Below are 142,599 nucleotides of genomic sequence, written 5' to 3' on the forward strand. Positions count from 1 at the left end.
ATCCACACTGATGATTTGACCATACCAGAAACTCCCCCAGGCTGGGATTAGGTTTTTGGCTGTCACATGCGATGGTGATAATGCTCACTGCCACGTGCTTGCCCAGTGCCAGGCATTACACTAAAAGATTTATATTTAGTTAACTCTCACCACAACCCCATAAAGACATTGTTCTCCTTATTCTCATTTTATAGACAAGGAAAATAGGCCTAGGGATGTGGAATTACACAGCCAGTTCTAATCCAAACTGAGATTAGAACTCAGGGATGCCGGACGCCAGCTGCATTAGCTTTGCACTGTACCACCCTCTGCCTTGTGCAGACACTGGGATCTGAAGACTCTGGTCTCAGCCTTTCCCAATCCTGCACCCCCAAGTGCTATGCCCACCATCCTAAACTCTTGCTGCTCCCTATTACATCACCCACTCCATCATGCTTCTCAAACCTGACTGCCAACACTGCTGGTCCTTAGCTATGCTTTAAGTAACAAGAATCTAGAAGTTCATTCAAAAGGCAGAATCTGAGCACCACCACCCCCCTTCACTGGATCAGAATATGCAGTTTAACAAGATTGCTGAATAATTTGTATGTGCATTGTAGTTGGAGAAGCACTAGTCTTCATCTGCAACACCATTTCTCTTCTTCCCCACCAGGCCCCCTTTTACACATTATCATCTGAGCACATAGTGCCAGGCACTGTACTTAGAATGGAGAACAAAAAAAATCACATCAAGTTAGAAACAAAAACTCAAGACTGTGATAATGTATCAACCAGAGAGTCATGTCCATAAATTGTATTTTTTTTAAAGTGTGCGTGCTAGGTAAGAACTGCATGGAGTATCTAACATGCCTCAGGATCTCTGAGCACCATCATGATACCAGGCACCAAGAAAAGGCTCAGTGATATTTTCAGAAGGAAGTAAAGAAAGGAAAGAAGGGGATAGAGAGTGGAGGAGGAAGAAAGGGGAGAAGAAGGATTACACTAAGCTATAATTCTTAAAATGACAATTCAAACAAGACATACTCCTCAATGACTTCCCTGCATGCTATCCTCACTTGAAAACTTAGCTACTTTTTGGCTGGGCTGGGTTTGAACCTGCCACCTCCGGCATATGGGGCCAGCGCCCCCCTTTGACAACATCATTCTTTGAGAAGTATCTTGGATTTATCCTTGACTCTTCCTTGCACTTTGGTCTTCCCATAGATTTATTATGAAATCTTATTAATTTGTTCATTCACAAATTGGTTACTCACAGCCCACTGTATATTCTGAGCAGGAGTTTAGGGGTGGGAAAGACTACAGTTGAAGTGCCCATAGAACTTCTCATGGGAGCCAGAGGGTCATTACGTGTTGTCCAACAGAGGTTTGGTCTCTGGCCCCATCCCTTATTGAAGCTGACGTTGGGAATATTCCTTACCTCTTTGCCACTGCATCCTTATCTGGAAAAAAAAAAAAAAGATATTACCACAGGCTTATGTAAGGAATAAATGAGACTCACATTATTATAATTGGCCTGGAACGGGTGGGAACTAAACATGCAATCCAAGGACAAGGCCTAGCCGACACAGAGCAGGGAAGGGTGGAGGCCAGTAGAAGGACCGGTAAGCCATCTCTTGGGCTGGGGCCCAGGGTGGGCAGGATGTAGAGGGGAAGAAAGGCTCAAAAGGCCCGTTGGTTGGGATCCCCATCTCGGAGCACTTCAACATCAATCTGAGGAATCTGTGATGAATTTGATAGTAACAAGAAAACATGATTAGAATATGGTCCGTCTTGAGAAGACGGACAGGAGGGAGCCCGAGATGGTCCTGAACTTTAAGACTGGGCTTCATTCCAAAACCCAGTTGTCAGGAGTAGAAGCTGGCTTACAGGAAGAGAGGTGTCAACTCATTGAGATGGAAGAGATGGTGGTACATCCAAATGAAAGCATCTAGTAGTAAATCAGTGTGCTGATTTTCACTTGTCTGCCAGGCTGGCAAGACAAACTTAGAAGATATCCATGAAAAATAATAGTTTAAAAACGGGTAAGTACCCTAAAGGAGTTCAGGTAAGAGGAGAGACCCTTAGGAAATACCCCCCTGGGAGATGGAAAAGCAAGATGAGTCATAGAAGCTAAGAGGAGAATCAGAATTTGTAGAATCTTGGGATTACAAGAAGCAAAGAATTTCAAATCCTGCAGAGAAGGATGAGGAAATGAATGTGGTGGATACAGGCCCAGGGAACCTTCGATGGGACAACTGAAGAACCAGGGCATCCTTCTTCCTGATTTCCATAGCCTAATTAATACAATGCAAGGCTGGTGTGAAAAGCTTGGTAAACACTGGCTCCTTTAACCATAGTGGCTGCCACACCTTGGGCTGAATGACTTCCACATAGCACTCCAATCTATTGCCATGGTCCACTCTGTGTTGAGTTTCTCAGCCTGTCCTGAAGGAGAAATTAGTAACTCTGGCTTCGAAGTGGTAGTAAGGAAGTTCACAAATAAAAAGGAAGTGTTTTGTAAATCCTGCGCTCTTGGACCTAAGGATACATTTAATTTTTTGCCTATCTTTCAGACTTTTAAGTTAGACAGAAATCCATCTCTATTTTTAACAGCTCCAGAGGCAATTCCTCAACAACTTTTGGTAACCTGTTTTAGTTTCTTGCTGAGGTCAACTAGAAAATAGACCCTTGTGACACAGAATTTCTAAAAAGCTCACTTGACAAATTGAGTAATGAATCAATCAAGAGGAAAAAACAAGTCAGAGATCGCCTTGCTTCTGGAAGGACCAAGTGTAGGGTCATTTGCAACTGAGGGAGGGGACAGCAAAGAAGGCGCAGAGGCCAGCATCCTAGACAGCGTGCGGCAGGCTCTCACATGGGGCACGGGCACCACGGAGCTCTGTCATACCCAAGAACATCAAAAGCTTGAAGGACAAAGGATCGTTTGTGCTCTGCCCTGAGAACAAACTTCAATGAAGCTACTTAAAAGGAATGATTGTCTTCGAGGTCTTGTCATTGGAGTTTTTCCATTTCTTCGTGCCTAGAACAGATAATCCTTGAGATTGTGTACAGTACCCAAAGACAAAGGCCATCACTTAATGTCAAGGAGGTGCACTGCAGAAAAAAAGAGTGTGAGGAAAAAGAGGTACCGTGCAGAAAGAGTTAGCATAAAAACATATGCTTGTTGTAGGTAATAAGACAGAGCTTTTAGGGGAGGTACAGGAAAAAATGTTTTATCATATTTTTAAGAACACTTTTTTGGGGGTAGTCTATAAAGAAATATAAATTTATTTTGGAGGAGAAGGGGGAGGATGGGTGGAGGGAGGGTAATTGGTGGGACCACACCTGCGGTGCATCTTACCAGGGTATATGTGAAACTTACTAAATGTAGAATATAAATGTTTTAACACAATAACTAAGAAAAAGCCAGAAAGGCTATGTTAACCAGTGTGATGAAAATATTTCAAATTGTATATAAAATCAGCACATGGTACCCCATGATTGCATTAATGTACACAGCTATGATTTAATTTTTAAAAAAAGAAACATAAATTTATTTTGAATACATTCAATTAGTATTTCTTTCTCTTTTTTTGGGGGGAAACTTTTTTTCTTTCTAGATTAATACAAGGGCACAAGTGATTAGGTTACATGATTTGTGTTTTTTAAAGTTCAAGTTGTAGTTGGGCCTTTCATCCAGGGGGTGTACTGTATACCCTTATGTTGTGTCCATTAGGCGAGAGCTTATCAATCATTCTCCCTCTTCCCCTTTCCTCTTCCCCTTCTTCCTCTCTCCCCTTTCTTCTCCCTTCCCTCTACTTGAATATATTTGTGTTTTTCTCTCCTGTGGGCATGTAATAAGAACACTTTCAGTCATTCAAATATTGATGGAGCAGCTCCTAGGTGCCAGGAACTAGGCTGGTCAACAGGACATAATGGCACATTCCCTTGAGGGGTGAACAGCCTTTTGGTGCAGACAGTGTGAGAAATAGCATGGGAAGTGTTAACAGAGGCAGAGGAGACTTACTTCGAAGAAAGAGAAAGAGCAATGGTTGCACTTCTGGGGGGCTTCCTTTGAGCTGCATCCACTGGCATTTGCAAACTGAATATTCACCAATGGTAACAGTCTCCAGTGAGTGACCTAAAAGGCCTCTGTCACGTGGTAATTTGCCGAGACACAGATTTGAATGGGCTGCTAGGAGCCCAGAGAGTACTGGCCAGCCACTCAGCTAGTGGACGGACCATACTCAACATCTGGCATTTATGTCCCAATACGGCTTAGTGTAGGTCTTTTCCTCTCATTGACATCTGCATGAAAATTCTCATACTGTGATGTTTTTCTTTACAGAAAAAATTATGGGAAATATGAAATTAATAAGATAAAGATATAAGATAATGAAGTAAAGAGTTTATTTGAATGACAAAATATATTAAAATAGCTTTAGAAATTACCTTGGCCCCATATTTATAGAACCATTAAGAGTCTGAAAGGATTCCTTATATTTTTCAGTCACACTTTACTACACTTGATGGTGAAAATTATATGCCATGATGACATTCATGATTTTGGAGACTCACCAAGGTCATGGATGAACCTTTTGAGAATGTCAAGGGTCCAAGTCTGTGAGTGAATAATGGTATATTTCATTGGCACTCCCTACTGGCTATAACAAGGTCTTATTTTAAGTTTGAAAAATAAGATACATTCTCTCTTACATGATTTTCCTATAATTGGGGAAGGCTACGGTTCCCCTTCACTGTCTATGCAGGTTTAACATGGGTCACCGGAAGACAAATAAAATATTTATCCCCAAACCTGCGATCTGACAAGTAACTTTTTTTTTTTTTTTTTTTTTTTTTTGTAGAGACTCTTCTCACTTTATGCCCCTCAGTAGAGTGCCGTGGCCTCATACAGTTCACAGCAACCTCCAACTCCTGGGCTTAAGCGATTCTCTTGCCTCAGCCTCCCGAGTAGCTGGGACTACAGGCACCCGCCACAATGCCCGGCTATTTTTTGGTTGCAGTTTGGCCAGGCCGCGTTTGAACTTGCCACCCTCGGTATATGGGGCCAGCGCCTTACCGACTGAGCCACAGGCGCCGCCCCTGACAAGTAACTTAAATTAACAAAGATCATTAAATTCCCCAACTGAATGCTTTCCCTTTTGTCTATTCCCTACAACCTAATAACCCCTGAAACTCAATTTCTGATCCTTTCCCTATAATGCCCTCCAAGTGTACCTCAAACTTAACGTGACTTCACCCACAACCCCGACATGCTTCTACTTCTGTCTGCTTTTCTGAACACATGTATTTGATCACTGAAGCCAGAAAACTCAAGAGTTGCTCTCGGCCTTTCCCTTAACATCTAATCAGTTACCAAGTACACTGATTTTACCTCCTAAGTGACTCTCAAATGTAGTCAGGTCTCTCTAGCCCCACTGCACTGCCCTAGCTCAAGGCCAAATCATCTGTCACCACAATATCCTGAAACCCTCCCTGCCTGTTCTGTCCTCTAGATTGATACAGAGTAATTTTTCTAAAAAATGCTTCATTGGCTTCCTTGGAAGAGTAAGATACAGTCTTATTAACAAGCAGTTTTTGGACTGTGATTCTGATGCCCATGGCACATAATACTTGGAGAAATGCCTTGAACATGAGCTGTTTTCTTCCCCAGGAAATAGTGAGTTCTTTCAGACCTCTGTCATACTGTAGTCCTAAACCACCCTTTCACTCTTTCAGCAAGCCTCTATCAGTCCATAAGGATCCAATTCAAATACCACTGATTCAGCAGGCCCATGTGTAAATCTCACCCTGGCTCTCCTGCCTGGCCTTCCATGGCACTGAATACACATCCCTATTAAAGTATGTGGCCTGTTGTCTTATTGCAGTTTACTGGAGCAACCTGCTAGTAATCTGTGTGCTGGCTCTTGTTCTACTGTGAATCCCTAGTACCTAGCACTATGCTTGGCTCCTGCCAGGCAGTCAAGAGTTTGCTGAATGAAAGGACCAGTGACTGAAGTCTGTGGCTACAAGATAAAATGAGAGAGGCTGATTGCAAGAGGGACTTCACCTAACAATTGCAATCAGTGTAACCTGGCTTATTGTACCCTCAATGAATCCCCAACAATAAAAAAAAAAAAAAGAGAGAGAGAAAGGCATGTCATAAAAAGGAAAAACTGCTTCTTTGTTAACTATAAAGTGAACCAAGGTGTCAAAAAAGTTAAAACAAAAATGAAGAGTGCTTTTAGATCACAACCAATTTTTCAATTACTCGTCACATCTGTCTTAGCTAAAGACTAACTCTAGCAGCCTCCTGTGGCCTGTTAGTCAAGAGTATTTCACACTTGGGCACCAGAACCAGCAAATGTTCAATGATCATGGAAGAAATACTTGAAAAAGAAGCATTCAGCTTTGAAGACATAAGAAGATGCCCATCTGCTAAATGCTTTTCCTGATCGGCACGTTAGACTGCAATATCAGACACATGACAATGGTCACACTGTACACAACGTCCGACATCGTGCCAAAACTCTGGCATTTTGATGACTTGGTGTTAGAGTACAGTGAGATTCTTTAAGTACCCATACTATTAACCGTAGTGGAAAGAAGAGCTTCCAGAACAAACCTAGTCAGGGAAAGAGGTAGAACCACTGCATTTAGGAACACACCGCTGGAGCTCACACTTCGGAGCTCAAAAGCAAACGTAATCTAACAAACTGTATTCTAAATGACGACCAATCTCAGATGAAGCTGCTCCCCTCATCCTTAGGCTGTCCCAAAGACTCACTCCCCGATCCCCTACTGGGCTGCTGGGCTCCCACCAGACTCTGGACAGCGCCGCGCCCTTCTTGGCCCCACCCATCCAACAGCGCCAGACCCGGTCCCAGCACCCACCCCCACCCCTGGGCGCCACCTACCCGTGCTCCGCCCTGACCGAGCCCCACGTGCCGGGCCCCACCCCAGCGCTAGCGGCCCTTTAAACACCCCCACCCTTACACACGCCGCCCCCCGCGGACGGCAGCCGAAGAGGGACAAAACTCATGGCGTACAGCCAGTTTCCTCCGCGGAGCACGTTCCGGGCAGCCCCAGCCGTGGGGCCCTCCCGCTCGGGCCGCAGCCCCCTGGAGCTCCCCCCAACCCAGGGCCCGAGCTGCCCGGCGGGGGAGTGTCGCCGCGGCCCAGCTGCGGGGCGGGGCCGGCGGGAGCGCCTGTCTCTGCCACCGCCGCTGCCTCCGCCTGCAGCTCGGGCGGCCCGCTCGCCCGCCGCTTGGTGCGCTGCACGCGGGGGGCAGCCGCGGTGCAGAGGTTCATGCGGCGGCGGCGGCGGCGGCGGCTGCTGCTGCTGCTGCCGCCGAGAAGGCAGATAGACCGGGCGCTGCTGCCGCCGCCCTCCCCCGGCTCCATGCCGCCGCCGCTGCCGGTGCCGCCTCCTCCTCTCTGGCGAGGGGCGGGGGTCTCCGGCCCGGGGTGGGCACCACTCCTCGCAGCGCTGCTCCTCTCCCTGCCCTCCGCCCGGGCGCTGGAACCGGCGAGGGTAGCCGTCGCCTCCTAGGAACGCACTCACCGTGCGCCCTGCCGGAGCGAGGGGCGGGCGTGGGCGGGCGTCGGGGTAGCGGGGACCCCGTGCGGCGGCGAGAGGAGGGGGCTTCCCTAAGGATGCCCAGCAGCGACTCTCCGCTCCTAGGCGCGAGCTGAGCCGGACCGAGAGCGAGCGTCGCGTAGCCATGCCGGCGTGACGGGCGCCTCCGGCTGCCCGCGCGGGCCCCCGCGCTGCCCCACGCCGCGCCGCGCCGGCGCCGGGCGGCAGAATGGGCTGTATCCAAAGCATCACCTGCAAGGCGCGGATCCGGCGCGAGAACATCGTGGTGTACGATGTGTGCGCCACCATCGACCAGTGCCCCACGCGCATCGAGGAGACCTCGCCCATCGTCCTGCGCTACAAGACCCCCTACTTCAAAGCCTCAGCCCGCGTGGTCATGCCCCCCATTCCCCGCCACGAGACCTGGGTGGTGGGCTGGATCCAGGCGTGCAACCAGATGGAGTTCTTCAACACCTACAGCGACCTGGGCATGTAAGCGACCTGCGGCGCGGCGCCGGAGCGGGGTCCGGGCCCCCTTCTCTGCTCTTCACCCTGACACCGCCACCCCCCACCCCAGTTCTTTCTTACCGCTGTCCCCAGCCTCTTTCTAAACCTTCCTCCCGCCTCTTCTCCCACCTCCCTCCTCCCTACGCTTTTGTTTCAGTGACTGGGCGGGTGTAGGGAGGCTCCTCGCGAAGGCATTTTCTCGTGGTTTGCTTCTGACTCCCCAGAAACGCGAGGAGAACGGTGCGGGGCGGAAAGAACGCGACTAGGAGGGTTTGAGAGGCGGAGATGGGGGGTGGCTGGCGAGTGCCCCAGGAGTTTCAGGGCGCCGTCTATGCTTTATGTGGCTCTCGGGGAAGAGTTTGGGGGAATCGCAGAGGAGTGGTGTGGAGTGTCGGGGGCGCATGGGCTGTGCCGCTCGCCCTTTGGAGAAACAGGAGCAGGTTTGGAAGAGAGGGTCCCAGGCGTCTGAGGAGGAGTTGGTGGTTCTGCCCTTGCCGCCTCGACTGTTGAATTCGAGCCCTTGTCTCCCAGGCCAGGAAGCCCAGAGACGTTTCTGTCTGGAGCCGCTAAGCCGGCAGAGCTGCCTCTCTGGCCCGGCGCCCCCTGGACCAGTTCTAGTAGGTAGCCGGAAGGCACCGGGCGCGTCCTGGCCAAGCAGGGCGGTTGGCCTTGTGCGAACAGTCTCCAGTTGGCGTGGCACAGAGTGTTTCTTATGCTCGAGGAAAAGATGGGTCTTTTATCTTCCTAGGGTCTTTACTTTTCAAAAGTTTCCAAATTGCGGCGCTGGAAGGGATTCCCCAGCGCCCACCGCCGAATCTTGCCGGCACGCTGGGAGCTCTCCAACTTCTTTCAGCAGCGCCGGTTGGCGCGCGCCTGGCGGCGGCGGTGACAACCCTGATCACCACGGTTTCTCCGCCACCAGGGGCCGACAGCCTACCCCTCCAAACGCAGTCTGCTGGCGGTCGCGTCCAGGACTTTTTTATTTGCTAAATTTTCTTAACTCCCTGCCCGCTGCTCTCAGAACAAGACTCAGAACAAGAGTTAGCAACTGAAATGACTAAAAGGTTTGGGGCCTGCATTCTACCTGCTGTTACAATGTAGGTCTGGAACACCCTAATTATCCTGCAGCCTATAGGGAAACCCTTTTTCTGGAAATTCAGCCTCATTTCATTTATTAATCTAAAACTCTAGGAACGCCCAAGGTTCACCTATTTAATATGGATATGGGGTGGGGGAGTTTCCATTTTAAAAGGTCAAACTATCTTTTTAGCAGCAGTTTGCAGGCTTTTTATTGCACTCCGAGAGCATGTAAGTTAACACTAGTCATAGGCGCTAAAAGAAATTTTGTCAGGTCGTTTTGTTTCTTTTTTCCTCCCAAAGACTTTGCACTTTTCTCTTTAAGCATAAAAGCTTGGTGTTGAAGAAAGCTAATTCCTAGTGAAGAAATGTGAGGCCCAATTTCCAATATGCCTTGGGACACGGTGGTGTTTTCCTTTTTCCGGAAGACAGCTAGATGTGAAAAGTAGAGGGTGTATTATTTTGGGTAAATCATGCCATTTAAACAGACACACCCTCAAAAGAATGATTATATCTCAACACGTGTCTCTTAAAACTGTCTCTTTTAATTAAAACCATTATTTTGGGGTATGTCAGAGGAAGCCACAGACAGGGCAGGGGCTTCCCTCTCAGTCCCTGCCTCATCCTGATGATAATGGGTGATCTTGCTGGAGGACAGTAACTGCTTTCCTGGAAGCCTGGGGCCCCTGAAAGAGCAGTCACACTAAGTGTCACCGCACAGTGGGGCTCTCTCTTTCTATTGCCAAATCTCTTGTAAGTCAGTAAATCAAAAGCAACTATATATAAAATACATAATTCTTTCTATAAAATTTAAAGTGTACTTTACCTCAGAAGTTGAGTTGTGATAGAAACAGCCTTGGTAGTTGAACTTGCTGAACTCTATTGGAGGGCGTGCCCTCTTAGAACAAACATTAATGGGCATGGACCAGGAACGGTATTTCTGACCCTTCCCCACTAAACCCTTGCCTCTGGTATTTGGAAAGAGATTTTGTTTTTAAACTGCCATGGGTTTTCATGATGTTGATACAGGGGAGCAAAAATAGTCTCCAAGAAATCATGAAGCATATTGTTGTAGACCTGTGTTCATGTCCAATAATTGCTACATGTTTAAGGCCACTTTGGAGCCCAGATTCAATTAAATCAATTTCCACACGTTTACTCCCTGAAAACTTTTGCCAGTGTGTTTCGATGGGAACTCTTACTGCAAGAAAGTCGCTGCAGTCCATTAGTTATTATGTCTGCTTCAGCCTGCACATTGAGTGGGAAAGTACCGCAGGCTGAATCTGCACCATGTGTTCTGTCACATGAACCAGGAGATGGTAAAGGGTCTGGGTTTGAACACTGCCTTTTCAATATCTTAAAAAGGTCTGTGCCAGAGCAGAGCCACAGCTTAAAATGTCAAGACACCTCTGTCTGTAGGATTAAAAGGAAACATGAGCTTTTGTGGTTTGAATTTTAAATATTTCCAAGAAAGGATAGGCTTCTAAAAGAGCATTTGAAATAGTTGATACCCATGATGGCCAGAGCTGAATTTGAACTTGAACTCAGTGACTTAAATTCAGTACTTCCTCAGATGATGTTGTAGAACCCAGGCTGGTGGATACTTGTGGCACCCATTTATTTCTCACTTGGCCCTAATAAATCCTGCGAATGCAGCTTTGAACAGACTATTGCAAGTCATCATCCTTTTGGGAGGAAGGGCCCCTGACTTTTCCCAGTCAGCCTATCAATAAACAAATATTTACCAAAGTGCCTCTGATGTGTAGGCACCACCAAATCAAACAAAGGAATATGCAGGAAATACCCCCACTCCTCATTGTGGGACAGCTCTGGACATGTGCAGAGAAAACCCAGTGCTCCCCAGCAGGGTAGGAGAAATGCCTGAGAGACAGACAGCTGGGTGACCAGTCAGGGTTTTCTAGAGATGAATGGATGAAAGCTAGACGCCAAGGCATGAATAGCATTCAGCTAGGCAAATAGGAGGGACTAATCCTAAAGGGGAAAAACAGAAAATGTATGGAAGTAGGAAAATACGTTTTAAGGGCACATAGAATGGAGCGGAGTATTCAAGAAGGATAGCAGTAGGAGATGAGGTCTGAAAGGTAGCACTGGGTCTGTTAGGTAGGCCTGGAATAACGTAGACTAGAAAAGAGAAGGTTAACATTAGACCAGACAGAGGCTCTCAGTACCTCCTTCATACCGTTTGGGTATACCTTTCCAGTGAGGCAGAAGACTTTCATGATTGAACAGTTTTGAATGTTGGAATGTCATACCCAGGTTTCCTGAGGGAGGTTTGAATAGGAGTGGGGCTCTTGTGCCAGGGATGAATGAGGTAAAGCAAAGGTTGGGGGAAAACGGGTACTTAGCTAAAGGCCCTTCCAGTTCTCTCTGAGTCCATGTGCATTGTCTTGTAGAGCCGTGCGGGAAAGCTCCATGCTCAGCCTAGGGATGATAGTATGGGAACCGTCTCAACTGCGCATTTGGAAAACTTTGGCCTTGGTGAGGCTTTGGGAGGTTATAATTCACTCTTTTCCTTCAGGAAAGCTCCCTCCTGCTTGTTTTTCCATTCCTCCTAAAGAGCCAAGGTCATTGAGGATTTGACTCTTTGTACCCACCTGTTGCCTGTTCAGTTCCATCCAAACTAGTTTCTGTTCATTCTGAAACTGCCCTCGCTAAGTTTGTCTGTGATTTCTATGTTGCCAAATCCAGCAGACACTTTTGAGAGACTCTCACCTTTTCTTTTTTTTCATTGTTGGGGATTCACTGAGGGTACAATAAGCCAGGTTACACTGATTGCAATTGTTAGGTAAAGTCCCTCTTGCAATCATGTCTTGCCCCCATAAAGTGTGACACACACCAAGGCCCCACCCCCCCAGTCCTCTGGCTCACTCCCAGCTATTTTTTTTTTTTTTTTTTGCAGTTTTTGCCGGGGCCGGGTTTGAACCTGCCACCTCCAGTATATGGGGCTGGTGCCCTACTCCTTTGAGCTATAGGCACCGCCCAACTCCCAGCTATTTTTTCCAGATGTTGCTCTTTCTCTCTCTCTTACCTCAAAGCACGGTTTATCAAGACATTTTTCTTCTCATTCTGTACTTCCCCTGGGTAATTTCATCTGTCCCAGTGGCAGGAGATGCTCTCTGTGACACACAGCCAACTCCACATAGCCATCTGAAAGATATCTCAAGCTTGAGTTATCTATACCTGACCCCAAGTCTGCTCTGCCATTTGTCTCTTAATAAATAACACCTTACCCCCTGAGTTGCTGTAGCTAAAACATTTGTGGGTCACCCTAGATATTTCCCCATACATCCAGTCCATCATAAAATCCTACTGATCCCATCTCTAAGATTTATCTATAATCCAGATTCCACACTGTCCACTATTGCCGTCTTAGGCTATGTGACCATGAATGGTCACCTGCCCTTGCAGAAGCTGTCTCAGTAAATTTGCCACCTCCCTCTAGTCTGTTTCCCCAACAGCAGCCAGAGTGATTTATTAAAAATGTACATGCTTAAAACTTTCTATTGCAATTAGGATACAATTCAAAAATCTCTTCCCACTCTTTGAATTTCTATTCTTAAGCCACACCAGAATGGCTTTTCAAAGGAACCAACTTTATCCCAACTCAGAACTTTTCCATATGCTGCTCTCTGTCTGAAATACTTTTTCTTCCTACCCTATTCTAGCTAATCCCTACTCCTCCATTACCTCCCCTGAGAGGCCACCGTGATTTCATAATGTGTATTAGGATCCTCCTGTTCTTCTCTTTCTCAACGCCCTGTTTTTGTATTTATTACAGTTAGTAAAATATAATTGTTATTATAAACAGTTATATTTTTTCAAGAATACAAATTCATGAAAGCAGATGTTGTATTCATTCAGTTCTCTATGAACGCTGTTGGGCCCATAGCAGATGTTCAATAAGCATTTTTTACAAAATAAACAAGCCATTTTTCTGACCTCAAATAGTCTGTGTCCTCTTTACAAATCATGTCTCTTCACAAATAGCTTTTCATATTAAACCAAAGCCTAACCTCACAAAGCTCTTAAACTCTTAGAAGGTCCAGCAGAGTTGCTTAGCACTAATATATATGGTTTAGCTCCACTGTGCTTAGGTGTCACTTTGTCCTGGCCCTCAGCACAGGACCTGTGTCTGTCACTTCTCTCCTCGTAGTGTTCTGTATGGCGGGAGTAGTGTTCAGCAAACACTGAAGCCTCACTGTCACATCCCCTCCCCACCTAGCCGCTATAAAGTGGCCTTGGGTGTGTGCCCAGGAGACATAATGTAGGAACCACTGACTGCTGAGTTCCAGGACTTGGGGAGGAAATGGTTTAAAGACCTTGCCCGCTAGTGTCATTTTTCCTGAGCTGGAGCTGCCCTCTTTATTACCAGCTACATGCTGCTGCATGTCCAGTGTGACTTTAAGCATAGTCCTCACTGGTCCTAGAGATGTGTCCTTCGGGTATTTTGCTCTTGAGGACCAGATCACCCCATCTGTCCGGGGAGCCTGATGAGTCTCCATGCCATTTGACTAGTCAGTACCCATCCCCCGTTCCCGTTGCATCCATCAGGAAGGTAGCCAGAGCCACTCCGCAGAGAAACACGGAGATTCCAATCTAGAGTATCAGATGGGAAAGCAGGATCCAATTCCTTTATTAAGTCCTGAATGCCCTTGAAGGGGAGATGGCCTAACCCTTTGCCTCTAATCTCCTCCATCTCTGCAAAAGAGGAGCAGCAGAGGATTAACCAGTCTTATCAGGGAAGCATTAAGCTCACTGGAGATAAAGCACAACTCTGGAGTTGGAGGGGGGCTGGAGGGATAGGGGAGGAAACAAATGATTAGGGAAAGAAGTAGAAGGGGAGAGATGTGGGACACTAATCTGCTGGAAGATTGTGGAAAGCAGGGACAGAGATGAGCTGCGGGGGCAGTGGACTGCCGGGTGCCAGTGACCTTCCCCATGCAGCAGGAGCAAATGCCGTCTGTGAGGCCAGGTCTGCAGAGGCCTTTCCTGCCAGGTTAAGGATGAAAACTGGCGGTTGATAAGGAAATGCAAACTGTAGTATAGGATGGTAGGTCCCAAATAGCCCCTTTCTCTGTCATTTGTGCTGCACTCTGATCTCATCTGAGCCTCCCAGCCACCACGGGAGCTAGGTGCTATAATCACATCGGTCTCACAGATGAGGCAACAGGCTCGGGGTTCAGTGACTTGCCTGGAGCCATACGTGTAGTAAGTGGTCATGCTGGGACCATCAGCCATGTCTTCTGTATCCTGGCTTCCTGTGTATTGCCACAGCTTGACGCGTGGTGGGAACCAATCAGCCCTCCTTATTGGCACCCAAAAAGCTAGTGGTGATGGCTGCTGTACTCCTGCGCATAGCTCTTTTCTTCGGGGCTTCTTGTGGGGAGGTCTAGGGCTGCCCAAAGCCCCCAGGTGGAGGTGGTTCTGTAGCTTCCTTCTTACCAGCCGCCTCCTTCCTTTGGCCACATTGGTCCACTAATAAGAAAAGTTGTCACAGATAATGGAGGGGCCACAGTCCTGATGTTGCATGAACACTAAGGTCACAAGACATGGCTATAATATATGTTAGTTAACATGGACTCCTTTGCAAAGAGAAATAACAGGACATTAGTAGCAGAGTATTCTGGCGAACGCCCACAGAGGGACGGAGCCCTTAGAGTGCCAGGAGGGGTTGGAACCGACATACGCATAGCCAACCAAGAGACCTGCAGTGTGGGTTCGACCTCCACATAGGCAGAGTCAGACACTAGTTGCCTCTCATGCTCACTAGTCCAAACCGATGTGGTCTTTAAGGATAGTTCTCGAGTTGCTGCTGCTGTTATGGGCTTCAGAAAAGAGGGGTGTGAGTTGCCTGTGTTGGGAGGCTTGCCCACCTGAAGGGAAGCCTGGCCAGTCTGGGAGGTTGTCCTTGGGAAGGAGAAGGCAGAGAAGAATGACATAGCACATGTTCAGAACCTCTGTGCCTGGTACCATCCCGGTGCCTTCCATACATGACCTCACTGAGGGACTTTCACCTACTGCGAGGTTCAGGGAGGCTGAGGATCTAGCCCAAGGCCTCATGACCACCAAGTCCTGGAGCCAGGAGTCAAGCCCATGTCCTCTGACTACTCTGTTTCTGATAGACTGCCTTACCTCCCAGGAAGGAGGCTCTCTGAACTTGCTCTGCAGAGTAATAATAGCAATGGACCTAGCTTTATTGCTCCTTTTCAGATTGTCTTATTTCCTCACTCCTTTGGAAATTAAGTTGCTCTGAGATCCCTTTATGTGACCTCTTTGAATTCCCCACAGGAAAGTATGACTGATTAGCTATGAAAGCTACATCTTTGTACAAGGCCAGGAGCAAAGATAGCAGGGAACAGCCTTCATTCCTATTTTGGAGCTCATTCCCTGGGAGCAAGAATACCTCTCTCAGCTGTCAGGTGCCACAAGGTAGCTGGTCTGGGCTGCTGGGTTTAGCCCTGTTCCCACCTCTCCAGGATCTCTCCTGTGGGCCACACATTGGCCCTAAGGGACACCTCTGGGCTCCAGCACACAGATGCCCAGACCACCAGGCACTGCTTATGTGGCTCTGTTACTCCCTCACACTCTCCAGACAGTGACCGTTTGGGTGAAGGATCAGGAAGAGGAGGAGAGAGAGAAGTCCCTTTTGGCACTTTAAGGGACCCCTGGTTCCACCATCAGTTCATTGGCCATACGTTGGCTCCCAGCAATTTCTGTGTTATTCCTTTTATCGAGGCCCCTCAGGCTATCATGTCAGCTGTGCGGACCCTGCTCCCTCATTAGGTTCTGGACTACGAGCCAGTTGGGACTGGTCACTGTACTGGTTGAAGGTATAGCTGCTGGCTCCCCAGCCCAGGGGGTTGAGTCAGAAGACCTGGGTTCCTGTGCCAGCTGTGTGGCCTTAACAATTCAGTGTTTAGTTTGCCTGGATGTAATGGACAATAAGAAGATCTGTCCTATCTCCTTCACAGAGGTTAGAAATCGAGGGAAAGGAGAAATGGGAAAGGGCTCTCCAAACTGTAATGTGCTGTCCCCTGCTATTTTTATTATCGCAGAGCATGTCTGTTGTTTCAACCTTTTTCATCTCACAGGACACTTGAATCTATAGTTAAACTTCCACAACACCCTTAAATTATGTTGATCAAAAAAAGTGACCAAAAAAAAAAAATACTATGCTTTGAATTTCTTTTGAAAATAATTAATGATCTTTAAAAATTTTTGAGGCCCACCTAAGCTCCTCTCATGACACAACAGTGTGCCATGGCTGAAAATCATCGCTTTAGGTCATTCTAAATGAAAATCACTGCTTTAGGTCATTCTTCAGAAATAGGGAGGTTGGGGCTGTGGCCCTGCAGCTTCCCTGAGCAGAGGAGCATTCAGATTCTGAAGACCTGACTCCTTGGCACATCAGTCACCACTCATAGCTAGAAGGGAGGAGAAATGCTTGCTCTGTACCTCTGGGGCCAGGCTTGCTTTCCGCTCATACTCAGAAGGACGATGGAGACTCCCTCATCCCACCCGGAAGTCACCCTTCCAGTTTTGCTCTGAGCTATAGACTGGGCAGCATCTAGGACCCCAGCTGCTCCTGATCCCTGAGCATGATGCCTGCAGCTTAACCACATCGCTGCGGGGCCTGCCTGCTCACTCCCAGCACTCCTTTGATGACAGTATCACCTGAGCTCAGGAAAGGACCTATAGTTGGCCCAAGCCCAGGACTGGAGGGCAGGGCTTTGGGAGAGCCTGTGCACCAAGCTATCTGTGCTCAGGACGGTTGGGTGGACAGAAACCAACACCTGAAATATTTATGTCCACAGACATTTTTAATATGCTTTATTCTTTCCAAGTCCCTTTTGCAGTTTTGTCTCTTTGTAAGGGGACCTCACATAATTAACCTCGCAGTAATCACAAAATATTATACTATTTAGGGTGACAGTTTTTCCCATTTTAGATGAGCAAACTGAGGCCTGAAGCGATTAAGTAATGTGCTCAAGGTCATGCTGGCAGGCACAGTAGAATCGGGCTGGTGCCCAAGCCTCCCACATCCTGTCCCAGTGCCTTCCTGTGCCAAATTCATGGTCAGCCAAAAAGGGATGGGAGAGAGGGTGTGCATTGGGCATCTCTGGGTCAGCCAGCATGTGGGTACTTTTAGGGGTATCATTTATGGCCTCTAAAGACAAGAGAGGGAATACTGGACCATATGAATTTATTCAACAAACAAAGAGACATTTTCAGTCTGTCAGATTAAGACAAAATAAATAAGGGGATGTGCCATCTGATGGTGTATCAGTGGGGTCACTATGCTGGGCCTGCTTGGGAAAGCCTCTGGTTCCCACTCCTGGGCCCTGACCTTTCAGAGCTGGTTCCTGGCCTGTATCAGGCCGAGGCGCTCAGAAGCTGTCAGAGGCATGGCTGATGGAAAGCAGTAAACCGGCTTCCTCTGTCCCCAGTATCTGCAGCATCCTGGAGGGGCAGGCAGTGCAGGCACGCTGGGGCTCCTGGGGCATGGTTGGCAGCAGGAACAGGCTTTGGCAAGTCTTCAAGCTTCCAGAAACAGGCAAATTAGCTGTTCCTTTGCCCTAGGCATTGAGGCATTGGATGAGGGGTCTGGAGCTGGGACATGTGGGGAGGGAGAGGTTTGAAGGGAATCAGAGGTGTTCATTCTGTCAGAGCAGGATCTTACCTTCTCCCCCTTCCTCCTCCTGACAGATGACCTGCTTCATGCCAAAATGGCAGCCTTCACGACTGAGCTGGGCAAACCCATTCAAGAACAAGTCTTTAAAAATGAATGGAACTGTTTAAAAATCTATTTCAAACTTCCATGAATCACCTTCACCTTCTTTAAGGAGAAGGAGAGATTTGTACCACAAAACTAAACCCCAGACTTTTGTCAAAGGTATTTTCTTCATCTTTGGGCCCAAGGAGTCTATCTTTTGCTGGGACATCTGTAAACTTTGAGTGGTGGGTAGATACCCGCTTATTGTCTGTCTCCCCATGAACTCATAGGCAGTGTCCTCAACTTAATGACAATCTCAATGACGACAACTATTTCTTGAACACTTAACTAGTGCTGAGTGTGTCGTTTGCACTGTCCATGAAGTAGGTACCACCATTACACCCTCATATTAGAGGTACTGAAACTAGGGCCTGAAGAGGCTAGGTGACCTGCCCAGCATTACCCAGCTAACTAGCAACAGGGCCAGATTTAGAAACCAGTTCACTGCCAATTGGTTAACAAGCACAGACTGAGCTGTTGTGTGGTTCGCTCAGCTGATGAGATCAGAGTCTTGGGATGGGACCAATGGGACCATCCTAGTACCTTTTTCCCTTCCAGCTACCTTGCAAGTGACTGCTACCAGCCACCAGTCACAGCAGGGTCTAGATTAAAAGAATAGAGAAATAACCAGAAAAATGCAAGTAGTAGGTCAGTAGTTAGGACAGTGCAGGAAATCATCTGGCCTGACTGCTCCTTTTACAGATGGGGCTGTGGAAACCCAGAGAGGGGCAGTGCCACAGGCCAGGGAGAGGAGGACCAGGACTCTGACCCATGGGCCTTTTCTCCATGAGTCACAGCTAGAGGCACCTAGTCTGTAAAGCAGCAATCAGTGCTCACCACCTCCTATTTCATCATTGCTCCCTACCACACCTTGTTTGCTGAGGGTCCAGGTCTTCAAGTAGAGATGGCCATCTGCCCGAGAGAGGAAGTGGCGCAGGGTGCAGGAGGAGCCCCTTCTTTAGCAGCATAGAGAGGAACTCAAGTCAACCCATGGGATGCCTATACAGTTGCCAGGAGCAGAGCGACCAGCCTATTTTCAGTGTCCACATTTTATTGATTAGCAAGCAAGAAAGGAGAGGGTCTCCCAAGAGACACTCATCACAGATGGCAGGAGATGGGAGGGCTTGACCGCCCAAGGGAGGAGGAAAGTATGGGGAAATTGATTTCAGCCCAGATTCCCATCAACCCAAGACCCATTTCCTCCACCCCTTGGTCTCTACCCCAACGCTGGCCCAGGTACTGATGGCATGCATGGGCCTCCTGGCTCCATGCCCACAGACAGGCAAGGTATCTTCATGGCTTCTAGCAGCTCCAAAAGAAACAAGATCCAAGCACTATCAGAGATGACAGATTGTGATGGGGCCAGGGGCCCTCCCCTGACAGCATGGCTCAGCTGGGAGGTCCCCGTGGAACAGAACAGATGGGGGAAGTATGAGAGGGATGTCCTAGCAGCCTGGAGACTCTGTCTGTGTTGTGGCTTTTCGTTGGGTTTCACTCTTTTCTTTTTTTGTTGTTGCTTTGTTTGTTGAGGCATTTTAGCATGGGGCATGGTCTGAATGTGCCGTGTCTGCTTACTCTAAAGGAGGTGGGGGTGGGAAGAGCAGGAGAGAGCAGTCCAGCCCACCTTTTTCATTGCTCTTGTTGGGGTCTAGGCCAGGTACAGAGGAAGGATTGAAGGATTGCAGAGGGCATGAGTGTGTGCCTCAGAGCAGCCTGTCACCACTGCCTACCTGGCCACCAAAGCTGTCATCTTCGTACCACTGCAGACTGCCTCTCAGGGGGGCTCTAGAAGTCCAAGGCTATGTCAGGTAGTCCACCTCCTCCCTATGCAGTCCTGTTCCAGCCTGGCCTTCCTGCTCCAAAGTTGTACTGAGACCTGGTTCCTGCCTTCCATGAGATGTCTCTGGAGGAAGAGTCATCCTCAAGTCTTCTGGGCTGCTTGGACCCCCCCACTCTTGTCCCACCTCCCTGGTTTGGCCTATTCAGGTTTCAAATTCTCAGGGCCTACCTGACACTGCTGCCTGATTCTTCAGTATTTGTTGCTGGGCTCCTGCCTGTCCTGTCTCGAGTGAGTACTTGTACTGTCTGTGTGTATTCTAGTGTCTGCTGTCTAGGTTCCGACCCTCTGCTTATCTTAGGCCAGTCACTCTTTGAAGCTACAAGGCTTTAGCCATATGCCTGCTCCCAGACCCCTATCTCCTAGATCATCTTACTTCTGACTCTCTGTTTTGGGCTCACCCTCTCCCTCTTATGCTGGAGAGACTGATACGGAGAGAGCCACAGCTGAGGAGCGACACTGTCCTTCCCCCAGTAGCAGAATCACCACCCTGCTCCTGGAGCCCACGAGCCACTGTGTCACCAGTGTTCTCTCCACACCTGGCTGGCTGCTTCTTTCATCTCGTGAGTGGGTTTTCAAAAGCTGGGGATAATCTTCATAAAGAAATGACTTGTGATTCAAAGGGATAACCAAGCCAGAGTTCTAGATGTCTGGTGAGGAAGCTGAAACAGTCTGAGATCAGAGTATTGAGCATTTCCCCAGAGTAGATGGGGTTTGGAATCCAGTGAGGGTGCAAGGAAAGGGGAAATTAATTCAGCAAGCACCAAGGCCCAGTTCATTCACAGCAAAGCCAGAGCAAAGAGAGGGAACAGGAAGGAAGTTTAAGAGCATGAGTTACTCCCCTGGTCATCTCGGTAACCATTGGAAAGATCAGAGAGACCTAGATTTCAAGGGTAGACCCTAAGATGACAATTGATCGGGTGCAGATAGGTGAGCCTTGGTGAGCCTAGTTCCTGAACCACAAAACTGAACAAACTTTTGGCCTTTTGGCCTGCCCTTTCTGCCCATGTGGAGCTGGGAAGCCCAGATGAGGCTGGCAACTGCTCTCTTCCCTGTCCCTGGTACCAAGAACAGCCACCACCAGTCTTCTCTGCTGCAGAGCTCCCTGAGACTATGTGTCCAGTGGGTGGCTGAGCTGAATGGTCTTAGCTAAGAGGTTCCAGAGAGGAAAGAGAGGGGAGGAGCTAGGACCACCAAAGTGACCCTTTTATAGTCAAGGGAGGCCTTGTCCTGCACTGGCTGGTTCCTGGGCTTCTGGGATGTCTCTGAGAGAGGTTGTCTTTTCAGAACCTGAATCCCACAGAAAATATACACCATCTGGGTACCTGTGGAGTTGCTGAATCACAGTTGAAAGGACTTTCAAATAAGTAACTGTCACATAATCAGGCCAGCAAGTTGGATCCGGAAGAAGGTTGACTGCTAAGTAAGGGTCATGGTGCAGATTCAGTGCTAATGGGCCCCTTCTTTCTACAGGGCTACAAGGTCTTCAGAGTTGAATGGAATGGAGAATAGCATCTGTTTACATGACAGTTTTTGTAGAAACTCTGTTGACCTTTCACCTTGGGATCTGTGCCTAGCTACTTTTTCATCAAGCAGCTCATTCTCTTTAGCCAAATGGTTGAATAGTTGAGTGGATCTAGCAGTTGAAGCAAAGACATTCTCTACTGGGAACTATTTGTGAATACTTGGAGCCCAGCATGGTTTCTTTTCCACTTTTGAAGGCTACAATTTCCTCAGTTTTTATCAACTTCAGACTCCAGAACAGGGAGTCCGAGCCCAGGTACTCTCACAAGTGGATATGCTGTTACCTCCTAGTCAGGAAGAGCAAGATGTTCTGGATCAGAATCAGAATGTAGGAGTGTGTAGCTCTTTATACTGAGAGGGACATTGGGTGCTAACGGGTTTTTTCAAGATTTATCTTCAGCATCTGATGCTTCCTGAAATGCCTGGTTGTCAGAATTAGAATCTAGAATTATGCCCTAGGACTTATGGCTTTCCAAAAAGAGAAAAAGCACCTTGGAATGGTTTCCTGCCCATCTTTGCCATCCCCAAAGGCAAAGACATTGAAAAAATGTTCATCAGAAATGCCCCTGCTTAAACTGAAGCAAAATAACCAGAGGCAAAGTGGGTGAGACACTCAGGTTGTCTTCATTAGGACATTTGAAGACCAGAGACCAATGTACAGGTTAACACCAGATACCTGAGCTGTTAGAACTTTGGACTCAATGGTTTTGTCTCTAGTATTTAGCTTCTTCTCTGATACCATCCCATATGACCCAACAGCTAGCTCCTTAGCAAATACCAATGTCCATAACCGGTTCAAAATCCCAGTTTTGGGTTATACCATCCATCTAACTTCTCAACATTTCTGATTTTTCTGTGTATTTTTTGTTGTTTTTAGAGACAGAGTCTCACTCTGTCACCCAAGCTGGAGTGCAGTGGCATGAGCTCACTGCGACCTTCCATTCAACTCTGAGGACCTTGTAGCCCTGTAGAAGGAACGGGCCCATTAGCACTGAATCTGCACCATGACCCTTAGCACTCAGCGTTCTTCTGGGTCCAACTCCTGGCCTGATTATGTGACAGTTCCTTCTTTGAAAGTCCTTTCAACTGTGATTAAGGGAGTTGAGCTTCTGAGCTTAAGGGATCCTCCTGCTTCAGCCTCCCAAAGAGATGAGACTATAGGCACACCACCATGCCCGGGTAATTTTTTTTGTTTTTTTTGCTGCCACAGGGTCTCGCCACACTGCCTAGGCTGGTCTCAAACTCCTGACCTCAGTCCTCCCACCTTGGCCTCCCAAATTGCTGCTGGGATTACAGGTGTGAGCCACCATGCCCAGCCAAGAATGTGTATTTCTTAATGTTCAAAAGATAAAGCTTGCTAATTATGTTGCGCAAATGTTCTATATTCTCGGTAATTTTTATCTCTATGATCTATCCATTTTTGAGAAGGTCTGTTGAAATCTCTCTATGCTAGTGTGTTCATGACTCCTTTTGCAGTTCTTTTAATTTTTGCTTTTTTCATTTGGAAGCCAAGCCTGCTTATCTCTTAAGTTTTTAGTTTCTTCTTTCTTTTTGACTCCTAGGAATTTATTTTGCCAACTCAACCATGCACTCAAGAAGAAATTTGGAATGGAGAGATTTTCTAAGATGTTTCATCTATTGTGATTTGTTTGCTAGTCAGTGATAGACAGAAGGAAACTTTTAATGGCTACTTTTTCTGGTTTGGATGAATGTCTTTCAAAGCAAGCTGCCTGTCTAGGCAAGGCTCTTTGATAAAAAGAACTGAGATTTCTTAGCACTCCACTGTTAGAGGTGAAGAGGGGAGCTGCGGCACTGTGAGGATTTGGGTCTAAGGCCAAGGATAAGAGTCCAGCAAGTCACCCCACTGGGTACCGGGCACAACCATCTGGGGCATACACTGCCTCACAGACCATTTCTCTGAGGTGTTGTAAGGGACTCTGCTGAATGACTATGGCATTTGCCACCACCTGTGCACACTGCAGGGCCCAAGTCTGCCTTGACAAGCCAGAATGTTCTACTGGAGAGAAAGCTGCATTCCTAAGATGCCTTAGCCTCCCAGAAGCAAAGCCATCCTCAGTATCCTCTGCATCATCACAGAGTCAGAAGTTGCTGGCTCCAGGTCTCCCCGCACCTGTTCCTGGCCTTAACCCCTGAGGCTTGTTTTGCTCTGGCATTTGGCTTCTGGCAGACAGTAAGCTTGTCTGTTTCCATCTCTTCCAGATGGCTCTGAGAAGGACCAGCAGAGGGAGGGGAGGTGGAAGGCGACCAGGAGGCAAGGCATCTGCCATTTGGAAGGTGCAACCAGGGACCCTTGTGAAGGCACGCATGCCTAGTGTCACCCTGCACTGAGCAGGCCAACGCTCCTCAGGGGTATAGGTGAGACGTGGGGATTCCCTGTGATGAGCAGTTCTGGGACGTGGAGAGCTCAGTATGGTGGGGGCCATACTAACCTTGAATCCAATATGAAAAGGCTGGGCTAGAACTCCAACATTCACAAAAGTGCTTTCCTGGAAGTTCCTTCTGCTGAACCTCGTGCTCACTCTTAGAGATGGTATTATTGTTCGCCATGTGACAAGAGAGAAAACCAGGGCTCAGTAAGCTGAACTGATTTGGGAGGTTTACACAGTTAGGAAGTAGCCACTCCCTCCAGGCCATTCCACATGGATTGCTCCCTTTAGGTAGCCAATACTAGAAAAAGAGCAAATAATAGAACTATAGAAGCTGAAAAGACCTTGGAGATCCCAGTCCAACTCCTTTATTTTACAGGTGAGAAAACAGATTTTAAAAAGAGGTTAATGGAATTGCCCAAGATCATACAAGAAGCTAAGAGGTCTTCAAAGGATGGCGTTTATTTTTAAATGTCTATTTTTATAACATTTAAATTCAGAGAATTTAGGTTTTAAGAGCCCTCATCATTTCTCTGAGAAACTGACTATAACAGGATGACAGTGTACAGGAATAACCTAACCTATTGGACAGTTGCATCAGGGGGAAAGGGTCTGAGCCCCCACTGTCACCTGGCTTGCTGGCAGAACAAGTTGTCTCCTCTCTCATTTCCACATAGTTCTCATCAGAAGGCTAAGCTGCTTCCCAGCCACCTGCTTGACCGATGGGTAAATCCTAATACATATTTTAGTCATTGATTCATCACCTCATAGGCAGAAAGATGAACATGAAATGCTAGACATTCACACAAACAATATCTCATTTAGTGCTCATTCAGATTTATAATACCTGTATTTCACACATAAAGAAACTGAGGCTCTTGAAAGACCATGTAACCCACCCAAACTCACAGTGCTAGAACCAGAACTTAACACCAGGTTCAAAGAATTCCACATCTATGCTTCTGACCCCCATTATGCATAACAGATGCTTCACCTAAAAAAGAAAAATTACTCTCAGACTCCAAGCCAGGCTTGAGAAAGCAGAAAGAGCAAATAATTTGAATATCTTATGACAAAACTATTGCAAACACTTTTATCACACTACAGCTATGTGGAAGGTATTTCAAGATTTATCTGTAAACCAAAAAGCTTTCTTTGAAACATAATGTCAGAGCTGCAGTTACCAGCTCACTAGACCCCTCACCTTACCTTGTGTTCATCAGAGGCTCTGCATAGGTCTCTACGAAGAGAGACCAGTTAGAGCAGGAGTATTAGATTAGCAGAGACGGTGCTCCACAGTGGAAAAGAGCATGAGGTTCAGAAGCCACAGTCACCAAGAACCCACTGTGCTTAACTCCTCCTTGATTGGAGGCAAGGTTAAGAACATTAGTCCATAGGTTCAAATCTTGCCTGCACCCTTTGCCAGCTATGTTAATTTCAGGGAGATTAACTAACCTCCTAGTACCTCTGCTATACCCCCCACCCCCAAGAGTCATACCCACTTCGTAAGGTTTTTAGGAAGGTCAAATGAGTTGATATTTAGAAAGTGCTTAGAACAGTGCCTGATGCGTTGCAGGCACTGTGTTTTTATTGAAAGTTTTTTTAATGGGTAAACAAATAATAAAATGGGCAAATATTGGTTGACTATCTGGTGTGCACCAGGGACTATGCTAGGAAATTTTTCGTATTATGAACAAAAACGTGTAGCTTTGTGAAAGCCCTTTAATACAGCTGGTGTTTATTAAGCACCTACAGCTCGACATTGTGCCAGGTCCACTGTGATCTTCCTACCAGGGAGGTTCACCCAGAGCAGAGCAGACCTGGTGCACCTATAAAGAACATTTGACTGCACTGTAAATTGCCTTTTCATCCTGCTTTCTCCAGGCAGGATTGTGCCAGTTCCCTGAAGTATCCTTATGGGTTCTAACTTATTTATCCTTTGGGATCTGTTCCCAGAGAAGGTCTGGCCAGAGCTGGCTGCAACTACGTGGAGACTCCATTGTGTCTCCCGCTCACTGATTCCCATCTAGGCATTATTATCCTGGCCCTGCACCTGCTTTTCATCTCTGAAACCGCAGCATTCTAGTACGAGAGATTGGCTGTTAGCCTCAACAACCCCTAAGACTTTTCTGGCTGTGCTAACACACACTCAACCAGCCTTTCCTGCCCTGGTATTAATGAAGTCTCCCTTCCCTGTGTCCACTGATGCTCTGACTGGGCTGAACGTTGTTCTTTCTTGCCACCTCCCCTGCGTGAGTCTCTTTCTGATCATTTCCTTCTAGATTTAGTCTCTCCTGAACTCCAGCCCAGCGAGAACCAGACCCTGAACTCAAAGCCTTGGGATTAGTTTACAACTCAGGATTTCTAGGAACCCAGATGACTTTGTATGTGTGCTTGGTGATGAGGAGCTCAGACTTGCAAACAGCTTGCCAGCCATTATCACAAAGTGGTAAACTGAACCTGAGCACTGAATATGAGGGAGCTGAGGGACGTAAAGCTTCCAAAAGAGGAAACTGAGGATAGCTCCTACCAGCCAAAATGAAATGCGTGCTGATGCTCAGGAGGAACTTTCTACCTTTGTTGAGAGGTTGGCTGAGATGATCTCTAAGGCTCATTATCCATGATGTGTTCATTACACCATCCTACTGGCCCTCTGAGTTCAACTTTGACCATGACCTTCATGTGCCACTCCTGACCCATTTTATACTCTCTTTTACAACCTTCCTTTTCTGAATCCTGTGGATAGCTTTATAGGAAGCCCCAGACCTGGCTTGTCCTTGGCTTAATAGAGCTCTGACCTTGGATTGCTTGCAGTGCAGTTACAGGTGATAGAAGTCTCCTAAAACTGGTAAACAGGACAACGTCCCATCCAACCTTATTCCCAAGGACCACATCATCCTAACTAGCTAGTAAGCAGCTTCTCATTCTTTATTAAGCACCAGCTTTATATAAAGCACCATGCTAGGCACTAGGGAGCTATGAAGATCAGTAACTTTAATTCAAGGTAGGAAAAAATAACTCAGACAGTATCCTAAATAAACATAATGCTTTGTGGTCCCAGATGCTATAAAACCCTGAGTGAAGAAGATAGAAAATTGTCCCTTGGGGTCAAAAGTCTTCAACAAAATGGTGGTGGCAGTAACTGCGAGGCATCAGTCCATTAAATTAAAGTCCTAGAGCATCTCCCTGAATTGTCCTCAGGGAAGATTCTGGACCTTCCAGACAATGTTAATAATAACCATCCTTCATGCAGGTAGAAGCTTACAAAGCGCTCTGGTTCACAGCATCTCTTTGGCTCCTGGTGGTGGCTGTGAGAGGAAAGCGGAGAAGCTAGAATCTTTTGCAGAGGAAGAAACTGAGACTCTGGAGAAGTTACGTGACTTGTCCAAGGCCAGAGGCGCAGACATAGGTCTAAACAGTATCTCTTGACTCATCACTATTTGTCCACTTCACCATCCTGCTAGCCTCCAGGTTCTGAACTGGAGCATCAGTTTAATGTGCAGCCAGCCAAGAAGAAAAGGGCTGAGTGCAGCGGCTCACACCTGTAATCCCAGCACTTTGGGAAACTTTGAGGCCAGGAGTTTGAGACCAGTATGGGTAGCAGAGTGAGACCCCATGTCTACAAAAAATGTAGAAATTAACCAGGCATAGTGGTGCACACCTGTAATCCTAGCTACTCAACAGGCTGAGGCAGGAGGACCACTTGAGACCAGGAGTTCAAGGTTGTAGTGAGTGATGATCTTGCCACTGCACTCCAGCCTGGGCAATGGAGTGAGATCCTCACTCCAAAAAAATGAAAGAAGAGGAAGAGAAAAAAGTCTTAGTCACCTTTCATTTGGAATGCTTGCTTGGACGGGCTCTACTTGGTGTCAAAAGCATGTCTTACTTGAGCTTGTCTGTGATGATGTGCAGATCCAGGACTGAACACTTTGCTGGCCTTTGTTAAGGTAACGCACTGTGGCCTGTCTTAGAGTCATTGAGTGCCTGGGAGGGGATTTGGGGAAACCTTTGATTCATCCCTTCTCCTCATCCATCCAACCCAAAGGCAAGTGAGTGTTGTGTTCCCTGCTGGCCCTTCCACACTTCCTCTGCCCTTTGATAAGCTTGCTTTCCCTCGAAAGCTCAGGCAAAGTGCTGGTGCTATTGGTGTCCTCCTGCAGGATGCTCTGGAAGGCAGGATGCAGGTGCACCTGGGAATGTGGGGTGCAGGCAGGGAAGTGAGACAAATGGAAGCACTTCCAGAATCTAAAATCTTGGCTTGGTACCATGCTTAGGAGGCACCTCTTACTTACAAACATGAACTTAACAGAAACTGCTTTGATGGATGAGATGGGAGTGTGCAGTGTGGAAGGTGGTTCCTGCAGTTTGTGGCCTCCTGAGTCTGTGAATGTCAAAGAGGAGTTCAGCCTTTTTGTCCCAAGGCCATTCAGGTGGCACATCCTTCACTGAGACTAGAATGGAATCAACCCCACTTGAGGGCATTTGCCCCGTCCTCCCACCTGTTTTCCTGGCTCACTTTGACATTCAAGGAATTGGGGGCTGACAAGTGCCTTTGAAGTGAAAGTAAGTCTAGTGGGGGTGGGGGTGTTGAGTCCCTCCAACCCCACCCACCTCTGGCTTTTCCAAAGAAACCCAAAACAGTTCTCTTCCCTGGACAAGAAGTGAGAGGAGGAGTTACCTTTTTCATGGAAGGATGAATGAGTTCACGGAAAGGACTCAGGGAGGGAGGTGAAGAACAGAAAGTGGATTTCTCCCATTGAGTATTGGCAAGCCTGTCCTTCCCTTCAGGGGGCCCTTTACAGTGATGCTGTGATGCGCTTCTCTCCCTTGAAGCTGAAGATTTTGCCTTGAGGAAAGTTGGTTTACACCTTGTTACTGAAGAAAATAGCTGAGGTTTGAGAGGTAAACAGCCACCCACTCCCTGTCTGTCAAGTGCCAGTGTAGCTGAAGATGAATGGGGACCTCTCTGCTCCCCCCTCCACCCACGCCATTACTCTCTGATTCTGCCTGCTCCATCCTGAGGACAGCCAGCCTCCTCCACCCCATCCCTGCCTCCCACCTTTAGAGGAAGGCAGATCAGAATTGAGCTAATCCTTAAAAAACTATTTAGCGTTCATGTGCCTGCCTTGCATAGAAGCAGTTCAGGGGTTCTTGTGATTCTTGATTTAAATCTGTCTCTTTCACTTCCTACAAATGTATTGCCATCTGTTGATTTCATTTCTGTGACACCCACATCAAGATCATTCATAAGGAGGATGAGACTGTGCCTAGACCCCTCCCCTGCTCACAGCTCTCTCCCATCCAGATGCCAGAGATGGATCCGTGAAGACACGTGTGCACACGCGTACACACACACACACACACACACACACACACACACACACACCCCAGACTGTCGGGCAGTTTTCAGTTGTGGTGTTTGTTTCCTGAATAATTACAAGTGGACACCCACCAATCGCGTCATCCCTTGGGAAGCCTGGTTACTGGACCCGTTAATTTGGGTCCAGAGTTTCTTTTGTGCTTTTTGTCAGCTGTTTTGGTTGCATCTTCATGATTTACTCGTTAATAAAAATCACCTTCCTTTTTCATTTTCCTCAAATGTGAGTTAACACGTTGTGTCTTATCTGCTCTTCAGCTTGTAAGGGCAACCATTCCTTCTCCATCCTAACCACACACACTGAAACTCGCAGAGTTTGAGCAAGGACCAAATGAGATGCTTCACACAGAGCGTCCAGCACAGGGTCTGGCATGTGGGTGAGGGCCTCACCTGTTGTTGTTTGTGCTGGCATTTGAGTACGTGCAGGTCCTGTCATTTAACCTCAGCATCTTTCTCAGAACTGTCCTCTTCTCTCCACCCACTCCATTAGTGCAAACATCACCAGCTTCCACCTGCATTTCTGCCACGGCCTCCTGCCTAGCCTGTGTGCCTGGCCTCTGTGCCCTTGGGCTCCACACTCTTTCCTTCCACCACCTGTCCTCTACACCACAGCCAGAGTGGCCATCTCACTATAAATCTGATCATGTCACTCCCTCCCACGTAAAAGCCTCCTAAAATTCCCCTAACTTTTCAAAACAAAATTCAAACTCCTTAGCAAGTAATGCCAAGCCTGTGGTGGCCTTACCTGTCCTGGATAGGGATCCAGGGGCACCTCTGACTTGTGTCATCCACCAGTCTGTCCTTGGTATGTGGGCCAGAGCCATCCAACACAGCATACAGTTCCCAGCCATGATACCTCTACGCCTTTGCACATGCTGTTCCTCTCCCCTGACCCTTCCCTCAACCTGCTTTAGGTGTCTCTCCCTTCCACTGTCCTGGCCTCTGCCATGTGTTAATAGCTAACACGTGTTCCCAAATATTTCATGTCTTACTTAGTCTCACAGCAATCCTATGTTAGCTGCTGTTTTATTATAGCCCATTACAGATAAGGAAAATTAAGACATAGAGAAATTAAGAGATTGTCCCAAGATCTCACTACTTTTAAGAGCAGGAATTTGAACCCAAATGATCTGGCTTCAGAGTCTCTACTCGTAATCACTGGGCTTTTTGGCCTCTTAACTATTGTCCCATTGGCCAAACCATGGCCCTCTCTGGACTGAGCTCCTTGAACCGAGAAACCATGTGCTATTCATGTTTAAAACCTAGAGCCTGTCCCTCTGCCTGGCACAGGGCAGTTCCTTTTCCGTCTCTACTAAAGATAGGAAAAATTAGCCAGGCGTGATGGTGGGCACCTGTAGTCCCAACTGCTTGGGAGGCAGAGGCAAGAGAATTGCTTGAGCCCATCAGTACCATCCTGTGGTACTCAGTAGGTTTTAAGACTAAGCCTCTTTTTGCAGCCAGTTCCTTCCAGTTGTGGTGTTTGTTTCCGAATAATTAATTACAAGTGGGCACCCACCAATCCCGTCATCCCTGGTTACTAGACCCATTAATTTGGGTCCAGAGTTTCTTTTGTGCTTTTTGCAGCTGTTTTGGTTGTGTCATCATAACTTACTCCTTGTTAAAATCACCCTCCTTTTTCATTTTCCTCAAACTTGAAGACACAGCACTCCACAGAATTCCTTCCATGTGCCACAGCTGTGGGGTCAGAGGCTTAGAAGACAAGCTTCCACCCTTGAAAAACTTATCATTTGAGAAGATTAAAAAGTAGCGATAATGATTCCTCAGACCAGTTTTGTTATTTTATGGTGGGTCCTCGTATAAAAATAGTCCTCCTTGTTTCCCAGCTAGACCCTAAGCCCCTTGATGAGTGAGACCACGTGCCACCCAAGTCAAAGCCAAGTACTCAGTCGGTGCTGGTGCTAATGCACCGTTAGGCCTCTGCATGGACTTTAGGCTTCTGCTGCTGCCCTGTGTCCTAGCCCCAGTTATGTAGGCTTCCCAAGGCTGGAGTTGTAGGGGTCACCTAAAGACAGGTTGGAAGTCGATTTCTGTAAGCAGAGCTCCTAGCTGCATAGACCTGAGTTGTTCAGGACACTAGAACCTCATTTAAGTGCAAGCTAGGTCCCCGCACCTGCAACAATTATTTTCCATTGTACAATGTCCCCTAATGACTTGCCTTATGTACAGATATCCACAAGGTAGCTATCCTCTTCCATGCAGACTACCCCAGGTCGGAGCAGGGCTGGTTGCCACCATGCCCCTCACCCTCTCAGGTACTCTGATCATTGATGAGCTGTGTCCAGGGTAAGGAAACTCAGGACCCCTGACAGGTGGCATGCCAGACAGAAAGAGCAGGACCTTTGCAGGACCAAACAAGAACCTGTCAGTATGCCTCCTTGCTTTCTCTACTCCATCTAGCCCAGCATAATGCCCCTTTTCCAGAGTCCAGGACACTTGTAGTCTGTGCCTGGCATGCACAGCTTTGCACCTGTGGTGTGCATGCAAAAGACAGTGCAAGCTAGGCATGGGGGCTCAAGGCTATAATACTAGCACTCCAGGAGCCCAGGGCTGGAGGATTACTTGAGGCCAGTTTAAGACCAATCTAAGAGAAAGACCCCATCTCTACTAAAAATAGAAAAAATTAGCCAGGCATGGTGGTGTGCACCTATAGTCTCAGCTACTTGGGAGGCAGAGGCAAGAGAATTGCTTGAGCCCAAGAGTTTGAGGTTGCTGTGAGCTATGATAACACCACTGTGCTCTAGCCCAGGTGACAGAGTGATACTCTTTCTTTTGTTGTTTGTTTTTAGACAGTCTAGAGTGCCATGGTGTGATAGCTCACAGCAACCTCAAACTCCTGGACTCAAGCAATCCTCCTGCCCCAGCCTCCTGCAGAGCTGGGACAATAGGACCTGACCCCAACGCTGGCCTAATTTTTCTATTTTGAGTAGTGACAGGGTCTCACTCTTGCTCAAACTGGTCTTGAGCTCCCGAGACCAAGCAATCCTCCTACCTTGGCTTCCCAGAGTGCTAGGATTACGGGGATGAGCCACTGTGTCCAGCCATGATACGCTTTTCTCAAAAAATAAAAATTTTTAAAAGGCCACAAGACAATGCCACCTGTCATGGACTGTGCATCAGGCAACCACCAGGACAACCACAGGTAGCTGCCACGTATCCATCCATGTCCCTTTGCCAGGCCCCATGTGAGTATGCACCTCCCATCACCTTCCAGCTGCAGTATACTTTCCTTTTCTGTAAAAAGGGGATAAACATTCCTACCTTGCAGATTTTTTAAAGATTTTACATTTTGCTAGTTTAACAAATATTTGTTACGTGCCTTTTATGGGCCCAGCTCCCAGCACTGAGAAAATACTCAATAACAATAGCTTTAAGGTGATCTTAGACAAAGGAGTTTCAGAACTGTGGAGGATACACAGGGAGAAAGTCTTTTTCTGTAAGTTGTTTGGTGATCTCTGTGGCTAGGATGTTCAGAGAGAGGACAGTCTTTCTTAGGGACTGAGTATCATCCACGTCCCTAAACCTCCAGTGGGCTCAGCATTGGCACTTACCGTGTCAACCATTTGTGCCATATGGTGTAATTACGTGTTGACTTTTCTGTTTCTCCGCCCCCCAAGACCATGAGGGCAGAAGTCAGAGCTTGGTACCTTATGTACTGTTGTCCCTGGTACCTAGCACAGTGCTCTGCCCCTGTTAGCACCTGCCCCAGTAGACACCTCATACATGTTTGTGGGACCACAGCAGATGAACCCTTTCTGAGTGTCCCACCTGCTCACTGTCCTGGCCTTTAACATCAAGAGAGCATTGCTGATACGTTAAGAGGGCATTTATTTTAAAAATACTTCTTATCCCTCTATTTCTGCTACTTTCTCTTAAATAGGCAGTGAGGCAACCTGGGCTTTGGTACCCGAACACCATATTGCAGTCAGAGTTCTGCTGTTGGTAGTGTGGGAACTAGTTGCCTGGTTTCTCTGAGGTATACTCGCTCTGTCTGAAAGGTACATGCATTAGTAATAATACCTGACCCACAGTGTTGTTTCAAGAGTAAACAGAATTATGGGGAACCATTTTGCATTTCTTCTCCATTGAACAGATCCATGGTGGACCAGTGAGCACGGAGGATAAAAATCATGAAAAAAAAAAGAGAGAGAGAATCTTCTTTATTGTGTGTGTGTTTGTTTGTTTTTTATTGTTAACTCATAGCTGTGTACATTAGTGCAATCAAGGGGTACAATGTGCTGGTTTCATATACAATCTGAAATATTCTCATAAAACTGTTCAACATAGCCTTCATGGCATTTTCTTAGTTATTGTATGTAGACATTTGTATTCTGCCTTTAGTAAGTTTCTCCTGTACCCACTCTAAGATGCACCATAGGTGGCCCCACCCATTACCCTCCCGCCACCCTAACCTCCCCCCTCCCTTCCCCTTCCTTGGCCCTTTCCTCATAGTCTTGTGCTATAGTTGGGTTATAGCCTTCATGTGAAAGCTATAATTTAGCTTCATAGTAGGGCTGAGTACATTGGATACTTTTTCTTCCATTCCTGAGATACTTTAGTAAGAAGAATATGTTCCAGCTCCATCCATGTAAACATGAAAGAGGTAAAGTCTCTCATCTTTCTTTACGGCTGCATAATATTCCATGGTACACATGTACCACAATTTGCTAGTCCATTCGTGGATTGATGGGCACTTGGGCTTCTTCCATGACTTAGCAATTATGAATTGGGTTGCAATAAACATTCTGGTATAGATGACTTTGTTATATTGTGATTTTTGGTCTTCTGGGTATAAACCTAGCAAAGGAATTATAGGATTGAATGGCAGGTCTATCTTTAGGTCTATAAGTATTCTCCAAACATCCTTCCAAAAGGAACATATTAGTGTGCATTCCCACCAGCAGTGTAGAAGTGTGCCCTTTTCTCCACATCCACACCAACATCTCTGGTTTTGGGATTTTTTTATGTGGGCTACTCTTACTGGGGTTAGGTGATGTCTCAAAGTAGTTTTGATTTGCATTTCTCTAATGATAAAGGATGATGAACTTTTTTCATGTGTTTGTAGATCGTGCGTGTGTCTTCTTTAGAGAAGTTTTCCTTCAAGTCCCTTGCCCACCCTGAGATGGAATCACGTGTTCTTTTCTTGCTAATACGTTTGAGTTCTCTGTGGATTCTGGTTATTAGACCTTTATCGGAGGTATAACCTGCAAATATTTTCTCCCATTCTGAGGGCTGTCTGCTTGCTTTACTTACTATGTTCTTGGCTGTGCAGAAGCTTTTTAGTTTGATCAGGTCCCAGTAGTGTATTTTTGATATTGCTTCAATTGCCTAGGGAGTCCTCATAAAATATTCACCCAGGCCAATTCCTTCAAGAGTTTTCCCTGCACTTCCTTCTAGTATTTTTATAGTTTCATGTCTTAAGTTTAAATCTTTTATCCAGTGAGAGTCTATCTTAGTTAATGGTGAAAGATGTGGGTCCAGTTTCAATCTTCTACAGGTTGCCAGCCAGTTCGCCCAGCACCATTTGTTAAATAGGGAATCTTTTCCCCACTGAATGTTTTTAGTTGGCTTGTAAAAGATCAAATAACGGTAAGTAGCTGGGTTCATCTCTTGGTTCTCTATTCTGTTCCAGACATTTACTTGTCTGTTTTTGTGCCAATACCATGCTATTTTGATCACTATCAATTTATAGTACAGTCTCAGGTCTGATAGCATGATTCCTCCTGCTGTGTTTTTATAGCTGAGAAATGTTTTGGATATTCAAGGTTTTTTCTGATTCCATATAAAACAAAGTATTATTTTTTCAAGATCTTTAAAATATGACACTGGACCTTTAATAGGAATTGCATTAAAATTGTATATTGTTTTGGGTAGTATAGACATTTTAACAATGTTGATTCTTCCCAGCCATGAGCATGGGATGTTTTTCCATTTGTTACCATCTTCAGCTATTTCTTTTCTTAAAGTTTCCTAGTTCTCTTTGTAGAGATCTTTCACGTCCTTTGTTAGGTATACTCCCAAATATTTCATCTTCTTTGGCACTACCGTGAAAGGAATACAGTCCTTGACTGTTTTTTTGGTTTGGTTATTGTTGGTCTATATAAAGGCTACAGATTTATGGGTGTTGATTTTGCAGCCTGAGATATTGATGTATTCCTTGATCCCTTCTAAGAGTTTTGTAGTAGAATCCCTAGTGTTTTCCAGATATACAATCATAATATCTGCAAAGAGTGAAAGTTTGACCTCTTCTGACCCTATGTGGATACCCTTGATCGCCTTTTCTTCCCTAATTGCAATGGCTAAAACTTCCATTACAATGTTAAAGAGCAATGCAGACAATGGGCAACCTTGCCTGGTTCCTGATCTAAGTGGAAATGATTTCAATTTAACTCCATTCAATACGATATTGGCTGTGGGTTTGCTGTAGATGGCCTCTATTAGTTTAAGAAATGTCCCTTCTATACCAATTTTCTTAAGTGTTCTGATCATGAAAGGGTGCTGGATATTATCAAAAGCTTTTTCTGCATCGATTGAAAGAATCATATGGTCCTTATTTTTTAGTTTGTTTATGTGCTGAATTACATTTATAGTTTTACGTATATTGAATCAGCCTTGGTGTATAATTTTTTTGATGTGTTGTTGGATTCTGTTTGTTAGGATCTTATTGAGTATTTTAGCATCAATATTTATTAGTGATACTGGTCTATAATTTTCTTTTCTTCTTGGGTCTTTCCCTGGTTTGGGGATGAAGGTGATGTTTGCTTCGTAGAACGTGTTGGGTAATATTCCTTCTTTTTCTATATTTTGGAAGAGGTTTAGTAATATGGCTACTAGTTCTTCTTTAAAGGTTTGGTAGAGTTCTGACATAAAGCCATCTGGTCCTAGGCTTTTCATTTTAGGGAGATTTTGTATACTTGATGCTATTTCAGAACTTGATATAGGCCTGTTCAACATTTCCACTTCATTCTGGCTAAGTCTTGGTAGGTGGCATACTTCTAGGTATTGCTCGATTTCTTTCAGATTTTCATATTTCTGAGAGTAGAGTTTCTTGTAGTGTTCGTTAAGGATTGTTTGAATTTCTGAGGGGTCTGTTGTTATTTCAACATTACCATTTCTGATTGATGAAATTAGAGATTTTGCTCTTTTTTTCCTGGTTAGGTTGGCCAAAGGTTTATCTATTTTATTGATCTTTTCAAAAAAACAACTTTTGGATTTATTGATCTGTTGTATAAGTCTTTTGTTTTCAGTTTCATTTACTTCTGCTCTGATTTTGGTTATTTCTTTTCTTCTGCTGGGTTTGAGGTTGGAGTGTTCTTCCTTCTCCAGTTGCTTGAGATGTCCCATTAAGTTATTAACTTCCTCTCTTTCCGTTTTCTTGAGGAAGGCTTGCAGTGCTATAAATTTCCCTCTTAGGACTGCCTTTGCAGTATCCCAGAGGTTCTGGTAATTTGTGTCTTGATTGTTGTTTTGTTCCAAAAATATGGTGATTTCGTTCTTAATCTCGTCTATAACCCATCTATCCTTTAGCAAAAAGTTGTTTAGCTTCCATGTTTTTGTATGGGTATGCAGGTTCCTGTTGTTATTGAGTTCAACTTTTATTCCATGATGGTCTGAGAAGATGCAAGGAATAATTTCTATTTTTTTTAATTTGCTGAGGTTATATTTGTGGCCCAGGATGTGGTAGATTTTGGAGTATGTTCCGTGGGCTGATGAGAAGAATGTGTATTCAGTTTTGTTGGGATGAAATGTGCTGTAGATGTCTGTTAAGTCCAGATGTTGAATGGTTAAGTTTAAATCTAAAATTTCTTTGCTTAGCTTCTTTTTGGAGGATCTATCCAGCACTGCTAAAGGGGTGTTAAAATCTCCAACTACTGTGGAACTGGAGGAAATCAAGTTGCTCATGTCTGTTAGAGTTTCTCTTATAAATTGAGGTGCGTTCTGGTTGGGTGCATAAATATTAATAATTGAAATCTCATCATATTGAGAGTATTACCTTTAACAAATATGGTTCTTATTCTTCATTTTGGTTGGTTTAAAGCCTATTGCGTCTGCAAATACAATTGCAACGCCTGCTTTTTTCTGCTTTCCATTTGCCTGAAGTATAGATGACCATCCTTTCACCTTGAGTCTATATTTTTTAAAGTAAGATGCGATTCTTGTATGCAGCAGATATCTGGCTTGAGTTGTTGTATCCAGTCAGCCAACCTGTGCCTCTTTAGAGGACAATTGAAACCATTTACATTAATTGAGAATATTGATAAGCCTTTCAAGAGTCCGGTGGACATTTTTAATCCTTTTGCGATTATGGAAGTTGGAATTTGATCAAAATTTTCTAGTGGGTTTACTTTTGTGGTGGAGGATTACGCTGGTCTTTATGGAGGATAGGTCCGAGAATATCCTGGAGAGCTGGTTTAGTTATGGCAAATTTCTTCAACATGTGAATGTCCTTGAAGTATTTAGTTTGTCCGTCATAAATGAAACTCAGTTTAGCTGGGTACAGGATTCTGGGTTGAAAGTTATTTTGTTTTAGGAGATTAAAAGTCGATGACCATCCTCTTCTAGCTTGAAAGGTTTCAGCAGAGATATCTGCAGTTATTCTAATATTCTTGCCTTGTAGGTGATGGTTTTCTTTCGTCTGGCTGCTTTCAGAATTTTCTCCTTCATATTAACTTTAGTGAAATTGATTATGATGTGTCTGAGGGATGTCTTATTTGGGTTGAGTCGTGCTGGAGTTCTGAAACTGTCTGCTATCTGAATTTCAGAATCTCTTGCATGTCTGGAAAGTTCTCCTTCATAATCTCATGGAGAAGAGACTCTGTGCCTTGTGAAGCCACTTTGTCGCTTTGAGGGACCCCTATAAGACAAATATTGGTTTTCTTCTAATTATCCCAGAGCTCTCTGAGAGAGTGATCTGTTTTTGCCCTCCATTTCTCTTCCTCTTTGAGAGTTTGGGAGCGTTCAAAAGCTTTGTCTTCAATGTCAGAAATCCTTTCTTCTGCTTGCTCCATTCTGATACTGAGGGATTCTACTGTGTTTCTCAGATCTTTGAGGGCTGCAACTTGTTGTCTCAATGTGTCAAAATCTTTGGTCATTTGGTCTTTGAATTCGTTGGATTCTTGAGATATCTTTTGGGTTACTGCTTGGAATTCTAATTCAATCTTATTTGCTATCCAGATTCTGAATTCAGTTTCTGACATCTCAGCTATTTGTTTGTGTATGGGATCTTGTGCTGTGTCGGCCCCATTGATCCTTGGGGGAGTTGATCTACTCTGATTATTCATATTGCCAGAGTTTTTCTGTTGATTTCGCCTCATAATTGTTTTTTGCCATTGCCTCTGGCTGTCCTCAGAGTTAGGGAGGTGTCTCTCCAAGATTAGACCCCAGCAGGATCACTCCATTGTTGCTGGATCTTTGTAGGGAGTGACTCTGTGTAGTTCCTCTGGGGCTGCCCCAGCCAGGGAGTTCTGGTTGTGGAAGCAGCTCCGGAGTGTGACACACCCGGATTGAGCAACAGGGTGGGAGGCGATGCGCACAGTTCTGGAAGTGCCTGGCACCCAGTGACTTTGGCACAGAGAGCCCAAGGCTCCAGCTGTCTCGGGCCAGGAGTAGTGCTCTGCACAGAGGCAGGGAGGGCTCCGGAGGGCACACGGCTACCGGAGTCCCTGGCCAGACGAGCGGGCCTGTGTGGAGGCAGCAAGGGTATAGGAGGGAGGACGCAGGGTTGCGCGGCTCCCACAGTTCCTGGTCAGGGTATGTGGAGGCCCGGCTTGCGCAGGTCATGGGTTGCAGGTCACGGTGCAGCTCTTATGGAGGTCTGGGTGGCACCAAGGCCAGGAGTTTGCAGTTGCTATGAGCTGTGACACCACAGCACTCTACCCAGGGCAACAGCCCAAGGCTCCAGTGTGCCAAAACCGGTCTCACTCTGCTCCTGAGGGTTAGGGCTGTAAGGCAGCTCAGTTTCTGCCTTTAGGCTACTCAGTCACTAGGTTACTAGCTCCCACCCAATCCTTGTTCTGTGACCCTGAGGGCGGAGCTTGCCGGGGCAGTTCTCTCACAATGGCTCCTTGCGGCCCCTGGCCAACCACTAGTACCTCCGTCCAGCTCAGTGGCTCAGTCTGGGGCCCTAGACAATGACCAAAGTTCTCCGCACTCCTGCTCAAGCTCTCCCTAAGGTAGTTCAACTGAGTGCCAAGTCCAAAAACACCGAAACAGTTCATAGGTAAGGCCTTTCCAATTTACAGTCTCACTGCTGCTTGTATTTATGGCTGCCAGCGGGATTAGGTCAATAGAACACACGCAACCACTTGCCAGTTTTCCACTGTTTTTGTCCTCCTCTTGGGGTCGAGAAGTCCCTTTCTGACTCCTTGTATCCTCAAAGGAATGATTATAGGCAGATCCCACCAGCCAGAGATGTCTGGAGTCTTATCTCCCCAGACTCACTGTGTCCAGTTGCAGGGAAACTGTTACTCAGCCGCCATCTTGCTCCACCTCTCCTTCAGTGTGTTTTATCATAAGCATTTTCTTAGAAAACCTTCGCAAACCACGCCATGTTTTCTAGTAATCAGCCACTAGACCATCATTTACAGTAAGGGAAAGTGAGGCACACCACGATGACTTATTCAGCTTCAACAACCTAGCAAAAGATAGAGGATCCTGCAGATTACTTTTATCACCCTTCCCTTAAGCAGAGATGATGGTGCCTCTCTCCCTCCTTTGACTCAGTTAAGTCGACTCTTAGATTTATTGTCACCCTAACTATCATTTCCTGAAAGCCTGAGCCTTGTAAGGCTCCTGTCTGCTTTGCCAGATTTATGGTCACAGTTTCTAGCCCCCAACAATGTCTCGAGTCCAATTTGCATATCCACAGTGTCCAATCCAGATCCTCCCAGGGCACAGTCAGGCTGGGGCTGGTTCTCTCATCAGGCTGTGGTCTCGCTGTTCCCTGCAAGTCAGCATTCTTTGTCTGGGTGGCAGCGATGCTTAGGAGCCACATATTAGTGGTGGACTGTGCTATGGGAGATGGAACATGCAACCTGTATATTTGATGCTTGCGGTGGGGAGAGAGCAATGCTACTGATCCAAGTCACTATTAGAAATGTCATCTTATTCCTGAGAGGAGTGTAGCCCTGCTGGAATTTGTCAGAAGCATTTGCGCACTAAACTTCCTTTCCTGCTCATGTAAAGCAGTCTTTTGAAAAGGTCTGCAGAAACCTGCCCCCACCTCCACCCCCCATTCCACATGGCCTTTATCATATCCTACCTCCAAGGAGCCCCTGGCAGTAGCACTAGGCAGCTGCCACTTGACTTCACATCTGGAAGAGTACAGCCTTTACCCCAGAGCAGGACAGCTCAACTTGGATTTTCATGAGGAAGCAACAGCCACAGGAGGACCCTCACAAAGCTGTTGAGCTCTCTCTGGTTGAAAGCCCTACTCTGCTGTTTCTAGACACTGCTGGTATCCACAGTCCTTTGGGATCCATGAGTCTGGTTAAGGCCTGCAGGTGCTGCAGCCTTCCCCCACCTCACCCCCAGCTGTATACCAAACACACACCAGGATTTGAGCTAAAGCCAGTCGTGCACACAACGCAGACACACTTGGTCTTCTTGGTGTTCAAATGCTGCCCCTTCCTCCAGGAAATCTTCCCCCACCTCCCTGAGGCTACCTTAGGGTCCCTCCTTTTTCTCTTTTCCCTCTGAACTCTGCCTCATCATTGTGGCCATTTGGTAGAATTTTAATTATTTGCTTAGATGTCTCCACTAGACTGTAAGTGTCAAGTGTGCAGAAACGTCTTCAGCTCCATATCCCCCAAACCCAGTGCAGTTCAAGGCACACACGGTACTCTCAATACTTACTGAGTGAATAAAGACTCTGATTGCATAGGAAGCTATCGTGGGTTGGTTTTGGAGATGCTTGTTCTGGAATTCTGCTACTCGTAGAGATAGCATCAAGAAGACTGGAAACAGAATGGTCTAGGATTTGTTTTGCCTACAAAGTTTCTGCAGCATGAAGCTTATTTCTGATGTTGGTTCATCTCTTGCTGAATAAAACCCAGAGTGCGGGCTTCCTTTTCTAATAGAGCTGCTATCCCTTGTCGCCTCCATTCTCTATCTGTAAAATGAGAGTGTGGGCCGCCTAGAAATATTTCTGATCCCTGCCTTGCTGCTTTGTGATTCTAGAGCACATTCAGAAAATACCCCAAGATGGCAAAGGGCCTGGATGGTCTTCATCTAATGTTCAAGAACTGTAAATGTTTAATCATGCAGGGAGACGACTCAGCGAATGTGACAGCTGTCTTGAATTATTTGAGGGGCTGTCATGCAGAAGATGAAAAGGATTAGATTCTTTCGAAAGGCCCCAAGGGCTATAAACAAGACCAGTTATTCATTCAGTCTACAAATACTGAGTGTCTGCTATGTGCCAGGCACTATTCTAGGCAATAATGATGCAGTAATGAATAAAACAGACAAGAATTCTTACCCTGATGGAGTTCACATTCTAGTGAACACAGACTGTCCAAAAGTAAAATAAATCCCATGGGCAGGAGCTCCTTGGACCCTCAAGATGAGCTGCCTGTGAGCTGATGAGTTCTTTGCATTAAGTAATACGTTGAGTACTTAGAAATCTGCTTCCAAAGGCTGGGGCTGCTTAGAATAAATGACCTAATTGGTCCCTTTCAACTCAGCAATCCCATGAATTTAAGGCTTGTTAAGATGAGTGGCCCCTCTGATCTAACTTTACTAAGCTAAATATGACCTCTGCCTCATGGCAACTCTTCACTGTAGAACAGAGACAAGGTAACTGCAACAGGCTGTTCTTATGAGAAGGCACCAAAGAGCAGTGCTTTAAAAATGTACATTTCCGTGGGGGTTGGGACGAACAGTTGCCTTTTCTTGAGATTGCTGTGATACTGAGGCTGAAGAAGGAAACCCCCAGGGGACTGACAGCTGGGTTGAAGGACCTAAAAGAGTGAGTCAGGAGGGAGAGAAGGAGATGGAAGGCAGGAGAGGTGGGAGATGGAGCCATTGATGAGGCGAGTGAGGAAGAGCAGTCAGAGACAGACAAGGGGAAACCACCAAGTGGAGACCCAAGAACCAGCCTCACTCCCTTCTGGGTCCTACCACCACCACCTTCTTTTCTGGGGAGAAGGGAGTCTAGGTGTAGTGTCCCAAGTACCAATCACAACTTCATACTCACTGACTAGTAGGGTATCACTCTGAGAGCAGGAAGCAGAGACGAGAAAGACATAAAAGGACAGAAGCCCCACCCTGTCAGGAGTATTTGCCTCCAGCCACATGCTCTGGTCCCAGACATCCCGGGACCATCTGCCTCCAGGGAGACCAGGGTCTGCTTCTGTTATCGGCTGTGATTTCCTCTGTGCTCCTGCATGTGGACCGTAGCGAGGAAGCCCGCCGTTTGGAGCAGATGCAGCTGAAGCAGAACCCTTACTTCCCGTAATGCTGCGCTGCGCTTTATAGGGCTGCTTATGCTTTCCAGTGTTTTCACATCTATTCATAGCATCGTGGTGCAATAGCAAGAACAGGGGCCTGGGAGCTCAAAGTTGTGGGATTCCCACATTTTATTTGATTGTTAGTAATTCTGTGAGATAGATAAAGCAGAGATTATTCCCTGTAATCTTGGGGGTCAGGTAACTGAGTTACAGGAGCTCATTTATCCATCTTATGGAGCTATAACTAGTATTCAGACCAGGATAGCCGGACAGTGAGAAAAAGTACTTATAGTCAAGATTCTTGGCTTCACATTTCAGTTCCAGTCACAGTTGAGTTCCAGAACATACTGGGTATGTCCAACTGTGACTTAGAATACATCTATTTTCTGATGCTTAATTTCATTATCTTTAAAAAAGAGATTGTACTAGAAAAAATATATATGGCAAATAGGTGACATCTTTGGTCCTATTAATCATTTCCATGCCTGTGGCAGACATGACTAATTGATCACAGCACACTGTCCCACTGAGCCAGGTACAGCCCCAGAGTCCTCAGAAAAGGGCTCCTGGGAGCCAGCACCCACTGCTGAAAACTGGCGTTAGCACCTGAAATGAAATTGCACGCCATCCCTAATCCACCTCCTCAGGAAGGGTTCCTTACCTTGGTTCTGAGGGTACTTTCTTGAGTAATGAAATGATCAAGCCTGACTTCAAATCATTGAGTGTGAAGAGCAGCAGCCTGGCTAATGTCTTGTAACGCAGTAGGCTATGGGCTGTGGAGTGTTCAGTGGACTCTGGAGCTAAGAGCAGAGGGCTAAACAAGGTTTTGGAGACTGCCACCAACAAGCCAAGTCAGTAAAACCGGCAGCTGTTCAGCTTTCAAGGTCTGGGGGAAGATACCCACTGCCTGCTGGATCTTCAGCTCTAGAGAGCCGGGCTTTGCTAGAAGAAGCATGAAGTTACCTACCACCTTCGTTCACAGCTCAGTGGAGTTTGTGATGGTGCTGTCAGACCTACACGTGGGAGCTAGCTGTCCCATCTGTCTGGACTACTTGAAAGACTCAGTAACCATCAGCTGTGATCTTAACTTCTGTCACTCCTGTATCAGTATGTCTTAGAAGGATCTAGATGACAGTTTCCCCTCCCCTTTTTGCCACTTTAGCTGTCCTGAAAGGAAATTCATAAGCAATCAACAGCTGGGTAATTTGACTGAGATGGCAAAGCTAATCCAGGTAAGAGGAACCAAGAGGAAGTGGCAGGAGGAGACGCTTGTATGTGAGAAGCACAGTCAGGTTCTGACCTTATTCTGTGACAAAGACCAAGAGATTTTATGTCTGCAGTGCAGTTCCTCCACTGATCACCAGCATCAACCGTGTTTGACCCATACAGAAGGCTGCACCCTTTCATAGGAAAAATTTGGAGTGTTACACTGCAGCATGGGAGGAGAGTGTGGAACTGTTTGGAAAAAGTGTTAACTATGCAAACCAGAAAATCCCTGAAACCGGGAAAAAAGGTAAAACATAAGAGAGAAGAAGTTAAGTCTGAATTTGAGCAACTTAGGTTGTTTCTCCAAAATCAGCAAGAGACTGTTCTCAGACAATTACAAGATGAAGAAATGGATGTTTTAGCAAAACTAAATGAAAACCTAACAAAAATTTCAGATCGTGCCGCCTCATTAAAATACGTATTAAAGGAAATCAAGGGCAAATATGCCAAGTCAAAACTGGAATTACTGGCAAATGTTAAGAGTATCTATCACAGGTATAAAAACTTAAAATGCCCTGAACCATTTTCATTCAAATTGGAAGACTATGGTTACTGTTTTCCTCCACAATATTCTGGCCTTAACAATATTATCAGGCGATTTCAAGTAGATGTAATTCTAGATCCTCTAAGAGCACATCGTAAACTTTTTGTCTTGGAAGACAGAAAAATTGTGCCATGTGGAAGTTCAGCACAAAACTTACCTTATAACCTAGGAAGACTTTATCTGTGCTCAACTATTGTGGGTTCTAAGAGATACCAGTCTGGCAGACAGTACTGGGAAGCAGAAGTGAAAGACAAGCCTGAATGGGTTGTGGGTGTGTCTGTGATCAGTCCCTTCTCAGAAGGAAGAAGAGTCAGAATCAACCAATGTTAGTACAGAATGGATTTTGGGGAATTGGGTGATGTAGTGAGAGTAATTATATTGCATTAGGTCCTAAGAAAGTTAATCTTCTGCCAAACGTAATAACCTAGCGAGATTATAATTTTTTTAGACTTTGAAATGAGTAGTTTCCTTTTACAATTTGAATGAAGGATCTCTTCTGTATAGTTGAATGATAATTTCACAGGACCACATTGGTCTTATTTCTATACTGGAACTGACTCAAAACCTCTTAAAGTCTGTACAGTAACAGATTCTGAATGATGAACTATTGGAAGACTCTCATTTGTTTCTTTGCCTTTCAGTCTGTGGACATAACTGAGCCTATAAATCTAAGCTGGACAATTCTTTATTTTTTTTTTTTTGGTTGTTCCTACAAACAACCAGCCTAATTTTTAATCTCATTTTTAGCAATTTCTAAAAATGGGATGATAGTGCCTACTTTGTAGATAAATCATAGAGTCCAATTGGAAGATGCCTTAGAAATTCTAAGATAAAATACTTGAAAAATGTATTACTCATGAAGCGTGTTACTTAAAGAAAATCTATTACTCTAGTAATCGCCAATAGAAGCCCAATAATTTTTGCTGTTGAAAAAAAAGTCCATTCAATTAGCAAACAGCAGGACGTGCCGGTCTGAAGCAGGCCCTGTGCTAACACACCGGCCCTGGAGTTTCCACCAGGCATCCACATCCTCTTCTGGCTCAGGGACTGAGCCACAGCTGACTGTTGACCGTCCAAGCTAGCTGTGTTGCTACAGCTGGTCCTCAGATGCACCTCCCTGATTAAGGGCAGGGTAGCCTGGGGCCTCGAGTAGATATGAGGGTTTTTTTCATCTCATAAAGTTCCCTTCCCTTCCGGGAGCTCACTTCTCCTTTGTCAGACCTTTCTGTTGCCCTTTGGCTCTTTTACTTTTTACTATGACTTACCGATGAAGTTATGCTGCTGTAAAGAGAGAGAGAGGAAGGGGTTCTGGATCAAGAATGAGACCTGGCGGCCATGGCAGTCCTGTGAGGGCAAAAAGATGAGGCGCCTGGAGACAGCTGTCCTGTTGCCCACGTCACCGATCCACTCACGGGGCCAGCTCACAGCTAGAAGTCGGCCTCCCAACCCTCACACCCCATCCCTGCAGGCTCCACGTTGCATTACCCAGGCTCTGTGAAGATTAGCGTGTCATCTTTAAAGCACTTGGCGCTTCTTGGGAAAAGCCATGCTGTGAATTCAGGCATTGCTAAAAGATAGAACTCTTATTAAATCCCTGACACCCTCCGTGCGTCAGAATTCTTACAGCCTTGTTCTGTTACATCCTCAGTGTCCTTTGCTGGTTCCCAGCTGCTCCCATAGGCAAGCAAATTACTGGCAGGGTTTGTTTAAGACACGGTACTTAGTCCACCTCGAATCCTACTGAGTGACACATGCCCTTAAAAAGAGCTGTTTGAAAAGATGTAGCATGGAGGCTTGCCATGCTCTTTCTGCTCTGTCTGGAGAATGCAGGAACCCTTGGGGATTTCATAAGTCTTGGGAGACTAGTTCTCTTCTTAATATATCAGAAACCAGCTTTTGGAAAACAGGTTTTGTCTGTACTGATTCTAAAATACCTAGGGTTATTATCCTTTGCACTGTCTCTGCAGAACACCCAGAGAATGTGACTATTTAGGGAAGAGAAGTTCACTGGGCCTTCATGCCCTCCTTCCCACTCGACAGAGGCAGGGTGTTGGGTTAGAAGTGCTCAGCCTGCTCTGTGTGATCCAGAACCATGAGCCCACAGTGGAAACTTTTCTATCTGGAATCCCCTCTGGCTTGGTTCCTTCATCTCTTTCCTCTCCTGGCTGCAAAAGGAGACTCGGAGAGTGCCGTCTATCTGTCCTTTCCCTGAATCTTCAAGAAGAGTGTCTGCACCCGACCTGCCTCATACTATTGGACTGAGAAGAAAAGCAAGGGAAGCTTATTACTTACTGCTAGCGAAACAGGCAAGGGGAAATGTGTGCTTTCACTCTGCAGCCTGATCTGGGAGGATTCGGGCAACGCAATGTGACTCATCCTCGGGTTGATGTTCCCTGTCATCCCATCTCCCAGCTAGAGACACTGGAATTGGTCATCCATCCCAATGTACCATTTGTCCAAAGAGGAATTGTTTTCAGAGTTTTGGACTTTGAAAACAAAAGAATGTGTTTTCCAGTCATTGCCATATACTTAAGTTATAGGTTGTATATATTCCTGTCCCCTAAGTCTTACTTTTTTCCCATTTTTCTTCTGAGATATAAACCATGTCCATATAGGTGTCTAAAGAAAATTCCTACTGGGGCGGCACCTGTGGCTCAGTGAGTTGGGCACCAGCCCCGTATATCGAGGGTGGCAGGTTTGAACCCAGCCTTGGCCAAACTTCAACAACAATAAATAGCCCAGCTTTGTGGCAGGTGCCTGTAGTCCCAGCTACTCGGGAGGCTGAGGCAAGAGAATCGCCTAACCCCAAGAGCTGGAGGTTGCTGTGAGCTGTGATGACACAGCACTCTTCCAAGGGCAACAGAGTAAGACTATCTCTTAAAAAAAAAAAGAGAGAGAGAGAGACTGTATCTCTTCAAGAAAGAAAAAAAGAAAATTCCTCCTGAAGTAGGTCCTAACTGGATGTCCTCTGTGAAAAGTCAGCCTCTGTAGGTGGATTGAAGTTTCCGGGAACTTGTAGGGACCTCAAAATTGGCCTAATTAATGTGTTTGCATAGTAATGTACCTGTTTTCATTGTAGATTTAATTAGCTTCTTTAAAAATAATTCTTCAGGTGAAAAATGTTAATGGTTTCTCATCTTGCCCTGCTGAGCAGAGCCAAAGAGCTTGATAGTTTTAGGCCAAATGAAGGGAAGCAGTACTTTACACCCTGGGTAGTAAATGTGTGAAACTCATTATTCCCAGAAACAGTATGGGCTGAAATGATAAATAGGTTCCAGGAACAAACTTTGAGAGAGCGTCATGGATGACAGATACAAATTGGGTTACTTAAAGGAAGTAAGGGGACATTTCCTAAATGTTCCCAGTTAACATTATGGATGAGTCCCCATATTCTCCCATGACCCTCAGGATGCCACCATCAGGAACAGAATATTTGGTGGCTGAATGCTAGTCTGACCTACTGAAGTACTTTTAAATTCATATGCTCTGATGTTTTAGGCCAATTTAGCCAGCTTACTCTATTCTTTTTTTTTTTTTTTTTTTAATGTTTTGGTCTCTTTCAAATAACCTCTTCCTCAGAATTCTCTGGAATGATTTGGAAAAGCCAGAAGCCCAACCATTAACATGGGCAACCCAAACTCAATCCTGCCTCTACCGCTAGCTAGGTGCAGCTCACCTTTCCTGCCTGGTTTTTGTTACTGCAAAGAGAGGGATAAAGTTCTCCAGATCAATATATAAGCATTATATGCACATTCATTCGGAGAGTCCCTAGAATAAAAGAACAGTTGGGTTGGGGGAGGGGGTTGCTTTATCTTATCTTCCAGAAAGGATAAAATCAAGCATTTCTTCTTTCTGACCAAAGAAACTGAATATTGTGGGGACAGTTTAAGGAAACCCTGTCAGCACGAGGAGCCTCTCCAAGCTTGCTTTTCTCTGAACTTGGGAAAGAATAGCGGGAGAGAGTGCGCTAGTGTGGGAGTAAGAAAGATCTGGGCTCAGACACCGCCAAATCTCAGAATTCTGTTGGTAAAGTAGAGATAAGAACGTGGAGTTTGTGGGATTGTAATGAGGGCAAAATGAGACTAGTGGCATAAAGCATCTTGCCTAGTTCCTATCATAAAGTGTTCAGTAAATAATAATATTCAGGGAAAGGAGATGGGAGTTCCAGAACAGGACGGTTATAATGGTAAGTGCCTCATGAGTGACCATCAGAGTAGGAGAAACCAGTGTTTCTGGAACAGATGGCCTGGAGAAGGTGGCCTGAAGCCTACAGCTGTGCATAATCCTGTTCAAATTAAATAGATGTTAGATTAGCCTTGGAGTACATTCCTAATCACTAAAAATCAGATTCACTATTCCACATTGTATTTACCATTCCTTTTTGTTGAAGATTGCCCAGCTTCATAGATACATTTAAAAGTTGTATATATTTTCAAAACTCACTGGAAATAACAGTTATTATACATTTGTGGAATTTGAGGAAAGATTCCCCACATGAAGCAAAGACATCTTGTGATTTGGTTCATGTCACTGTCACCTGCTGGCAGAGCATGCAAATTGCAGGTTCTCTTGTTTTGTTTAAGAAATTGTACCTCCAACATACATGCATGTTTAGTAAAGTGTACTCTAAATGTAAGGTTCTGTGGTAACAACAGGCATCTGCTCTTTTCCTGAGAGTGCTCAGAACCAGGTCTGGAGGAAGACCAATGGGTACCTTATTTGGAGTTTCAGGTACTATCATGCAGCTGCCAGATCGGGGCATGCAGCTGTGCAACGCCTACCCCTTACTCCTCCAGGAAGCAAAGAAGAACACTGGGGTCTGGCCTCTAGCAGAAATCTTATTCTCAAAGAGAAAAAGAGGGCCACTCTGCCATTTCCAGGTCATCAGTCCTCTTGGCTAGCTTGATGAATAACCCCTGCCTTCCCCAAATTCCCCAACAAATTTTCAGTGTTGCTGATGACCTCAGACTGGCCCCATAGATTCTGTCCCACAAGGCATGATGAACACAACAGTCACACCTGTGCAAACTGCCTTTATCACTTTCATCATGGTTCATTGTGGGAAGGCAGCAGATATTATGAAGCAGCTTCACCACTCTGATAAGCTGGTGTTGTAACTCAAGTCACTGTTTATCTAACAGTATTTGGGAGTAGTAAGAAGTAAAGCTGACCTTACTAGTTCCCTTAACTGATGTAGTATATTTTTATAGTGGATTCTTCACAATAAAACAACTAGAAGCAAGTGGCGTTTGAACTCAGTGACTTCATCCTAACATGAGAACCTTTGTCTAATTAGTTGGAATGATTTGGTGGGAGAGAGCAGCAGTCAGGTGGATATTCACCCTTTGGGAGAATGGAGGAAGGGAGACTCCCACTGCTATGCAGGAGAAACAGGTGACATGGGAAGGCCCTTGGTGATGGTTGACACTCACAAGCCACTTTCTATGCACACACCCTGTTTTATGTATTTCACAAATATTTAATCCTCAACAATATAATTATAAGTAGTGTGATTATCCCCATTTTGCAAATGAGGAAACTTCAACATAAAAATTAAATGACTTGCCCAGAGTCATGCTGTTAAATTGCATGCTAGAATTTCAACCCAGGCAGTATCATTCAAGTCCAGTGTGCCGTGCTGTTCACACTGAGGGCCAGGGCCAGGGGTCGTCTGGGGCCACTCCTCTACCTGACAAAGGACAGAAAAGCCAAAACACCTTTCCACTATTTATGTGAGCTGCTTAATCCCCGTGTTATATAATAGTAATGATATCACTGAACACATCATATTCATTCATTCATTATGTCTTTTTTATTTTTTTTTTTTTTTGAGACAGAGTCTCAAGCTGTCACCCTTGGTAGAGTGTAGTGGCATCACAGCTCACAGCAACCTCAAACTCTTGGGCTCAAGCAACTCTCTTGCCTCAGCCTCCCAAGCAGCTGGGACTACAAGCGCCTGCCACAATGCCCAGCTATTTTTTTGTTACAGTTGTCATGGTTGTTTTAGCAGGCCCTGTCCAGGTTCCAACCTGCCAGCCACAATGCGGTTGGCGCCCTACCCATTGAGCTACAGGTGCAGCCTTCATAGCCAGTTGCTCTTACTGTAGAGTTATTTGCTAACGATACTTTTAAATTGGAAGAAGCTATGTTTAGGCGTTTTGTGGCCTTCTGGCCTTTTAGCCTCAGATAGAAGCAGAAGCCTCTCAGCTGCAGTCAACAGTTTTCATCAGAGGGAGACCAGTGTACAGATGCTACCATCACAATGTAAGGCATGAGTGTCCTGTGCTCTCTGACAATCTTCTGTCTCGTGGGGGTAGGGTTTCTTCAAGTCCTATGCCCCACCCTAGACAGCCCTGAGGTCTTCAGCTCACATTATAGGTATGTGGTTAACACATAGCCATGTAATCTTGATTTTTCTTTCATAAAACATAATAGGACTTTGAGAGTTCTCAACTAGGAACTCCCTCAATGTCCCTTAGAAGTCATCCTGCTCACCCTGGGCCCCAGCGACATGGAACTTGATGCCATTTTAGACCATCTCCCCATTCTTCCTCATATTAAGCCCAAGTCAGTCAAATTTTATTATCCCCATGAATCCCAATTCTGCCCACCACAGCCCCCCAAGATAAGTCTTCTCACAGATAGACATGGCTGCCCTGCAGAGAATTGAAGACACCCTCATGGCCCCTAAGTCTCTTCCTCCCCAGGTCAGTCCTACCCAGCCCTTCTCCACTCTGCTGTTCTCATGCACGGGGTAGGTTTCAGGACAAGGGCCACATGTTAGGGACAGTGCCGTCCGGGCCCCCCTCCTCCATGCCGTCATTCTGCCCCCTTTTTTCTCTTGAGTCAAGACATCCAGTACCAAGGCTTGGTGTAGCATTTCCCAGCACGGTGTTCCCATCACAAGGATGTCTGCTCTCCTTGGGCGCCTTCCCAGACTCCATCACAGCTCTTTGAGTAAGGAAAACTGATGATGCTGTTGTTTGGTCTCAGTCACTGTCTCTGGAGGGTTCAATCATCCACTGTCAGGAGGTAGTTTCCTCTCCCGGACCCTCTCCTCAGCCCAGTAGTGTTGCTTCAGCACTGGAGCGTTCTTGCCTGGCCCACTGCGATAGGGCTTAGCTACCCTGTGGGCTTCTGTCATTGTCCCCCACTGTCTTGTTTAATTTGGAGGCTCTATAAAAAGCCACTTCAGGGAGGCACAGATAGACCGAGATGCAACTGGGCCCACAGCCTTGTGCCCCCTTGACATGCACCAACCTTAACAATGCCAGCTTTCTTTGTCACGTCTGATACTTCTCGGGGCTGGTGTGGCATCTGGTTATGCAGATGGGCACGTAGGAGAGCTCTTTCTTCTAGGAGAGGGAATCCAGGTCCAAGAGTCAGGAAACTGAGGCTGAACCTATTTCTGCCACTTAAATATCTATAACTTCTTTGTGCCTCAGTTTCTTCCACTTGGTCCTGGGGTTAATCACACCATTTTACATTGATTCCGGGTTTCTCAGCTGCAGCACCAGTGACATTTTGGCTTGGATGGTTCTTTGTTGCAGGAAGCTATTTTGTGAATTGTGGGATGTTTAACAGCATCTGTGGCCTCTACCCGCTAAATAGCAATAGCACCTCTCAATTGTGACAACCAGAAGTATCATCAGATGTAGCCAAACGTCCCCAGGGGCTGGGGGGCAAAATTGCCCCCACTTAAGAAGCATTGCATTAACACATAGGATTGTGGAGAATCACCAAACGACTATGTGTGGGAATAAAGGGCATCATGGTCGTCCTCCTTCTCCTCCCCCCGCCCCCCCCCCGGCATTGTGATCCTCTCTGTTTTGTCTATACTTACCTAGAAGCCAAAAGAAGAAACAGCACATTCTGTTCCATACCCCCATGTGGTCCAGCAAGTAACCTGATAGGTTCATGCTTTACCCCATGCAATTCAAAGGATTTTCTCCTTTTCAAAAATGTATTTAATACTGTGTGTGAAGTGAAGGGCCACAAAGATGAGTATGGTGCCTGTCTTCATGGAGAGTAAATTCTTATGGGAGGAATATTTGAGCATGGAGATGACTCGTATGCAGACTGTACGCACCTAAGACCAGAAAGAAGCTCTCGGGTTGCAGAGAGAAAACACTTCAGGAAGGAGGTGATGTTGGGAGAGGCCCTGGGCGTCGGGTAGAATCTCAGTAGCCAGAGACGGGATGGTAGGATCTGGCAGGGTATGGGGTGGGGGGTGTCAAAGCAGAGGGGGCAGAGTGGTCTGGGCAAGAGCACTAGAGCTTGATGAGAAGGGAGTGGGAGGTGAGACCCGTGTTGGTCTACAGAGGCTCTGAGTTCCGGGCGATGTCCCTAACTTAGTGGGCAGTGGGTTGGCCTGCTCAGAGCTGTGTTGGAGGGGGTCGTGTGGCAGTCATGTCTGGAGTGGATTAGAGTAGTGAGGAGACACCCCCACAAGGTGGCTGAGGGGACCTGAATAGAGCCATAGCAGCTGGAAAAGGGAGGACAAGGTTAGCAAGAAGGTAGTGCAGGAGACGCAGCCTGGTCTGTGAGGGTGATGAAGGGGAGGAGGCGCAGGGACTACAGTTTTGACTCTGGATCCCTGAGACAAGGGCTTCCAATAATGGGATGAGAGCAGACAAGGGGAGCAAGTGGGAGTCAGGAACCCTGAGCACTGGAGAAGGGCCAGGGAAGAGCATCAAAGCGGAGCGTTTCCCAAATTCCTCCACACACATGGCTGAAAAGTCTCACTCCCTCCCCGGGGAAAGGCTCCTCTTTTTTAAGGCGTATGTAGTTGACCCTCAAAAAATAACATTGAGGAGAAAACAAAAGCAACTCAGCCTAGGCCTTCGTCCCTGTGCAAAGCACCTTTTTATAAGCAGGAAGAATCAGAGTTTGGATTTAACTAAGTTAACAGCAGGAGCAGAATTACATGCGGAGCATATGCCATATGCTGTCTTTTCCTAATATTCTAGCAGTACACTGGGACACTTTAAATCCATATACACAGTGTGTACCACAGCAGGGGCTTCCAGCACCAAAGTGGCACAGTTGGGCCTCCTGCCGCTGCTCACACTCCCGGACTCCTGAGTGCTGAGCAGGTTACCCCATATTTGTGCTCCCATGGATGCTTCAATCACATTTGCTTCTTGTCCCCCAGAGGTGACCTGACTTTCCTCCATGAACTTGCCTCACCTCTCCCCACCCTTTGTATTGTCTTATTCCAGCAGGCTATGCGATTATGATATTCATATCCTTAAATGCATCTAAGAGTGATGGCTACCAGGATACCCATCCATCTTCCACCCTACATACATATTTAGTCATTAATATTTATCTGCTAACCAGCCAAAGGGAGGCTTCACACATTGGTGGATCTGCCACAGAGAACAAGGTCGTTCTGTGTCACCCACTCTTTCTCTTACAGACCTGATGCCATGTTCCCTCCCAGTGGGAAAGTGGGAGGAGATGCCCAAGGACCAGGTCCCCCTAGTCCAGCTCCAGTTTGTGGATGTTGGCAGTGGGATCCAGTGTGAATCCTGCTCCCCTCTAGCTGATAACCAAAGGATAGTGACTTCCGTGAGGACAGCTTTTCACAATCCATTAAGCATTTTTACCCACCTAAGCTCATTCAGTTGTCATGGTAGGAAGATATTAACCCTCTGCTTTACAGGGAACAGGTGCAGAGGGCTGTGCCTCAGTGCCAGGGCAAGATCCAGACCCCAAATGCCTGATTGCCAGTCCAGGCTCTGCCTATCCTCTGTCAAGGCCCTTTGCTTCCTTTCCTTCCCTAACTGCAGGCTTCCTCTGGTCTGTTTCACTGTGTATTAGGGCCTTCATGGAATGAGGAAGAAATAAAGGAGGAATAAAATGAATGAGAAATGAATGAATGAATGAATAAAATTCATTGTAAATAAAAGAAGATGAAATGCAAAAAAGTTTAGCTTTTATAAATAGGTCTAATAAGGGTGTCAGTCTTTCTTGTTGGCTCTCCTATTTCTCAGTTTCTACAGTCCCTTCAGTTCCTGTGTCCTAGGTTTCCGTTTATTATAAGTTTTCCAGTGCTCTTACAATAAAGCTTATACTGCTGAAGCCAGTGTCACAGGTGGTTTTTACCATATAGCAAAATGTCTTGTCTGATATGATGTCTTTATATTTTAAACTGATTATTTCTACATAATCACAGGTCCATGCAGGTTTCCTCTGACCCAGAATTCTGTGTGGATCCATTTGCCCCTAATGGACCAAGGCTGTTATAAGTGAAGTACAGTCTTGGCACCGTCCTCAGCCTTTGTTACCTAATCCGGTAGCCTGTATGCTCTCTGTTTGTGGCACATTTGTTTCACTGGTGTCCCCCTTACACCTCCCACATACACACACACACACACACACACACACACACACACACTGCAGCAGTCCTTTCATCACCAAGTTTTCCTTTACCAACATTTGTTCAGATTGGCAGTACATCTTGGGTAGCAACAAATTCCATTTCTTAGCACTGTTAGTAATAACAATAATCTTTTCTTGAGCACCAAGTGTGTGTCTAACCCCTTAAACAAAGTTGTGAACACCTATCCTAGGCCCTAGAAGGTGGAAGAAGCTCTGTGGAGTCTTAAGGTTAGGGACCCACCCCTTTGGCACCAGATCTGAGTCTCTTGGGAGGAAGTTGAGCTCTCCATGTGTAGGGAAAAAAAGGGAGGCGGTTTTTCACAGCCCCCAAAAACCCCTGTCCCCAAGATCTGGAGGAAGGCTTGATTCCAAGCTCCCTACTGCAGTGGTAGTGATTGGGGTGGAGATGATCAACACACACCCTGTCTCTGGCTGGGGCAAGATTGAACTGGACACGAATTGTCAGAGACTGCAGCTGCAAGAAGCTGGGGAAGGAGAGAGGAAAGAAAGAGAAGCTGTTAGCACTTTTCATGGCCCTGGTACGCACATCATTTCATTTAATCTGCACAACCCTGTAAAGCAAGGGTGGCCGTCTGCATTGTTCATGTGAGGATACTGACATTCAGAAAGGTGCCCTGCGCCGCCTAATAGGGGAAGACTCAAGCTTCAGCCTCAAAATCTTTTGTTCCTTCCACTACTCCAGAATTAGATGAGGAGCTCTCTGGGTTCTACCTAGCTCAAAAGTTTCCAAGTCATAGGTCCTGCCCAGCCTACTTTTGTTGATACGGGAAGATATTTCTTGGTTTTCCATGTTTGGGAGGAGATCTGTGTATCACAAGTGTGCACACAGGAGCTCTGGGCTTAGACCACGTGAGTTCAGTCCGAGCTCCAATACTTACAGGTCGTATTCTCTTGGACAAGACATGTAACCTTTCTTTGCCTTAGCTTCCTCCTCTATAAAATGGGGCTGATAATGGTGCCCATATTATGGCCTACGTAATTAATAATGGTACATATTATAGCCCTACATGATGTGGCCCTCATTGCCTCTCATCCTGTCACTCAGCAGTCCCCTCCCCACTCCCTGAGTGCCCTGAGCACTCTCCCACCTTCAGACCTTTGCCCAGAATGCCCCTCCCCATATGTCTACATGGCCAACTTCCTTACCTCCATCCAATATTTGCTCAGATATCTTCTCAGTGAGACCTACCCGGACCACCCCTCCCACTCCCAGTCTCTGTTGCCTGCTGTACAGTTTCAGTCACAGTTTTCTCCCAACCCGCCGTGTGGTTTACGTGCAGTTTATTACTTGCTTATTGTGTTTATTGCTTGTGTGTCTACATGGTAAAGATCTTTGTCTTATTTACTTCTGTCTCCCGAGCGTCCAGTATAGGATCTTACAGCTACTGTGCTCAGTCACAGCTGCCAAAAGGATTAACACAAGAGTTGTAAAGATTAAATTTAGTACAGTCAGCCCTTCATATCCATGGGTCCCACGCCCAAGGATTCAGCCATCCACAGGTTAAAAATATTCAGAAAAGGGCGGCGCCTGTGGCTCAACGTGTAGGGCGCCGGTCCCATATGCCGGAGGTGGCGGGTTCAAGCCCAGCCCCGGCCAAAAAAAAAAAAAAAAAAAAATATTCAGAAAATACAACAATAAACATAATACAAATAAAAAGGTAATATAATACAACTACTTTGATATTTACATTATATTAGGTATGTGTAATCTAGAGGTGATTTAATGTATACAGGAGGATGTGCAGGGGTTTATGCATTTGTAGATTATGGTCTTCTGGAGAGGGTGGTCCTAGAACCAATCCCTCACAGATACAGAGGCTCGATTATATTTGTTAATAGCTTAGCTTAATGTCTGACTCATAGGAAAGACTCAGTAAAAACCTTCTCTCATCATACCTGACTTTGATACTGGTGAATCTGCTGCTGGGCTGCAGTTCAGTTTCAGGTCCCACTGGCAGGGAAACCTGGGTCACATTTACTGGCCGGCCCATGATGGTGGTTGTCCCTCTCTCACCATTGGCTTTCCTGGGGGAGACAGGTCCTTTTGAACTCCAGAACCCACAAAGGCAGATTGTTAGAGTCAGCCTCCATATGCAACTGGAGAAACTGAGTCGCGGCACTCAAGAGCTTATATAAGGAAAGGTAGTAAGTCAGAGACCAGCCTGCCTGCCTGTCAGTCCCACCATTGAGGGACACCACAGCCCTGGGTGGAAATCACACCAGCTCACGTACCCCCTGACACGGGTCTTACCAAGTTGTCCGTGGAAAAGAACTGCAGTTGTGAGGGCACGGCTCAGAAGCCGCCTTTCCATGCCACTAGGCAAGTCTCAGTTAACCATGGGAGAAGCCAAATTTTCTTTTATTTATCAAATCATCACTATATACATTAATGCATTTATGGGGTACAATGTGCTGAATTGATAAACAATGTGGAATGCTTACATCAAACTGATTAACATAACCATCGCCTCGCTTGCTTATTTGTTGTGGTAAATTTGATTAAAAAATGAGCAAACTGGTTGGAGAGAAAGTATAAGGAAGAAGTGTTTCACAGAGGCGACCAGGTGGATGCAGGGCTGTTGGCTGTGTCTGTGCCCCATCCCCCATACCAGGTCTGCCGGGACATAGCCAGCCTGGGGTTGGACTCCTCTGACCCCATCTCTTCCACGTCCTTCCAAAATCCAACTCCTTGGGCCCAACTGGCGTCACCATCCTCCCTCTTCCTCTGGAGGAGGTTCTTGTCAGCTCTGTCAGTCACCATTCCTGAGTGACTCGAGGACTGTGAGTGAGGGTGGCTGTCACGGTTTGCTCACAGTCCAGCAGGGTAGGCTGAGTCCTGTTTTTTCTAGATACTGTGAAGGAAGATTTGAGAAAACCTTCTGAGAAGTTATTTCTAGAGAGCAGAGGCTCACAGCCATGCATCCTGGATTATATGAACTTGGCTCTGCTGCTAATTAGCTGTGTGATCTCAGCCTCAGTTTCTTTGCTTCATCAACTGGGGGCTCATAATAGCACCTACCTCATAGGGTTGCTGTGAGGAGCAAATGAATTACAATAAGCCAAGTACCTAAAGCAGTTCCTGGAGTATGGTAGGTGCTACATCATTTATTTATGTTGATCATCATGACCACTGTTCAGTGCAGTGATTTTCAACCTTCCTAATGCCTCCTAATGCCAGGACCCTTTAATACAACATGTTGTGGTGACCCCAACCATAAAATTATTTTCGTTGCTACTTCATAACTGTAATTTTGCTACTGTTAAGAATCGTAATGTAAATATCTGATATGCAGGATGTATTTTCATTGTTACAAAGGGGTCTTGACCCACAGGTTGAGAACCACTTTATTGTAGCAACTACAATAAAGACACACAGATGTGCTAGGAGCATACAGAGAGACGAGACATCTGATCTAGTCTGAGAGCTCTGGAAAGGGACCTTGGAAGAAGCAGCAAAGAACTGAATCTTGGAAGGATGACTAGGCATTACCCATGAAAAGAAGGACAGATGATGTCCCGGGAAAAGGAGATTGAACACCATGAGCCAGACATGGAGGTGTAACACAGGAGACCGGTGCTGCTGTCGTGAAGGGTTCCAGGTAGGACACCATGAGTGATGGGGCCAAAGCAGGTAGGACTGTGGGGGGCTTTTGTCTTCATCAGCTCAGCAACCTTCTCCCAACTTTGTTAGCCTAGATCCCATTCCTCTTACCACTTGGGACTAGGCCCAGGCATGGGACTCAGATACCAAACAAATTCCCCCACTCCCCTGGCCACAGAATAAGTTGTATGTGACCCCAGCTGGCCAATCAGTGTCCTCCCCCTAGGACTTCTGCTGCAGCCAGGGTGGAAGAATCCAGCTGGTCCCTGGAGGCAGGTGGCCGAAGGGGTGTGGTTCTAGGCCATTGATGGCATCCCCTGCAATCACAGGAACTGCCCAGTTCCTGTGGTTCTTCCTTCTCTGCTGGGAACTTTTCCAGTAACTTACTAACAAACACTTTTTAAAAAAATCTGAGCTTTTGCCAAGTTGGTTTCTGACATTTGCAAATGAAAAAAATCCCTGACTAGAGGCTGAGGAGCGCCAAGTCATCCTCTAAGCAGGGAAGAGCTATGGAAGGGTGTGACGCTGGGGTCGGTTGTGCGTTTTAGAGACATCCCCCCAACAGCACTGTAGAGGATGAATTAGAGAGAGGTTGGAGACAGGGATGCCAATGAGGGTCTGTCATCACTGTCTAGGAGAGAAGTGGTGACTGCCTGACCTGAGGTCACTGAAGTAAGAGGGAGAAGAGAGACTGACCTGAGAAATTTGGAGGCAGAGATGGCCAAGAGCAGGAGGGCCGGAGGCTGTCAGCTGTGTCTCGGCTCTTAAGGCCAAGGGCCTGAGGACCCTGAGCCAGCTGCAAGTGGTTGGGGGGGTGGTCAGGCTTTGAAGGTCAAGGCCCAGAAGCAGGCAGCCAGCAGAGGCAGCCAGAAACATTTGTCCTCTCTTTGTAGCTGAACCCTTTTGCCAAACCACACTGTCACCTTGCTGTGTTGGGGTCTAGCCTCCACCACTGTCTCTGCTGCTGAGAGATTCTTTGAAATGCCTTTGTCTAGTTTCCTGCCCCCCTTAGACTGGTCTCTGACCACAGCAGACCCTGCTCTCGGCAATTTTAGACCTTCTTCGTGGAGCTCTCAGCCTGAGCACATTTCCTTCATGCAAAAGACGGCCACCAAGAGCTGGGGACAGCACCCCACGGGACCCTGAAAATAGCCTGAGGACACAGGTGCCTGAGAGGAAGGAGTGGAAGCCAGAAATGGCCTAAAAGAGGAAAAATAGCATTTTAAAAGCACATTATGTATTTTATGTGTGCCACACATCTTTTATACATTATTTCATTTAACACTTGCAATCATCCTGGTAGATACTTTCCATCCCTATTTTACAGGTAAGAAAGCCAAGGTTCCAAGAGAGGAAATGACATACCCAATTTTGCACAGGTGCCAAGGGAGAGAATGATTCAAACCCAGATTTGGGGTGCTTCACAGAATGCTGTCCTTCCCACCTTTGGACTTTTTTTTTTTTTTAACCATTTCTGAGTAGGTTTTAGATAATCTCTACTTTGAGGTCTATTGCTAGCTGAGTTGACTTATATAGGGTTGAAGAATACACTTTATAAATGTGTAAATATCAAAGTGATTGTGTTTTCCTTGGCATTTATTGTCTGATCTATTTAGACATGAGTTGGGCTTTCAGAAGAGCAGAGATGAATCACAGCAGCCCTCTCTTCTTTGGCTTGTACTCACCCCCTGTTCAAGGGCAGCTACCATTGCTGACTGCTAGACACCTCCTGCTTCAGGCAGAGCTGTGCTCTGGGCAGAGCAGCCTTCTCCTGATTATCAACTAAGGCATCAAACCCCCAATGTCCTCAGAATATGCTCATCCCTTCTCCTGGGGATGTCTCAATTCCTTATCCAGGCTGAGCCAAGGGGAAAAAGTCCACCTCCTGACTCACTTCCAACTTTCCAAAATGATGCGTCAGCAAATCCACTGCTCAGATCTGGGATTTAGTTCATGATTCAAAAAGCAGTCAGAGGTATGGGGACATGACCAAGAGTTGTTCCAAAAGTTCATAAATAAAGGCCATGAGTGTATGGTAGGTGTCCATAGGGCCTGATCCGGAGTTATCTTCAGGGCTGAGTCCTAGGAGGCTGCCATATAAGCCACTGTGTGCCCCAGTGGTGGGCTTTGCTGTGTGTGTAGTTGAGAGAAGTGAGAACCTACATCCAGATGACCTAGCCCCATCATTTAATGACCTTGAGCAAGTTGCTTTGAGTCAGGTTCCTCAGCCTGTAAAAGGACAATAATAATAATAGCACCTACTTCATAGAGTTGTTATGAGAACTGAGTAAGTTGCTGCGTGTAAAATGCTTGAGATAGCTAATTAGTGCATGGTGCTAATTATTATAAGCTTTGTTAGTACATGGTACTCGAGGGCTATTAGTAAGGATCTTTACCACTCTGAGACCCTTGCCCTGGGCTCCATGCTTTACAGGATCCTCTCTTACATCCCTCCCCACAGAGTATGGAGTTCTGAAGGGCCAAAAAACATGCTCATACCTCTTCTTCTAGATCAGGCATCCTCAAACTTTTTAAACAGGGGACCAATTCACTGTCCCTCAGACCGTTGGAGGGCTGGACTATAGTTTAAAAAAAAAAACTATAAACAAATTCCTATGCACACTGCACATATCTTATTTTGAAGTAAAAAACAAAACGGGAACAAATACATTTCACACCACTTCATGTGGCCTGCGGGCCGCAGTTTGAGGACGCCTGTTCTAGATCATTCTTTACTGGTAGCCTTGGAATTATCACAGCCTAGAGCTTCTGGGACCCATTTGGACCTTTTCCCTGGGTCTCCCTCCCGAGGGTGGACTACACTACCTTGTGAATGAATCCTCAGTGGCCTGAGAGTGTCTGAGGTAGAGGATGAACAGCCTTGTCCAGGGGACTTGAATGTCCCAAGGGGGTGTGCAGCCCCTTGTGGACTGTGGTGTCCACCCAGCAGTGTGCAGCCCTGTGAACCTTGTGCCTGCACCGATGGTATGTGGCCCCTCATGGACCCTGGTGGTGTTCATGCCCCTCTGTGTGTGGCCCCTCACGGACCATGATATTTTCCACACTCACTTCCATGCAGCCCCTCATGGACCAGGATGGTGTCCACATCCGTACATGTGCCATCCCTTGCTACCATAGTCCAACATAGAGCTCTGTAGAGTCTAAGAATTCTAAATTTGAATTTGATCTTCCAGATGTGAGGGTATAGTTGTCAAGGTAGGAGAATATCACATTTTTTATTTAGCAATTTGTAAGCTTGTTTTATCTTTTAAATACATAGGTAGGTAGGTTAGCTTGTTTTTACTCATGCCCAAGACTCTGCAAATTTTAAGAGTGGGCCTGGTGATGGTAATCTTGATGGTTAAGAGTGAGATCAAGAAAGGTCACTCTGAGGCCAGGCTGGTGGCTCACACCTATAGCCCTAGCACTTGGGAGGCTGAGGCAGGTGGATTACCTGAGCTCACAGGTTTGAGAGGAGCCTGAGCAAGATAGAGATCCCATCTCAAAAAATAGCCTGTAGTCCCAGCTACTTGGGAGGCTGAGGCAAGAGAATCGTTTGAGGTTGTTGTGAGCTATAATGCTATGACACTCTATTGAGGGTGACATAGTGAGACTCTGTCTCAAAAAAAAGAAAGGTCACTCTGAGCTGAAGCTCTGGGGGCCAGCACCTGAAAGTGGCTGTCTTCCTGTGTGGACTTGTGTTCTCACTTCCTCCCTCTGCTCACTTTGGCCAAGTAGATGGAAGCGGGGAGTGTTAGAAACTTAGGTGTGAACAACATGACAAATGGTATTTGCAGATATGGCCAAGGGTTCTGGAGTCAAGTGGACCCCTCCTGCCTAGAGTGTTCGTTTGCCCTGGTTAGCTCTGAGCCAGCAGTGGAGGTCTCTGTTCATCACCCACACCTGCTCTTTGGAACAACTTGGACACACCTGCTCTTTGGAACAACTTGGGAACTCACTCCCAGATTCTGCAGGAATCTTGTGTTTTTGCCCCTTTGGCCTCCCTTGCAAGGGCTCTCAGGAACCCCCTCTTCAGGACCCTCTAGGGTCCAAGTGAGTACAAGTGTCTGAACATCTGGCATTTTCACTAGCCACATTCAATTCCAATCATTCACACCAAGATAAGCAATTGTAATTTCACACAAATTAGGCTTGTTCTTCTCTCATTTCACTCTTCTGCTTCCCCTCTCCAAATGATCTTCACCTTCAGCATGCTCTGGCCTCCACATGATGTGCAGGACCCTGAATGACCCTGAATGCCTTGGCCATGTCCCCCAGCTGCTGGCACCCTGCTGAGTGGGCGGGGCCCAGTCTGCTGGCAACCAGATGGAAGAAAGTCTCCAGGCTTTGCAGGTGGTCAGTGTGATGGAAAGCACACAGGCATACACGCAAGTTCAATGCCCGGCTCCACCACTAACTTGCTGTGTGTCTTTAGATCAATTACTTAACTTCTCTGAGTTGTGGGTGCTGCTAGTATAAAGTGGGAATAATAATGCTGCCCTTCTGGCTGTGTGAAGATTTAAAGAAATGACTTAGGTAAAGCCCCTGGCACAGATAGTTTCTCAATAAATTTAAAGACAGGGACTTTATTTCTCTTTGATCCCTAGCACCCCGCCCAGTGCCTACTGCAGTCCATGTTGGTTTTCATCTCCTTTAAACTGCAAGGAGCTGACTTTGTGGGAGGGATGGACTGCGTTCAAAGACACAGGTAGCAGCAGGTCCTCTGGCTGAGCCTCAGCATGGCTGCTGCCTCTGTAGACTCGTCCTCTCTCTCCTGCTCAGCTTTCCTCCCTTGGCTGGAAATGTCACCCTTGAAATTCAAGCCTGTGTCTGAGCTAAGCAGGAACCCTGTGGGCCTGGGGAACACGCACACGTTCAGTGTATCGTCTTGGCAAGGTGGTGCGGAGTCTCATGTGGCCACTTACACCTCACATCCTTATTCTCTTGACCACTTATGTTAGAACTGCTGATGTGCTTTAATCTCTTGCATGAATATTCATTCCTGTCTGTCCAAGAGAGATGTGTAATAGAAGTGGCAATGCAGAAAATGTAAAGCTTGTAAATGGCAAGGAGGAGGGAAGACAGCTCTCTTAGGGAGGCAGCTGCAGGAAGGGTTAAAGTGGGGGTTGGCTTTCTGTTTGTACTCTCCTGGACAAAGGCAGATCCTTCTGAGGTCTGATTGATTCTCTTTTTTTTTTTTTTTTTTTTTTTGTAGAGACAGAGTCTCACTGTACCGCCCTCGGGTAGAGTGCCGTGGCGTCACACGGCTCACAGCAACCTCTAACTCTTGGGCTTACGCGATTCTCTTGCCTCAGCCTCCCGAGCAGCTGGGACTACAGGCGCCCGCCACAACGCCCGGCTATTTTTTTGTTGCAGTTTGGCCGGGGCTGGGTTTGAACCCGCCACCCTCGGCATATGGGGCCGGCGCCCTACTCACTGAGCCACAGGCGCCGCCCCTGACTGATTCTCACCACTCTGGGAAATCTCCCGTACAGAAAGCAGAGGCCCCATCTGAGCCTTGGATGGGCTTCTCACCACTCTGGGAAATCTCCCGTACAGAAAGCAGAGGCCCCATCTGAGCCTTGGATGGGCTTATGTGTTCTTTAAATATGATCATGGGTAGATAGGGCTGCTCGGTTTCTTTTTTTTTTTTTTCTCCCCCTTTGCATTAGCTCCCTTTGGAATCTCTTATTTCAAAGGAAGGTAAATACCAGGTTTTCATATGTTTTGCTGTTTGTAGCAGATGCCACTGAAGGAATCAAAAGCAACTGAGTGTGTTAAAATCATTTTAACCCATCAGGGCTGCTTGGAGTAATTTCCCTGGAAACCTGTGAAAAGGGTTTTCAAGTTGAACTGGAGGCAGTTGTAAATGTGTCCTTTTGTTGGATAACAGAAGGTGAATGCTAATGCTGAGAGGGACTTGGGGAGGCCGCGAGTTATCAGTCCTCTAAGCGCTTAGAATCTCTCTGCCTTCTAAGGCCTCAGTTTGGACCAGCAGTTTGGAGCCAGTCCTGTAGGGTCAGAAGTTGAAAGTGTGAGGCTTGTCCTATGGCTAGAAAGCTGACAGAGTGGCCCTGGGCCAGTCAGTTCACCTCTGCCCCTCGGGTCCTGTGTCTGTAAAGTGGCATGTGGTCTGATGAGAAGAGGTGCTCATCCACAGAGCAGCCAGGGTGGGACACCAGAAGCCAAGGTGGAAAAACAAGCCTGAGAGTCAGATGCCATGTTCTCATCCCAACACAGTCACCAGCTAGCTCACCCAAAGTAAGTCATTTAACGCTGAAGGTCTCAGTTTTCCTTCCTGTAAAATGGGGATTGGACTGGATCAACAGGTAGCAAACATTTTCTCTAGAGGGCCAGATAAGTATTTTAGGCTTCACACGCCTTAGGATGTTTGTCCCAGCTGTTCAGGTCCACCAGTCTAGCACCAGAACAGCCAAAGACAGTAAGTGAAGGAATGGTCTTGGCTGTGTTCCAGTAAAACATCATTTATTAAAAGAGGTGGCGAGACAGTGTATGCCTACTGGATTGATGACCAATGAGATTCTTCCTAACAATAAAGGTATAAGTTTTATCTTGAGAAGATATTAGAATTAGAATGTGAAATTATTCTGTTATTTTTTAGTTTGAAATGTGATTAATTGAATTATACATAAGACATGCATCTTGGTATAGCGTAGACTTTTTAAAAAATCTCATAGAATTTCAGACTGTTAGAGCTCAAAGGGACCTTAGAGGTCATAGAATCCCACGGCCCCCTCCATGCTGGAAGCTCCTCTGCAAGTTCCTAATTTCTAGTCATCTGCATTCCGCAAAGGGTTTGTCATCTCAGGAGACAACCCACCATCCAGGCCCTTCCATCTGTCAGCAAGTTCTCAGTGAAGGCAGAATCAGCTTCTTGTAACTTTCCCCAGTGGTCCAAGTTCTCTGTTCCTTGGTTCTGCCCTGCTTTCTACCCTTGCCCCTGGGTGAAGTGCAGTTCTCATAGGGTCCACAAGCTCTGGCTTCTTCCCTTTAATCTTCACCCGACCTGGTAACTTCGGGTCCAGCACTCCCCTTGGTTTGTGCTAACTCTGCCCAGTTTTCGAAGGTGAGCAGTTCTGTGGAACTATCCACTTGACTGTGCCTGCTCGTTGCGCCCCAATGCTGTCTTTTAGACCTCACTTGACTCCGATTCTGTGCTCTTCCCAGACATCCAGATGCACTGCCTTTGTCTACCTCCTGGGCCCCCGTCCATCCTTGAAGAAGGTTTAGAATTCATGATAACCCTGTAGTCAGTCACCCTTTCTTATCTCACGGGACACTTGGACCTACAGTTAAACTTTTGTGGCACACTGAGATTATGTTGATCAAAAAAAGAGAGGAAAAAAATGAGTATACTTACAGTGCTTTGAACCTCTTTTGAAAATAATTTGATTAGTGGTCTTTTAAAGTTTTTGTGTCACACCTAAGACCCTCTCACAGCACACTGGTGTGCCAGGGCACACTAGTTGAAAATCAATGCTTTAGGTGTTTAAAATCTGCTCTTTTCCAGACCAGACTTCCAGTGCCCTCCACTACCTACATACCCACAGTTCAGCCATTCCTGCCATGAATAAAACAATAAAAACCTTCTCAACAGAAATCCATGCTAAGGAAAGCATACCTCCATAGAAAAGGAAGTGCCATTAAGACTGGAGTGAGACAGAGGCCGGGAGAGCTGCCTTCTCAGATGGGATAAATGGAGACTTACTGTTATTAGCATATCAGAGAAGTAGCAGCTTGTGCTGACAAGGAATTGAATCATGGTACGGGGGTGCCAAGTCTGTAACAGCTGATTGTCTAAATGAAGAAAGGAAATGTGCTATTTGGGGGTCTATTAATCTGCTATTGTATGTATTGAGCAGCAACAGCATACTGCATGCTCTCTGCGATGCAAAATGCAAAATTAGACGAGAATCCTACCCAGGGATATATATGGTTTCCCTAAACCAGGGAGAAAAGTGCAATGAAACTATGGGAAGACAGGAGACAAGAGCAAAGTCAAGGGACATGGTGGCCCCTCAGCCAAGACAGATGACAGGGTGCTGCCACGAGAAGCAGAGGGTCATGAGATCCTGAGAGATTGGAGCTGGAGGGGACCCTGGGTCATCTGTTTCTAATCCTCCCATTTCACAGGTAGTCCTTGAGGACCAAGGAGAGTTCAGGGTAACAGAGCAGAGCAAGTGCTTGAACACAGCCAGTGTTTTTCCATAAGTTGAGAGTGGACGTTTCAGCTGAGGCCGATGAGCTTATTGTAGGACAAGTCTAGTTGGAGAAAATATACTGGAAGAAAATATCTTCTATGAAGCCTGCAGTTGGTGGAAAAGAGACTCTTCTTTCTGAGGGCACCTGGAGGAAAGAAGCTTTTTAACTCTGGGAGAGGGCGTGTGGATGGCTCTTCATTCTAACTTTGTTGTTGAGGATTGTTTGCTTTGAAACTAAGACCTTGCCAATCTGCTGATGGAAATTTACTCCTCAAATGTACTGTCTTTATATTATAGAGACAGCAGGCTCTTCCCCTGGCTGAGCACCTCTGGCTACAGAGAAATGCATCTCTGCACAGAGCCAAGCCTGGCCTACGTGGGGACAGCATCCCCCTGCTGAACGTGGACAGAGGGCAGTGCAGGGGGACCAAACACCTGCAGCACAGTGGCCACTGCTCATCTGGTGCCTGGAAACAGGGGCAGGTCCTGTCTCTGGTTCTCTGGAGAAGATGAAGAGCCCAGAAGCCCACATGTGTGAGCAATTCCAGTTAACCAGCAATCCCCTGCCCCCACCCTGAGAGCCACAGTGTGCTTGGAGGTTGCAGGGGGCAGCCCGGCCTTGGGCTGAGAGGCTTGGCTCTAGGTCTTTACAGACTGAGTGGCCAGCGTTGGAGGGTGGAGGGAGAGATGCTGGGTGCATTTGTGTGCACTCACACATGGCCAGAAAGCAGCGTAGTGAGCAAGTGGCAGTCCTTTCCAGATGTCCAGAGCATTAGTCTTCAGAGCACTTTCTCCCATTTGACCTTGTTTTCTCTTTAGAGAACAAGTATTATTGTTCCCATTTTATCCACAAGTAAGTTGAAGCCCAGAAAGATCAAAGGACTTGACTGCAATGGAAAAAGGGCAAAACTAGGTCTAAAACACAACTGACCTCTGGCTTATTCATAGCTGTTCTGCCAGAATCGGAGTCTTATTCGCGGGAAGCCCTTTCCTGGGCCCTCATCCCCTCTGAAAACCTCCCAGCCCTGAGCTCATCTCCTTCTTTGCCTGTCATCCCTTGCTAGATCACAAACTGGGTGAAGGAAGGGACTGTGGCTTGTTGGTATTTGTGTCCTCAGGTCTCAAGACACGCATAGCATATAGAGATGCTGGGCCTTAAATAGCCATAATCCTTTAAACACAGCTTCAGGGCCCCCAGGTGTGGGCCACTGCCTGTTCAGCCTCACTTCTGCTCACCTTCCCCAGCTGAGCTCAGACACATGACAGGGCCTTTGCTTGTCCCCTCTGCCCGGAACACTCTACCTCTGGACATATCCATGCCATTCTCTCCCTCACTTCATTTGAGTGTTTGCCTAAAATGACAATGTGACAACCTTCTCAAAGAGGCCATCCCTGTCCTCTTTCTTAAAAAGCAGCTGCCATGTCTCATGGCCTTTATCTTTTTTTGTTAGTTTATCATATGCTCCCTCCAGCAGCATATAAGCTCTCTGAGAAAAGGAGCTTTGCATTGCCCACTGCTGTGACCCCAGACCTTACAACAGTCCCTGGTCCTTGGGAAACATTTGTCCAATGAATGAACAAACCGTACCGTTTCATGTTAAGGCACCAAAGGCTGCTTCTGTCTTATCTAGAGGGAGCAGTAGTACCACCTACCCCTTCTGAATCTTTCTCTCTTCTCATGCTTTGCTCTCCAAATTTTGGGAATTGCCACCTCTGTGCTGTCAGTGGAGAAGGCTGAAGGGAACTTGTTCTATAAGACCAGACTTTGTTCCTGGGAAGCAGGGGACTCTGCTAAGACATTGGCTGGGATAACCATGGTTTCTGAGTTTGGAGAAGAAAGAAACAAAGAACCTAAGCCATACTGCCGTCTCTTTTAAAATACAGCCATCCACATTGTTACCCGCTCCCGGGGAGGCTCCCTGTCTTTCTCCTCTGTGTACTTTAAGGTAACTGGCACGGGAAAGGATGCGTAAAGGCTGCCTCCCTTCTACTCCCACTCTCTGTGATAATGCAGCATGGACCAAGCTTTTGCAAGTCCTGCTGGAACTCTCCTGGCTGGACACTTTCCCAGACACCCAAATTTCTTGCTTTGGGTGCATTTCTTCTTTTCTCCTTGAGAATTAGTACTGCAGAATTTGTCTCTATTTTCAAAACCATCCTGGTGATAAATGTAGAGTGTCCCATATTCACACAGAACTTTCCAGATGTCAGTCTTTTTCCAAAAGATGACATTTCTATGCCAAACTCCATCAAAATCAATTCTGAAATATTCAAACCATTTTGTAAATGAATGAATTACAGGTTTCAGCTTAAGGCATGCCATTGAGTAACTGTGATCTAGGGTACACTCTCACCACAAGCCTCAATTTCCTGGCCTCTAAATGGCCACGAGCTGATGTTCTGCATGGGTTTCTTTCAAGAATTCGATTAGATCCAGCACTTCAAAAATTCTCGTATCAGTAGAAATGTATCCGTGTCATCATGCTTTCTCAAACTCTCCGCCTAGAGTGTTCACAGGGGAGGCGTTAGGCTGAAGAGTGGAAGGATAAATGCTGTGCTATGTATTTTCTGCCCTGTGTCTTGTTCCATAAAGAATTTGCATGCCTGACAAGTGCCTTCAGGTTGGTGGGCCCTCCTGTGCGTGGTCGGCAGTGCTGAGGGTTCTGATGGGCTGCCTCCTTTTCTTTTCTTTTCCTCTTTTTTTTTAGGTAGAGGCTTGCTCTTCCGCCCAGGCTAGAGTGCCATGGTATCAGCCTCCCTCACAGCAACCTCAAACTCCTGGGTTCAAGTGATCCTCCTGCCTCAGACCGAACACGCACCACAACCCCTGACTGATTTTTCTACTTTTAGCAGAGACGGGGTCTTGTTCTTGCTCAGGCTCATCTCCAACTCCTTAGCTCAAATGTTCCTCCCACTTCAGCCTCCCATGGTGCTAGGATTACAGGTATGAGCCACTGCACCCAGGCTGGGCTGTCTCCATTTGACTTATGTTTGAACTTCACTGGTTTACACCAGTTCAGATCCTAACCCTGCCCCTGCTGAGATGGCTTTTCCCTCACATACCCACTGAGGAGAGAGCTGAGTGAAAGCTGGTGGTCTCCCAGCTGCACCCATCTGTGTGCAGTCCTGTCTCATACGTCCATGTAGCAGCCCTTCTGTCCTAGGAAACACCCATTCATTTGCTGCCCACAGCCACTCGAGACAAAGAACTTCAGTGAGGGCACAGGGACAGCCAGCTAGAATACCACAGCGTCTTGCAGAAAATGCCAAGCTGGCCCCAGTCCTTCCAGCCAGCTCCCGAGCTTCCCACTTACTAAGCCTTATTTGTTTTATCAAATTCCTCTTTTAAAATGCAAGTATCCTTGGAGGATAATGCTCATTCACACCCTGATGAAAATAAATGAGTTGTGTGCTTAGTTGCTGATGTTTATAAAGTCTTCCTGTGTGTCCTCTCATCACACATTTAATTTAATCTTCATAACCCTGTGATGTAGCTATTATCTCTGTTTAACTGATGAGGAAGCTGGAGCTGGAGCAGTGAAGTAATCTGAACATACAGGTAGGAGAGACAGGGTTTAAAACACAGCACAATGACCCTGCAAATTCTGCCTCTTTTTACTAAACTACACTGTCCCCAGGAAGTCTATAGAAGGCAGGACCCAGACTCGACTAAGGGAGGGCTATGAATCTAGGGCTCACTGATGGGGAGTCCTGGCCAAGGCCAGGGAGCCTGGTCTAGAGGCCATGGTGAGAGCCACGTTGTTCTTCTGCTACTTACCCCTCACCTTGACCAGGACAGGAAGAGCAGGGTCTGGGGCCATTGCTCATCATTAGGCTGAATCACCCTCAGACAGGGCACAGCTGAGCCTCATTCCCTGTGATGCTATGTTTCTGTATTTTTCACAATGCACTTTAAATCGATTTCTTTTTTTTTTTTTTTTTTTTTGTAGAGACAGAGTTTCACTTTACTGCCCTTGGTAGAGTGCCGTGGCGTCACACGGCTCACAGCAACCTCCAGCTCTTGGGCTTATGTGATTCTCTTGCCTCAGCCTCCCGAGCAGCTGGGACTACAGGCACCTGCCACAACGCCCGGCTATTTTTTGGTTGCAGTTTGGCCGGGGCTGGGTTTGAACCCACTACCCTCGGTATATGGGGCCGGCGCCCTACTCACTGAGCCACAGGCGCCGCCCTTAAATCGATTTCTTAAGAATGCAGATGTTAAGAGTCTAAAGACTTAGGTTTATATTTCAGCTCTGGCACTAAGAAGTGATATGACTTCAGGTATTTACATAACCTCTCTGGGCCTCAGTTTCTACATCTTGTAAAATGAGAGTAACCCCCGTATGTACTGTGTAGGAGTCTTGCACAGATAAAATGGGTGACTACAGAGCACTTACACGGAGCCTGGCATATAGGAGGTGCTCTCAGAATCCTGGGTGGCCCAGGGCCTTGCTACCATATCCCTGCCCATTCTTGGCTGAGGGCAGGAGCGTGGACAACACCTGCCTCTTGGAGTGACAGAGCACCAGCCTTTTCTGGGCACTCTGAATAGAGGGGCATCTACAAAAAGTAGTGGGGGATGGGAGGTGAGCGTGTACTCTGTTTGTCATTGGTAGAACCCAAGAATTCATATCTGCCTTCAAGGCCTGTCATCAGAGACTTGCTTGAGACCACACTGTGAGAGCATAGAGCTTGGTCTCGTCACATGTGGAGGCAGATTTCAAGAGAAAAATGCCCTTTCAGGCCCCGGAGGTTTCTGTCCTAGACTGACTCAGACTGTTGACCTAAAAAACCTGATTAGTATTTTTTTTTCCTAAATAAACGAGGGAAGTGAGGTGAAAATCAGAAGAAAAGAAAAGGGCTTCATATAACCCTGCTTTGGGCTCTCAGCTTTTATTTCCTTTATCCTGAATCTGTTTTGTGTCTGTTTATACAGGGACCCGCGCGATTAGAATGGAAAAGTAGTAAATAAGTTAGAAAGCTAATCCTTCCTAAATCCATTTTGAAGATGGGAATGACTAAGCTGAAAGAGAATTGCAGAGCAGTGAGAGGTACACCCCAAGAATTTAGACAAGAGGTAGCGGTGCCAGAGAGGACTGACTGCTTCTGGGGATGAAATTGCAGAATTGTCGCCCGGGAAAGTCCCAGCACTGAGTAATGTCTCCTGATGTTAATGAAGTCTTTGAGAGCCTAGCTCATGCAACTTACTGAACTCGATTTATATTCTCTTAGGCAAAATCACTATGACCTGGGTGGAAATTTAGCCACAGAGCAATAAAGAATGGAAAGCCACAGGTGGAGCCCCTGGGAAGCCAGGAGCACTGTTGTATGGCTGGTTAGACTTCAAATATTACAGGAAATTAGACAATTATGAACATTTCCCGAGTGCTGATTATGTGCAGAGGACTGTGCTGCACCCTTTGATGACCTGCATCCATCAAGTCCCCTCAAAAGCCACACGCAGAACGCATCCCAGTCCACTCATCACTTGACAGTTTTCAGTTATAAAGACATATTTGACCAGGCCTGGTGGCTCATGCCTGTAATACTAACACTCTGGGAGGCCAAGGTAGGAGGATAGCTGGAGCACAGGAGTTCAAGACCAGCCTGAACAACCAATGTCCCTACAAAAAAAAAAAAAAAAAAAAAAAAACAGAAAAATTAATTAGACATGGTGATACATGCCTATAGTCCCAACTACTAGCTATTTGGGAGGCTAAGCCAGGAAGATCACTTGAGCCTAGGAATTTCAGGTTGCAATGAGCTATGACGATGCCACTGTACTCTTGTCAGGATAACAAAGTGTCTCAAGAAAAAACAAAAAGACATATTATTTGATCTTGGGAGTTCAACTTTTCCATCACTCCAGGTAGCCAAAAAGAAGTGATAGTCTCAGTTACTTGTAACTAAAACAAGAGACATGTTATGTTTCCAAAACAGGCTGTATAGACACAGCAGGGACACTGTACATGAGCCACAGTCAATGCGTTATTGCTGCAGACAGCTATTCCAGCCTCTGTAACAGGTAGCCTTGTACACATCTGAGAATTCAGATTGTTGCTTGCTGTCTACGCCTGGTGAAATCATACATTTCAAGCCTCCCGACTTGATAACCCAGCTCTGAAAGCAGAGGCCTAATTGATTGGAGTGCAGAGAGAAAATGTAAAACTCAGAATAACCCTACCCTTCCCATCCCTGCCCATCAGTCCTGGAGAGAGTTGCTGGATGCAGAAAGCTGTGCTGATCCTGGGACAGAGCCTAGTCCCCTGGACCTTGGGTTGCTTCACCCAGAGGACATATAAAAGAGAAGGGCCAGGGCTGGGCCAGTGTTCCTGACACAGTCGGGAGAGCCCTTTGTACCATGGGCCTTGTGTTCACACGGTGGCCTTATTGCCTTCAACCCTCCAAGCAGGGTCATCAAAGGTGGGGGTTCCAATTGGTCATTTTATTCATCATAACTGTCGGTGCCTGCTGTGGGCACTCCATCCCCATGTGAATAAAAACAGCCGGGACATGGCTGGAAGGTACAAGCCTGCAAGAGGTGGGCTTCCCAACATTCCAGGGAGAGCCCTGAATAACCTCTGCTATGGCCTTTTACTGAAGCATGTTACACAGGTATGGGGAGCCCACGTACTGGAGCTACGTGCTCTTTCCCCACGGGCTTGACTCCCACCCTGTTGCACCACGAATGTCCAAAGTATAACACCTGCGTACTAATGAGCTACCGATCATATCTCATTAATGTATGCAGTTGCTTGAGGGCTTGTCTCAAGGCTGCAAAACATCTCCATGTAGGAAATTGTCTCACTCCCAGCACCTCCCTCAAGAACCAGCAGCCGCTTCTAAAAGTCTGGTGCTCAGTCTCCTACAACAACTCCTGTGTCCTTACTCATATTTGCCCAGCAAAACCCTTTAGGGTTTCTGTCATTCCTGTACATGTGTATAGGGCACAGACTTCCCAAGGTTTGATTATGTAGTGACAGTGTGTGCTCACACTTACCCACAGCCTGTCCTAAGACCACTTTGCCCCATTATACCTTATGCCTTGCTGGCCACAGGCCCATACATGCTCAGGTCCCCACAGCTCTACCAGATGAAGAGCGAGAAACTGAGCCCCCGACTGTCAGAGGCCACAGGCTCTACTCTCTAAAAGCTTTGTGGCATCCATCGCTCACCTAGCCATCAGCCAGTGTGCACCCATGACATAGTCACTGCCTCGGGGACAGCAAGCAAGAAAACAGTGGGAAAGTTCATGATGCCCCAGGCTTCCGGCAGCACCAAGTGGGAGGACAGGCCAGTGATGGCTCAGCACTTGCACTGAACTTAGCTGCAGGAAGAAGTGGCTGATGCAAGGGACAAGGAAGAGAGCAGCTGCAGCCTCGCACGGCCTAACTCTTCAAAGATGCCCAGCTGCGCAGCGGGAGGATCTGAGGCTGGGACTTCACCATACCCAGGAATGGCAGGGTGAGGGTCAGTGATAAATCCCTGCTCTTTTTTGTTTGAAGACAGCCCTTAATCCTCTCTGGACGCTAGGACTCCAGGCTGGTTTCCCTGGCAATTAGCTGGCTTCTTGAGTCAAAGTTCAGAGTGGGGTGGGGCGTGGGTATCCCTGACTCAGTGGGTGTGTGGAAGGCCAGGTAAGGAGGAGAGGATGAGAATATTGAAACAGGCCTCTCTGACCTCATCAGGACAATTAGAGATACACTTATCCCATTATGCAGTTGAGGAAGCTAAGACATAAGGCAGCTAAATGACTCACCTAGTTCACAAAGCGAGGACATTGTAGAAGCAGGAATTAAATCTGTCATGGAGTGAATTTTCCTTCTTAACAAAGAAAATGCTACCACTAGGCTAGATACAGTGGCTCATGCCTGTAATGCTAACATTCTGGGGGGCTGTGGCAGGTGGATCACTTGAGCTCAGGAGTTCCATAGCAGCCTGAGTGAGAATGAGACCCTCATCTCTACTAAAAATAGAAAAACTAGCTGGCGATTGTTGTAGGTCTGTAGTTCCAGCTACTCGGGAGGCTGAGGTTAGGGGATCACTTGAGCCTAAAAGTTTGAGGTTGCTGTGACCTATGATGACCGCCACAGCACTCTATCCAGGATGACAGAGCAAGACTCTGTCTCAAACAAACAAACAAAAGGCTCCCACTGACCAGTCATCAGGAGACTGTGTACTGACAGCTGTTTTTACGGGAGAAGAGACAAACGTACAGGGACCTACTCGTGGGCTGTGTGGGCTGGCTAGCCACAGTGAGCTGTCTGAGCTCCCTGCCCCATGCCAGAGTGGCCAGGTGCTGACCAGTGACCAGCCTGTCTTCAGCAGTAGCTCCTGGGTGACAATAGGGACTCCAGGACTCAAAGGAGACCTGAAATGTAAACTTACTTTTTTGCCACCAGTCAGAGCAACTCTGGATGAAAATTTGCTGAGAGTGGCAGGCGCCCGTGGGACGACTGGCAATTTGAGTTTCTTAGAGACAGACAATATGTTGGTACCAGATGTCATTTCAAGCTACAAACCTATGGTTATGTTGCTTAGATGATGTTCTTTATTTACTCTAACCCATAATCCAGAAGCCTTCTAGGGGGAATGTGGGCCATCGAGTACTCCTGTGAGAACACAGGTCTGTATTTCTAGGTGTCGCCGTTTCCAGCTGGGGCCCTACACTTCAGTCTGCCATTTCCTGCATTAGTGTTTTATTATCTCTGTGTTTAATCTGGACGTGAAACCTTAGTTCTCTCTGTAGACCGTCACTACCCTACCCCAGGTCAGTTGCTGACTCTCATAACTACTCAGGTTCCAGTGACCTTTTCCCTGGGAGATTCTGTATATCACCAGCTATATGTTACTTGGGCCATTCCCTGTCCTTTTCTCCCTCCCTCCTTCTTGGCAAGGACTGAGGAGAGGAGAGGGGACTTTGGGGAGGTCTGGGGTCCTGTGGGCTCCCGAGAATGGAGACAGAGGTGGAGAAGCCAGCTACAGTGCTCCTGTTGAAAGCAGTAATGGCATCCTTCCTCCCCATACAGTCCCTAACCTCTTCTTCCAGAAGCTTCAGACAGTCCAGCCTTGGGAAGCTATGACGTGTACCTTATATTCCCAATATGCCCCAACATCAGGCCAGCAGCAGGCCTGTGCAGCTTCCACCAGCTCCCCTGCCTGTCTGTCCCAGTTCCTTACCCATTGGCTGCACTGACTGTTCCACCCAGCCTTCCGCCTTCTGAGCTGTCCAAACTGGCCAGCCACCCCGGCCTCACCTGTGATACCTGTGCACATGCACCCTTCTGGGGCAAGCACCCCACACACACACACCTGGCCGCTGTGGTCTGTCACAACTGTGGGCCTTCTGCATTAAGTTTGCCATGCTTCGGGGAAGAGAAGCCACACCCAGCCGGACTTCTGAGCCCCTTGGGACAGGGTTGTCAGCAGAGTTGCCCCTGCAGGGCCCTGCAAGGGCTGGTGTGGATGGAAAGAGTTACTAAGTCTGATGATGAGGGCAGAGTGTCCTGAGCATCAGAGAGACCTGCCAGCTCAGCCACCTGCTGACTTGGCCACCTTGGATAAGTCACCTTAACTCCTTGAAATTTTTTTTATATATATATAAAATGGGTCTAATTGTTGGTGTGGATGTGGAGAAAAGGGAACACTTCTACACTGCTGGTGGGAATGCAAATTAATACATTCCTTTTGGAAAGATGTTTGGAGAACACGTAGAGATCCGAAAATTGATCTGCCATTCAATCCTATAATTCCTCTACTAGGAATCATACCCAGAAGACCAAAAATCACATCATAACAAAGATATCTGTACCAGAATGTTTACTGCAGCCCATTTCATAATTACTAAGTCATGGAAAAAGTCCAAGTGCCCATCGATCCACGAATAGATTAATAAATTGCAGTATATGTACACCATGGAATATTATGCAGCCTTAAAGAAAGATGGAGACTTTACCTCTTTCATGTTTACATGGATGGAGCTGGAACATATTCTTCTTAGTAAAGTATCTCAAGAATGGAAGAAAAAGTATCCAATGTACTCAGCCCTACTATGAAACTAATTTATGGCTTTCACATGAAAGCTATAACCCAGTTATAACCTAAGAATAGGGGGAAGGGGGAGAGGGAGGGGAGGGAGGGGAGGGAGGTGGGAGGTGGGCGGAGGGAGGGTGATTGATGGGATTACACCAGCGGTGCATCTTACAAGGGTATATGTGAAACTTAGTAAATGTAGAATGTAAATGTCTTAACTAAGAAAATGCCAGGAAGGCTATGTTAACTAATGTGATGAACATGTGTCAAACAGTCTATAAAACCAGTGTTTGGTGCCCCATGATCGCATTAATGTACACAGCTATGATTTAATAATAAAAAAGTAAATAAAATGGGTCTAATACCTCCTGTGCACAAGAGTGTTTGTAAAGTGCCCTCCACCCTCGGGCATACACTTCTGTAACTGGTACTAGCACCATTGCTATTTCCATTGTTACCAAGGGAGCTCCCCTGCATGTCTCAACCTCACTTGGCCCACAACCATCCCCTTGTTCCTTCCGGGGCACCCTCCAGAATTTGTGACCATCTTGATTCCTGGGAGCATCCACACAGAGTCAGAATGTTCACTGCAGATACAGGAAGGCACATTCTGTCCCCACATCTACAAGGCACTCCTGCACTGCAGTCTTCCAAAACAAGTACAGGCCATTGGAAGTCCCGACAGAACATGTGGTCGTGAATTCACAGACATGTTACAGTGCAATGCGGGATGGCTGGGGGGCAGCTGTAGGTCCCCTGGGATTGGGACATGCCCACTGCAACTCCCTGTTAAAGTGTAGGCATCAGCATGATACAAGCTTCCCAGTGGAGAGGCCTGCCACAGCATGGAGACCGAGGCCTACAGGGAGCCCAAGACACAACTTCCCTGTGCACCTGTCCCCATAGCCAGGTGTGGCCTTCCATTTCTGTCCCCTCCTCTAGGGCCCACTTGACGCCATCATCCCCCCCCCCCACTGTTCCTGCTACTCACTTGCTGTCTTTCCCCGTTGGCTGTGGGGACTGGCTTGTCCCTAACTGTGGTCCCCTCAGATGGCTCTGGGTCTGCATGCAGTGCTTCCTATTTGAGGTCAGCCCTGCAACCTGACCTCCTGTTCCCTTCATTGCCACTCTTCTGCTTCCGTAAAGCCAGGACTCAGCAGCACTGGGCACACACACTCTAATCCACACGCCCCGTGTGCCCGCTTCCCTGTCCCAGGTCCCCTCCTCCCCTGAGCACAGTCACTGATCCTGTGCAGCAGCCTTGTTCTGTAGCATCCCAGCCAGTCATGACACTGGCTGAGGGACAATTCACATCTTTCCTGAAAAATCAATGCCTGCCACGCCTCCAGAGCCCAATCTACTTCTACTAATTTTGTCACTTTCATTAAGAAAATAATAAAGAGCACTTCCCACATAACCTGTTTGTCTACCATTTATAAGTGCCGGAGAAGCCTCTGCTGATCAGGATTCTTTTATTCAGCGAAGAATTGCTCTGATGTACTTTTCTCTCCTGGGTTTGTCCTCCGTTACCTTGGCACAGGATCAATCTCTTAGAGCCTTTATGTGTGGGAATGAATAGGAAGATGCGTTATGTAAAAGAAGGCAAGTCCCCAGCTTTAAAATGAGGGCCCGTGAACTCCAGGTCATATGGGGCCAGACAGGTGAGGGCAGTAATGTTTCTTTCTGTCCCTTCTGCCTTTGGCCCAGGAGAAAAGGGAATAAAAGGGGGAAATTCCCCACTGGCCCCTGGTGAGAGCAGTGAGAAGGGCAGAGACTTGGAACGGCAGCTTGAAAATTAGAATTTAAGATCATCTGAATATTTTTCCTGCTGTTCACAGCCAGGATTCTCACCTAGAATGAAGACCTGGTCGTGTCTTTGTATCACCTTTCTGCCAAGTATCTGTACTGGGCCATTTCTACCAAGATGCCCACTTTAAGAAAAGACACAGGGAAGAATGTATATGAAACTTAAAAAATAGAAACAACAGGTGCTCATTTATATATGACGTAAAAAATTTTCTCATGCTTCTCTGTGAAGCCCCTTTTAAGGAGTAAGCTGCTCAAGTATATCTTTTTTCTATTAACTACTACTGATGTTACAAGTGGATTTGAAAAAGTATAGACTCAGATAGACGCAGGTTTAATTACAACCTGGTCTCCTTCTCAGAGACATCTTAACTTGCCACTAAGTGACCAGGTTAGAATTAAACCTGGGTCTCTCTTACAGTGTGTTTGTCTGGAAGGTGGAGATGACGATTGTGTCCACCTAACTAGCATTTGTGGGAGGATTTAACAAGTCACTTATTCTTTCATTCATCAAAAATGTGTATTGGAATAACATTTCTGGGGTCCTCTTCTGCTTTTACTGTATCACACAAAAATAACTAGACAGATGTCACCAAATTTATTTTATTTTATTTTTTATTAAATCATACCTGTGTACATTAATGCGAACATGGGGCACCAAACACTGGTTTTATAGACCGTTTGACACATTTTCATCACACTGGTTAACATAGCCTTCCTGGCATTTTCTTAGTTATTGTGTTAAGACATTTACATTCTACATTTACTAAGTTTCACATATACCCTTGTAAGATGCACCGCAGGTGTAATCCCACCAATCACCCTTCCTCTGCCCACCTCCCCCCTTCCTTCTCCTCCCTCTCCCCCTTCCCTCTATTCTTAGGTTATAACTGGGTTATAGCTTTCATGTGAAAGCCATAAATTAGTTTCATAGTAGGGCTGAGTACATTGGATACTTTTTCTTCCATTCTTGAGATACTTTACTAAGAAGAATATGTTCCAGCTCCATCCATGTAAACATGAAAGAGGTAAAGTCTCCATCTTTCTTTAAGGCTGCGTAATATTCCATGGTGTACATATATCACAATTAATCCATTCGTGGAACAGTGGGCACTTGGGTTTAATTGACCAGGTTGTAATTAAACCTGCAGTAAACATTCTGGTACAGATATCTTTGTTATGATGTCATTTTTGGTCTTCTGGGTATATGCCTAGTAGAGGAATTATAGGATTGAATGGCAGATCAATTTTTGGATCTCTAAGTGTTCTCCAAACATCTTTCCAAAAGGAATGTATTAATTTGCATTCCCACCAGCAGTATAGAAGTGTTCCCTTTTTTCCAGATCCATGCCAACATCTCTGGTCTTGGGATTTTGTGATATAGGCTAATCTTACTGGCATTAGATGGTATCTCAAAGTAGTTTTGATTTGCATTTCTCTGATGATTAAAGATGATGAGCATTTTTTCATGTCTGTAGGCCGTGCACCTGTCTTCTTCAGAGAAGCTTCTCTTCAAGTCCCTTGCCCAGCCTGTGATGGGATCACTTGTTCTTTTCTTGCTTATACATTTGAGTTCTCTGTGGATTCTAGTTATTAAACCTTTGTCGGAGACATAACCTGCAAATATCTTCTCCCACTCTGAGGACTGTTTGCTTGCTTTATAACCAGGTGTTATAAGGAGAACACTTACTGTGTTCTTGGCTGTGCAGAAGCTTTTTAGTTTGATCAGGTCCCAGTAGTGTATTTTTGAAGCTGCTTCAATTGCCTGGGGGATCCTCCTCATAAAATACTTACCCAGACTGATTTCTTCCAGGATTTTCCCTGCACTATCTTCTAGTATTTTTATAGTTTCATGTCTTAAGTTTTTCTTTGTTTTTTTTTTTTTTTTTGTAGAGACAGAGTCTCACTTTATGGCCCTTGGTAGAGTGCCGTGGCATCACATAGCTCACAGCAACCTCCAACTCCTGGGCTTAAGCGATTCTCTTGCCTCAGCCTCCCGAGTAGCTGGGACTACAGGCACCCGCCACAACGCCCAGCTATTTTTTGGTTGCAGTTCAGCCGGAGCCGGGTTTGAACCCACCACCCTCAGTATATGGGGCCTGCGCCTTACCGACTGAGCCACAGGCGCCACCCTCATGTCTTAAATTTAAATCTTTAATCCGGTGAGAGTCTATCTTAGTTAATGGTGAAAGGCGTGGGTCCAGTTTCAGTCTTCTACAGGTTGCCAGCCAGTTCACCCAGCACCATTTGTTAAATAGGGAATCTTTTCCTCTCTGAATGTTTTTAATTGGCTTGTCAAAGATCAAATAACAGTAAGTAGCTTGATTCTTCTCTTGGTTCTCTATTCTGTTCCAGACATCTACTTCTCTGTTTTTGTGCCAGTACCATGCTGTTTTGATCACTATCTATTTATAATATAGTCTGAGGTCTGGTAGCGTGATTCTTCCTGCTTTGTTTTTATTTCTGAGTAATGTCTTGGCTATTCGAGGGTTTTTCTGATTCCATATAAAACGAAGTTATTATTTTCTCAAGATATTTAAAGTATGACTGTGGAGCTTTAATAGGGATTGCATTAAAATTGTATATTGCTTTGGGTAGTATGGACGTTTTAACAATGTTGATTCTTCCCAGCCATGAGCATGGTATGTTTTTCCATTTGTTAACATTTTCAGCTTTTTCTTTTCTTAGAGTTTCATAGTTCTCTTTATAGAGATCTTTCACGTCCTTTGTTAGATAAACTCCCAAATATTTCATCTTCTTTGGCACTACTGTGAATGGAATAGAGTCCTTAACTGTTTTTTCAGCTTGACTATTGTTGGTATATATAAAGACTACCAAATTATGAATGTCGATTTTGTAACCTGAGATGCTACTATATTCCTTGATCACTTCTAAGAGTTTTGTAGTAGAATCCCTGGTGTTTTCCAGATATACAATCATATCATCTGCGAAGAACAAAAGTTTGATCTCTTCTGACCCTATATGGATACCCTTGATCGCCTTTTCTTCCCTAATTGCGGTGGCTAAAATTTCCATTACAATGTTAAAGAGCGGTGGAGACAATGGGCATGTTCCTGATCTGAGTGGAAATGATTTCAATTTAACTCCATTCAATACGATATTGGCTGTGGTTTGCTGTAGATGGCCTCTATCAGTTTAAGAAATGTCCCTTCTATACCAATTTTCTTAAGTGTTCTAATCATGAAGGGATGCTGGATATTATCAAAAGCTTTTTCTGCATCAATTGAGAGAATCATATGGTCTTTATTTTTTAATTTGTTAATGTGCTAAATTATACTTATAGATTTACGTATATTGAACCAGCCTTGAGACCCTGGGATAAAACCGACTTGGTCATCATCTATAATTTGTTTGATGTGTTGCTGGATTCTGTTTGTTAGGATCTTGTTGAATATTTTTGCATCTATATTCTTTTTTTTTTTTATTAAATCATAGCTGTGTACATTAATATGATCATGGGGCACCATACACTTGGTTCATAGATCGTTTGACACATTTTCATCACACTAGTTAGCATAGCTTTCATAGCATTTTCTTAGTTATTTAGCTAAGACCTTTACATTCCACATTTACTAGGATTCACCTATATCCTTGTAAGATGCATCACAGGTGTAATCCCATTAATCCCCCTCCCTCCACCTACCTCCCCCCTCCCTCCCCTCCCTTTCCCCCTTCTCCCTATTCTTAGGTTGTAACTGGGTTATAGCTTTCTTAAAAAAAGATGGAGACTTTACCTCTTTCATATTTACATGGATGGAGCTGGAACATATTCTTCTTAGTAAAGTGTCTCAAGAATGGAAGAAAAAGTACCCAATGTACTCACCCTTATTATGAAACTAATGTAGGACCTTGCATCTATATTCATTAGTGATATTGGTCTATAATTTTCTTTTCTTGTTGAGTCTTTTCCTGGTTTGGGGATCAGGCTGATGTTTGCTTCATAGAACATGTTGGGTAGTCTTCCTTCTTTTTCTACATTTTGGAACAGGTTGAGCAATATAGGTACTAGTTCCTCTTCAAAGGTTTGGTAGAATTCTGACATGAAGCCATCTGGTCCCAGGCTTTTCTTTTTAGGGAAATTTTGTATAGTTGATGCTATTTCAGAGCTTGACATAGGCCTGTTCAACATTTCCATTTCATTCTGGCTAAGTCTTGGAAGGTGATGTGCTTCCAAGTATTGGTCAGTTTCCTTCAGATTTTCATATTTCTGAGAATAAAATTTCTTGTAATATTCAGTAAGGATTTTTTGAATTTCTGAGGAGTCTGTTGTTATTTCATCTTTGTCATTTCTGATTGATGAGATTAGAGATTTTACTCTTTTTTTTTCCTGGTTAGGTTAGCCAAAGGTTTATCTATTTTATTGACCTTTACAAAAAACCAACTTTTTGATTTATTAATCTGTTGTATAATTCTTTTGTTTTCAATTTCATTTAATTATGCTCTAATTTTGGTTATTTCTTTTCTTCTACTGGGTTTGGGGTTGAATGTTCTTACTTTTCCAGTTGCTTGAGATGTCTGATTAAGTTGTTAACTTCCTCTCTTTCCATCCTCTTGAGGAAGGCTTGCAGTGCTATAAATTTCTCTCTTTGGACTGCCTTTGTGGTATCCCAGAGGTTCTAATAATTCGTGTCTTCATTGTCGTTTTGTTCCAAAAATTTGGTGATTTTCTTCTTAATCTCATCTCTGACGCAGCTATCATTCAGCATGAAGTTATTTAACTTCCATGTTTTTGTATGAGTATGCAGATTCCTGTTGTTACTGAGTTCAACTTTTATTCCATGGTGGTCCGAGAAGATGCATGGAATAATTTCTATTCCTTTAAATTTACTGAGGTTGGACTTGTGGCCTAAGATGTGATCGATTTTGGAGTATGTTCCATGGGCTGATGAGAAGTATGTGATTCAGTTTTGTTGGGATGAAATGTTCTGTAGATGTCTGCTAAATCCAAATGTTGGATGGTTAGGTTTAAATGTGAAATTTTTTTGCTCAGCTTCTTATTGGAGGATCTATCCAACACTGCCAAAGGAGTGTTGAAATCTCTGACTATCATGGAGCTGGAGGAAATCAAGTTGCTTGTGTCTGTTAGAGTTTCTCTTATAAATTGAGGCGCATTCTGGTTGGGTGCATAAATATTAATAATTGAAATCTCATCATATTGAGTATTACCCTTAACAAATATGAAGCAGATAGCCTTATCCTTCCTTACTTTTGTTACTTTAAATCCTATTGGGTCTGCAAATAGAATTGCATTTCTGAATGCCATTTGCCTGAAATATGGACGACCATCCTTTCACCCTGAGTCTATATTTATCTTTTAAGGTAAGATGTGACTCTTGTATGCAGCCAATATCTGGCCTGAGTTTTTGTATCCTGTCAGCTAACCTGTGCCTCTTTGGAGGACAGTTTAACCCATTCACATTAATAGAGAATATTGATAAGTCTGGTAAAATTTTGGGTATCAATTTTTTTGAAAGTCCAGCGATTTTTAATCCTTTTGCCACCATGCAAGTTGGAGTTTGCTCAAAAGTTTATGAGTGAGTTTATTTTTGTGGTAGAGGATTGGGCTGGTCATTATGGAGGATAGGTCTGAGAATATCCTGAAGAGCTTGTTTGGTTATGGCAAATTTCTTCAACATATGAATGTCATTAAAGTATTTATTTCTCCATCATAAATGAAACTCAGTTTAGCTGGATACAGGATTCAGGGTTGAAACTTATTTTGCTTTAGGAGATTAAAAGTTGATGACCACCCTCTTCTGGCTTGAAAAGTTTCAGCAGAGAGATCTGCAGTCATTCTAATATTCTTCCCTTTGTAGGTAATGGATTTCTTATGTCTGGCTGCTTTGAGAATTTTCTCCTTCATATTAACTTTAGTGAAGTTAATTATGATATGCCTGGGGGATGTCTTATTTGGATTGAGTCATGCTGGGGTTCTGAAACTGTCTGCTATCTGAATTTCAGAATCTCTTGGTATGTCTGGAAAATTCTCTTTCATAATTTCATGGAGAAGGGCCTCTGTGCCTTGCAAGGCCACTTCATCACTTTTGGAGATTCCAATGAGGTGGATATTAGCCTTCTTCAAATTATCCCAGAGCTCTCTGAGAGAATGATCCATTTTTGCTCTCCATTTGTCTTCCTCTTTGAGAGTTTGGGAGCGTTCAAAGGCTTTATCTTCAATGTCAGAAATCCTTTCTTCTGCTTGCTCCACTCTGTTACTGAGGGATTCTACTGTATTTTTTCAGATCTTTGAGGGCTGCAAATTCTTGCTTCAGTGCATCAAAATCTTTAGTGGTTTTGTCTTTAAATTCATTAAATTCTTGTGACAACTTTTGAATTTCTGCTCGAATTTCTAATTCCGACTTTTGAATTGCTCCTTGAATTTCTAATTCCAAATTTTCCTCCATTCTATTAATCTTGTTTGCAATCAAAATTCTGAATTCGATGTCTGACATCTCAGCCAGCTGTTTATGAATGGGATCTTCAGTTACATCTGCCATATCTTTCCTTAGTGGGGGTTGATCTATTCTGGTTATTCATGTTACCACAGTTTTTCCGCTGATTCTACCCCATGATTATTTTACACCGTTTGATTTTTCCCCTGGAGCTTTGTCGGGGACCCGTAGAGTGCTATGGCCTGAGAAACTGGGGACCTATTTGGTGTGGTGGGGCTAAGTGGTTCTGTTTTGTTTTCAGCTGGTCTCTGTCCGACCCTAGTGAAACAATTACTCTGGGTTGTGGAGAAATAACAGCAATTAAGTCACCCCGCCCCCCCACAAGCAACAATTGGAAAAGGAAAATCAAACCTTCCTACAACCACACACCCAGGGCACCACTTGAATAGTCCTCGGGCGATTGGTTCAGTTCAAAAGGTCCAAATCAATTGTCTCAGTCAGCACCTGTCTCAGTTTAAAAGGTCTCTGGCAACTGGATCACAGGGGTCTGGTGACCACTCAGATATGACTTGCTCTGGTGCTCCGTGAAGTCAGGAGGACCCACCCACCAAATAGATTAGTCTGGGAAGGTTGATGCCTCCTTCCCCACCTTGCACCTCTGTCACACCCAGGCACTGATAGCCCTGCAGGGCTGTGACCCAGTTGCCTCTTGTGAACAGATACTCCAGGGGTTTGCACCTGCCTGAATCACAAGGAAATCTACATCTGCTCAGCCAGGTATAATGCTCTGCCTCTATCCAGCAGGGGGAGGTGAGGCCTGACAACCTCGGGCGCTCAATTGATGGAGGCTGGGGGGGTGTTCACTCAGTTCCAGCCCCACCCCTGATTGATGTTACTGACAGAACAGAACAGAACAACTCTGCGGGAATTTGTTTCTGTCCCTGCTAAATTCCCCTGCAGAAGAGAAGCTGTTTTGAGTTCCCAGAGCCTGCGCCTCAGGCCCTGTCTTTGCTCCTGCAGGTTTGTATTCGGTTAGCTGTCAGTTCTAGCCTCCTGCCTTCCTTTGTCTATAGGCTGATGATCCCCTGAGGGCCAGGTGCATCTTAGGCTCAGTAAAAGGGTCCTCTGGGTCAGCCCTGCCCTGGGAATTTACTGGCTCTGCGCATGGGTTTTCTAGTCCTTCCGCTTCACCCAGGCTGGTACCACCTCAGGCAAACCCTTTACTCACGGGGCCTGCATTTCCATCCCAGATCTGTTCCACGGTGGTTGCCACCAGAGAAGATGCCTGGCCTCCTCTGGTTGCCCAGGGAGACAGGGGGTGTGGCTTTGGAATATCTGGGAGTGAGCCCTATTGTTGCCAAAAACGGCTGCCGCTCTCCGCCTTGGGGCACTGCCGTTCCGGTGTGGTTCCCGCTCAGCCAACCATCCTCTCCTTACTCCCGTGCCGCAGAATCCGCACCAACCAGCTGCAGTCTAGGCCCTGTCCACACCCCTCAAGAAATCATTGAAGAATCTGGACTCCTGGGGGACAGGCCTCCAGACCTCAGAGTGAGAGTAGAGGGGAGTGCTGGGAGCTCAGAATTGCAGGTAGAGAATATATACAGTTTTATGCAGTTTTATGCCTGGCAGGAGAACACCATGGCACCCTAGTAGGGGAGTTAGGTCCAGTTTTTAGTGGGTCTCTCCCGTGTAGTGTAGTAGGAGGACATCTGAACTCTGCTCGGTTGTTTGTGGGGCACTCTGAACCATTCTCATGGGGAGGGGACTCCCGTCTGCTTAGTGATGGATTTTTGTACCTTTTGTTTGTATCCTTGGGGTCACAGCTCACCTCAACAGGGTTGATGTGCGTTCTTCAACCTTCTTTCTTGGTGCAGCTCTAATCTACCAGGATACTTGCTAAATTTCTGTCCTTTAACTCTACTTCTGGATGGGAGCCTCTGTGGAAAGCTGGCTTCAGTCAGCCATCTTGTCTCCGCCCCACGTCAACAAATTCAAAGAGTACTTTTGGGATGGTTGAACCTGAAATAAAAACTGTGCTGTGTACACAGAATTCATTTTGGGGAGCCCATGCCCTGGGGTCCTGGGTGGGCAAGGCCAGTTTGCAGCTGAGGAGCATGGAGTGAAGGGGAGTCAGAGTCTGCATGCCAGATGACAAGAACAGGCTTAAGGAAGCTGGAAGCTTGAGAACCAGAGAACCAGAATTGAGTCCAAAGTGAAGGTTCTGTGGGAGAAAAGCAGCAGAATAGGACTAACTGGAAGTGGGAGGAGATGGAAGGTGTTGAGAGCACTGGCCATCTAGAGAGGCTCCTCTCCTGGTGGGCAGGATGTGGTTAGCAACCGCAGGAGAGGCTGAGGGTGCAGGCTACACCTAGGGCAGTCCAGGAGATCCCACATGGGAGCCAGTGGGTGGAGGAGGGCCATGGCCCCAGCATTTGAGGAACACTTGGGCACTTTTTATTCTCCACATCAATTCTCACCTCCCTTGACACAGATAATTAGCATTGATGGTGGCTCATTAGCTAATTATTTCTGGCTCATGTTTACCAAGTGTATTACAGGCAGTTTGGGAAGATCTTCTTTCTGAGAGCCAAGTTTTGGAAAAATCATCAGAAAAAAAACAAGACTTTTGATACATAGGCTTCCTTCTCTTTTTATTTTACAGAAAAATGATGGCTCAGTCACGTTAACCACGGTTTCCAGGTTGTCCTGCGTCTAGCCTCATTGAACACCAGGGGGAGTACAGTAGGAAACATCACAGAATGAGCCTGTGGGCCCAACTCTGCCTCCCTGGCTTATGACCCCAAATTCATTTAACTTTTCTGAGTTTGGGTTTCCTTGTCTGTAAGATGGAGGACATAATATCTACCTCATAGAACTGTTGTGCAGATAAAGTGAGATCATTTACCTGGGGGATATTTTGTGAAATGTAAAGTACTGAGTCAATATCTGGTTAGACACAGAGTCTAATCCTGGGACCCTCCAAGAATTATGCTCAAGACAGCACCTTCTTGTACCAGCCCAACTGGACAGCCATGGGGAAGCTATCAAGGCCACCACCTCCCCCTTCAGCCTTGTCTTCCCTGCCTCTTGGACCAACTTTATGTTCAAGAAATACAGAAACTGCTCCTTCCTCACTTGCTGTCCTTGCCACACTTTGAGATGATCGCTCACACTGCTTCCTCCTCTTGCTCATTCTTCACCCAGGATTCTACCGAGGATCCAGGTGGCATCAGCCTGCATCAAATGCTGAGTGCCCTAGCCCACCTAGGATAGGGATAGTAGCCAGGCGTGGTGGCTCACGCCTATAATCTCAGAACTTCTGGGAGGCTGAGGCAGGAGGATCGCTGAAGGCCAGGAGTTGGAGGTCACAGTGAGGTATGATCATACCACTGTACTCCAGCCTGGGTGAGAGTGAGACCCTGTTTCAAAAAAACAAAAGGAATAATAATAATAATGAGGAGGACAACGTTAGTAGCAACCTCATTGGGTTCTTGTAAGAATTAATCAGTTAATGTGTGTGAAGTGCATGAACAATGCCTGCACAGAGGAGGCCCAGGATAAACATTAGCCATCGTATTGTCACCACTATCCTTCTAGGCACTTTTGCTGCTGCCCCTATGATTACATGTCTCTGTCCCCAAATATTCCACCTTGTATTGAAATGAGCTTGCCCTAAGTCTGTCCTGCCCAAATAATGTCTTCTCCTAGTGTGTTCCTGACAGCAAGGACCCTGCCTTATGAGTCTTGGTGTCCCTTGAACCTAGGGCAGTGTCAAGCACATGGTAAGTAGAGGAGCTATATCTCTGAGATGGGTTTTCTTTATTACTGATTTTTGATTGGGACTGCATTTTCCTCAGGGGGGTTAGTTATTGCCGTAAAAGGGCAGAGTTAATAACCTGTGACCTTGGATGACCCTTACTCCATTGTCCTTGGAGTGGCCTCCTCTGACCAAATCATCTATATCCCCTGTTGGTTGATTTTTAGTTTTTCAGTCCAGTCTTCCTGCGGGATACAGGCTCAGTTTTAGTAGGTGAGGCACTGTTCTGCCTGTCAGGTGAATGGGTAGGTTTGTGTGTCAGTGAATGCACAGACGGTCATGATGGTTCTGGCCTAGAAAATATAGAACGATCACCTGTGATTGTGTTCTTAGGAGGCCCGAAAAGTGGTGCATGCACAACAGGGCTTTTGTTTCGCAGATTTCACATCAACATCTTTTGCCCACAAAGCACAGGGTCAGAAAGCGGACAGTGGGAGGAAGAATTCCCGGGGTCTGCGAGCGGCGGGAGCAACGTGTATTAGTGACCTGGGTATGAACCTCAGGACCTCTCTTTTTATTTTGAAAGAGCTACTTCTGCAAGGGGCAATTATCAGCTTCCTGTTTGGCTTTGGATCCTCCCCTGCCTCTGCTGTCCAGACTTTGTAATTGCTGCCAGGAGAATAGAGAGCCTGGTGTGGCCCAGGGACAGAGGGAATCTGGGGAAACAATGCAACCACCCAGGGACTGTTGCAATTTGACCCCCAGTACAGTTACCAAGTCCCCTCTTCCTCCCACTGGATCCAAAGGATACCGAGGAAATTTCAACTCCCTCAGGGCAGGGCCACCCCATGACACAGGGACACAGGCAATATCTGCTCTCCCGGTGAAGCCCTGTCCTACTTGCTGGCTCTTTTCTCAGCAGTCAGTGTAGCACGGATGCCCAAACCCACAAAAGTCCATCAGAAGCTACATCCACCCCTTCTCAGGGGCCTCAAAACATACCATCCAGCCTGGCTGCTCCTCCGACATCTCAAATCCCAACAGCCCACTCTCAGGCTCTTCTCCTGACTTTTGCTCTCATGTGACAGAGCCCTCTGCCTTCTCCCCACCTGTCCCACTCTGGCATCTCTCAGGAAGATCCTGCCACCACTCACTTCCCACTGCCCTCCATCCTCTCGTTCCTTGTTTTACCTCTTTCATGCAGATAGTCACTCTTCCCACAGGCTGATGAAACGCCACCACATGCCAGGCTGTGGTGCATCCTCAGTCGGTAGTAGTAATTAGGGATAATGTGCTCCAGCTCTTAGGAAGAGACAGACATTGATCCAGAAACAGACTACCCCATACGTAATTGCAGACAGTATGAATTCACATCAGATTCTGTGACAGAGACCTGGTTTAGTTCAGCATAGGGGAGAAGGTAGTGGGTCAGGGAGGATGTTCCAGAGGAAGGGGCACTCGTACTTAGACCTGAAGATTATTCAGTTATCCAAGAGAACAGTGGGGAAAAGTACCCCCTCCAGATGGCATGTGCCAAGGCCCTGAGGCAGGGAAGGTCCGTGAAGGAAGCTATTAGGGGTGGAGTACTGAGAGTGTGAGGAGTGTGTGTGAGGTGCAGCTGAGGAGAGGCAGAGACAGATCACGAGGGACTGTGGGGACATGGTCAGGGGGAGAGTGGTATTCTGCCAGTGATGGGAAGCTGCTGAAGAGTTGTGCACTGTGAAAGTCATCAGCCCAGCACCACATAAACCCCAGGGCAGCTGAATACCTGGGGTTAAAGTCACACAGCCCTCCAGAGATCAGGGAGGCTGGATTGGTTAGAAAGCCCCAGAAGATGGAGGTGCGGGAATGGCTTGGCCATAACCGGAGCCACTCCGTAAAGTCTGGAAATTGTAATAGGCACAGAGCCTAACATTCCACACACATCTCTTATGACCCCATAGAGGTTCTGGGGGTATTAGTATCCCACATTCCAGCTCAGGAGACTGACACCTGGGAGAGCCTCAAACAGATTCGTGCAGCTGAGTGACAGACCAGAACGTGGCCCTAGACTTGGACTCCACAGCCAGTGCTCTGTCTGCCCAGCAGGGCCTGCAGAAGAGAGAAAGCTCCTTGGAACTTGGTGGAGGAAAGGGTTATGCAGGTGTGATGTTCATGTTCCTTTGGAATCCACACCAGCTCCCACGCAGCAGTGACAGGCTCCCAAGTAAAGAAGGGCCCCAACACTCCTGGTTTCCATTTAACATCTAAAGAGCATGGAGTTCCAGAGGCCTCTGTTGCATGCCAGCCTCCCTGCTGGCTCTCACACTGACACCACAATCATCAGAGCAGAGATTATCCATCCAGGGACAAAGGCCCAGTCCCCTGAGTGGTGGCAGGAGATGACCAACAGCTTGAGCAGAATTGGCTCAAAGCATTTGCAGCCTGGGCTTTGCACTGGGGAGGGCTGAATTCTGAGCTGCCTTCCCCAGGGTGCAGAAGGAAACAGCAGCAGATGGGAGTGCCCTCTGCCTTCCCTGGCACCCCGGAAGAGCTCTCGGGCAGCACTCCTCCCATGCCTCCTTACTCTGCAGTCATTTATGTACGGCTTAGGCCTAGCCAGAGCCAGGTCACAGTCATCTTTGTGTCCCCTCCCTACATTTTGCCCTCAATGCTTATGGACTTCAAAAATTACCTGTTAAAGGAATTAGCCAATCAACAAACAAAGCAAATGTGGGGGAGGAAAGAAATAATGTAAATTTTACAGATTGAAAACACACTGGGTTTAAGTCCCAGCTCTGCCAGGTACATGCCAGCTGAATGTGGGCAGGTTACCTCATTCCTCTCTAACTTGTGAGATAGCGCCAGTAGTGCTTCCTCCCTGAGGACTTACAACAACCAAGTGAGTCCATGAATATAAGGAGTCTGGCCTGGTACCTGAAGTGTCGTAGGTCCTCAAGGAATGGCGGTGTCCTTCCATGAGGTTACACTTGGGCTGTGCAGGCATCTGCAAGGCCGAGCGCTCTGCTTCCAGGGCTGACTCTAGCTGTCAGGCTCCGTGTCGCTTAAGTTTTCTGTATCTCAGTTTAACTCCTTTGCAAAATGGGGGAGGTGATCCTAGTGGCCCTGCAGAATGAGTGAGAGCAGAAAGGGGTATCCCACCCGGACGGTGCTTCATGAGGCCACACCAGGGGAACATGGAGAAATTTTGCGGTCTCTCTGCTCCTCTAGTGTGGTAACACCCATGTGAATTCCTGCATCCCCACAGGTGTGTCAGCGTGGCCCCACCTCTACACGCTGCAGCTTCTGTGTGCTAAGCTGGGACCTGTCCAGGAAGGCATTCTCACTGTCTTGTCACCAGGGCACACACCAGCTGCCGGCATGCTCACAGTCCTGCCTGGCTCAGAGCCGCTGCTCTGATCATTGTGGCGTCAGATGCTCCACATCTGCTGACCTGCTCAGCACACAGTGAAACACGGCGTGAGAAGAACACAAGTGGAAAATTAATGAAAACAACAAACTGATTTCAAAAGTCCATGCCTCTAGACCACAGCGCCTTCATCCCTATTTTCCTGATCTCCCTCCCTCTGCTCAGCTTTTGTGGGCCTGACCCTTCCCTGCTCTCTCCCCGCTGTCCTTGGGCATTGTTGGGTGGGAACTGGGAAGCTCCTTTCATCTTCCCACCTTGACGCTGCCTTGTACAATTGGAAGTAAGTGCTCCCAGCAGCCAGCAAAGTCCTGTCCCTCTGCCAGTGCACCTCTAGGGACATGCCTCAGCTCTGATGTCACTTGGAGACAGACCCAGCGCTTTGGGCTTGTAGGACAGGGGGAATCCTTGTAGAGGAGGCTCCGGTCAGTACTGGCTGCAGCAGCCTTTGATTCTGATGGAAGAGGAGATGCAGGTGAACAGAGCGACATTCATCCCAGCTCTGCCACTTCTTTGCTTTGTGACATTGGTGAGTGATTTGGCCTGAGCCTCAGCTCTCTTAAGCAAAAGAAAAAGAGTGGCACAGCGCTGACTTTGAGGCTGCTACATCAGACCTTTGGTGGAATGCTTGCCTCATGGAAAACTCCACATTAATATTAGCTGCTCTTATTGGTAGTAGTAACAATATCCAACTTTTGAGATTCCCACCCTTGCCTGCCTTGACCATCTCAACCTTGCCACCATAGCTATTGTCCTCTGTGGCTCCCTCGGCCTTGTTCTTGCTCTGATACACACATCTCTTCGACTTTGACTTTGACTTTATTTCCTGGTTTCTAAGCTCTGGACTCTCACAGACTACTGAGGCCAAAGAGCCCCTAGTCCAGACTCCGCATTGACCCCCCACCGTGGGTCATGTCTGGGCCATGGCCACGTCTCACGGTGTCACCAAGGCTTCAGTAAGCAATGAGGCCTGAGAAGATAAGTATCAGGCCTCAGCTGATAAGTATCTAATGACTCTTCCTTCATCCTGGAGACAGTATGACAATCATTTCCATAGTAATATCTCCTTGATCCCAATGTAGGGGTGTATGGCACAACTTTTGGGTACAGGACACAACTACGAGATTCTAACCAATTCAAATATTGTGACCTGGTTGTTTGTACCCTCTCATTAACCTGAAATTTTTTTTTAAAAAATCTCTTTAACCTTAAAATTCATTCTCCTTGATTCTCACATTAGATGGGAAGAAGGTGCAGCAGCTAGGATGTTGAGTTCGGGAACCAGCCTCCAGACCTAAGGCCCCAGCTTTAGGTGCAGATGTCCAGGGATGGCAGAGGGGCCTTCCTTCCCCTCAGAGCTCCCAGGGCCTCCAGCCAAGCATGCTCAGTGTTCACTGTGCCCCTCAGATGCATGTGCTGCCATGAGATTCTGCCGCGAGGGCAGCGCCCTGGCCCCATGTACCAAGGGTGGAGGGGTTGAACCCGGCCCTGGGGCAAACTACAACAAAAAAATAGCTGGGCGTTGTGGTAGGTACCTGTAGTCCTAGCTACTGGGGAGGCTAAGGCAAGAGAATTGCCTAAGCCCAAAGAGCTGGAGGTTGCTGTGAACTGTGACGCCATGGCACTCTACTGAGGGCGACAAGTGAGACTCAGTCTCTTAAAAAAAAAAAGAGAGATTCTGTCACGGAAATCCAGTCATGTCTTTATAAATAACAGAACTGCATATGTTTTGTGCTAAAGCAATCAATGAGGCCACCAAGCATGCAGTGCCAGACTCTGTCACTTAACCAAGGCACAGTACATGAGGGGACCCCCAGATGTCCTCCTGCAGGCATCCACCAGAAGATAACCAAACTAGAACTCTACTTGAATAACACAAAAGGAAATAAGTGAACGACGTCTCCTCCCAGTCAATGACAAGGCATAAAGTGAAAAAATGGAAAGGAAGAAAGGGGCTGCGTACTCTCAGTGTCAAGGCCTTTCCCAGTTCTAGGAGCTGTAGGATTCTAGACTCCAGTGGGCATTCTGGGGGTGACCTGGCTGTGGGGCTGCGCTCTGAGCACCAGGCAGGCAGGAGCTGCACCTCCCCGCACCACCCGACACATCACTAGAAGCCTAGCAGCAGCAAATCAGAGACCTGTGTCAGCTCCTGAGGAGTGACACAGGAGGGGAGTGACACTAGTGCAGGAGATGCCACCAGGAGGGGCTGGAGCCATGGAGAGGAGAGTGGATGGGGACCCAGGTGCAGGGAAGCCACCCTGACTCCCCAGTAGCCTTAGAGTTCAGGGAGAGCCAGTGGTGGGGGTCTTGTATTCTAAGAGAAGGGGTTCATCCCTGGGGAATGGCCACTACCTGTCCCTCTTCAGAAACTTAATTTCTTCCCTTTGCAGCCCTGAAAATCCCACTCACGATCAGCACAAGACTGAGGCCTTTAGTAGGAGATTACAGGAGCTAGACATAGCCTATCCATTAGGCTATTTATTCCACTCTCCTGGTTTTATAAATGAGGAAATTGAGGGCGAAAGGGCTCACATTGGAGAAAATAGCCCAAAAACCATCCCTGAAGGGCAGCCAGGCTAGTAGCCTCCAGAGCAGATATTTTTAGACTGGAAACCCTTCCTCCCAAGGAAGAGTTGTGTGAGTGTGTCTATGTGTGTGTGTGTTTCTGTCTGTCCTCTGTGTCCTATCTGTTATCCACAAAGTCTAACACATTGGTGAGAACAAAGTAGCACTCAGAAAAGCCTTGTGAAAGGAATCATGTGCCTGGATGTGCATCTTTCTTGGTGTGCGTTGCCAGTGGTTCATTTTTTCCTCTCTCTACTCCAGTGTCCTCATTTTTATAAATGAAGTATCACCATCTGCCCTTCTGTTACCTTGTCAAGATGAAAGGAAAATAGTTCTTATTTCCATGAACAGAAGAAATGGGTCTTACCCTTTGAGGAGGTTCAGGTCCCAGCCAGACCACATTCTTTTCAAATGAGCAATGCCCATTGTAATAGTTCCCATTTACAAAGCACCTGTTAAGTGTCAGGCACAATATAGATTGCTTTTTATAGGTTTTCTCATTTAAAAAAAAAAAAAAAAACTACAAGGTAGGTTTTCTTATTATCCCCATTCATATGGGAAATGGAAGCCCAAAGAGGCCTTGCCATTTTCTCAAGGCCACGTGGTCAGCAGGTGGCAGTGTCCAATTTGTTGGCCACATCCTGGTCATGGTGTCTTCCCGCACCCCATACTGCGTCTCTGCATCAACTCAGGCCAGCCCTCAGTCTGTCTAGCTCTGCCCAGTCTAGATTACATTTGATAAAGTTGATCCAGTTTACATTTGATAAAGTTCACGTTCATGGCTATGGCGGCAGGGCAACCTTGGAAGCAGAGGCCCAGTGAGGAGCATGTCCCATGGCCCTGGAAGGAGGGAAAATGGCATGGAGCAGTGTGGTGGCCATGGAGTCCAAGAGAAGGGACAAATTCTGGCCATATGGTGAAGGCAGAGCAGAGAACCATATTGATAAGAAAGGAGGGTGTGGTTGGTGGACAGGCGGGGTCTCTGCACTGTGCTCCCTTCTCCACCTGGAAGGCGGCCCACATTGAGCACCTCTTACCGTTGGGTCCCATTGCAGCCCCACTTCTCCGCATCACCTCTGAGAAGCCTCCCTGATCTCTACTCCTAGGTCATCTCTGCTTCTTCTTGTCACCTAAAGAGCCTGGACATGAGAAGGACTTTACTTTTTCTCAGGAGGGCATCAGACTTGTCACCACAGGTGGGCTGTGAGCTCCTTGAGAATGGGGGCAGACCGGCTGGGCCTAGCACAAGGTCCCATGCCTGCTAAGGAGCCAGAAGGGCTTATGTATGGCCAGCAGACATGGCCCTTATAAGAGAAACAGCACAGATCTGCAGATGTGAGTGAGCCCACACCCATGTGTGAGGCTGTCTGGCTTCTGCTCTAAGAAGCTGAGAATTGGAGTCCACCCTGAGTAACCACCATCAGACATGACCCACAAAAGTAGCCACTGACCCCAGCCCTCAAGCCTGTCAAATAGGCCTCAGTGGAAGCCTCTAAACACCCAGCCCAGGCAACCTAGGGGGCACAAGGTGAACTGCCCTCCACGTGACGAACGATAAATACACAGGGAGACGTTGTCTGCAGTGCTAGCAAAACTCAGTCTAAACAGAACATGAGGTGGGTAACTAAACAAGGAGCCTCTCCCAGTACTGATGGCCCTAGAAAAACACTGGAAATTATGTTTTCTGCAGTGGGAAAAAATGCCTCCCTGTGTGCCAGAAAGGAACGGATGTGGTCAGAAAGGGAGGGAGCAGAGGTGAAGGGAGGAGGGGAGTATTCACAGGCTTCTCGGGATCTGACATAAACAGTGCAGAATAAGGAACATTCTAGTTTTAAAACTTACTCTGTAATTGTGGTGAAGACCATCTGAGGATCAGGATGCATGCCAGAGCCGGGGCTGGGAATTGGTGTCTGGCGGCCCAGTGGCTGCCCAGGTGACACAGGGCCTGGCTTAGCTCCCCACCTCCCAGCTCAACCCTGAGCGCCTCCCTTGCGCCGCCTCTCTCCTCCTCTCCGACCATGCACTTCCAGCTCGTCCAGCTCTTCCCGCAGAGGCTTTGGGAGGAGAGAAACGTGCTGGGAAGTCAGGAGTGACTCTAAGTATAAGCCTCACAGGAACGCCCTCAGCCTTCAATGGGGAAAGCCTGAATTTACAAGAGTGCGGGTTTCTCTTTAGCTAAACTTGCCACATACCCAAATAGTAGCTCCATAGGTTTGAGCCAAGAAGATGAAGAAAGAAGGTGGGAGCCTCTTTCCCCCCTCTCTAAGTGCAGTGAAGTTAACTCAGCAGTCAGGATCACTTCAGAGAGCAGGCTCAACATGGCTGGTAAGGCCACAAACTTTCAGAACAGAGCCTGGCATTCCAGGAGCTACCAGTGAGCAAAGGTCAGAGCTAATATCACCTCAGAACTGCAACTGGTCTAGCTGTGCCCACATTAACCCTTTAGTTAGTGATATGGGAGCAGCAGGCCCTTTGGAGAGGTCTGGTGAAGAGCCTGAGGATAGACGTGGGTAGCCAGGCAGGTGGCCTCATGGGAAAGGAGATGGGCATTGTTCCCAAAATGTTTCAATATTTTAACCACTGATAGGATCATAGCAGTGTGGATGGATTGGCTGATATCATCAATGATATTATCATTATTTTTGAAAACTTTTGGACCTTTAATTTAGTACCAGGGAGGTATCATAAAAGAGCATGTGCAGCTCAGCACCGTAGCACAGCGGTTAGGACTCAATTTCATATCTGACACAAGCAATCAGTGTAACCTGGTTCTTTGTATCCTCAATGAATCCCCGACAATAAAAAAAAAAAAAAGACTCAATTTCACCACATGTAAAGTGGGAATAAAAATAGTACCTATTTCTAACGTTGCTGGGAAATTTAAATTAGGTAATATATAGAAAGTGCTTACTAGGCTCAGCGCCCGTGGGTCAATGGGTAGGGTGTTGGCCACATGCACTGAAGCTGGCGGGTTCAAACCCAGCCCGGACCAGCTAAACAACACCTGCAACAAAAAAATAGCCGGGCATTGTGGCGGGCGCTTGTGGTCCCAGCTACTTGGGAGGGTGAGGCAAGAGAATCGCTTAAGCCCAAGAGTTTGAGGTTGCTATGAGCTATGACAGCATAGCACTTTACCAAGGGCAACTTAGTGAGACTTTGTCTCGAAAAATAAAAAATAAAAAAAAGCATGTGATTTAAAATGAATCAGATTTTTGGTTCACAAAACCTCACTGGCCTCCAGACCTTTAGCAAGTTCCTTACTATAGAATGGAAAGTCCTGTGGTAGCCACCTTGCGTGGCTGATGGATGAAATGGATAACAGTAAGCGGGCTTTGTAAATACTAAGACCGAACAGATGTGAAAAAACACACTAACAAAAGCAAAAAAAATTCCAGGTTAGAACTGTCTAGGGTTCCCGAGCGGTGTGTCCATATCTCCCAGCTCCACTCATCCTTAATGTTTGCTGGCTCTGGGATAAGAGAACTAAGACCTGGGTATCATATTTCTAAATATTTAAAAGTTATACTTGAAACTAACAGTGTAGTGAATTAAGTAAGTTCTGTCCTCCTGCCAGAAAAATATACCTGCACAATAACCTGAAGGCTGTGTTCCAATTTAGAGTAACCTGGGTGCCTCAAAGCTTTGTCCCAGAATGCAGCGGTTCGGGAGCAGCAGACCCTGAGCCTTGCCCCAGCCTCTCCCTACCCTTGGCTCTGTACCAGGTTGAGAGAGATGTACCATCATGCATGTGGATGCCAAACTCTATTCATACCCCCAACAAACAGCCACCCTCTGGCCACTCTTTGGGCCCCAAAGTACACAGTGGACTACCCCAGGGGAGACAGACCAGGGAAAAGGCCTGCATAGACCCTGGTGACATATTTAGCATCATCTGGGCTGGAAATACTGAGATCCTGGGTACCCAGAGGGTGGCCTGGAAGAAGGGGCACATCCTCTTAGCCCCTCTAGACTCCTTGCCCAGTGTGGTAAGGCATGGTCAGAAGTTAAAAAACTTTAGTACTGTTAAAGGTCAGCCCAGGGCTCCACTCACCTGGGGTTAAGGGCAGCACCATCCCAGATCTCAAAGCCTGCCCTGGAAGTTCTCTGGGCTTGGAATCATCATGCCTCTGTGTGTACTTCCCCCTGCTCCCAGCCCCCACTGCACCAAGGGACATTAGTATCAGTAGAGCCCTGTGCATCTGCCAACTCTCTGCTGCGAGTGCTGCTCCCCTGCTCCCCCATCTCTCGGTGACTATAGAGCTTCAGAAGGACATCGGGGGTCTTCTCAAAGAAGCTGCCCTACCGCTCACGGGCACTGGGAGAACTGACTGGGCCAAGGTGGAGCCTCAACCTTAACCTAGGGCCTGCTTATTTGAATGAAATGCTTAACATGAGCTTGTTTGATTGAGATTTGCCTCTCTTCTAAAAACAGGCTGCAGAAAGCATGAGGGTTGCAATAATCAATGTTTTCATTATTAGGTCCATTGGCGAGTCCATTAGCTGTGAGCTTTGGGGTCAATGGCCGATTGTCTAAAGCGAAAGCCTTGTGTTTATCACAGTGAGGAGAAGGGTTGTAGGAGAAGGAAGGAAATGAGATAATAACTAATATTGACATGGCGTGTTATAGTTTACAAAGCGTTTGCTCATACATCATCACTTCATTTGATCCTTCTAATAGCTCTGAGATGTAGGAAGCCTAGAGTTATTTTTCTTCCCATTGCACAAATAAAAAACCAGAGCTGGCAGGAGTGACTTGCTTGAGGTCAAGTACCTCTTAGCTTGGCTCAGATATCCGTATCTCCTCAAGGCAGTTTAGCACTTCTCTGCACACAGCACCAAAGACTTTAAGGCAAGGGAAGTGAGATTAAGAGCTCAAAGGAGCTCTTGCCACAAACATGGAAAGGCAGGGTAGGGGTCACAGAGCCCTGACTTTGAGTCCTAGCATTGGCCCTTCCTATGTGTGACTTTCAACAATTTATTCTGAGATTCATTTCCTTGTGTGTGAACAGAGTGTAGTGATTCCTGCCTTGTAGGGCCACTGTCAAGGGCTTGCACAGGGAAGCGTTCAGTGGCTGTTAGTCTCCTCCTTCGCCTCCCCATCCCCCACTGCTGCTACTCACTAATACCTAAACTCCAGTGTCACTCTGGGCCACACACCTTGCTCTATATTTCCCAATGGTTATCTCGTTTAATTCTCAAGTACATCAAGTAAGTGCTGTTGTCAGCCCTATCTTATAGGTGGGGGAAGTAGTACAGGAAGGACTAGACACCTGTCTGAACCCACCCAGCTAGGAAGGGGTGCCACTAGGCTTACACGCGCAGGTGTCGGCAGCCTGGCTACAGAAACACTGCCTTAGCCATGGTGTTGGACCAGCTCTCCACTCCACTGTCTGTATTTTCTCGAGCTTGCTCATTTCCTCCGTAGCCCCATACAGAAGAGCTTCCACCAGCATATCTTTACTGCTGTCTTTTTTTTTTTTTTTTTTGAGGCCGAATCTCACTCTGTTGTCCTGGATGTAGAGCCGTGGCATCATCATAGTTCACAGCAAACTTAAACTCTTGGGCTCAAGAGATCCTCTTGCCTCAGCCTCCTGAGTAGTTGGGACTACAGGCACCCACCACAGCACCCAGCTAGTTTTTCTGTTTTTAGTAGAGACAGGGTCTTGCTCTTGCTCAGGCTAGTCTCAGACTCCTCAAGCAGTCTATCTGCCTCAGCCTCCCAGAGTGTTAGGATTACAGGCGTAAGCCACAGTGCCTGGCCCTGCTTTATTGCTTTTTTTTTTTTTTTTTTTTTGAGACAGAGTCTCACTATGTCACCGTAGGTAGAGGGCCGTGACGTCACAGCTCACAGCAACCTCAAACTCCAGGACTCACACGATTCTCTTGCCCCAGCCTCCCAAGCAGCTGGGACCACAGGCGCCCGCCCCAACACCTGGCCATTTTTTGGTTGCAGTTGTCATTGTTGTTTAGCAGGCCCTGGCCGGGCTCAAACCCGCCAGCTTCAGTGTATGTGTCCGTCTCCGTACTTACTGAGTTACAGGTGCCAAGTCTTTACTGCTGTCTTAGTAGCTAATAAATGGCTTTTCCTTAACCCTACACTCCTCAATTTCTGTGCCTTTTTTTTTAATTAAATCATAGCTGTGTAATTAATGCAATCATGGGATATAATGTGCTGGTTTTATAGATAATTTGAAATATTGTATATAAAACCAGCACATTGTACCCCGTGATTGCATTAATGTACACTATGTTAACTAGTTTGATGAAAATTTCTGTGCCTTTTGACAGTGCTGACCCCCTGAAATTTTCTTGACTTTGGAAGTTGTTCTCCCCTTTCTTTCACAGGCTATCCCTTTTGTTTTTCAGACTTCTCTTTGTTTCTGGCCATCTGAACAAGCTTCTGAAGATCTATCATTTCCAAAGATCTTACCCGTCACTATTGTATCACCTGATCCTCTCCAGGCAGATAGTTGCCAAAGTTACATCTCTAGCCCTGACTTTCTTCCAAGCTCTAGACCCAACTTTGCAGCTGCCTCCCACTGAGTTCACCTACATAATCAACTCTGCAAAAGCAGCAGCATCCAAACGGAAACTCTGAAACTCATGGTCTTTCATCATTGACTTTAGACCAGTTTGATGCTTAATTTATCGAGTAAATAATTTCAAGTTTCTTCTGTTTGCCTGACACTGTTCTAGGTAGTGAATATAGAGCAGTGAATAAAATGCATGAAATCTCTGCCCTCCTTAGGGGTTACATTTGAGGAGTAAGGTGAGGGGAGAAAGACCATTAGCAAAGTAAGTTATACAGTATAGTAGAAGGTGCTGTGGAGAAAAAAATAAAACAGGCAGGGGATGGGAGTGGGAGGGCAGGAGGTTGCAATTTTAAATACGATTGTCAGGAAATTGTGCTGAGAACATGGTATTTGAGCCAGAAATGAGGAGCAAGGCTTTCACATATTTGAGGGAAGAATGCTCCAGGTAAAATGAATAGCAAGGGCAAAGATTTACCCTGGAAGGGGAGGTGGAAGTTTATTCAGCATGGTCTTTCAGCAACACAGAGGCCAGAATGGGCAAAAAAGAGAGAAAAGTAGGTGAGTTCAGAGTGGAAATGAGGAGCCAGATCAGGTAGGGTGACATAAGCCATTTTAAATAGCGGGGTTTTTCCTGCATGGGTTAGGAGACATGGAAACATTCCGAGCAGGTGACACAATTTTACAAATGTTTAACAAGATCACTGGGGCTGCCATGCTAAAAATGGACGGGGCAGCAGAATGGCAGCATCATTAGTAGAATCAGTTAGAGGCTCTTACAGTAATCTAAGAGAAACAACTATAGGCTAGCTTGGACCAGGGTCACAGTGAGGAGGTGCTGGGAAGGAGTTGAATTCTAGATACATTTTGATGGCATCAACAGGATTTGCTGGTAGTGTGTAGAATGTGAGAGATGGGTCAAGAGTGACTATCTAACTTTGGCAAGTGGGCTGGAGAGGATGTGGATCTGGAGCTGAAGGGAACAATCCAGACTGGAGAGAGAAGTTTGGAGGTTGTCAGAGTGCAGATGGCACTGAACCTCACTAGAACAGTTGAGATCACCAAGGAAAGGCAAATAGTTAGAAAAAAGAAGAGGACCAAAAACTGAGCCCCGGGGCCCTCCCATGTTAAAAGGTTGGGAGGTGAGGTAGACCCAGCAAAGGGTATGAAGGAAGAAACAGTGACATACAAGGAGAAACAAGAGCAGTGAGCGTGCACCATAAGCCAGGCACCATGTTCTGGGCCAGGAGACAAAGACAAACAGGACTCCACCCTCACTCCCTAGAGGAGGTTCAGGGCGTTCACCCTGAAATACCATTGTGGGTTGATCTAGAAATGGGTGGGGATGGGCAGTGACAGGCCACAGCCTTGTTACCTCTGCGGATGATTCTAAACACAATCAGCCATGCTTAGGCCTTCTGAGAGATGGTTCCACTTTATCTCTTCCTTCGTACCTCAAAGGCAATTAGTTACCAAACCTCGGAGGACCTACCCTTATAGCATCCTGCATGTGGTTCCTCCCATCCATTCCTTCAGCCACCAGCCTAGACAAGGTGTCCACAAGGATCACCCACAGACTCACAGTGTTGCAAATGCTCCTACACATTCCCATTCCCTCCCTTTAGTCCTCAAGTTCTGCTTTTCACATTACTCTTCCTCCTGGAAATTCACTCTTCTGAGCACAAGCCCCACCACCTCTTGGATGAAGCCCCAGAGCCTGTGCCCTTTATTAGAAGGCACTGCGCACACTAGCACTGCCCTGCCTGCCCAGCCGCGTCTCCTTTCTTGCCAAAACTTTCCCTTCCTAGGATTCATTGTCTGTTTCCCAGACGCTCCATGTTACACTTTGGCCCACGATGGAGCCTCCTGCCTGGAAAAGCCCATCTTTATTCCTAACAGTCCATATCCCATCACCTGCGTGGACGTCCATGTCTCTGAATTTCTGTATCACTTTAAGTCTGTGTCACTCACTTTTGTATCTGGGTATATGGTGGCGTGATCATCACTAAAATACATTCCTATTTACTAATTCATTTTATTTTTGTGGCTTATCCCTTGCCCTTTTAAGGATAAATAACTTTAATTACAGGGTATGATGCTAATAATAGATTCTAAATGAATAGTAGAGGTTAGCTTTTCTTTAAAAGGTGAGTGAATATATAAATTGTGAAACCGTGCTAAAACACGTTGTATATGTAGTACAAGTTCTACCAAGGTCCAGGAATACAGGCATGAAAATGACTTGAATAAAATATTTATTCCTTTGATAAAGACTTAAGTTCTATGTGCCAGCAAAATGCTAGACACTAATGATTTAAAAACAAGCCACAATCCTCAGCCTCAAGGAAATCATAATCTAATGGGCAGTCAGGCACATAAACATTGAGTTACCATATAATCTGGCACCTGTGGATCTGCGTACTTCCATGGGTGCAGGGAAGAGAAGCCTTCCCAGAAGAGGTGACTGTTGTACATGTGCTGATTTTCAGAGGATGAGCAGTTAGATACAGTGAAGCTTGAGTAGAAGGAAGAGCAGTGTGGGCAGAGGGCACAGGATGAGCAAAGGGGAAGAGGTGAGAAACAGCATGGAGTATGTGGCGAGGCTACGTCACGGAAAACCTTGCGTGTAGAAGGGGAGGCTACATCACGGAAAACCTTATATGCCCTGTTAAGAAACTTGCATTTTCCCCTGTGGGTGATGTCAGTGATAGCCATATAGAAAAGCCTTGGAAGGGTTTTATGTATAGAGAGGTCTTGATCAGACTTGCATGTTTGAGCACTTGTGCAACCTACAAGATGGATTCCAGAGTTAGTTACAGAGAGACCAATTATGGACCATTACAAGTAAGAAATGTTGAGGGCTTGGATTAAGTAAGGGTGGGAAGAGCAGGATGGAGAGAAGAAGATGACCTCAAGCATCACTATGAGGCAAGTTTCAGAGGCTGCAGAGGTACCATGGCTGTGGCAGTCCAGGCAAAGAGACAGGAGGAGCCAAAGATGGCCCTCGCTTCTGGCCTGGAAGATCAGGTGGGCAATGGGACATCCTCTGGAGCAGCGACAGGGAAGAAAACCTATGGAGGTGAGGAGTTCAGTGTGGGCCATGCAGAACTTGAAATACCTTCAGCATCTGGCTCAAAGTAGGCCCCTTACATGGCCATCGTGTTACTCACATGGTGCTGTCATTCTTGGAGCTTTTCAGTGACTTCTCAGAAACCCCTTATCAAAGCCATGTTTTCAGCTGCATAAACTAGTCGTGGATTTTATAGACATGACTCTCTTTTTGGAAAAAAAAAAAAAAAGTGGAGGGAGGTAGGGAGTCCAGCCATTGCCTTAGGATGGGCATTAGTATCTATTTTTCATAAAAGACATGGATATTTCCAAAGTCTACCTCTCCTTAATGATATAGACCTGGGGTCGCAAGGCTGTGGAAGAGAACATGCCTCAAACTGAGGGATTTTCACAAGAGCATTTGCAGACGTGACAGCAATGCAGGTAGAACTAACGTGTAGCCTCCCAGGGTCACTATGCCCAGTGGCTACACGTGGCCAGATGTCTTTGGTCTGATGTGATGATTAAGAAGCCTGTTTTATTTCTCTATTCCAAAGAATCCTCCAGGAAAAGGATCACTTTCTTCTCTCTTGACACAGGTACAGGAGTTTGCCTTTTTGTATCATCTCTGCTTTTCAGAAAACCTGGGACCAAAGTCAGTTTTATGACTAAGCTTGTAGGATTGAACTATAGATCTTGGGCCCAAGTCTGCTTATGTGGCTCGGGGCGGGAAGATGGGGTCTAAAACATGGGCATAAAAGTCTCCAGAGACTGAATTGACCAGCAAGGTAGCCAGTCCTGAAATGGACAGTGTTGTAAGAGATACACATCAGCTCAAAACCACATTCCTCGGGCAGTATGCTACAGTTAGCAGTGTTCAGGATGGAATACATATATGGTGACAGAATAATGAATTGTGTTTGCCCTTTGGCTGAGGGTGTTAAACTGAATCCAGAATGGCCATCTGATGGACCTAATGAGAAAATTGAGTCTCCACTCAACCTACGACCCTTACGTGATTATATCCTACTCAAACAATAGTCTCTTTTCTATAGTAAGAAGCGGCTATAGAGTTACCTGCAGGCTACTACCCCCAGCTACAATAGCATATGTAGCAAAATGAGCTCTCTCTGATTTTCTGTACCAGATCAATTCATGATTAGGGTCTACCAACCATGATGTACACAGTTACTCCCAGAATTTGTCAAGGGCATGGAGACAAGAAAAAAGGCTGTTGCACCTGTGGGCTCACCTCCTCCACAGGTAGCCTTCACTTCAAGCTGGGGCTCACTGGCACGGGAACTGCTTGGGAGTGAGGGGCGAGGTAGCAGAAGGCAGCAGTTAGTGTCTCCAGGTCCCCACATAACGGTTAGAGATGCTGAGATGTATTCAGCGTCAACTTGACAGCACAACTCTCTCTTAGACCAGTTGTGTAAGAGCAGGATGTTCTGTCATTTCATAGGAGGAAGAACTTTGTATCAAACAAGGCCACCACCTCCTAGCTAAGGAATGAAGCAGTCTCATTTCTTTCTTTATTAAATTCTTATTTATTATTACCAAGCATCATCCCTGGGCCCATGAGTGGAAACATGAAGAACGCGTAGTCAGGCTCTGCTGACTAAACTCCTGTCCTTACCAGCCAGGGTCCTGTCCAGCTTCCCGTGGCTCTGGCTCCTCCAGCACCACGTAAGGCCACTTCGGGAGGCAGTAAGATAGAGTGGTCAGAAGCACGGGTGGTGGAGGCAGACAACTCCCAGCTTCACCCCTCGCCTTCTGCAGGACCCTTGGCATGTACCTTAACACCTTTAAGTTTCTATCTCTTCGTGTGTAAAACAGAAATAAAAATTCATTTCTCTTGTGGAATATTTTGAACATTAACTGAGATGAGGGAAAGTACTTAGGGCAGTGGTTGGAATGGAGCGAGCACTCAAGAGGTGTGGGTATGACGACGACGACAATGACGGTGATGGTGACGATGATGATGATGACGATTGGCAACCATCTGTGGCGGGGGAAAGACAAGGGTTTACGGTACTGTACACAGTCCAAGGCAGCCAGGAAAAGTGGACAAGTGCTAGAATGGCAAGTTCATCAGACTTAGCAATAAGGCTGCCCTCATTCAGGTGACTTCTATAGGTGAGCATTATCTCCTGGTGTTATCATTTTTTATGTCTGTGTTTTCTAACCACTGGATTGACTGACGGCTAGAATTCAAACAACCCTCTTTGTTGAGTAGAAAGTCTACTATGACTTCCTAAGAAGTCAGTAGAACCTTTAACTTTGTCCCCTTTTTCCCTCCTCTCCACATGATACTTCCTTCCAAGCACAGCAAATTTCAGCCACCGGCTCTTCCCAACAAACAAATCTTACTATCATTTTTCCCAAGAAAGTGGTACTTGCAGCGGAATGATTCTTAACGCTGATTACTGCCATCTCAACTATTCAACGCCTCTTTGTGGTCTTGGAACTGCCTCTTTGAGCTTCCTGCTCTCAGTTGGGTCAGCCAGGGTTTATTTGACTTGTTTTGGTATTGCTTTGTTTTTTTTGTTTTGATTTGTTCTCATTTAATCCTGAAACAGCACAGCATAGAACTTTTTGACCTACGTTCCCCTCCAAATGCCCCATTTTGCCCGAGTTGACTATGTTAGGAAGTGGTGGGCACCTCTCCAGCTTTTGAAAAATTCATTCAGCCTCTTCTTTTCTTGTGCACCTCTTCTGCTTTGCCAGGTCAAGCTGGGAACTGCCTGACTTGAGGGAAGGGAGAGTAAAAGCCATCAGTGACTCAGATGGGGTGAGCTACCCTTGGTATGGGAACACCACAGAAACTGTCACCCTGGTTGGCCCCACCAACAAGATCTCCAGGTTCTCCGTCAGCATGAATGACAACTTCTACCCCAGTGTGACGTGGGCGGTGCCTGTGAGTGACAGCAATGTGCCACTGCTCACGAGAATCAAGAGGGACCAAAGTTTCACTACCTGGCTGGTGGCCATGAACATCACCACCAAGGAGAAGATCATTCTGCAGACCATCAAGTGGAGGATGAGGGTGGACATTGAGGTGGACCCTCTTCAGCTCTTGGGCCAGCGGGCCCGGCTGGTGGGCAGGACTCAGCAGGAGCAGCCCCGGATCTTGAGCCGGATGGAACCCATCCCCCCTAATGCACTGGTGAAACCCAATGCCAACGATGCCCAGGTCCTCATGTGGAGGCCCAAGCGGGGACCACCTCTGGTTGTGATCCCTCCAAAGTAGAAGCAGCCTGGCCTGACTGTGTGGAGCACATGCCCCTGAGATACACAGTGCGGGTGTTGGGCTGCCAGGAGCCAAACTGAATTTCTGAGCCAAAGCAGACCTCTTGGTTTGCCAGCCTTTGCAGCCACTCATGAAGAGAAGGGCTGCTCCTTGGGTGGTAGAACCACAATCCTTAGGAAGTTTTTTTCTCTAAGGAATAAAGAAATCACTGATTTGACAGACTTGCTGTGATTACCATGCAAGTAGCCATATTTTGGAGCTGACCAGGATGATTCCTTTATCTGAACAATTGACCATTTCTTTCCTGTGAGATGCAGGGGATGGAAAAGAAATTAAAGAGTGCCTGTGGCAAATGCTGCTTCCCAACCAATTAGAAGTGGGAGTGAAAACATCCACACCAGGTGTTTGTAAGGCAGACAGCCCTGCTGTCTGAGAGGAGGGTGCTGGGGGAACGGGTGGAACCAAAGTCAGGTGATGAACGAATGGGGGTGGGGAGAGGAAGGAATAAGTGGTTATTCTTATGCATTTATTAGTTGGTTATCAGATCTTCAACCAACTCACTGGAATGAACATGGTGCTAGAAAACTACACCATTCTGAGGAGGAAAGCCTCCTCAGAACTGTCCAAGGTGCTGATGTGAACTAACCAATGGCAATTCTCATTGGTCCCACAACCCCACCTCTTTTCCAAAATATAGTTTAATACTCAAAGAGTATTTTTAATCACAGCGTTCGGATATGTTGTTGCTGGATTCTGCAGTAGCTGCAATATTTGGGACCCTACCCATGCTTTTAGTGAAACCCCTACTGTGATTTTGTTTACAGATGTTTATTCAGACCCCATCACCAGCCCTAACTTTACCAAAAAAAAAAAAAAACAAAGAAAGAAAGAAAAAACTGTGTAAGCCATGAATCCATGTACAGTTTCAAGGACATTTCAACAAATAACAACAGTATTTTTATTCTGTTTCTTTTTAGTTTCTGAATTATATAAACATACAGAGTGCACACAAAATGTGTGCACACACAGACACACACACACAGCAGGATGCATGTAGCATAATTACCAGCAGATTTGCCCACAGTGCCTGCATACATAGCCTTTGTACATGCACAACACACACACTGTGTATCTGTATATGTTTACTTTCGCTATGTTTCTCAGAAGCTCAATTTTAACTTCCTGAGCATCTATGAGAAAGTACTTCATAAGGCTTACCTGCACAGCTCCTTAATGAAAATCTGAGGTACTCACATTAAGCAAGTTTATATTGCTGACAGCCAACCAGTAAAGATGAGAGGCCAGGTTTCCTTTAGTCAGGCCAATACAAAGCCTTTACAGGGTGTTTAGTCTTCATGATGAAGACTTTTTTTTTTTTTTTTTTTGTAGAGACAGAGTCTCACTGTACCGCCCTCGGGTAGAGTGCCATGACGTCACACGACTCACAGCAACCTCTAACTCTTGGGCTTACAAGATTCTCTTGTCTCAGCCTCCCAAGCAGCTGGGACTACAGGCGCCCACCACAATGCCCGGCTATTTTTTTGTTGAAGTTTGGCCGGGGCTGGGTTTGAACCCGCCACCCTCAGCATATGGGGCCGGCACCCTACTCACTGAGCCACAGGCGCCGCCCATGATGACTTTTTTAGCTCTTCTAGATTGAATCACCCTTTCCCCTTCTCCCCAAAATGAATTTTTCCCTTTATCCTCCATGATCCAAATGATTATATACATGATTTCTTATTCAAACCCTCCCCCATGCAAACTAAGTATAAATCTCTCAGTGGAGTTGATGAGTAGACCCTGCTAGCCTAATTTCAGAGATGAGAGAGTTGTGGTTCAGAGCAATTATTGCAGTCTTGTGATTGGCTCCAAAGATCTGTCTTCTACCAGGGTTGTGGATAGAGGATAAAAAGCAGAAGGACTTGTTTATTGCCTTTATTAAAAATGCAATTTAGCTAAATTTATTTCAGGTTCTAGTCCCAGGGGATGGTACTTATTTACATAAGAGTGCTAAAAGACTTACTCCAAATTACATAGTGTCAACCTCACACCCCAACCATCAGCTGCTGTGTTATAGATTAACTATTGATGGCAAGTTATTTATGACAGCACATTAATGACACGTCAGCAACTCACAGAAGACCTGGAAACATTCCACTTAGAAATAATTCAGCTGTTACATTGGGATTCCTTTGTCCCTTCTCCTGCTTCCTTCCATGGCTGAAGTATAAAGCTGCTTATTTTCCATGCTGACATCAGAAACAGCAGTCTCCCCCATGGATTGAATTAGATGCCACCCATATGGGATTCTAGGGGAGTGGATACTTCTGCTGCAGTTTTACCCACGTAGGCCCACTTTAAGAAAACTTGATATTTAAAAATCTGAAATTGTAATTAACGACAACAGATTGATGAGAATTTACATTACAAAATCCTGTACAAGATTTCTGTTTTCAAATTTCCCTAGCTTCTTTAAATAAGATATGACTTACGCAATTATATTTACACATAGAATAATTTTTCCAAGGGCATGTCTGTACTTATAAAGCAAGGTGCAGAATACTCAGCTAAACTTCTCCCTGAAGCATCACACTTCTCAGAGTTTTAAAAGAACTACTCTAAGGCAGTTCGTTGGGAAATTACATAGTGACAAAATGAGAAAAATAGATAGGAAAGTGTTTATAAAAGTTAAAAGCACTATGCAAATATACGTCATGATTACTATTATTTATACTCTTGTGACCACTACAGTTGGGTCTCTCAGTTCTGAAATCATCCTATCAGAATGCTCTACTGCCCTGCAGACAATTATTTTAAAGTTATTTTTGTTTTACAAGGAAATAGCCCTTCTTCTTCCTGTGTTTGGTTAACTGTTACCTTTCAGCTTAGGATACTGTCAAACGAAAGGCTCTCTTAAAAGAGAGAATGTACCTTGAAATTTCTGTTGAGGTCACCTCCATCCTTCTACCTGGCCTTCCTTCCCCTCAGGGTGCCCGAGTCTGATAACAGATGCTATCAGTTCAAAGGGGCCCATTCAGTGCCTTCACTGAATTTCAGTTGGGTGGTCTCAGGACTATATTTGAATTCTATGCACACACACACACACACAGTTTCTTGGTGGCACAAGAGTTTTGAATTCCTGTGTGTGAGAAAAAAGCATTTCACCAGGTCTTAGATTTTTAAATCAAATCACCTTTGAGATCTTTTAGCCCATGATCTCAGAGGAAATTGAGGCCCAATTAAATGAGGTCCTCTCTTCAAGGTCACGTACCTAACCAGCAGAAGAGCCAAGGGAAGGTGCTGAGTCTGCCAAGTGTTACCTTACAGCACAGTCACACTTACCTGGGACTCACAGCCTCTCCTTAAGCCTCTCCAGCCTTAATATCGTCACTATACCTGAACCATTCCCTCACAAACCAACTAGTCTGAAAACTAGAGGCAATTGGATCCATCCTTTAAAGAACAGGAGGGAATCCTTATTGCTAGTATGTCCCCAAAAATGAATGCTCCAGATTCCCTTTTATCTGTGACAGCTGCTTTGCTGTTGAACCCTTAATCTGGGCTCTCTGCTGCATGCATTTTACATTTCTGGGTCATTACTGTGACCCACAGCACGTGGGAAGGTTGGCAGCTAGTCCCCTATCCACCTCCCATTCCGTAGACCTCTCTACAAATCCCTCTGTCCTATTATCTCATAGGTCAAAACTATGTTCAAAGCAGCAATTCTGAGCAGCAAAATAAAAGAACCTTAATTTATCCAGTATTTTATAAAAGGCTTCCACATGCATTTTCTCATCCCCAGACAGTCATGTGAGGAGCATAATACTGTTGTTGTTATTATTATCCCCATCCACAGATCGTATGATGAGACCATTGGCACACAGAGCCAGGATCCAAAATGGGCCTTTTGGCTCCAAATCCCTGTCCTCCCACTACATTGACCCCTTTCTGCCTAGGACACACAAGGAAAAGAGAAAGCAAGTCACTTTCACCCACACAGGCATGTAGTCTCTATTAAATCTATTGAGTGGATATATTAAAATAAGAGAATAAACTGTGTTTTCTCATACAGAGAACCTTGCAATCCTTGGAGATATTGGCCCAGAAAAATGCCTGACAGGCTGCTGTGTGGGTAAGCTGGCTGTCACTCGCCAGCACTCAGGAGAATCCTGGTAATTAGCGGAGTAGGAAATCTGCCCTCCTGGTCTCAGAATCCCTTAAACACCACAAGTATGGAAAGGGGGAGGAAAGCATGCATCCAAGCAGCTGAGATCCCAGCTGAGTAAGACCCTGCCACTCTCCATCCCTCAACGCAGCGGGAGAAGCCTATGGGGCGGAGACTGTAGAAACAATGGCTTTCCAAGCCCTGGTTGGCACATTGAATATTCTTGTTACAACTGAGGGCGCAATTAAACATTGCTGGAGCCAGCTCCCAACTGAGTTTCAAAGAAAGATGTAAACACACACACACACACACACACACACACACAGACCCACCACACGCACTCTTCAAGTTGAAAAGAAAATTAATCAAAAACCCAGTGAACGCCTGAACTCTATAATTAAGCCTAAATGATCCTTAGATAGAAAGGGAGCTGAGTGAGCAAGCTCTGTGCACACAGATATTTTTACCCCAGAGTCTTATTGCCATTAATTTCTTTTAAGATCTTGAGTACATCTGGTTCCAGTTTCCTTGGTAGGACATCTGCCTATAGAAGGCCATCAGAAGAGTTGCCAGTGCAGTGGCCAGAGGACAGCCAAGGTTATTTGGTCACTCCAAACACTTCCATAGGAATGTATCTGGGAGATGGAATGCCATCCCTCCCACCCCGAGTCAGCCATGCACCCTCCCATGGCAGAACCCATCACCAACCCTTGCAGTTTACAAAAGGCTTTTGCTTCCTCTGTGTAGAGTGAAATGCATCTCTGTTCGAGATGTGAAATCTCAGTACTGGCCTCCTGGTCCTTCTGTCATCATTTTCATTATTAATAACTACTCACATTTGATGAGTATATTATGTAGCATAGACACAAATATTTTGTCATTTTATCTTCAACAATCCTGTAAGTTTGCCATCATATCCCCATTTTACAGATGAGGAATTTGAGGCAAAAGGCTCGAGTGACTTTTCCAAGTTCACTGTCATTTTCTGGTGCTCTAAGGATGTGAGCTTCTCTCCATTCTCACAGAACGTGCTTTCCACTGTTAAAGGCAAACACCCTCCTGTGCTTGTCCAGCCACCGCGGTCGCTCAGGCAGGGCTAAGAGAGGGACACCTTCCAGGGCTGCCCTGAGTGATCTCTGGATGCATTTTTAGGAAAACAATGAGTTGTACAGAGGAGTCTGGGTTGAGATGATTCCTCTCCTCTCACACAGTAGAAGGGAGGCCCACTTGGGTGCTCCAAGGAAGGAGGCCAGAGCCCAGGAACTGAGCATGACTTAAGATCTTCTGGGCCCAGCCGGGTAAGCTGGACTTGAGCATATCATTTAACTTCTGGGCCTCAGTTTCCTCCTCTGTTAACAGAGACACCAAAGCAGCCCCAGCCAGCATCTCAGGAAAACTCCTCTTTCTGCCAAGTGAGGCCTGGGGGACGGGGGTGGGCCCTGGGCTCCTGCAGCCACCTTGCTTATTCAGGGAGGTCAGGGCAGGAGGCTGCTGCAGAGACGTACGGGAAGCAGCTCTGGAAAGAATGTGTAGCTGGAACTCTCAGAGGCCTTTTGAAAAGGAAAGGAGGTGGAACATCAGTTCTGGGGCAGACTTTAAATCCCAGCACAATTTGCCTAGTTCAAGCTGACTAGAAAATCCAGCCAGGAACATATATTTTACCTGTCGCAGGCTCAGGCAAGAGATGACAGAGGAAAAGACGTGACTATTGAAACCTGTCTGTGGGTCTCGGCTGACCTATTCGTCTTACTACCCTTGTTTTTAACGGCCCCACAATTTGGGCATGACATCGCAGATTTCATCATGCAGGTATAAATAAAATGAAATACTTCTTCCCACCCTGCAGAGCCAGGGGCTGTCTCACCGTACTGGGTATTTGATGCTGGCTTCTCTCTCTCTCTGCACTTGCCTCAGTGGCCCCATTCTCCATGGCCCCACCTGGACCAGCCACACAATTTGCCTGAGGACTGCTCCCCAAGGCCCTCCTGTCCCCATATCCTAACCTGTGCCTTTCTCCCAGCTGGGCCTGCCAGGGACCCCTGAGAGAACTTAAGCAGCTCTTCTCACCAGGATAGATGTGGGCAGCAGACCACGTGGTCAAGCACAGGAGCCCCTCCTCGGCCTTCAGGCCCACATTTGTCATAACCAGAAAACAGGGGTTGGCCCTTCAAACAGCTAAGTGCTGAGTCAGAAATGCCCAGAGGAAGGGAACATAGGTGTTAGACTCACAGCCATGGGGAGAGAGGGCGGAGACACAGCATGACCCAGTGGCTGGATAATGCCACCAAGTATTTGGAGGATGAGATTGCCGCTGTTGGGCTGGTCTCTGGGCTGGCGGAGGGCCAGCATTGCTGAGTGGGAGCAGGAAGGAGGTAGAAAGGACAGGATGCTTCACTTCATGCCAGGACTGGGCCTGGGAGAGCCAAGCAACCACCAGGATGCAAAATGTAAGAAGGTGCTCACTAAGGCCAGGCACAGTGGCCTGTGAGGCCAAAGTGGAAGGATCGCTTGAGGTAAGGAGTTCGAGACCAGCCTGAGCCAGAGTGAGACTCTGTCTCTACTAAAAGTAGAAAAAATTAGCCATGTGTGGTGGTATGTACCTGTAGTCCTAGCTACTCAAGAGGCTGAGGTAGGAGGAGTTTGAGATTACTATGAGATAGGATGGCACCATGGCACTCTAGCCAGGGCAACAAAGTGAGACTCTGTCTCAAAAAAAAAAAAAAAGAAAAGAAAAAAAGGCCCTCGCTCTCATGTGTACACACCAACCCTTGAGCCTCCTTCAGTCTTGCCCTAGGCACCCACCTTGCCCCATCCAACCCCACTTCACACCTACTTCCCTCCAACCCACTGCTTTCTTTGCAAGAAAAGAGGAACAGGGAAGCATGATAGTGCCCCACACATACACAAATCCTTATTGTATTAAATGTCTTCCCAGCAAGCACCTCCTATCTGCCAGGCTAAGCAGTCAGCGCCCTGGGACATGATCCTCGCAGGAAGCTTTGGGAACCACTCATCTCCCCTGTGGTCGGACATCACAGGGAGGCCCAGAATCTTGGAAAGTGCCCCCTTGGTTCGTTTGTGCAGCCCATCAACCAGTCTGGAGGGCCAGTACAGTGACAGAGCAGGACTCCTGTCAAACACTTTGAGCCCTTCTGAGCAAAGGCACTGGGGGAAACCTGCAGCCACATCCGCGCCAGGCAGGCGCTGGGGACAGAAGAAACAGCTGGCTGTCTCTCCATCTGTCTCTTCACCCCACTCTTCAAACCAATTAGAATATTCCACGCAGGCGTGATCCAATGAAATGTTAATTGGAGAAATAACAGGAAAGATAATACATGCACTTCAGGCTGAGAACTATTTCATTAAACTGGCTTTGAAAGCAAGACAGCCAATTAAATTATTTCCCACTTCACTCCCTCACGTACTAGAAACCAGATTACTTCTAATTAATTAGGAAAGAGAGACTCTATACATGCGTATCAGATGCACATGGACCAGGAGTGGCCCCACCTACCTCTGTGTGTGTGCACGCACGCACACACACATGTATCAGGGAACTAATGACTCATCTATTGTCTCACCTAAAGAATTTCATGGCTCTTCTGAAATAGCAAAAAAGCACCTGCTCCCCAAAGCTGCCTTCTTCAGTCACGTTCATCAGAAGGGAAATAGGGTATTTGTTGTGAAAGAATAAACAGCTCTAAATTCATGTGGATTCTAAACTTTCTGCAACCAAAAACAATCTTTTCATCTTGAGTAAAGAAGTAGACATTTCCAAACCAGTTCTCTGTATCAGTGCAGTGTTCATTTTCACAGGGTGGCCTCATGAACCAGGGAGACCTGAGAGCCCTGAGGCCCGGTTTGGGCCTTATGCCAGTCTAATGTAAGCCATCTTTGGGGTCTTCACTTGTTCATTTGTGAAATAGGAAGAAAGCTGATTCTTAGCACCATATTCACTCCCTCAAAGTCTTCAGACTTGTGAGAGCACATTGAGGCCTCTTAGTTCATGCCTTGCATTGGGGAAAACTGGTAGACAAAAATGCAGCCATGCAGTTATTAATAAAATATTTTCTTTCAAAGAAAATATGCCAACCCAGTGGTTCTCAACCTGTGAGTTGTGATCCTTTTTCACAGTGAAAATTCATTGCAGCACTAGGAAGGTTGATAACCACTGTGCTAACACAAAGGTATCCTTATTGTATAGCAAGTATAATAGAATTAGTGTCATATTAATAATATAGTGACAAAACAATGATCACATAAAGCAGCCATCATGGTTACGTGACTTTTGCACACAGGTGCCTCTCCAGTGTGGTCTCTGAGCAGCAGGCAGACTCAGAGGCTGTCTCAGGCCTCTGCACACCCACATGTTACCAAACTTGTTCCCTTGTCCCTGCCATATCTGTCATTCTGCAACATGCAAAGTATCAAGGGCTTAGTGCCTCTGACCACCTCAGACCAATGTCATTACTTCAGAAAGGGGAAGTGACCTTTATTGACACCAAAAATCGTGGCAGCTATTCCAGAGCCCAGAGTATACACAGAACATTTTCTAGAATGGCTTCTAGGCTAAGTCCCTGTTTGTATGTATTATTGGGGTTGTTTACTAACTTTAAACAATTGGGACAAACTTATTTGACCAATTACGTAAGATTTGAAATTCATTTTCTTCCTAAAACTGAAACCATGCATGAAATCTGAAAAAAGCAACAGTGTTAATGAATTTGTAATCATAAAAACTTGTTCCAGGACAGCAGTACGTCCCTGTAAGCAAACACAGTACATCAAAAATCCAAAGATACCAAACAAGAGAATGACCAGGGGAGAAAGAGGAGGGTGCCCAGTGCTTGGTTTATTTCAAAGCAATTCCTTTCCTACATTCAAAAAATACTTTTTTTTTTAATTAAAAAAAAATTAGTTCACCCACTACTTCTTTAGAGCCACAACTCTTACACAAAACAACATAGATAAGAACCCACAAAAAATAGTGGCAACAAGTTTTCTTTTTAGAGAAAAGATTGACAACTTCAGGTTGAAGAATAAAGATGCATATTCAAGAAGTAAAAGTTAGCACAGTTGGAGTATGATTCCATGCCCAGGAGTGCCGGGTAAGCTAGTGGGCTCTGGCCAGTGATTGTTGTAAATCTCCTTGTGCTTTGGATACTAAGAACCATGACATAGGGGTCTGGAATTCTCACCCATTTCCATATATCCCTTTGTGCCTTGATAAATAATCTGAAATTCTTTGATAATTTTTAGTTTTGAATCTTTTTAAAGAACCATATGAAAGTTACAGACTCTTCTTTAGAGGGAAATGCATATGAAAATAAATACCAAAAATTTTGCATAAAATGTTGGGGTCATTCCCTCTTGAAATGTACATATGAAGCCTAGATTATGCACATCTGCTTTCAGGGAATGACATTTCTTTGATCCCTGTCTTAATGTCCACTTTATTTACGTGTTTCTATATCCACACACAGGTCTCCTAGTAGACAAGGCAATCCCAGCAAGCAGAACCACATGGCAGAGACTAAGGAGGAGGAAATGAGCAATGGCTGGCGGCTTCTGAAGCTGAATCCCTGGACAGCTGATTTCCCCATAAAACGAGTGCCATCCTGCCGGTCTCCTCGCCATCCTCCCAGCCATGACCAGTACCTCTTACCCTCCTCCAGGTGCCATGCGGCACTCACCATGGGCTGACCGGGCTGGCTGCTTGGCACGTGGGGAACTGTGTCAAAGTGGGAGGTGTGCCTGCCATAGCTTCCCGTATGTGGAAAGAGGGGGTTCGTTCAGATCTCAAGTTGCACCCCCAACCCTCCACGTGAAGCTTCCCAGGGATGAAGAGCTGGTCAGCCTGGACTTCAGATACCTAACATGGCCTAGCCTTGGTTCCCTGCCTTCCCTCCCTGCACTTTTTGGTGGGAAACAGGGAATCCGAATCTCCTCTTCTACTCCTTTCTCCACATGGGTGGCCAGTGTTAATACTCTCTTATGGTTTCTCGAAGGTCTTCAATCCTTGGAGAGCCTGGGCCAAAGCAGTCCTGTTTCCCCTCCCCAGCCAGGCCAGGTGCCTTCAGGTGACCAAGGGCAGAGTAAATGTCACCAGATCAGTAGGGTGAGGAGAGAATCACCCTCAAGAGGGCAAAACTGGTGTGCATTGTTTTATTTATAGGTTTATTTATTGGCCTGCTTACTGATTTATTTATGAAATATGTATTTATTACATAGCAGAAAATTCAGTTTTTGAAGCATCAGCCCCAGAATTTGTCCTCTTGGCCCCATAGAGCACAGTGAATTATTTCCCATTGAAGCCACAGAAGAAAAGAGGACAATTCTCTTCCTATGCCCAAACACCCCCACCCCAGCCATATTTTCAACCAGAAATGGGATCAGAAACCACCAGCCAGTGAGGCTGTAAAGCCACCCAGATCAGTAGAGGCTCGACTGTGCAGACAGAAGCAGTCAGAATCCTGCCCCACCCACACCCTCATGCCACCCCTCCCCTTTCCTCGTCACTCAGGTGGAGATTGGCCAGCAGGCTGCAGCCTGACCATCCAGAGCGAGATTTCTCATTCTGATCAAATGCAGTATTCTTAGCCCAAGAGGCACATTAGAATCATCTGAGGAGCTTAAAAATATCCATGCCTGGTCCTCTACCCAAACCAACTACCCTAGAATCTTCGAGAGTAGAGCGCAGACATCGTTGTTGTTTTTTTTAATTACCCAGATGATTCTAATATGAAAATAAGGCTGAGAAATAATTCTAGTGTCTTCCCTCTCCACTACCCAGATCCCTTCATCCTTTAGTTGCCACACTTCTTCTGGGGTCGTCTTCTCATTCCCCTAGCCCCTCCTCAACTGAACCTTCCCCATCAGCTCAACCCACCTGAGCAGATCCCTGGAGGGGTGGCAGTCCCATGAATTTATACCCTGAGACTGGCACCTGCATCAACCCCAGGGGCTTCTCCTAGACAATTCTCACCTTTACTTGGTGGAGAAACCTATTCCCTGCCAGATTTTCTGTCCACCTCCTCCAGTTTCACAAACTCCAAAAGTTTAAAGGACACTCTGATAACATTCTGGTCCCCAAGTCCCAATACTGATGGCAATGTCTATGCCAGTCTATATAACCCAAGCCTTGGCCATTTCTGCAGAGCCACCTGAGTTAAACGAGGGCCTACTGGTAACAGAGGAAGGGCTCACAATGCCCGAAAGCCAGTCCTTTTTCCAAAAACCTTGCAGCATCCACTGTGCATTCAAATCCTAGATAGCTGAGAAGAGACATCTCACCCTTGACACTCAGGAGATTTCCGCGGCTGGGTGTGAGTTAACGTGTGTGTACATGTGCATCCGCTACCTACATACAGACCATCTAGATCTATGGGGATGCCAGACTTCACTCTACCAGGTAGTTGCATTTATATGAAGACAACTGAGGACTTTCACTGTCTTTCACTCAACGGAGTTGCGCTGTACTGCGGTCATCATGGGCCCAAGTGAATTCCTTATTAGATATGTGCACAGAATGTGGTAACAGGTGCAAACTGTTGGACACACTACACACATACATACATACACACACATCCCTACGGAAACCTGTGATGTGGGAAGTGTTCCGTTTGCTCTCTCATCTTCCCCCACCTAAGTAACTTCCCAGGGCAAATATGACTTCACACACTCTGCTCAGCTGCCTGGCCATTTCCCCCACCCCCGCATTCCATACCACAAGCCTTCTCTCCCCAGAATGTCCCTGCCTCCGTCCCATCTCTCAGGGTCCTACTCTCTGCTAGGCGACCGTTCAGTCAGTGGGTGCTAAAGAGTCGAGTGTTACCCTTCATAGGTGACATTTTACATTTTAACAGGGGCTATAGATAATGCCTTAATCTGAAGGAGTGGCTTTAATGGGGGAATTTCAGGCACAGAAGTGGGCCAGTGAGGGAGATTACTTTTTATCGGGAGGGCAATTTAGAGCCCCCGGTTATGCCTATCTCTTAAGATCGGCCCTTCCTACGTGCATGAGCACGAGCAAGCACACTTGACCTACACCCTTCCATTACTGTCACACGCCTCCTTTACATTGACCCTCTCTTTAAAAATGAAAAAAAAAAAAAAAAAAAAAACACTCATGGAACCAGCTAAATTAATTCAAACCTCACTGGGAAATGGAACCTATTTTTTTCACCGGCCACCAGCCATCTGGCCCACCCCACCCGGTTTAATTTCCTTTCTGCTACGACCTTATAAGTTAATTTACTGGTAGTGTCCTCTCTGCTCTCCCCTTGAACGGCCTCCCCAATGTATTTCCTTCCTTTACTGTTTCCCCTCGGAATTGTGCTGTCTTTTGGTGTCGTTGAGAACAGAAAAGCAGGTTAAGAGCATGAGCATGTGTATATCACTTTGAAGAAAGAGAACCCAGGTATTCTGCTACAGTTCGGAGAAAAACCCAACGAAGGAAGGGACGAAAGCTGGCTCTGCAGAGTGCCTTAAAAATGACTTTAATTAGGAAATTCTGAGTCGTCAGTCTTTGGATGTTACATAAACTCAAACAGATGTTGCATTTCACTTCTCTGGGATTAAAAAAAAAGTTAAATACAGTATGTATTGAACAACAACAACAAAATATGTTTTCTCTTTAATTTGGTCCTTTAAAGATGCAGTATCCTGTTTCCTGCAAAACCTGGGGAAGGCTCCAAGAACAAGCTAGCTAGGGGGTACGTGGAGGGCAGATGCAGGAATCCTGCCCAGCCAGGAAAGCTCTGGCAAGATAAGGCAGAAAATGTTGCAGTCAGATTTAGTCCAGAGGACAGTGTTCAGATGAGAAAGAAGCATGAACAACCACAAGGAAAAGAAAGCTTCTCCCTGGTGATAAACTTCTGTCTTGTCAGTTAAGGCTGCTGTAACAAAATACCATAAGCTAGTTGGCTTATAAACAGCAGAAATTCATTTCTCATGGTTATGGGAGCTGGAAAATCCAAGATCAAGCAAATTCGGCCTCCAGTAAGAGCCTGCTTACTGGTTCATGGATAGCTGTCTTCTTGCTGGGACCTCACAACGTGGAAAGGGCAAAAGAGTTCTCTTAGGCCTCTTTCCTAAGAGCACTAATCCCATTCTTGGGGACTCCACTCTCATGACCCTTATGACCTAACTACCTCTCAGAGGCCCCACCTCCTAATACCATCACCATGGGGGTTAGGATTTCAACATAAGAATTGGGAGGACCAGACCATTGCCCCAGGCTAGGACTTGGTGCTGTGAAACAATTTCTCCTCCATACTTCCCCACTACCATTTCTTCCTAGAGCACTCTTGACCAGTTTCTGTTGTGCTTCATGATTTTCCTTTAGCTTAGCATTTGCCACCTACGACCTGACCAACACAGGTTAGTTATTTTGAAAAGTCTGAGTTCTTGAAAGTTTCTGGAATGTCGATTTCTCTTCCTGAAAGTTGCATTTCTAAATAGTTGGAACTCTTCTACACGAGAGTTGGAAGTGAGGGTTGGGAGGGAGGTCTTGGATGTGGACTTGGATTCTGAGAACTCTTTTTTTTTTTTTTTTTTGTAGAGACAGAGTCTCACTTTATGGCCCTCGGTAGAGTGCCGTGGCCTCACACAGCTCACAGCAACCTCCAACTCCTGGGCTTAAGTGATTCTCTTGCCTCAGCCTCCCAAGTAGCTGGGACTACAGGCGGCTGCCACAACGCCCAGCTATTTTTTGGTTGCAGTTTGGCCGGGGCCGGGTTTGAACCCGTCACCCTCGGTATATGGGGCCGGAGCCTTACTGACTGAGCCACAGGCGCCGCCCTGGATTCTGAGAACTCTTTAGAGGTGGGAAGGAACTGAAGACCCCAGCGCTGCCAGTCCCAACCCATCAGAGCCCCTCCTGCCCCACTCCCTGCCTACATCCTCACCCTGCAGTGCACTGTGGAAGCTGGTGAGTGCTGGATGTCACCTAGCTAACAGCTGTTCTCCCTACTGGGCCTTTTATTTAAATCTGTCATGGCTATTTTCCACAAGAGACATGACCTTTCTGTGGGGTCAGCAGTTTTAAGAGAGCTGAGAATCTCTAATTCATATTCATTTTCTCTTTCACTCTCTCTCTTTCCCCTCTCATGCACGCACATGTGCACACACACACACTTTCTTTCACCCTTCAGTCAAAAGAGGAAGAACAAAAAGGAGACCCAGATACTGAAATGAAAAGTAGTAAATAGCGGTTTCCACTCTTGTAAAAAAAAAAAAAAAGAAGAAGAAGAAGAAAAATACCTCTAATGTGCATGTCATGGAGTAAGGAGGTTTTTTTTTTTCCTATTTTAAAATTTTACTAGATTTGGGGGGTACAAATTGAATTCCATTGTGTGTATAATGGTCAAGTCCAGGCTTTTACCGCACCCACCCCCAAGTAGTACACGCTGTACTCCATAGATACTTTTTCCTCCCTCACGCCCTCCCTCAGGGGGTACGTGTTTATATATACATATTTATAACCTAAGATGAACACCCCCCACCCCCCCCACCCCCGTTAGCTGAGCAGCACATGCTCAACTCTGTAGGAGGCAGATTCCTGGATACATTCTAGAAAAAGCAGTTCCTGCATCTTCTCTATCAGAAAGCATGATCTCTCTGGAAAAAACAACCTTGCACTTTTTTCTTAGTTCATTCAAGAAATAAACAATGAACTGGCAATTGATGGTCGCACTGCAGTCCATATGTGCGGTGTGCACACAGCTCGAGTGTCTGATGAGGGCTGGTAGAACACGCTGACAGTTAAGACAAACTGAAAATATAAAGTGGTATTTCTTTCTCACTTAAAAAAAACTGTAAAGTTCCATGTTAATGATTTGGAAAAGGGAACAAAGATGTGTTTGACTTTTAAAAAACCAAACTTTCATGTATTTAAAGAAGACACTCGAGGGAGAAAAGATAGACTAGTCAAACAAAACCATGTTATTTATCTGTCGTTACCTACATGAAGAAATGGGGTAGCCTGCCTAATCAACAGGGGCTAAAAATGTGGTCACATTCCTTTTATCTTTGGAATTAGTTAGTGGAACTCTCTCCTATCCTATTGACAGAGAGCACAGTAATCCCTTCTTGAGGTTTCCCTGATCTATTTACCTCCAATTTCTCAAACACTCTGGGTCCTAAACTCAGTTCCAAGAAAGGCAAAACACCAAGTAGAAAAAAACATGGTCACACTAACCTGTTCTTGCATTCCCTGCACACTGACTGAGGGAACAGGGCAGCCCAATACACACATTGGCACCTTGGTGCAGCTTTGGGTATCATTGTCTGCCTACTCGTTGTTCTCAAAGCATCATTATGCCCAGGAGCTGGGACTAGCGACCCCCCTAAAATCAGTTGTGCTGAAACTGCCTCTCTCCAAAATCGAAAATCACTAAGCCCCGTCATTATACACAGTCAAAAACCTAAACCCCTATCCTCTCCAAATCAGTGACCTCGCCACTTTTCCTAGAATCTGAGCTCTGGTCTTGGTCCCCTTGGACAGCCCAGTTGGCATTCTGATTTTAAACCTTAAGAAAGAAGACTTGAGCTATCATTCCTTGCCTTTCGGAAAACCCCAGGTTCCCTCTGCAAATTCATCCACGTTTTCCATGCTGGCCATATCCTTCTCCCTGAAACCCTACATTTATTCGCTTATGTAAAGGAGACCACTGGAGTGATCTTCAGAGTGAAAGAATCTATTATTTCAGTGAGCACTGATTAAGTGAGTGCCATGTGCCAGACTATTCTAAATACTAGGAATTCCTCAGCAAGCCAAACAAACAAAAATCCATCCCTCCTGAAACTTCCATTGCAGTGGGAGGCGAGGTAGACATTTGACATAGTAAGCAGGGAAATTGTGTGTGGCAGGCTGTCTAGGAGGAGAATAAAAGAACAGATGGGGTGCCAAGAGGGCTGGGACAGTTGCTTCCAGGTGATTTTCTGTCTGGGCTATTCTAAGAAGCAGCTGTCGATTACATTTACTAAATATGACGGTAACGTTGACCTCTCCAGGCACATCCTTTAATTGCCGCATTAATGAGAATTCTGTTCCGTTGAAAACTTCAGACCTACACTTCATACACTTCAAAGCAGAATCAGGCATATTGTCTCCTATCTTTACAGCAATCCGTGGAGATTTCACTTACGGTCGCTGTGAAGAGTGAAGTGACTTTCCCAAGTTCACACAACCGCTAAGCATCAGAGGATCCCAGTACGGCTCTTTTGGCTTCATTGTGTGATTTTTCCCAATTCACCTGTGAAAAGCATGAAATATGAAGCCAAAAGGTCTAAAACTGAAACCTATCTTTGCTGCTTACTGGGTGTACAAAAACCTCGAAAAGTTGCCTGCAAACACGAAATAAAACTGTATGCAAAATTACATCATAAATTACAAGGCACAGTACAAATGTGAGGCTTTTGGGTAACTCTGCAGGCTGTCTCAAAACCCCACTCACCTACTATCTGTGTGATTCATTAAGTAAATAAATATAATTAAAAGGAGTTATTTTTATAACATGCTGCACACAACTCCCAAAGCAATCCTTACTCAAATTGGAAAAATTAAAACAGTATATATTTTCTGTCTATAAACTAATTATCAGATTCAAATGGATTCAAAGCAAGCCCACTTTTAAGGTGTTCCTTGAAAGCGTGTGCATAATTACACCAAATGGAATGAAGAGGCGCTGAGGCGGGGCCTCGCCAAGAGCCTCCAAGCAATCTGTGTGCACAGCCCAAAAAAAAGGCGTTAGTGAGGCAGATCCCAAGGGTGTAGGTGTGACTGTGAACAAACAGGTGGGTTTATTGTCCTATTCTAGGTCTCTGCTTCCTCCTTGTTATCCCAGTCATTGAAGAACACCCACCAGGGAACAGAAAGAAAGTGTCACATTGGCCTGCAAGACAGCTGGTACTGAGCCGTCTATCTAAGCTGGTAAAAAAGACTGAATTCTGCTTCTGGGAGAGCTTCGAAGGTGCAAACTGTAAAATGAAAGGTATACTCTACTTTCTGAAAAGGTTCTGAACACTAGTTGCACAATCCCTGTGCATTTTTTACCCTTAAAAATATATATATATTAAAAGTAAAGCACACCTTTAGAGAGCGGGCAAATAAGGCAAATAACCTTCCCTCCCACCCACCCTCTTGGCTTGGGGAACGTCCAAAAGTGTCCCTGCCTCTGAGGTTCCTCACCATCAAGATTCCAACTGCAGTTCGATAAAACCATCCTCCCTGGTTCAGAATGAAGTGGGTGAGTCTTATTTTCAGGGAAAAGGATAAAGAATGAACCAAGATAGAAGATGAAAGAGCGAGCTTCAGGAGTAAACATAAAGAGGATGATCCTATTTTCCAAACCAAACATTCATCTCCCTAGCCAGATCTAGATACAAGACAGTCTAAAGCTATTGCCCAAATTCTAGAACTTGTCTGTGTCTCAGCCCCAGAGCCAAGTGTGTGGGGTAGCAGTTGTTCACTCCTGTGAGATCATTTACGTTGAAGATAATGAGAACCAATAATTCCCTTTTACTGAGGAAAGACAGAGAAAAACAGGCTCCAAGTGAAGCTGTAGAGATCCTTAAGGTTAAGGTTCTGGGAGAGTTAAAAAAAAAAATGGTATACCTGGTGGAGAAAAATTTTGAGTTTTTTAAGTTACTGATATCCCTGTCCCCTCCCAAATAGAGGCATCCATAGGCAGTGACAAATACAGCAGGCTGCGGAGTTTGTCCCTGGACAATTCTGAGTTGACTCTACCTCTGTCTTATAAATTCCAAGATATTAAACTGATGGCTAAAATGACTCCTAAAATACCACTTCTTCGAGCCCCTCCCCTGGAGGAGCAGTGCCCCTCAGTGGAAAGTAGGAGAGCCTAGGATGCCTATGACATTTCAAGGGTGTCAAGCAGTAGCCAGGTATCCCATGCTCTTGAGTCTTTACTGATACACAAATATCACCTCAATGTCAAATGAATGGTGACCACAAGTCAGCCATCCACTTGTAGAGATGAACAATAGTTTGAGAGAAAAATGAATGACCCTAGCTCCCCAAGAGTTAAAGCCCTGTATGTCCTCTGACTTTCATGCTCCTCTCTTGCTCAGATTTAGAGATTCCCACAGACTTTCAACTGTATAAAGCCTTATAGTTCACAAGGTTTTGACACATATGACACTTCCCTCCATCCCATCAATAGCCTTAGGGTATGTTACTAGCCCTACTTAGTACATGAAGACAACAGGGTCAGAGAGATTGGATTGGCTCATTAAGGTCAGACCTGGTCAGACTGTTTCCCAGTCTTTAGTTTATCCAGGGCACTCACTTGGCTCTGGCTTGGGAGTTTTGACCTGGGAAAGAAGCCTACTTATTATTATGGAGTCATGCTGTTTTAGAGATGAGAATGCTGAGGTCCAAAAAGTAATTCCATTAGCTTAGCCACATGGTTTTCCCTGAGCTCAGCAGAGAGCTCAACACCCTCCTCTGAGCACTCAACTGATGGGGAGCTCATAGCTCAGGGATGGGAGGCCACCGAACCAAAGAAAAGGCCCTGGCTCTCAGGGGAAAAGGGCTCCTCCCTCCCGTCTCAGGGACACACAGACTTATTTCCTGTGGGTTCTGTGCCTCCTCCGTCCGCTCTGCTTCCAGCAGAGATGAGTCCTGCAGGCAGTGTGGGGCCCCCTCTTGAGAACCTGCCCCAGAGCTGGAATCCTGGCTCTGAGGCCTGGGGCACAGAAGGACTGTGGGGGGCGGGAGGGGCATCTTGGGGATAACAGCAAGTCACCTATTTCCTGTGTGGCTACAGTTCCATGCCTAAAGCCACCACAGAAATGGGAGTGCCCCAGAAAACCACTTCCTTTAGGATATTTCCCCCTCTCCAAACACCACAGTCACCCCAAGGTAGTTCTCTGAGTCACCATCTCAGCTGCAGGCTGCTCCATCAGAGAACCGGCCCCCACCCACCCAAGGCTCCTTCTAGCTGAAGGTTCCCTCTGCTGTGGGAAGTGGGTGCCCATGAGCTGTGTCAGGGATCCTTCAGACTGCCAATTCTAAGGAGGGTGGTTTCAAGGGAATTCTAGGCTGATTCATAAGGAAATGTATTTTGGAAAAGGAGCTGAATTCTAGACCTAATCCCAGCTGGTCCCTGAAGTGTCTCCCTCCCAGTTTTCCCCTGTCATCCTCCTATCACACAGCCCCCTCCCTTAAAGATGGCAGGGGCCCTGGAGCGGGGCTCATGGTAGATGGAATGAGGGCTAGTACCATCTCAAAGTGGTGGGACCAAACTGCCAGCAAGGCCCCACTCAGATCCCAGGGGCAGGGAGGCTGCTGCCAAAGTAGTTGGACAGACAGCTCAGCCCTGCCTCCCGCCCCCTCAGAGAACGATCTTCCTGCTGTGCCTCCCAGAGGCAGGGCTGGAAGCTGTGAACAGGGCAATTCTTGTATCTCTGTTTAACACCTTTGTTGCCAGGTTACACTAGGAAAATGCTGCCTGTGGTGAGGCAGCCTCAGAGATTCCATTTAACCAACACCCTTGGGTATTGGGTGTTTGTCTTTGCACCCCTCAATTAGTAGTTCCCAGTCCCAGGGCCCCTGAGTGACCCTGTGAGGATGCCTGTGACCCAGGTCTGGTAGACAGACATGAACCTCTAGGAAAGAGGACAGTGGGTCTTAGAATGAAGGGACCTGGGGCTTACAAACTGGGCTGAGCAGCTTCCCAGTCCTGAAGGTTGTGTCCTGAAATCCACAACCACCATGCGCACCTCTCTTTAGTGCCACTAGTCAGCCCTCCAAGACATCCATGTCTCTATTCAGCAAATACATAGGGCATGCCTACTATGTGCCAGGGACAGTTCTAGGTGCAGAGGACTCAAGAATGAGCAAAGCAAACAAAACTCTCTGCCTTCAGAAGCCAGCATTCTAGTTGTATGCTGGGGGCAACAAAAAGAACATTAATAAGTAAAATAAATGTCACATCAGTGATAAGTGCTCTGAAGGACAATAAAGAAGGAAAACAGTTTAAAATAACAAGGTCTGAGAAGGTAGCAATGAACAGAGACTTCAAGCAAGGGGCTTTCCAGGAAGACAAAATGAGCCGTGCAAAGGCCCTGAGGCTGGATGGAGCTGGATGTGATGAGGGAATGCAGAGACCCAGTGGGGCTTGAGTGGCTTTATCTTTAAAATGCAGCTCTCCAGGGGCTCAGATGAGCACCTTTCTGAGTTCAAACTGACACTGCCCACTGAATTTCCACAGAAGTAAGGATCTTCTGGCTGGGTAGCCAATGTCCCCAGGAAAATACTTCAATCCAGTAGGTCCTAGGTTTTCAGAACTCTTATTGTAGAAGGGAAGGGCAAAAATTAGGAGAGGCAATTACAGGACACTCAGAGCAGTAGAAGGATCGTGGACTGAGCTATGCTGTTCTCCTGAGGCCTCTGCCCAAGCTGTGCCCTCTAGGGATGGCCCGCCCCTCCCCCACCCCAACTGATGCTGCAGGGCCCCGCCACTCAGTCTGTCCACACACGGCTCTGTACTCACAGGACTATTCTGCAGTGTGTTTAATCTGAGTTCCTTAAGGTCAGGATAATACCATATGCCCGGGACCTCAGAATAGTTGTTTGTTGAGTAAATGGAAATGAGATTGCAGGACCACTGAGGCTAGAACCTATGTCTTGAGGGCAGTTACTGCAGCCTCATGCAGAAAGCATCCACGTTGTTGCAAAATAGTCCCTACATGGAGTTGCTTCCTTCCCCACTGGGGCTGTAGGCTGACAGCCAAGCCTGGCGTAAGGCCCCCGAAATGGTCAGTCTATCCCATTACCCAGAGCCCTGGGACTTGAGATGCTTGCAATGGTGCAGGGACTTCCCAGAGCTGGGGTCAACCATACACAGCCCAGCTCCCTGTCATCCGGGGCACCTTATAGGAGGTACATAGCTGGGCCATTCCAGGAGGCAAGTGAGGGATTCGATCACTGGTACTAAGTGCCCACAGGGTAAACCTCAAGAAGGAATCTACATCAGCATCATTTTTTGGGACCCAGAGGATACTTTTATTGGCTTTGGCTGTTTATCTTTTGCCTAAGTGAGATTTCGGCTGTGACATTTGCTGCGTGGGGTGTCCGAGGGCTTGTTCTCAAATGCCCCTGTCACTACAGGCTGTTTTGCAGGTGCCAATCACTGGGCAAGTCACAGTTGACTGAGAAGAGGCAGCAGTGGCCTGGCCGGGTGTCTGTCTTTCACACCTTATGAACTCAGAGTCAGCCTCTGCCTCTCAGCGCCTCACGGAAGCACAGAGGCACACCCAAGGTGCCAGCGAGGCAGCTGTATTTGTCTGGGGCACCAGAGTGTGGGAAAAGCAAATCCTTTGTAGAACAAATGTGGGAAATGCTTATTTATGTGTTAAGCATTTCAAATCATGTCTTTTGTAAAACTGGATCTCAGGCAAGAGAAGCTGCCTAAAAAAATTGGAGGTTGAGATGATTAAAGCATGAGAATGAAATAAAGGTGGTTCTGCAACACAGGCCTTCAAGCAGGAGGGAGTAACCTTATCTTTTGAGCGAAGGGGCTTGTGAATGAGGAGTATGGGTAACACAGAGACCTTGCTGTTACAGAGTATTTGTTTTCCATATTTGAATTGTTTTTATGTATGGATCAATTTTCTAAAAAGTTTTTTAACTCCTCATATGAATATATCTAGCCTTTGCCATATTTTATATTGATAGTCACACTGTCCCTAGGAATTTCCTCTTCAAGAAGCAGTAAAATATATACTTACTGAGTTTCCTGAGTGCCAACTGCTTTCACACTCAATTCATCTTCATGACAACGGGCAAGGTAGTAGACTGACTGTCAGTTTTACAGGCGAGAAAACCAAGATTCACCAACACTAACCCAGCCCAGAGCACACAGTGGGTAAGCAAGAGTTTTATACTCGAAATCTTGGCCATCTGACTGCATAGCTCATAGCAGACTTCATTCTTAACTCAAGTGTAAATTCTGACCAAAGGGAATCTGGGTGAGATTGGGGAGAAGCTTCCAGAGAAAGGATGCTGTGTTTAATACTGACTGAGAGGCGTGAAGATGAAATTCAACCATCTCCTTCCTCCTCTGGCTTGGGAATAACACTTCCCATTTTCCCATTTGCCTTATCCCCTCTGGGGTGTCTGCTTCCTCCTGCCTCAGTCTCAATAATACCTGATTCTGTGTTGTCTCCCAGACCATGTGGTCAACACAGCCATCAGCTCTTCTTACCTCCTATGAGTTTCCCATGTTGACTCGTCTCGTAAATCGAGCCTACATCCATAACCCGTCTCTAAACACACACACAATTTCTGTACCCCACTCTCAAATCTGTCAAACCAACACTCTTACACAAGAATGAGAGAGGATACCCGAGAAGGGTGAGGTCTAGGAGAGCAGGTCTTCTCAAGGAGACCACAACGATACCCTGCAGGGTCCTTTCCATGGTGACTCAGCTCTTGGGAATTTGTAAACACGAAATCCTGTAGTTCTGTAGGGGCTGGAATAGCATCTCCCACTTGATTCAAACTGGCCAATGAGAAGTGGGTACCTGTGGCTTGGAACTTTTTGACTGTTGATAAAAAGGGAAAGACCAAGCCAGTCAGGGAGCGCACCCATTTGGAATTATTCTATGCCGTAAGCTCCCGGCCATTAAATAAACCCCTTCCTCTTGTAAACATGGTGTTTGGGTGCTCTTTCTCTCCGTTGGGCCTCATCTTCCTGCAACAAGAATACTGACTGGCTGGGGCGGCGCCTGTGGCTTAAAGGAGTAGGGCAACTGGCCCCATATGCCAGAGGTGGCGGGCAGGTTTAAACCCAGCCCCAGCCAAAAACTGCAAAAAAAAAAAAGAAAGAAAGAAAAGAATACTGGGCGGCACCTGAGGCTCAAAGGAGTAGGGCTTCGAAGATGGTGGGTTCAAACCTGGCCCTGGCCAAAATCTGCCAAAAAAAATAATAATAATAATACTGAATCAATCAACAAACAAGTATTTTGAATCAACCTCAAACAAGTATTATCACATCTTGCTTATAAACAATCCCCAGTGAATCAATGCTTACTGAGATCTACCAAAATACTATCTATTTCGTTGCTTACTATTACTTCTTACATTCCATTTCCTTTTACATTCAAATTTCTTTTTTTTTTTTTAATTGCTGGGGATTCATTGGGGGTACAAGAAACCAGGTTACACTGATTGCATTTGTTAGGTAAAGTCCCTCTTGCAATCGTGTCTTGTCCCCAAAAGGTGTGGCACACACCAAGGCCCCACCTCCTCCCTCCTTCCCTCCCTCCACTCTATTGATTCATTGGGGATTGTTTATAAGCAAGATGTGATAATACAAGATGTGATTATCCATACTAGATAATAATGTGGAAAATGATAAGGACAATAACAAATAAGGATTTGGAGATCTTTGTGTATTTCATGAGGCGTATGGATGATACTGACTTAATTTGATTAACTCACTATTAACTGCTTTTGTGTCCTGTTTTATTAAATTCTGATCTTAAGTGGAAAAAAAAAAAAAAAGACTACTGACTGGCTAAAAGGAAACATTAGTCCAAGTATCAGCAGGATTAGCAGGAGAAGGATGAATAAGATGGATCGACAGTGAAGCCCTCTGAATATAGCCCAGGGCTATATTCTTGTGTGTGGACCAAATGACACACGCATGGGTTCCTTTTAGGACTCCCAGAAAGCCCCACTTCCAGCACCTACCGGCACCCCAAAAAAAAAAACCCTCATCCCCTACTCACAGTGGGTAATGCCATGTTTTCTTACACTGGAGGCTTTGATCTATCAGCATGCACCTGCCCTGGGAAGGGCAGCCTGGGGCAATGGTGAGAGCAACCCTTTCCTACCTACAAGAGCCTCTCAGGGCAGGCAGAAGCCTGTTTGGGCGGAGTGCACACCTCAGGCTTCGGGAGATTCTTATTTACAGCTCCTTAATGTCTGCTTTCTGCCCAGCTTCTTAAGAAACTATAAAATGAGAGACATCCTTGGAGTTGCTCTAAATACTCACCTGGCTGCAAACAATGACTTCTGGTGACTTAGGTCCCACCTCTCAGTGAGCCTGGGCAGGGCCTTCCCACTCCCTGTAATTATGCTTCCTGTTGCAAAGGGATCGGAGGCCACCCCTTTGAATGGTCTGAAACAGGATGCTGTATTTGTGAATAAGCAAGTCAGAGAGAGAGCAAGGGCAAGCCCACCCACCTAGCAAGGGCAAGCCCACCATTCTGGGTCAGAGGGCCTGAATTAAACCCAGAGCCTGTTAGCACTCAGGGAAGGGAACCCATCAATAAAACATCAAAGGCTGGTGCTATTAGAAGAGGCAAAGCAGGATATTTTATTCATGACTGTATTTTGAAGGGGCTTGCTCATGACTCACAAATTATTCATGAGCTTCTTCTATTTTTAAATGTAAATTACAAGGGTGTTTAAAGGGGCGGAAGCCCTACACCCTCCCCCTGGCACCACTCTATTTTGGGGAAAGAATAACCCCACTTCAGGTGGTGTCCGGTTGTTTCCTCTAAGGGCCTCTCCAGACCAGTCAGAGGCAGGCCAAGCGCCACCCCAGGCCCGCCTTCCTGCAGCTCACTGTGCTAACAGCTCCCAGCGAGTCAGAATCAGGGGCTCTCCCTATAACGGGGACCTCAGAGGTCATCTCTGCAGCACTGATGAAAGGACAATCCGTAACCTACTTCAAAATCTCTCAGGGCACCTGTTCAAGGTGCAGATTCCTTGGGCTTCTCTCTGACTTTCTAAATCATAACTTCTAGGGTACAGTCAAAGGATCTTCTTTTTTTTGTTGAGACAGAGTCTCACTATATCACCCTCAGTAAAGTGCTGTGGCATCCCAGCTCACAGCAACCTCCAACTCCTGGGCTTAAACAATTCTTTTGCTTCAGCCTCCCAGGTAGCTGGAACTACAGGTGCCCGCCACAACGCCCAGCTGTTTTTTGTTGTAGTTGTCATTGTTGTTTAGCAGACCTGGGCCAGGTTCGAACCAGCCAGCCCGGGTATATGTGGCCAGCACCCTAACCACTGAGCTACAGGCAACAAGCTGGATCTTCATTTTAAATAAAATCCCCTCATATGAGTCTGAGTAAGGAGCACAGAGCTAGTCCAGTGGTTTTCAGACTGCAGTGTGTATACATGCTGCCTAGACTATTTGTTACAACACAGTTACTGGACCCCACCCCCAGAGTTTATGATCCAGTAAGTCTCAGATGGGGTGTGAGAATTTGCATTTCCAACAAGTTCCCAGTGAGGCTGATAATGCCGGTCTGAGGACCACTGTTTTAGGACACTGACCTAGTTCAGCACTCTCCTGAAGACTCTTTATTTTTTTATTTATTTATTTTTTTTTTTTTGTAGAGACAGAGTCTCACTTTATCGCCCTCGGTAGAGTGCCGTGGCCTCACACAGCTCACAGCAACCTCCAATTCCTGGGCTTAGGCGATTCTCCTGCCTCAGCCTCCCGAGTAGCTGGGACTACAGGCACCCGCCACAACGCCCAATTTTTTTTTGTTGCAGTTTTGTCAGGGCCGGGTTTGAACCCACCACCCTCGGTATATGGGGCTGGCACCCTACCCACTGAGCCATAGGTGCCGCCCATCTCCTGAAGACTCTTAAGACTTGGGTCTGACAAGGCTGCCTTTCTGAGTAGGGGAGGAGTCTCATGAGAGTCCAGGTCTCCCAGCCCCCAGGTCTATGGCCACTACTGACCCCTGCTCCTCATCGCCTCCCAAAAGCTCTTTCCATTTCTGAGCCTGTTCACAGGACCCTCTGGCCTGCTAGAATATAGCCAGAGCAGTGACATCAGAAAAATAGCATAAGAACTTGAAGAAATATTTTCAAACCCCCCCTCTTGGATCCCTCATTCAGAATTTTCCACATATATTGCAGAGGCACCTTCCTGAATCCAACAAACACCCAAGAAACAATGACTATGTATCCACCAGGAAGGCAGACACAGAGAGCCTGGCCTCGAAGTCTGCACTGCACAGAGGGACAGGCACAGCAGATGACTGGAGCATGCTGCCGTCTACAGGCTTCCTAAGAGGAGTGGTGACCCCGCCTGGGTCCCTCAGGACAGGCAACTCTGGAGCTGGGCCTTGCGGGCTATAAGGCGTCAGTGTGTGGAGATGAGTGAGAGGGACTGATGATCAGCCTGTGAACAGGCTCCAGGGTGGGAAGAGTTTCTGGGAGGCAATTAGAGGCAGGGGTCGGTGGAAGGCAGGTCCTCAGTCCCTGGTGGCATCTCTGGACCCATCCAGTCCTTGGGGAGGCCACAGGGAACAGTAAAGAGGTGGGAGATGGAAGTGGGGGCACTTTCTCAGCTTTTGTGAGCTGGGCCAGTAAAAAAGAGAAGAAAGTGGAGCTGTGATGAATTTGACCTTGAGCAGCAGCTCCTTTCTAAAGGGAGGGAGTGAAGACTTAGGGTGGCAGAAGGGACGTTGGCCAGATTTTCTGGAGAGACCCTGCAGCTGGCTTTCAGGAAGTAGGATCTGTGGACTGGCCTTCAGATGAGTCCTGCAGAATCCCTTACACAACAGGCGGCTTCTACTCCTCCCCACGCCCAAACCAAACCCATTCTTCAGCCCTCATTTAAAAGTAAATTTCCACTCCTCACCTATGAAATCCTGTAGAATCTGATCTATTTCCCCTCACATCATACACAGTTTTCTCATGTCCTTATCATTTCCTCAACTAGACCAAAGTTCCTAAGGGCAGAGGTCGTGTCTCATCTGTTTTGGTATCAGACACATAGCATCTATCATAATATCTAGCACACATCAGGGAGTCTAAAGATACTGAGCAAAAGATGTTGAGTAGATGAAGGAATGAATGAAACAAATATCTGAATGAAATTATTTGCCAGGGTGGCCTCCTTCCCAGGAAGCAGACTAAACTGCCATGTGGTTGGAGCAAAGATTCAAGAAGAGCTTACTCGTGATGCTGGGGTGTTGCTCAGACAGTCAGCCTTCGTAAGGAGGGGGCTCTTACTGAGCCTCCCACATGCCGAAACCCTGAAGGAGGGGTTCAGAGCTCTCCAACCAGCCCACAGACAAGGGCCTGCAGAGCCCCAGCGCCATCAGAAGCTGACAGGGCACTCTGCACATGCTCTGCAGATAATTAGTTTGTGTGCGCTGGGATTGCAGGCGCTTGGGGAAAATATTTACAACAGGTTAACAATCACTCAAAGCCAAATCAAAATGAAATCATACAGACTGCTGAGGTCAGGAAAGGGATGCTCTGTTCTTTGAAATCTGATCAAAATAATTAGGAAAGGAAGGTGGGACGTGGAGGAGGAAGAAGAGAGAAGAGGAGCAAAAGTCGTGGGATTCTCACCCCTGAGGATATGGGGGATGCTGGGAGGGTGCAGACCCAGCCTGACAGAGGACAGCCCGTTCCTTTCTCCTCCCACAGCAGGGGTAGGTGTGCAGGGGCTGCCCTCCCCAACCGCGCGCGCGCGCGCACACACACACACACACACACACACACACACACACTCACTCCCATCCCTCTCCTCCTCAAAGCTCCACCTAGAGGGATGATTACAAGGAAAAAGCAAAATCCCAGGGAAATTCCTGGGAATAGAGGACCATTCTGATTATTCACTCCTGACACTAGGTCATTTGTGCGAAGCAGCAATTGTGTGCCCAGGATTGTGGCAGGGTCAGAAGGAGCAGATAAAAATGACAAGTCTCATCCCAGCCATCCGTGGTTTATCCCTCAACGAGGGAAGGAAACTAAAGCACATGAAACAAACACATAAACTGTGTGGCAAACTGTGAGTTACTGCTGAGCCCTGGCATCCTGAGACGTCAGGGTGCACTGGAGCAACCATCTATCCCAGTGCAAGCAATAAGAGAGTGCCAGGTGCATACAGGACTTAGAAACAATGAGCTCCCTAAAGGTAGGTCGTCACCATTGTCATAAGTCTAAACGATATCCGTGATAAAATATTTCTCCCCCAAGAACAGAGGCCTGACCATACCCTCCCCTCATTTGCCACTGCTGTGAAGATTAAGCTTTCCAAAAAGGGGGAAGTTAGCATAAGTTAAAAGATTTCTCCAAGGAGGAGGGTCTGAGGTTAAGCCTTGATATGTGGGGAGGATTCGAATAGTGAGGGATGCAGGGATTCCAGTCAAGATTCCTGCTCTGTGTCTGCTGCCTGGAGGAACACTACTGAGCCTGACAGATTATCCGGCAATGAGTGGGCGAGGAGGAGCCTCCTGGGTGTCCTCAGGAGCTCCCCGTGTTAGGAAGAAGTAGGTCTCTTCCTAGCAGGCCCGGGGGGTACCTGGGATGCACGAGCACTGCAGGCAAGATGCTGCGAGAGGAGCCGGTGTCAGAGATGGCTTTGATTGTGGTCCCAGGGCACTGAAATGAAAAGGCAAAGTACTTGTGAGAACTAGAAAACGGAACAGACAGCAGAGTGTATTTCCCAGAATCCACACAGCGTGTAGCAAAAACTCAGAAGCCTCCATTCTGGGGGCATTCTGTTTCTGGAGGCTCAGAAGCAGAGTCACTTACCAGCAGGGGTCCTGAGAGGCAAGTCACTAGAGGGCTGTCAGGAGGGAGAGGGGTGAGTGGCTCGGGAGGCAGAATTAGGCTCCGTGGGCAGAAATTATAGGGAGGCAGATTCCAATACAACTTTATCCTGATGTTCCCTTGCCATTGAGATGTCCTACAGGCTGAGAGGTGGTACATGCCCAGTCACCACACATGATCAAACAGTAGCTGGATGACCACTTATTGGAGAATTGGAGGATGCTGTAGGGTCGAGGGGCCAACCTTTTTGGCACCAGGGACTGTTTCTAAGAAAGAAATTTTTTCCACAGGGGAGTGGGCATTAGATTTTCATAAGGAGGGTATAACCCAGATTGCTTGCATGTGCGGTTTACAGTAGGGTTCCTGCTCCCATGAGACTCTAATGCCACCCTTGATCTGACAGTCTGACAGGAGGGGAGCTCAGACAATAATGCAAATAATGGGAAACGGCTGTAAATACAGATGAAGCTTCACTCGCTCACCTGGGAATGAACGAGCCATGGACTGGTACTGGTCTGCAGCTATAGGGGACATTTTAGCAACAAGCATACATCTCAGGAGCCGTTTTAAGTCTGAGATCTGTGAGTCTAAGTTCTTGACCAAGGTTTTGGATTTAAATCATGCTGCCCAACATCCAGACGTACCCAAGCCAACCATGGAAATATAAATGACAGTCCTCAGGGACATACCCTCTCTTTTAGCCCACCAGAACAGTCAACCATCACTGACGGGAGGCTGGAGAACCACATACCCTCCCGTTTATTAACAGTCAGGGTTAGTGAAAAGGACGCAGCTGTGCAAACGGGAGCCCTAAGTTCTGCTCCTACTCTTCCACCACCAACTAGCTTGGGAACCCTGAACAAATCTCTTCTCTGGCCCTTGCTTCCCTTACCCATCAGGTGAAGAAGATAGTTCATAATTCTCAGATTCTCCCCAGCACAAAGCAAGTCTCTTATTCTCGTTACTCTTTATTGAGGTAATAGAAGCAATCAGATAAGAATGCCTCACCTGGGCGGCACCTGTGGCTCAGTCGGTAAGGTGCCGGCCCCATATACCGAGGGTGGCAGGTTCAAACCCGGCCCCGGCCAAACTGCAGCAAAAAAAAAAAAAAAAAAAAAGTGGCCGGGTGTTGTGGCGGGCGCCTGTGGTCCCAACTGCTTGGGAGGCTGAGGTGGGAGAATCACTTAAGCCCAGGAGTTGGAGGTTGCTGTGAGCTGTGTGATGCCATGGCACTCTACCAAGGGCCATAAAGTGAGACTCTGTCTCTATAAAAAAAAAAAAAAGAAAAGAATGCCTCACCCTCACACCTGCCTGCGTCTACAGCCATATACCTTGCCTCCTCCTTTGTTAGGCTGGAAAAGTGTCTCCACTTCTCCCCCAGGTCATCTTCTTTACTTGTGCCCTGGACCTCGCATTCACTTTGGTCCTGAAATTATCCCCTAGATTTCCTGCGTCAACCGCTGCCTCCTCCCCCACCAGACTGTTCCCATCAGCCGCTGCACATGCCAAAATACCCACAAATTACATTGTATGGACCTTATTTGGATCCTGACTTTAAGAAATATACTCCACTAAAAACAATCATGGAAAAATGAACTCTGAATAGGCTTGGCGCCCGTAGCTCAGTGGTTAGGGCACCAGCAACATACACCAGGGCTGGCGGGTTCAAACCCGGTCCCAGCCTGCTAAACGACGACAATAACAACAAAAATAGCTGGATGTTGTGGCAGGCACCTATATTCCCAGCCACTTTGGAGGCTGAGGCAAGAGAGTCACTTAAGCCCAAGAGTTTGAGGTTGCTGTGAGCTGTGACGCCACAGGACCCTACTGAGGATGACATAATGAGACTCTGTCTCAAAAAAAAAAAAAATGAACTCTGAATAAATATTTGATCATATTAAGGAATTTCTAAAAATTATTAGTTGCAATAAATCTATTGTAATTATGGGTGGGGGTGGTGGTTAAGTGCTTTTCTTTACCATACCCAGGAGGCAGGAGGAGTTACGACTGAAACAAGATTGTATGTTATTGATTAGGGGATGGGTACATAGGAGTTCATCATAGTATTTTCTCCACTTTAGTATATGTTTGAAATTTTCTGGAATAAAGGTTATAAATGATGAACAAATAAGGGACAAGGCTCTTAGCAGACAGCATACCACATCCTGGTGAGACCAGACGCCTTGGCAGGGAGGAGAGGTAGGAGAGCTCTACAGATAAAAGGACTTACCCCCCAAAAGTCAGTCCAACAGGCAGAGAAACAGGTGGTATGCCCTAGGTACCCACCCTACGGTGCTGAGATAGTAGGATCCCCGGATCCCAGAAGATCAGATCTTACGGAGAGATGTGACTGAACCAGGAAGCCTTGATCAGCCAGACTAACTCCCTGCTCACCTGACCACCCAGGATAACTCCTATTTATCCAGAGTTGTACTGTAAACCTCTCACGTGCCGTATCTCATTTCATCCTCACCACCTCTTTGAGAATGTTTTCATTCCCCTCCATTTTACTGATTAGGAAATGAGGGCTCAGACTAGAAAAGTGACTTGCCTTCCGTCATTCAGCTGCTGAGCTGGGACTTGAACCTACGTCTTCTCTCAACAAAAAATGTATTTATCCTTTTTCTCCTTACTAACTGTAAACTCCTTGTGGGCAAAGACCATAGGTTTTTCATCTTTGAGTCTCAAGTACAAAAGTCATTCTGGGAACATGCTGAGAACTCAGTAAATGTCTGCTGAGCAAATGAACAGGTGTGAGCTGTGCCTCGCGCTGCAGGCATGATGAGTGTGCCTGCTCTCTCCATCAGCGGCCAAGAGGGACCTTCCATGATATGGTGGCCTCTGACTTGGGCCAATCTGAGTACAATGGTTGGGAAAGGAGGGACACACATTCCTTGGGCATGGTAGTTGTAGGTGTGTCCATAAGAAGACACTTAGTACATTTGTGACTTCCTCTCTTAATGAAAAATTATGGTTTTATTGGCATAGGACAAATAGGGCCATAATTTATTATTTACATGTTGATTTCTTCAACTGTTGATAATTATCACTTTCCTAACTTTTATAAATTATAACCTCTCCCTTGTGAAAAAGTCAAATTGGGATGTTGGCAACCACACCCCTTCTCAGTCTCTCCATAGGCCCACGTGGAAGTCAGGCATAGGCCAGGCTGGGATCCTGCTCCATGGAATGGTGTTAGAATTCTCAGAGCCCATCAATGAACTGGCAGAGAGAGGCTCAATGTGCCTCTGAATTCTCAGAGAACTCCAAGTGCTACGGTCTGGCAAACAGCGAGATTTAGCACTGTCAGGCACACTCTGCACAGAATCGACTGGCTAACAGGAGGTGGGGAGGGCTAGGGAAATGCAAAGTTTAATTTCCTTCTGTGGCTCCCTGCCAGCTGGGTGTGACGGCAGCTGCTAATCTATTTCAAAGAGCCAATTTTGTGCAAGGCTTGTAGTATAAAAGCAGGGTTTTTGTCAAACCCTGGGAAGCTAAAATGCTGAACTGAAAAAGCCTAGGGCTGGTGCAGTCCAGGTGGGCATGTCCGCTGGCCTTGACCCTGGCAGGTCTAGCTGGTCGCATCTCTTCACCAGTCCTGGTCTGAGGTTCTCTCACCTGGAGTGAGGTGCCTGAGGGTCTACTGGGAGCAGCATATCACCAAAGCTACCATGCATTTTGAGCAAGGCTGGAAATTTCTTAGGGATTTCAGGGACAGACACCTCAGGAGGGCTCAGACCCAAATGAAGCACAGAGCAAGCTAAGCTTTTAATAAACAATGACATGCCTGTTGGCCTCTAACCCACTCCTGACTCCTCTGAGGGATCTGTCCAAGATGAAGGGTGGGCCAGACAGGATCTGGTTGGTTTGTTTGAGACAATCACCAAGTAAGGTGGGCTGACATCTAAGCACATCATTCGAAGGCATTCTTCCTCCACCCAGAGGAATTGAGGGACATGCACCCCAATGCTCCTTTAGCAGCACTGTGGTAAGGTGGAGTTAATGGAGGATCTCTCAAATGAGCTTCTAGCTCGGCCCCTTGAGAAAACTGTGCAGGTTCCTGCAGAGAGAAGGGCTGTGATTAACAGTGATGCAAAAGGAGATTTCCAGCACTAGAGGCATGGAGAGTCTACAATTTCCAGGGGAGAAGGTCTGTTGCTTTCAGCAGATTCTCCAAAGGGAATGTGTCCCATAATAGCTTAAAAATCACTGACATATAAGCAGGAATTGATTGGTTTTCAAAAAGGGCCAATGGTCAGGTAGACCTGCCCAAATAGGAAAACAAACAAATTAGTAGTTCACAGATTTTCACTGCCTTTGTAATGCATCAAAACTACTAAACCTGATCTTCCAAGAAGCTCTCAGGGTTTGTTTCCTCAGCCTGTTTATTACAAAGACTGGTGACTTTGCCTTTGCATTGCAAATAGCTCTTTTGTGTTGACTTTTCCTTTGGTCTTGAAGGGCCCCCATAATATTTTTCCACAGTTGGGCGGGGTTAATGGCTCCCATCCAAAACCCAGTAGTTATTCATATCCTCAAAATATAGTGGATGCTCAATAGCTATAATTTGAGTGAATAAATGAATGAATGAATTTGAAGATATGTTTCCAACTGCGCAATAGCAGTTGTCTCTAAACAATCATAAAATTTAAAAGCTTTGCCTTTATTAAGATTAAATACGTTTATTCACCATTTACTCATTTATTCAACAAATGTTTACTCAATGCTACCTTTAATTCCCGATTGAAAACTCTGAGACCAGGGCGGTGCCTGTGGCTCAGTGGGTAGGGTACAGGCCCCATGTACCAAGGCTGGCAGGTTCGAACCCAGCCCCGGCCAAACTGCAGCAAAAAATAGCCGGGCGTTGTGGTGGGTATCTGTAATCCCAGCTACTGAGGAAGCTGAGGCAAGAGAATTACCTAAGCCCAGGAGTTGGAGGTTGCTATGAGCTGTGACCCCACAGCTGAGGGTGATAAAGTGAGACTCTGTCTCTAAAAAAAAAAAAAAAAAAGAAAGAAAGAAAGAAAACTCTGAGACAACAGGAAGCGTGGAACTGTGTCATACTTGACTTTTCATCTCCAATATCTCCTGATATGTAAGAAAAATGCTTGATAAATATTTGTTGGGTGACAATAGGAATTCTGGATGGCTTTTTGTTTTTTTGTTTTTTTGAATGAAGATGCCAAGAAGGACTTTTATTGCAGTTTCATTTGTTGCATTCAAATCATACTCAAATCATACCATTTAAGGGGTAAAGAGTATAGCACATAAAACCACCAGCCTAAACACACAGAACAAAAAGTCAACTTTGGACGGCGCCTGTGGCTCAAAGGGGTAGGGCGCCCCATATGCCAGAGGTGGTGGGTTCAAACCCAGCCCTGGCCAGAAACTGCACACACAAAAAAGTCAACTTTCACACATTTCCTTTAAATTCACATTACAAAAAAAAGACGTGTAAGGAATAAACAATGGCATCTTTTCTTCTTCCTTAAAGGAAGTTCCCAAACAATGCTATTAATGCTGGGTCCTCAGCAGCATCCCTGGTACTGGGACAAAGAGCCAAGCAGCTCGTTCTATGCACAAAGATGCTGATCCATAAACAGTGTGAACAACAGCGTCACGTCACCACTTTCAGGTCTCCTGGGAGGGTCTCCACATTCCCTACACAGAGAGGTATAGAGGTCAATATAGTCACAGCTGAGCAAGGTATAGTCACTCCAAAGAAGAAAGGCACTGTAGTATGAGAGAAGTTTCTAGCATCGGAACCTTTCTGCAATTCACACAACACTTCAGATGAACTAGGTAGTTTTCCAGAAGAAGAAACCTAAGTTCAATTTTGATAGTTTCATCTGCTTCCATAATAGACCATTATTTTTCAGGGTTGCTTTAAACTCTTAAGCTCCAGATAGGTAAAGAAGCCCAGATGAGGTGGATCACGCCTGTAATCCCAGCATTCTGGGAGGCCAAGGCAGGTGGATTGTCTGAGCTCACAGGTTTGAGACCAGCCTGAGCCAGAGGGAGACCTCATCTCTAAAAATAGCCAGGCGTTGTGGTGGGAGCCTGTAGTCCCAGCCACTTGGGAGGATGAGGCAAGAGAATTGCTTGAGTCCAAGAGTTGCTGTGACGCCATGGCACTTTACCAAGGGCGAGTGAGACTCTGTCTCAAAAAAAAAAAAAGTAAAAAATGACCCCCATCTCTGTGATTTTAGAGTCTAGCCCAGGCGTCCTCAAACTTTTTAAACAGGGGGCCAGTTCACTGTCCCTCAGACCGTTGGAGGGCCGGACTATAGTTTGTAAAAAAAAAAACTATGAACAAATTCCTATGCACACTGCACATATCTTATTTTGAAGTAAAAAACCAAAATGGGGACAAATACAATCACATCGCCTCATGTGGCCGCGGGCTTCAGTATGAGGACCCCTGGTCTAGCCTTGCCCCCAATGAGCAGATAGATAATGAAACCTACTGGGTGCCAGGCTTTGTTTGCTCCCCTC

The 142,599-nt window shown here is 46.3% G+C and overlaps 1 protein-coding gene and 1 pseudogene across 1 annotated transcript; both read left to right on the forward strand.

Annotated features, from left to right (window-relative positions):
• Positions 1-7,241: 7,241 nt before the first annotated feature.
• On the forward strand, positions 7,242-107,591 carry FAM78B (family with sequence similarity 78 member B). Its single transcript, XM_053607954.1, has 2 exons — positions 7,242-8,050; positions 106,852-107,591. The coding sequence occupies exons 1-2, from the start codon at positions 7,788-7,790 to the stop codon at positions 107,372-107,374; spliced, it is 786 nt and encodes a 261-aa protein (XP_053463929.1). The 5' UTR covers positions 7,242-7,787; the 3' UTR covers positions 107,375-107,591.
• On the forward strand, positions 43,481-44,937 carry LOC128595614 (tripartite motif-containing protein 60-like; annotated as a pseudogene).
• Positions 107,592-142,599: the final 35,008 nt, after the last annotated feature.

Source organism: Nycticebus coucang, chromosome 10 (assembly GCF_027406575.1).
Source record: "Nycticebus coucang isolate mNycCou1 chromosome 10, mNycCou1.pri, whole genome shotgun sequence".
In the NCBI taxonomy this organism is placed as follows: domain Eukaryota; kingdom Metazoa; phylum Chordata; class Mammalia; order Primates; family Lorisidae; genus Nycticebus; species Nycticebus coucang.

What these genes read in the sequence shown, in the direction of transcription:
- FAM78B (XM_053607954.1), top strand. Translation starts at nt 7,788, where the DNA reads ATGGGCTGTATCCAAAGCATCACCTGCAAGGCGCGGATCCGGCGCGAG. An exon ending in ACCTACAGCGACCTGGGCAT is followed by an intron (nt 8,051 to 106,851) that starts GTAAGCGACCTG and finishes CTGCTTTGCCAG; the next exon opens with GTCAAGCTGGGAACTGCCTG.